Source organism: Wolffia australiana, chromosome 19 (genome assembly GCF_029677425.1).
Source record: "Wolffia australiana isolate 7733 chromosome 19, ASM2967742v1".
Classification (NCBI taxonomy): domain Eukaryota; kingdom Viridiplantae; phylum Streptophyta; class Magnoliopsida; order Alismatales; family Araceae; genus Wolffia; species Wolffia australiana.
Genome location: NC_135853.1, coordinates 9,536,962 through 9,671,414, shown reverse-complemented (window position 1 = coordinate 9,671,414; position 134,453 = coordinate 9,536,962). Strand labels below are relative to the sequence as shown.

The following is a 134,453-nucleotide window of genomic DNA, read 5'->3' as shown; positions in this document are numbered from 1 at the left end:
AGGAATATTTATAATACATGTTTAAAGATTAGTGATCTTGCAATTGTTATCTTGGTTTTACTTTCATTTCCAACGTGTACTCTTTCATTGAGGATAGATAAGTTTTTTAATTGATCACTTGTATTTAATCAAACAAGTAGGAATGGAAACACAATAGATAAATAGATAAAAAAATCACTAGAGCCTTAAAGTATTTTCATATTTATATTCATAATAATATTTTTCCTTAAAAAATACCAAAATAAAGCTCAATACAGAGAAATAAAAGGCACAATTATAAATATTTATTTTTTTATTATATCCAACAAACCATGAGAATTATGATTTATTATTGGATTAATCTTTGGGTTTTTTATCAAATTGATATTTTGATATAATTTATAATTTGGGAAAACTTGTAACTTTATCTACAATATATTGATAATAACTTTGAGGAAGGAAATTATGATGTAAATATTGGTATCATTAATATAATTCGGACGTAAGTTAATGGAAAAAAGGGCCAAACTTTTACTTAGAATCTTTGATCCTCTTAAGTCCTATTTTTTATCTACTTAATATCTAATCCCACGTGCAGGTTAACTGTGGTGCACACAGCAGTTTTTGAAACATTAAGAAAAACTAATAAGGATAAAAGAACCATGATTATCATTATACTCAAATAAAATTATCTTTGATTAAGTTTAAAACATTTTCATAACCTTTTCCATCAGACCTCTGTGTACAGGAACCAATTGCCCCAAAAGTGGACACTATGAAACCAGAAATCAGAAAGGAACATATTTTTATTTTTCAAAACATTTTGAAAACCTATAACTTTATTAAAGTATTTAAACACTTTTTTTGGTTCCACATTTTTCAATTTGGAGAGGAAAGATAAAATGGATAATACGGAGAATATGGTCATTAGTTGATTAATTTTTAAGGTATGAATTTTAATACCACAATAGGACACCCTAATGTTTGGCACACATTGGATGCCTTATCTGGACTTATGTTATTTTTTATTTTAAAATCAGTGATCCACGAATTGGAAGTCTATTTGCAAATCTCCGAAAGCCATATTTGAAAATGCCCATTTTAATCTTTTACAAGAAACTAAACAAAATATTACAATAATGAATAATATATGAATCTATATTTATTTGAAATCACCCCAAATGCAAATTTAAAATATTGGATAAACCATTATCATTAGCCTTTTTAACATTATAAAATTAATTAAATATTCTCAAAATGCCTAATTATTGAATTATTAGAAAAACACTAAAAATCCATATTGAAACATTAAACATTTATTCTATGGTATCATTATAAAATATTTTCCAAATATGTTTTCTTATAGAAAAAGTTCAATGATTCGCTCAAAATACACTAGTGCATACACATTATTGTTAATATTATCCACAAATAAGAAAACAGAGTCCAGATTGACCTCAATTTTCAAGAAACGATATAATATGAATTGAAAGTAATATCTTGAAAGTTTCACATCTTAATCATTAGTTTAATCATTGAACCAGATTTCAAAGGTCAAATATATTAAAAAAGGAACACAGTACATGTTAAATCCTATTTTCATATGTTGGGATAATAATCGAAGTATATATTTCCTTAAACTATTCTGGATATCCTATTATTTACCAAGAACATTATACAATAGTTGTGGCCATTTCCCTGGATTAGCAATTCTATCCATATCGTCACCATGAGAAGTGGCTGTGGTTTTTGAAATGAAAACAAATCGTAGTAAAAAATCTGAAACAGATAAATCAATTGGGATTGGAAGAAGAGAAAGAAGCCCAATTCCCTTTTCGTTTCATACAAAAAATTTGGTTTACAAGAGCAAAATAAGTTCATATGCAGACCAACAAAAAAACAGAAAGGTGACTAAAATACAGGCAGGTAATATAATAATGCAAGAGTATCAAGTTAGTGTTAGGCAGACTGGCGGATAGGCCGGTAGGCAGATGGAGAGACAGATAGCCAAAAAAGATATATAATAAAATAAACGGACCGGCAGATAAAGTCAACACACTGATGAAGATTGACAATGCTGGCCATTTCAAAACAACAAGGAAACGCCACCGCGTTGACATGAACCACCGCGTTTTCAAGACAGAGCGAAGTTTCCACGATGAAAAAGATAACGTGTACGTTAAGGAGCGGAGAGTTGAGCGGAATACTTAACCTTTTCCCAGACTCTCCAATCCCACTTCCTTTCCCAACATGTATTTCCCCGTTGAGATCACCCTCATATCAGGCCAAGAACTCATCGACAACTCTTCCTCTATTTCCAATGCAGAGATCTTCGCGTACTTAGTCGCTGGAAGAGAAGCCGAGATCGTTGCACTTCAGAAGACGCCTGCTGCAGTTCACGAAGGAGAGAACCTTGTATGGAGCTTCACCGCTAGATTCTTCATCCCTTTACAAGACTGGGAACAGCGTTACTTGTTCATTATTCTACGAAGGAGAAGCTCTCAAGGAGAGATCGATATTGGGTATGTAAAGATTTCTCTGGAGGATATCTCTTTGAGGGCTGCTGAGATTTCTGCTCCTCTTTGGGGCTCTACGTTCTTGTTCAACTGCGACGTGACAAGGGTAGAACGAGGGGTAGAGAGAGGTTCTCTTGTTCTTGCACTCAGATGGGGTCAAGAGGAGGCTGTCAGAGAAGAGTACGCCGCTGTGGTTGAAGTAGTGAAGGATTTGAGGATGAAGATTAGACTGTTTTGGTTGTTCTTCAGTGGGTTGTTGGCTTATAGGTTGATCCGCTTGTGGGTTTATGACTTCTGCTCTGTCACAGGGAAAGTATCTGTCCCTCCTTTGCCGGCGATTGTTCTTGCGGAAGTTGTTCTTCTTCTGCTCACCGGACGATAATGGGGAGACTGACAAGTAGAGTTATTTTTTTGTTGTTCGTGACCCATTTTGTCTTGTACAGAAATAAGCTATTCTTTGTGTTCTGAGATCACGTTGGAGGAGGAGGAGACTGGGTTGCAGTTGCATTGGAAAAATGGAGTTCAGACTCAGCTTTCTTGGATAAAAGCAGCTGCCCAGATCAATTGATTTTTTTCTCAGATCGTGTTCATCTTTAGTGTAAATAATACGATACCTTTACATTTTCATTGCCTGCTCACATTGTATTCAATATCTTTCATGGCCCTGGTGAATATTTATCAATGGGTTGCTATGATGGGATGATAAACCTTCAGGAAATTTAAGACAATTCCTGCGAATGGGTGATAAACCTTCAGGAACATAGTCTTTGTTGTAAGACGTAGGGTGGAAAATCTATTGGATCATATTTTTGCAAGGAGTAAAATAAATAAATAAAAGGCTAAATATGCTAGCAGAATCCAAAAAGATTCTCTTTGAGTTCAAAAGGATAATTATGTTGAATAAAATAAAATTGAGGTTAATGTATCTTATAATTTGTTGAAATTATGTGTGATACCTTCGAAATAAATACTATTTTGAAATGTGATGCACAAATAAACTAATGTGATACACATTAATTACCATATATTCTTCTCTTTAATGTTTTGGCCAACTGCTTGTTCTAATGAACCAAAATAAGTGTGTCAATTAGAAGGAACTTATCTTGGTTTATGTAGTTGAAATATCTACAAGAAAAAATATATATGTTCAAACGAATAATTATTTTGAATAATATAAATTAAGATTAATGTATTTTATAATTTTGATGAACATAGACATGATACCTTTTATTCAAATTTCATATTAAAAATGCAATCAAGATATGTGAGCTGTGATGCACAAATAAACTGGTAAGTAATTGTGTAATCTTATATTCAAATAAACTGTTGCTTTAAATTTTTTGAGATAAAAAATTGATTCATCAAAACACATGAAATATTATGAAATCAAATAAATAACAAGGCAGAGAATATATAATCATAGTATGAAAATAATTCAAATTAAAAGTGTGAGTCAATAGACAAAAGTAATACTATTCATATGTCCGTAACCTATTTTATTTGTATGTAAAAGTATTCTCTTTAGTCCTTATTTATTATTCATTAAAAAGTCATTTGCGGTGAGGAAACTTGAGTCGGATATACTTTCTGATAATTGTATTGGTTTATAATTCTGAGGAAATATACGCGTAAATTATTTATTTCAAAAATCTGAAATAATATATATATATATAATCATTTGATGCTTGAATAATTTCTACATATATCTATATATTGGAATGAGGTTGAAGATAAGAAAAAATAAACTTTACCTATGTAGGATCCTCCAAAATTTTATAGTACTTGCTTTTTGGAGATCCTCACTGATATTATGATATTAGGAAACTAAGTCAACCCTGAGAAAATTTCTAAAATATAAATCACAAAATTAAAGAATCACCTCTTGGCATCTATCACCTCTGACTTCAGTAATGTTGGTTTAGTTACATCATTGAGAGTGCGCACAGTGTGTGTAGAATGAGTGGAGCGGAGCGGGTTTTAACATTGCTGATTAAGGCCAATATTTCTACAAATGCACGCTGGCAAGTGATGGACTTTGTAACCTAGGAAAAAGGACAGAAAATCAAACTAAAAATATAGAAGATCATGCTAATCTTGTCATCAAATATCCAACAAACCGAGTAGTATTTTTTATTCATGATTCTTGATCAGACCTCAGCTCCTTCAATCTTTCCCTCTCAAAGTACAAGATGGACCATAACAAGGCCTTGAATGAGAAAATCACTCTGTTAAAGTTGATTAAGAACAAATTACAAGGTTTCCCTTTTACATGGATGAGATATCTATTGAAAGATATGAGACCATGGATGAATAAAGGAGATGACGATTGAACTACCCGCAAAATTTAAGCATGAAATTACCTTTTGGATTGTCAGATATCACGTTCAGAATTTGGATAATTATGTGCCGTTGATTATTTCTCTCCTCTATCCACATCATATATTTCCTGAATGGCACATAATCCTTCTATTTCACAAAAAACCTGAATCAAAATCCTCGTCTAAAATGAGCTTCAATCAAGCAATGAGGCGTGTCCTTAAAAGTGCCAAAAATCACAGATATTTGGCATTAAATTATGTGCATTGGCCTTCATTCGTATCACATTCTACCATCTAAACCTGTGAAATAAATCCTGGCATTCATGACCTGAATTATCTCTCCCCAGCAGTGTCACTACCACATCACTTTTGTTGTACATGTCATGAATTCTCTGAGGACTCCTCAGAGATGATTGGCTCAAATTTCTAGGTTAGTATTGATCTACGCTTGTGAGCATGACATGTGTCATGAATGAATTAATAAAAACTCAGAAGAATCACATTGCATTTTGTGCGCAATGTGGCAACATGGCTGCCATGTGCCATGTCAATTTGTTTTTTATTTCTGTCAATCACAGCATGACATGTATGTGCATGCTTTTTTGGAGCTCTAGGGCATTTTTAACAAAACAAGTCAATGGATTTTGTAGAGCTGCGACGGGTCCAGCTTTAAAGTTGGATTCATTGTAATTTTAATTTCACTTTTTCCCCTTGGTCCATTAAAAACAGAATTTTTTTCCTAATAATTGGTCCTTATGGCATTGTGATTTGTGATGCCATTAATAGCACCTTTTGCAATGATTATTTGCAATAATCATTGGCAAAAATCTCTCATTTGAGGAAATCTAATGGTGACATTTGAATGCACAGGAAACAAAACCAGAAACCTTTATATAGTGTACGAGGCCTGGGAATGTATATCATAGATCATATTATATATATAATATGACTTATAAAAGTTATACCTCCATGAATTTGATGTCTAATAATTCTTAAAGTACATAACCTAACTTAGAAAAGTATTTAATTTTCTTATGTGATGTTAAAATTTCTATAAAATTACTATAAATAAATAAAAATCAGAATATCTCATAAAAATATACTTTATCATTTCAAGATTGATAGCATGCATATAATATAGCTTTGATGCAAATACACGTAGAAAATGCATGATATTAGTCTAATAATTTGCGTGTTATCAAACTCCCAAGCTTATCCCTTAAACATTGTTGTGTTTTTATTTACTTTTATGTGCATAATAACTTTTTCAAGGTTTTATCTTAAATTTGGCCAACCCTAAATTGTTATTGGTTTTAGTTCTTTTTTCCATCTAATTATTGATATTTCTCTCTTCATAAATTATAGGTGTTTTTTTCATAAACTTAAATTCATTAATTTTTTAATGTTATTAATTTTATTTATGTATATTATGTTGTGATTATTTTTAAAATTATAGTTAATATTTTTTCCATGATGGGTTCAGAATGTTCAGCTATTATATTATACATATATTGGATATGGATTCGACCAAACTCTCATTTCAATAGAAGCATACCTGAAGAATGTAACATATTCATCATTTGTTGGAATTCTTGTTGGATTTCTTAATATATATATGGCATTTTAATATTTAATAAATACCTTTATGAATATAGTGACATAAAAATTATCGTCTATAGAAAGATCATACATAATTTTCTTGGCTATGGTTTTTTTAGGATTTTGACTAAAAATTTCTTAGGAAATAACATCTCATATTGAAAAAATATGGAATTCATGTACCAATCAATGTATTAGAATAGATTAAAATTAGTGCATGAAATCTTACTCATGAATCATGCAGTTATTTTTCAATTTTCATTTTAAAAAGTGGGTGTTCTTTGATACTTTATTTTCTTTCTGTAACATAAAAAAATAAACTTCTTCGAAAGGTAATAAATAGATTTTTGGATAAATAAAAATTATAATAATGATAAATTCCCCCGTAATTCAAATAAAATAGTATTACTCTGTCTCTTGGCATAATCAATACTTTTCAAGATATGTTTTAAAAATTCACCCAAATGTGAATAACAAGCATATCACTTTTTCGAGAAATAAATATAACATATTAAACTACGAATTTTTTAGGATTCATGGAAAATATAAATTTTACAATGAATAATAAAAATTAAACATAGTCAAATTTTAACTTTTTGTTTAATATTCAGCAATTTTTTTGATAATATTACATTTATATTGGTTTCTTAAAGATAATGAAATTGTAGAATGGTTCCCCAATTTTTTCAAGTAATGTCAAACCCTGACAAAGATGTGTAGAGCCCTATTTGCAAAAATCAAGTTCGACATGATCTTGTCATATTAGAGATTAAGAAAAATCATCAGATAATATTGGGTGATTATATATCTATTGAATTGTGAATGTGTTTAGTTTTTTAAAACCAAGAATCATGTGTCTAGGTAAAAGGAGAGTAGAAATGGCTAATATTTTTCATCACCATGGGAAAGAAGGCCAGTTAAAAAATTTACATGAGTGGTTTTTCTTCCTCTATGTTGGGCTCCAGAAGAAAGATTTAGCACTGATGGTGTTTTGGAAGTGGATGTGTCTCCTTACAATAGGTAACCATAGCTTTTTAAGACTTGGACAATAAAACAAACATAGTATTTAAGCCTAATATTTTCATAAACATCCGCGTGATTCTTCACTCCTGAAACTGGTTATGTGTGTTCCTCGAATCTTTTCTATCACAATATTTCAACCAGAAAATAGATAATCCATGTCATGTCAAACTGAATGCTGGAAAATTTTAAAGAATAAATGCCTAGACATTTATAAAGTAATGTGATTTTGATTAGAACTGATTCTCGAGAATATTACAATTATTCAAGTAAGAATGGATTTCCTGAATACTTGATTCTGATCAATTTTTTGTTAATGCTTTTTCAACCCAGGGAGTATGTCTTCAGTGACTAGGGACATCATAAGTTGATAACAAACTTAATGATGGAGATAAATTCTTAAGAAATAGAATACACAAATGGGAAATTTTCTTACTGAATATGAAACAATTTGATCATTTAAATATATATATATATGAATATATTTTGTTTAACTAAAACCCTACGTTTAAAGGTATAAAATGAACTACATTTGATAACTCAACACACCACTATTATCATGATATCATATAATCAAGAGCCATATAAAAAAATAGAGTGATAGTAAGGATGAATAAGAAGAAAACCTTAAAAGCTATCCAAATTATAATAGAAATGAAAATATATTTCGAGAATTAGTTTCAAATATTAATATGAATATAGATTAATTTTTAGTAACATTATTAAATATTTAATTCTCAAATAGAACCAAAATTTTAGATGAAATACTTAGTTATTCTAACATTTATGGCATTTAAGTAATATTTCATAAAAACAATATTGCAAGTTTATGAAAAATTATTTACCTGTGAAGCTTATTACATTAGTTTCATGTATTCAAATACATTGAAGTAAAGCAAAGCTTTGTATAGCAGCATATCACCAAGGGTGAACACGTTGGATATTATTTGGCCATCAAGCCAATCACACCACCATGCTTTGTTTAAGTTCAATGGAAGAATATTTATTCACTATTATGTGTGATGTTTCTAACGAAGTCCATGAATACATAAAATCACCAAGTGAATTATGATGATATCATAATACAGTGACCACTAAGCTTTAAACATGTATATTGAATATTCCTATTTGCTAGATAGTCGAGATGGACATTGAATTAAACAAATATAATATTGTTATCTAATCCTACTTGTTTGATAAGTATGGCTGATCTTTTGGTCATTAGTGAGGCAAAAAAAGGACAGACGGTGGGTGCTCTTTAGAAAAATATTTCATTGAATTGGTTTGTATGAATCCCTCAATGTTATTATACATAAACCTCAATCAAGTTGATTTCATGTCATTGTTGTATAAGTGATCCATTGACATGAGACACCAATGACATCTTGTGGCTATATGATTATGTTTTGACTATGAGTTATGAGTCTTTAAACACGGGATTCATATAAGTATTAGCTCGGATAGAGTAAGAATTGCATGGGTCAAGACGAAATTATTCACCCTTAGAATAAGAGGAGATTGGTTCAAGGAAGATGGTGTTGGCCATGGTAGTGATGATATTGGATAAGGTGTTCTCCAATGGTTCCCATTATGCATTAGTACTAGCTGAATGACAGATTAGGGTTTGATGACTAACCATACTCTAAAGTAATTCGAGAGTCTCAGGTGAACGAAGGATTATACATATACAGTAACCGATTATGTTAAAGGTTCCATGAAAGAGCTAATTTTATACTATGTATCTTCTAGAGCACAAGTTTTTACTTGGAACCCCACAAGCTAGAAAATTAATCTCTCAATTGGGTTATATAGATCATGGATTAATATATATGTATATATATATATATATATATATATATATATATATATATATATATATATATATATATATATATGTTGGTATATTTAATTTATAAGGTTGGTTAATAAATATTATTGGGCTATTAAAGTTATGTAACTAGAATTATACTTTGCTCTAGAGGGTCACACGCATATGATTAAAAAGGCATTGGTGGACATACTTTATTTAAGGAACTTTTGAGAAAAAATTTAGGTAAATTATAAATAGGGGAAGGGGAACCCATTTGAGGCACCCATGCCTGCCAGAGATGGTCCCTCCTTTCTTCCTTCTTTTTTTCTCCCTCAACTAAGAGAAAGTCTTGATGGTGAGAATATCAAAATTATATTAAACAATAGTGAGAGAAGAAGAAGTAGACATACAAGAGCCCTATGATCGCATGGATATATCTAGAGGTCGAACACATGAATGGCTTCAGAGCAGTCACCTACGAATAATCTATATTAATCATCCAAAATCAAATCATGATGTGGAAATGAAAAAAATAAAAAATGATTAAAACCATATCATTAGATGATTATATCCCCTTATGTGGAAGAGATTCCACTATCGCTAGGTTCTTTGGACATTTATCTTCAAGTCATTCATGTGTAGAGCCATAAGATATATGCACACAATACTTAGAGCATTGGATCAACTTGTCATTATCTTGAACGGCACTGCTTGAAATTTGAGGGGATATCCTAACCATCCAATCTCACTACAGTGAAGGGAGTCTATACAAGTAGAAGAAAAGGGGGTTCCAAAGTCTGACTTCAATGGACACCTAAAAAGGATAATGTTCCATATTTATTATTTCTGAAAAAAATTTATTAAAGTTCATAAATTCTGAGTATATTCACCAACATTCAAAAATATTATGAATGTGACCCTCTAGGCCAATGTATCAGTCTAGTTAATTATTTTAATGGACCGGTAATATTTTTTAGATAACCTAATTAGTTAACTATATCAATAGATAAATTAATTAATCAAGGATCAATTTAGCCCAATTAATTTGTTGAGTTTTCATCTCATGCGATGTCAAGCTGCACTACATGATCCATATGATTTAAAGGAGTATGCCAAATCTCTCATGGAACCTTTAATACCATCAATTATCATGTATGTATAATCCTTCGTCTATGAAATACCCAACCAATAACTTAGGGTATAGTTAACTATCAAACCCTAATGTGTGGTGGAAATCATAAGAGAAATCATTCTATCATAATTCCAATACCAGATCTAGGGACTTAAATCCATCTTCTTCCTTGAGTCCATATCCTCTTATACCAAGAGCAGATAATCCCATCTTTACCGTACAATCACTTTTGTGGGCCTGTTACTACAGAGGAGCTATGACGGTTTGGAATCCTATGATTAAGGACTTGTATGTCATATTTAAAACACAACTATCTATCCACAATATGTCTTTGGTGTCTCAAGTGTAATGATCAAATATAAATCCATGACATGAATCTACCTGATTAATAGTTAGGTATAATATCGCTCAAGGATCAATACAGATCTAATGTTAATCATAATTTATTTATTCATTTCATATATTAAAGGAATTAATTGTAAAATATTACATAAGAAGAATTAGTATTAAATATGTATGTCAATGAACATAAAAAAGACATGGAAGTGGTATTGGCTTACAGGCCACATAATATACATAACTAGTGGCACTACCACAATAGACTTGTCTACCTAAGAGCACCACCACCATAGGTGCCATGGAGAAGAGATACAAATAGATACATATGTAAATAGATGGATAAGTAGATAGGTGCGTAGATATATAGATAGAGATGAAGATAGAGAAATATACATAAAAAGGCACACTTTAGATGTTCTTTAAATTGAGGACACCAGTCTACACTTACTATTATGATTCCTAAATTGTTTCAATTCAAGATACTACCCATATTTTACCAAAATGAATCGATTGTCTTAATTATATGGTAAAAGGAAAAAGAGTTCTGCTTCACTTGCTGTGTCCCCTCTATGATGATGCAAATATGGTCTTCATGGAGCTTGTATGGCATCTTCCTAAGTTTCTCATGTCTTCCAAAGAGCTATCACCATCTTTTGGAGCTCTCCCATAAATTTGAAAGTTATAAATGGAAGATGAAGATAGAAGTGACAAAATCAGATTTATTTGTCAAGGAGGAGCCATAGATGTTGTTGATCCTTGGGAATGCTTCAAGATGATGCTTCGGGCACCATATGATCCTCCAAACTGAATTTTCTAGCTGAGAGGGTGATGGATGAGGGAGGAAAAATACAAATCTTCCCACTACCTATCTTATTTTCATGAGGGGTTTGAGCAGGTGTGATTAAATGAAATATGTTGACCCCTGAAATTAAAAATTGGATTGGTAGAACTCCATGTTTAGTTAATGGGTGTCACTAATTACCACTTGAAAGAGAAGAGCCAGAAATGATATTACAGAATTTAATCTGTCCATTAGATCTTATTTGAGAATATTAGGTGTTTGATATTATAATATGTATTTATATTTTGTCCCATTTTGACTAGGTTTTTGGGTTGGGTCATCTTGAGGCCCAATTTTTTTTCTCTCTTGTTTTAAAAGGTCATTAGTGAATTCCACTTTCTAATTGATATGTATTGGAATATTTCCTCATAGGAAGTTGACTACATGTTACGATGGGTAGAAGCTATTCCAACAAGGACAAACGGCCATATAGTGGTCGTGAAATTCATTCACCAACATATCTTTTCTGAATCTAGCTTCCCTCGAGCTATCATCAGTGATGGAGGAAAGCATTTTAATAATCATCAAATTCAAAATATGCTTAAGAAATATGGATTTGAGCATCGAAGACTCCATATCATCCCCAAGAAAATGGTCAGGTACAGAACACTAATAGGGAGATAAAGAATATATTAAAAAAAATTGTGAGATCACTTGGAACGATTGGTCAAATAGGCCTTATGAAGCATTGTGGGATATATAACCACCAATAAAACACTTTTAGGGATGTCTCCCTTTAGGTTAATATTTGGGAAAGCATGTCATATGCCAATAGAGATAAAATGCAAATCTTGTTGGGATATCAAAAAACTTAGCATGTCTTTAGAGAATTTAGGAAAATCAAGGGTCCTCCAACTCCATGACTTGCAAGAACTACGGAAAAATGTTATGAGAATTAAATAATATTGAAATAAAAAATAAAGCAATTGCATGAGAAACATCTCAACTGTAAGTATTTTTTCTAGGAAAAAAGATATGGCTTTGTAATTCACATTTAAAGCTATTTCCAGGGAAAAGATAGTCAAAATGGTATGAACACATCGTGGTTGTCAAAATCTATGTTGATGGGGCATTTCTCATTGAAAATCCTATAACCATTGCCCAATTTAACATCAATGTTCCGCGACTCATACCTAATATAGAATTAGAAAATCAAAATACATCGACCTCAGAAAATTTAATTCTACAACTACCTAATCTGGATGAGTTAAAAAATAATAATACACTAAATGTCAAACCCAACTCATTTCATCTTTTCTTTTCCTTGCATGTACCAAATAATATGTCATAAATGGAAAAATTGTCACAGCACGAGGGCATAATTCTTCACAAAAACCCCTTACCTGAAATGTGAAAACTGGACAAAAAAGTCAAGCCACCACCATCCTTGACACATCGCTGCTGTTTGCTATTCTTATCCCTTAATTTTTTTTATTTACACATTGAGAATCATGCATGCTCAAACAAGGGGATGAGAGTTGTAGTTCTTAAAAATTCTTAAAACTTGAGGGGATAATGCTTGTTATTTAGAATCTGTTGTGCCTCTAGTGGACCGTTTAGTGGATGACCTCTTTGGGTATCAGGAGATATTTTGAGAGAGAAGTGAAGATATCCTTCCTTTACCTAATGACAGCTGAACCTACCTAGAGTGGGGACTCCTCCAACTCCTTTCATAAGAGAATTAAGTGTTTTTTTTCTTATGCCCACAACTTTGTGATTGTCAATAACCTTCCTCCAAAATTTTCTTCATCTAGTCACCTACTTGGCCTCGTTTATGATGTCTAGAACACTAGGTGATTTCATGCATTTTCATGTCACTCACAATACTATGCCATCTACAAGCCCATCTACCTCGTCATTTTATACTACACATAAGGGGGGAAACTGTCTGCAATCAATCATATTAAATCCCCTGACATCATTACCGTTCATTTCCCTGATCAGTCCAATTTCCTACCGCCGCACCATCCATCCATCCACTTCATCATTATATACCACACATAAGAGGGGAAGTCATCTGTAACTTATAATCTTCAATTCTCACTTGTTATTACCATCCATTTTTCTTGATCAGTCTGAATATTTTTCATTGCTCTGGAAAAATTCCGAAATGCACATCTGGTATGAATCAGAATCGATAAAAAGTAAAAAAATAAAAAAAAGAGAAAATTGTTTCAAATTTCCCTCTCTCTTATTATATTCAGGATTAATCATTTAACCAGCCATTTCATTATACCCTTCATCAACTGGAATTTTTCACTCATCACCTCCTTACCATTTCTCAACACGCATGCATATCATCCTAATGAATATTTGTCATGAATGGTGGTAACATCAAATTAGATCAATAAAAGTATGATTTTATACTTCTTTTCTATCACATATTTTTAGATTTGCACTATTCACCATTTAAGGTTAAAATGGGAAATGTATGATTTATTTTCCTAATCTATTTTTATATATTTTATTAACTTTGGAGACAACCCCACTTGACTCCTTGGAGTCAAGTGGATTTCTCTTATCTTCTTGGAGTTCTATTTGATAAACAGGACTTAGGTAAAATACAACGGTGAATTCGAGATACAAATGGGAGGAAAGTAGAAACCTAAGCCATCTCAAATATATTAAGAAGAGGCCCAATACACAAGAAGTCGACTCTACAATCCCATTCAAACCTCCATAAGGCAAGAATTGTGGAACTAACCCACAATTTGAATTTTAGGGCCTGTTTTCAAATCTGGGACAAAGGGAACGTGGATCTAGGCTGGAAATCAAGTTATCCTAGCCCTCTAAACCCTTGGAATTAATCTCTTACAATGGTTTGGGAGATTTAGTCACTTCTATTTAATCTCTTCTCCCCTCTCTTTGTATCTCATCGTAGATTTCTTCTCCCAACTTATTGTTGGAGGCCTAGTGCATCAGATTTATTTTATACATTATTGTTCTACAAGAGGGTGGGAGATAGATTTGAAGGGTGATCAAGATTCTTAGATAAACAACACCATTTGGCCCTTAGGGGGAGTGACAACAAGGTTTGTGTAATCTTATGAATGTTTGATTTGAATTTTGTCATATTTTTCTGTGGGAAACATTCTAGGAGATAGCCTAGACTTCTTTGCGACGCATCAAACGACACTGAAGAATTCCTCCTCTAGCAACATTTATTGTATTTTTAGTCTACTACATGTTGGTGCCCAATTCTCCCACCCGCGAAGCACCGCCGCCCACAAATTGTGGTCAAAGGTTCTCTTTAAAGTTAAATTTTATTTCTTGCACTAAAAATTCCCCTAAATTTCTAAAAAATCATATCTAATTAGAATTTATCTAATAAAAAATAAAGGTTTATTTTATTTATTCAAGATAGTTTTGACTAGTTTTTATTTATTTCATTGATTTTCCTATTTAGAAAATACTTTTAAAATCCAAAAAAATATAAATCACCTTAAATAATCATTCTAAAATATATTTGAATTACAATTTACTGTGTATTTTCCTGCTCCTTGGGCATTCGACCCTTAATCTATTCTAAATGTTGTTACATAAATCAGAGCGTAATTGACTTATTTAACCCAAAATCTGGTCTATCAAATGGTTCATGTCATTTCTCATGTCTTATACAACTCGTTTTCGTCCCATGTTATGTTTTAACCTCTTTCAGTGTTGATCCCTTTTACCAGCATAATACTATCTTTTAGCTTCCCTTATTCATCAATTACACAGAATAGTAAACACTTTGCAATGTATTATTTGAGGTTACTGAGTTGGGCCAGTGCTAATGCATTAGGTATTCGCCATTATGAGTGATGAGTAAACAATACATTGAGATGGTGTGGATATATCTCCACTCATGAGAGAGTGAGCATCATTTTGCGCCTATAGCGCCAGACTCGAAGATAAACTTAACCACGAGAGACTGAGTGAGAGAGTTAGTGAAAGACTGAGAGGAAGGAAGATCAAGACTGAGAGTTAAGGAGAGTGATTGTAATAAAGAGTGAGAGAGAAAGAGAGTATGTGTGTCAAAATATCTTGAGAGAGAGATAAGAAGAGAAAGAGAGACCAACAGAGTGAGAACGAGGGTCAGAGACTGTCCGAGAGAAGAGAAGGCAAGAAATCAAGAAGCAAGTTATTCACAAAAAAAGCTGCAAACTTGTAAATTGAGAGCAGGAGTAAAGGAAGAGGTAGTCTCAAAGTCCCATACTTTTATTTATTTAACAAGGTAAGAACTACAAAAATTCTACCTAAATTATGATAGTACACATGAGAAAGTTTATTTGTTGATATATCCTTTTATCCCATATGAGGAGGATGTCATATGGTGATGGAAAAAGGGTGGGACATGCAGCCTGATGGAAATATATGTGGCCAGCAAGCCAATCACATATTACATATCTCGTCCATGTTCATTGATATAATGTATTCATTATAATGCACATGTGTTGCTTATAATAAAGTCCACGAATACATGATTGAGCTTAGTGAATTATGATGAGGTCTTAATATGAAGATCACTGGTATGTAATCATGTGTTTGAAATACTCCTATTTGAAGGATACTCGAGAAGAACATCGAAGTATACATATAGAATATCACTATATAACACCACTCATATGATGAGTATGGTCGGTCCCATAACCATTAGTGCGAAGACATCAAGTATAGATAGTTGATGCTCTTCAGTGGAAAGAGTTCATTGAATTGATCCATATAAAGCCGTGAATGGCATTAAACTAAATTATCAATCACATTGATTCATGTCACAGCTATGTAAGTGGTCCTTGGACTTGAGACACTAAAGACATCTTGTGGACGGGAGTTGTACTTTGACTATGACCTATGAGTCTCTAATCATCAAATTCTAAACAGTCTTATTTTGGGTGCATCAAGAAGTTTACAAAGATGATTGAGTGGTCAAGATGGGATCCTATGCATAAGAGGAGACATCGCAAGGAAGACGAAGGACTATAAGTACACAATTGATCATACCCTAAGTCATCTTAGGGGTATCAAGCAGGTGAAGGACTATACGTACATAGTAACCAATGACAATCATGTTCCATGAGTGAATCGATATACTCTCCTTTCTATCTTCTACAACCCAAGGTTTATGTTGGCACCCCATAGGTTGGAGGCTCGGCCTATCGATTAGGTTAAATCGATCCAATATGAATTAATCTACAGAATTATATATTTAATTAATATGGACAACCAATAAAGGTTATTGAGCCATTGAAGTCATTAACTAGATTGATACATCAGCCTAAAGGGTCACACAAAAATGGTGTTTTGCATGTGAAAATATATACTTAAAGTGTCAGGGTTTCTATAAAAAATACCCACTTTGTATAAATAGTAGAAGGCCTAAAACAAAATTCACTCAAGCTAGAATTTGTCAAGAGCATTCCCCTTCTTCTCCCTTATCCCCATTTCCAATCCGATCTGGATGACATAACAATGACAATGGAGGGTGACTGAAATTCATCAAGGTGAAGGAGGAGATTTGACATGACATGGACCATGTGGTTATGTCTTGAGGTTGTACACATGAGCAACTCGACTCGTTTCACTAGAGGATAAAAGAACTCACGAATGTGATCTGTTCCCCGTTATTCATTACATGTTTCGTTGATGTCGTAATGATTCTATTTATGTCTTCCACTAAAAATCATTCTATGTTTGTTTTTTATCCATATTGAGGCCTTAGAACTCAACACGGCCCCATGACATGTGACAAAGTAGTGATGGGTTTTGTCAGAAAACAGGGATGCATGACAGGACAAGAGACGTGACGAAATAGACACCACACTCTTGTCCATCACCACCTACCATCTTCCTCGTCACATATGAGCCATCCTCTCTAGGAAGTATTGCTACCTATGTTCAAATATGTCTTAGCTCGGACATAGAAAAAATACACAAAGATGTTTTGGCGATCAAGATGAAATCGTCCACCCTAGATATAAAAGGAGATTGAATGAATGAAGAAGATACCTTGAATCCCTATCCAAGATACTACGAATATCGGAGGTGTTCTCCTATGATCCTCAATACATCAGTACTAACTATATGGTGGATTAGAATTCGATGACTAACCATACTCTAAGTAATTCAGGACATTCCAACTTCCTTTAGAGACTTTTGCCCCATCAATCTTTGTAATGTATGCTAAACTAGGAAAACTTCTTGATAGACTTATCTCTCTTGAACAGTGTGGTTTTGTCAAGGGTCGACAGATCTATAACAGTATCATGCTAGTGATGGAAATATATGTGGACGGCAAGCCAATCACACATTTCACATCTCGTTCCATGTTCATTAATAGAACATATTCATTATAGTGCATGTGTGATGCACATAATGAAGTCCATGAATACATGATCGGACTTAGTGAATTATGATGAGATCGTAATACGGAGATCACTAGTCTTTAGGCATGTGTTCTAAACATTCCTATTCAAAGGATACGCGAGAAGGACATCGAAGTATCCGGATAGAATAACACTATCTAGCCTCACTCATATGATGAGTATGGCCAGTCCCGTAGCCATTAGTGTGGAGACATTAAGGATAGATAGAGGGTGTTCTTTACTAGAAAGAGTTCACTGAATCGATCCGTACGAATCCTTGAATGGTATTATACCGAACTGTCAATCACATTGATTCACGTCACGGTTGTGTAAGTGGTCCTTAGACCTGAGACACCAAAGACATCTTGTGGACGGATGGTTGTACTTTGGCTATGGCCGACGAGTCTCTAATCATGGGATTCTAAACGGACTTAGTTCGGGTACATCAATAAGTTCACGAAGACGATTGAGTGGTCAAGATGGGATCGTCCACCCTCGGTATAAGAGGTGACAGCTCAAGGAAGATGATGCGATGAAGTCCTTGGCCAAGGCAGTAAAATATCGAAGAAGAGTTCTCTGATGATTTCTGAATGCATCAGTACTAACTCGGATGATCGATTAGGGTTTGATAGTTGACCATACCCTAAGTCGTCCAAGGAGCGTCAAGTGGATGAGGGATTATACATAAACGGTAACCGATGACGAACAGGTTCCATGAGTGAGTCGATATATACTCCTTTATATCTTCTAGGACACGAGGTGTAGCTTGACGCCCCATGTGTCGGAGTCTCGACCTATCGATTGAGTTAAATCGATCTGACATTAATTCATCTATATGATGATATAATTAATTAATTTAGAAGGCCAATAAAGGTTATTGGGCCGCTAGAGTCGTTTACTAGACTGATACATGGGCCTAGAGGGTCACACGCAAATGGTTTTTTGGACATCGAAAGATATACTTAAGTTTTGGGGGTTTTTATGAAAAATACCCACTTAGTATAAATAGGGGAAGGCCCTGAACTAAATTCACCCAGGCCAGAATTTTTCAGGGGCCTTTCCCCTTCTTCTCCCATCTCCCAACACCCCCTCTCCCTCCCCGATGTGATCGGGACGACGTAACGACGTCGACAGAGAAAGAACGGGGCTCGTCAATGAAAAAGAGGAGATTCAACGTGCCGAGGACCGCGTGGATATGTCTAGAGGCTGCACACGTGAGCAGCTTGACTCGGCTTACTCCAGGATCCAAGAAATCACGGATGCGATCCGTGGAAAGGTACATCGTTTCAATGGTTTTTGTTGATGTCGTTTGATTAACAAAAGTCTTCCGTTGCGCATCGTTTTTGTTTATTCATCCATATCAAAGCCTATAGAACCCAACAACTAGTTCACGAGCTAGCACAGTCATTAAATGTTCATATTTCAGGCTCAATTGTCATCATCAAATTGGATATGGAGAAGGCCTTTGATCGAGTCGAATGGAATTTCCTTACCCAAGTGTTACGTCGCTTTGGGTTCACCGATGCGTTCATCGATCTTGTCGATGCCTGCATTAGAGAGAATCATTTCTCTCTTGTGATGGATGAAAATTCCATTGGCTTCTTCACGGCCACGAGAGGTCTACGACAAGGTGATCCTATCTCACACACCCTTTTTATATTGATGGAGGAGGTCTTCAGTCGAACGCTCAGACGTGCAATTGACCACGGCCTCATCTAATTGTATTTTACAAAAAGGGGCTACCCGATCCTCTCGCACTCTCTATTTGCAGATGATGTCATCCTTTTCCTCAATGGATCTAAAAAATCCATTAAGGAATTTATGAGAATCCTCACATCATACGAGCAAGTTTCGGCCTAGCTCGTCAATGCCTTGAAGAGTAGCTTTATAGTTGGTCTTTCTACCACTATAAAGCGCTCTCAGATACTCCAGCACTATACCCGTTACTCACGAGTACGCCTTCCTTTCGACTATCTAGGATGCCCTATCTTTTTTCGGACATGCTAGGATTCATTACGTTGATGCACTGCTGGTTAAACTGAGAAAGAAACTAGAGGGATAGAAACTTCACTTTCTATCCTCTAGAGGACGTATCCAACTTATTCGACACGTCCTCATGAGTATCACGCTGCATACCCTTGCGGTCCACTCACTATCAATCACAGTCGTCCACTCAATGGAACGACTATGCGCATGTTTCTTATGGTCTACTCACCTTGAGGGAGAGTGTCGCCATCATTGGGTCTCTTGGGCGAAAGCTTGTAGGCCAACAATTGAGGGGGGTCTAGGGATCAAACGCCTCCCGGACATCCAAGACATGCTTCAAAGGAAACTCGTATAGCATATGAGCACCACACACTCCCTATTGGGAAGTTTTGTTTCTGCCAAGTATATCGAGTGGGCCGGTCGAGAGATGGATATTTGGGGCCCTCGACGATGGCGGACTTGGCAGAAACACTGGCTTGAGATAGCCCAGGTCACATGTTAGCAGGTTGGCCGAGGTGCGATTAGCGCCTGGTTTGACACTTGGCATGGTGACGAATCCTTAGCTCGCCACCCGCACTTTGTACCTCATCGACTGAGACTAACATTAGCCCAACTGCTCATGGACAATACGGGACACCTAGGGGAGCAGCATGGCCTCCCTTCAGACACACTCTCCCAGGTACAGAGTATCCCTATAGGGACCACTCCTGATCGTGCGATTTGGACACTCACACTCGATGGAACCTTCTCCTGTAGATCTTCTTGGGAGTATTTTTGTGAGAAATTCCCCCACCAGCGCTAGGGTTGCCACATCTGGCATCCGGCAATCCTTAGACGTGTCTCCTTTTTCCTCTAGAGACTCTTACATCATGGCCTTCCGACAGATGATCGAGTGATTTGTATAGGTCACTCCCTCAGTTCGCATTGTCACTGCTGCCCCGCATCGCCACAGGTTGAGACTATGGAACATCTATTCTTCAATAGTGAGACAGCCCTAGACTGTTGGCGTCACATCACACACCCTTGGCGTCCACTCCTTCCCATCCCACTGACCCCGTTCGAGTGTTTTGGCAAGATGTTTCTCTCACCAACACGCTCTAAACGAAGCCCCATCCTACACATCACCATAGCTTACTTACTAGGGAAAGGGAAAAATTCTTCTCGTTATGCAGGAACTCCCATGTGCGTCACAGATATCACGTGTTGAGTCAAGCTCTGGATACGGCGCACCCACCATCTCATCTCGCCTCACGACTGCATCTCAGCCCTCACGTGCGGCTTCCCTCGCTCTTGGGGCATTTCGGTGACCCTTGCCCCTGTCCGCATTCAGCTATAGGTCATTTGTTGGCTTCCACCGCCACTCGGCATCCTCAAAGTGAATGTAGATGGTGCGGCCAAAGGGAACCCGGGGCCAACAGGGGGAGGTGGCATCCTCCGTGATTATACAGGGAATATTCTCTTCACTTTTTCCTCTTTCTATGGCATACAAACTAATACAATAGCCGATGCTATGGCGATACGTGATGGTTTATTCCTCTGCGAGGAACGAAACCTTCACCACGTAGTCGTAGAATCAGACTCACAAGTGTTGGTTGACATGCTTCGCGCCGGTACATGCCCCCAATGGCGCCTACATCGCGTACGGTAGGACATCGTGCGGTGTCGCCCTCACACAACTAGTATACGTCTTCAGCTGCGAGAAGGCAATTAGACAATAGAAACCCCGGCCAACCATGCGGTACACACACGACGCTCCTCCTCTCTTTTTCTTTCTTGGCAGGCCCATCCTCCCTCAGCTCGGGGATGCTATCGCATGGAATGCCTCGGCTTCTCCGTATGCGTCGCATACTATTGAAGGAGGGCCCGGGGGAGTGGCAGACTGCGTGGAACACTCGAGGTGGGCGCGCCCAACCTCTCGCCTGATCAGACGACTTTCACAACGGCGGGGTGGACTGCGCACACTTCCACCATCGTAGTTGCTCCGCGGCCACCGCACTCTCCGCCCCCACTTTCACTCGGAGGGAGCACAGACGGGTGAGGTCAGCACGCGCGAACGTCTTCGAGCTCTTGCTAGGTATCATTTATGTATCTTTTCCTTTCATGCATATTGGCGTGGACGAGTGGGATCCGAGTGTAATTGGGATATTTATGCGCGCTCCACGCCTATTAAAAAAAAATAAACACTCCACTTTATATATAAAATCCCCCTGGGTGGCGTCCAGGGCACGGCTGGATCGGACTACGGGCACAACCACAAGGTTGGCCGTACCCGGCACCGTGTTTTTTGCTAATTTGGGTGTCTCAATCAGACGAAGGATTACGCACATATGGTAATCAATTATGCTACGCGTTACATGAGAGCTCATTTAATAGAATGCATCTTATAGAGTAAGAGGTATAGCTTGGTACCCCATAGACTGGATACTTTAGTAATCGATTGGCTTTTAAATTTATCATTGATTAAATAATCAAGATGTTGATGTACTTGATTAATGAGGTTGATTAAAAAATGTTACTGGACCTTTTAAGTTATTAACTAGATTGATATATGGGTCGAGAGGGTCATGCGCAGAAGATTAAAGGACATTAGAAGATATACTTTGCTAATAAGGATTTTTATGAGAAGTTAGAAATACAAATAAAGAAAGGGGCACTCCTTTTATGTGCCCATGACAACCAGATTTGGGTACCTCCTTCCTTTTTTTCTTTCTCTCATTCGCTACTCATTCCAAAACTATAGTTTGATGGTGAAGAGACCAGATAGGTATTTAAGAAGAGTTAGAGAATGAGTGGAGATCTAACAATCCACTAAATGTGCGGATACTTCTACAGGTCAAACCGTGAACGGCTTTAAGATACTCCTCCAAGGAACAAGTCAAGGGTGGAAGAAATTTGCCTTGAAGTATACTTTGTTTTAAAGATCAATTGAGAATTTATCTTCACATTCCGTTGGATTGAGAAATATTTGCAGGCTCCAAATGGTAACCCAAATGGTAGAAGAGTCTATTAATGAATCAAGCTATATGAATGGATAAACTCGAGATACCTTCACATTTTTAGCTCAAAATCCTACTATATTGTAAGATATCTTAATTTGAAGTTGAATAATTCTAAACTGTCAGGTTTTCTCTCCACTAACCGCCACATTGCCATTGTGGCATGGAGTCTGTGGAAAAATCTAAAATTTGTATATTGAATTTTTGTTTCAACTTGATCATTAGTCACTAATTAATGTCCGTAAAATTTTTTCGTGTTCGTAGTAAAAAAAATTGAGCTTCAAATTCTACGAAAAGAATCTATCGTAATCTGTGTTATTTAGTTTCTTTGAATAAAAATGAACCACGTGTAAGTGATTTTCAAATACTGGCTGACACAGCCAAAAGTGCCCCTCAATTTCCTCACATTGTAATATGCATTAAATTACAAGATTTAATGCCTTGTGTACATGCACTAAAATCACATTGTTTTGATTTAAATCCCTCCTTTTGATATTTTTTCAGTCTCCTCTTTTGTATGGATTCAAAATCACATTTGCTGCAATTTAAAGTACAAGATTTATTTGATTGGTCCATGTCATCCTGCAGAATATTAAAAGAGTATTTTTTTGGAAGTGAGTGTTCACTATAGCATCGTGATTAGTGATTCCATATAGACGCCTTTTTGCAATAACCAATGCCAATCATTGGCTGAAGCCATCACCCGTGCAAATGATTAGCCACAATGTAGTTGTGTAGAATTGCCCCACTTGGTGACGCATGAAAAATTATGAAACATATTTAAATAATTCTAGAAAGTATATTGTCACTCATTAATAGAACACTTGAATATATATATATATATATATATTCTGACTTAGAAATTTATTTTATTTATGAATTTAATATCAGAAAACTCCAAAAGATTACCCAATGTCAATGAAATGTAACTATGAATCTAAAAATAGATTTAATCAGTTTAAGTTTGATAACACATCAATATAATTTTTTAGTGCAAAAAATCATGGAAATTTCATGATACTGTCCTAACTATTACCATAATATAAAGTAGCAAATACTTCTTATAAAATAGCATATTATTTTTGGCAATTGAGTATTCTTAACCTTGCTTCTGGATATAAACTGGTTGTTTCGAAATAGTTTGGGTATAGCCTGTATTTGCTTTTCAAGGTTTTGGCGATCAATCCAGTATGTAACCATCAAGCTTACTAAAGATAAACCCTCCATAGAGCGTGATAATGCACCAGCAATTTAGTTCTGCCTTTTGACTTTATATCTGATCTTAAAGTCAAATGTCAGTATTTTTGGATCCTCATTTCTGACATTGTTGTGGTTATCTCCTATTGATCATTTAGAAATTTCAATGTGAACTGATCTGTATGAATGAACATTACTTGAATATAATGTAGTGCTTCCATTTATGTACATACCATGCTACTACCAACAATTCTCTCTCATAAAATGAATTGGTTTGTGCATGTTCAGGAAATAACTTCATGCAATAATAAATGCTATGTGAACATTTCATTAAAAGAACTACTCCACCAAACCCCCATGCATCAGTTTCCATTGTAAAAGAATTACTTCATATTATTGAATGTATCTTCAGCTTTAAGAGATAAATTAAAGATATTTATTAAGTAAAATATTGAGGGATTGGGCAAGCATTGTTGTACTGTTTGATGAATCTGCAGTATTTATTTTTTTTATACGACGATGATGATATATCTAGACAGAAGATGAATGGATGTACGCATACATAGCTAATGTATAAAGAAATTTCTAAACAGAAGATGAATGGATGGATGGATAAATAGATAGATAGATGAATGGATGGATGGATGGATGGATAAAAAGATAGATAGATGAACGGATGGATGGATAGATAAATAGATAGATAGATGAATGGATGGATGGATGGATAAACAGATAGATAGATAGATAGATAGATGAATGGGTGGATGGATGGATAAATAGATAGATAAATGAATGGATGGATGGACACATACATATAGAGCGAGAGAGATCTTTATAGAAGATGAATGGGATAAGTAGATGGATGGATAGAGAGAGACAGATGAAGATAGAACATGGATGGATAGATTGATGGACACATAATAAAGAGGTAGATAGAGCTATATGAAAAAAATCTCCCATTTCATACGTTCTCTTCAAAATCCTACCCCACAAACGCACGTTTCCAATCAATCCTATGTTCTCAATAAAGACCAATTGGCCCACATCCAACCATCGATCTCGCCGCAAACTAATTAAATTATAAACCACACAAAGAAACGAATCTATGCACAAATTATCGAACATAACATACGAATATGCTACAAATATCAACTGCACAAAAAAATAATATAAAAAAAGAGGGAAAACCTACCGTTTAGCCCACGCAACAAGAAATCCTTCGTTTCTCGATCGTCGGAGAGATCGTCAGAGGTTGCAGCCGCAGCAGAGGAAGAAGAAGCCGAGCATGGAGACGAGGGCGATGGATTCAACGGCGACGACGACGGACCATAGAAAACTGTCGATTACGGAGAAATCGAGCCGGAAATCGAAGAAAGGGAAGCATCGAGGAGTAGACAAGTCATCTACGTTAGTGATTCCGCCGATCCAGCGAAGGCTCGGCGGGATCTGGAGGAGATTCAAGCATGCTCTGGAGATCGTCTCCCCCACCGAGCTCGCCATGTCCAAAACCCTCCCCATCTCTCTCTCTAGCCCTATCTCTCTCTCTAGTTCTATCTCTCTCTCTAGGTCTATCTCTCTCTCTAGCGCTTGTCACTGGCCCGAGTTTATCACTGAATTTCCCGCTCAAATTTTGGTATGGCTGGAATTATAGGGATATATCTCTAATTATTTTTCATACTGGGTTTTATTGTTGAATTTGTCGATTTGGGTCTTGGGGTATATCTCCAATTACTGTCGATTTATCACTGAGGACAATAAGGTTTTTTTGTCTGGTAAATCCAGCTGGAAAATAAGTATTTAATTTTATGGCCTTTCATACAAAAAAGGGCCCACCCGGGAATTTATTTTATTTTATTATTCGAAATAAGTATTTTATTAATCTGTAAAATTTTTGGGGTACTGCTTATTTTACCTCATAAAAGTTAAAATTATCCACGTAATTATGCCTAATTGAATGAAATTTTGCTGAAATAAGATTTTTATCATAAACGAATGAATAAGACTGGGTTTGTGTCTTAATCAAGGGCTGGATCTGCGGTAATAAACCTAATTAACATCTAACGGGGAAAATATACTTCATAAAAGTCGTGGAGTGGAGCCCACTGTTATTTTTTAAATTGAAGGGTCGTTCCATTTGAAATAAGATATTTTCCTGAAACGCAAATAAATATTTTTATAAAGAAATCTCAAACTTGGTTCATTGGCGAGGGAATAGATCTAGCCCTAGGGCTACAAACCAAATTAATTTTACAGATTTTCCATAAATAATAAGGATATATTTCATCAAAAAAGAGTCAAAAGCAGATATTGTTGTGGCTGTATTAAGCTTATCTTTATATTGTCCACTAGTCAGTTTATAAAAATATCCAACTCATGTTAATATTTAGGAGGTTAGTAAAATATGATAATTACTAGAGTAAATGAAAAGTACTCGCATCCGATACCCTGGATTTTTCCTATTATCGTTGGCATGTAAATTATTAAAATAAAAAATTCGTTTCTCAAAATAGACGTTTTATTTCCAAATACAAGACTTACCATTTAATTCTTGTATAAAATTGAGGTAATTGACACTTTTAATTTAATTTTTCTCAGTCGTCCGATGCGCAACTTGGGGACAGCGGATCTAAGCGAATATTCCAGAAGCGGACGCGTGTTACGTCAGCGAGCGCAGAGACTTGGTCGACCGTTGGATGGTATCCACGTCAACGATCCGCGTCATGGTCTTCTTTGGACGGTCCAGATCGAAGGAAAGAAACAAGGCGGTTGCGCTCTCCTCGTCTCCTCGCTCGATCGAACGCAAAGAAGTTGTGAATTTCTTCTCATTCCGCGAAGAAATCCTGCGAAGATTTCGAAGGATTTCTGTTCTTCGAGAGTTCGATCGAAGAATTTCTGTTCTTGGAGAGTTCGATCGTAGAATTTCTGTTCCTGGAGAGTTCGATTGAAGAATTTGTGACCGTCGGATCGAGAGAAGATGAAGGCGGCGGCGGAGATCGGAACGGAGGCGGCGGCGAAGGCGAAGAAGGCGGCGGCGCCGCTAGATCTGGACGACGAAATCGGCGTTTTGAACGGCCAGGATGCGCTGACGGACGAGGACGACGTCGAGGAGGTGAAGGACGACGGCGACAGCGGCGGCGATGAGGAAGAGGACGAGGACGACGACGCGGATGACGTTGACGAGGAGGAGGATGAGGTGGAGGACGAGGAGGATGACGTGAGGGAGATTTCTCCGCCGGCGAGCGGCGGTCAGCGCGTGGCGGTGGGCGCGGAAGAGGAGGAAGAAGAGGACGTCGAGGAAGAAGGCGGCCCCGCGGATGACGACGGGGATGACGACGATGACGATGATGAGGAGGACGACGCTGTTGAAGGAGACGAGGAGGTTTGTTGTGGAAATCGCTGCTTCGGATGTGGTTTTACGATTTTTTCTGTATTCTTCTTCTTCTTCGCTGATTCGGATGTGGTTTTGCGATTTTTTTTTGTTTACTTCTTCTTCTTCGCTGCTTCGGATGTAGATTTGCGATTTTTTTTTGTTTTCTTCTTCTTCTTCTTTGCTGTTTTCTAAATCTTCACAGGTTTTTTTATAAAAAATTCTTAGTTTTCTTCTTTTGAAACTGTTGATTTTCTTCGGGGCTGATGAATGGATTTTTTGCTCCGTTCTAATTATCGTGATAATCATCTGAAGCCTGTTTTTTGTTCTGCTGTTCTTGTGTTCATCGAGTAAGATATTTATCTGGTTTCCTCTGTTGCCATGAATCCAGGAATAGGATTTCTGCAAATATGTTTTTTAATTGCGAAAATCATGGCCATGATTTCCATGTGATTTTTTCATGTTATGCTGTTCTTGTCCTCTATTGTCCTCTATTCTTGTGTTCTTGGCTTCATCATGAATATGAGTGAGATATCTATCCATTTTCCTCTATTGCCGTGCATCCAGGAATATGATTTCCATAAGCATGATTTTAAATATCGATAATCATGAACATGATTTCCTTGTATTTTTTTTTCTTGTTCTGCTGTTCTTGTGTTCATCTGAAATCACGAACACTAGTAAATTATTTATCCATTTTCCTCCATTTCTATGGATTCAAGAATATGATTTCCATAAGCATGATTTTAAATATTGATAATCATGAATATGATTTCCTTGTAATATTTTCTTGTTCTGCTGTTCTTGTGTTCATCTGTAATCACGAACATGAGTAAGATATCCATTTTCCTCCATTTCCATGGATTCAAAAATATGAATTTCATCAAAATGATGTTTAATCTCAGAAATCATGAGCACAATTTACTATGGTTTCTCTGAACACGATTTCTGTCTTCTTTTTTTGCAATTTCAATGAACAAGATTTCCAATCGGATCCCGAAATTGTCTTCGACTAACCCATCAAATTGGCGATGTTTAATCTCAGAAATCATGTACCCAATCTACAACTGTTTCCCTGAACACGATCTCTATCTTCTTTTTTTTGCAATTTCCATGAACATGATTTTCAATCAGACCCCGAAGTTTTCTTCGACTAACCCATCAAATTCTGATCTTGATGATGTTTAATCTCAGAAATCATGAACACAATTTATGATTGTTTCCCTGAACACGATTTCTGTCTTCTTTTTCTGCAATTTCCATGTATTTAATTTCCAATCGGATCCCGAAATTGACTTCGACAAAGCCATCAAATTCTGATCTTGACGATGTTTAATCTCAGAAATCATGAACACAATTTCTGTCTTCTTTTTTGCAATTTCCATGAACTTGAATTCTAGTCGGATCCCGGAATTGACTTCGACTAATCCATCAAATTCTGATCTTGACGATGTTTAATCTCAGAAATCATGAACACGATATCTGTCCTCTTTTTTGGCAATTTCCATGAACTTGATTTCCAATCGGATCCCGAAATTGACTTCGACAAAGCCATCAAATTCTGATCTTGACGATGTTTAATCTCAGTAATCATGAACACGATATCTGTCTTCTTTTTTGCAATTTCCATGATCATGATTTCCAATCGGATCTTCGACTAACCCATCAAATTCTCATCTTGATCCGCTAGATTGGGCAGGGATTGGGCGGATTCGAGGGGGAAGAGTTTGAAGATGACGGGGGAGAAGAAGAAGAAGAAGAAGAAGATGATGATGATGATGATGAGGAAGAGGAAGATGAGGGGGATTTTCCGGCAGCGAAGAAGAAGACAAGGGCGAGGAGCGAATCAGAGGAAGAAGACGACGAGAGGCCGCCCAAGCGGCGGTGACCATGGCTCCAAGGTGATGTTTTTTTTTGCTTGAATTCCGCCCCCCCCTCTCTCTCTCTAGGAAACAACTCTGCCCCCTTCTCTCTCATCTCTCTTCTTCTCGCTCTCTCTAATTTCTCTTTCTCTCTCTTCTCCTCTTCTCCCTCTCCCTCTCATCTCTCTTTCTCTCTCTTCTTTCCCCTTCTTCCTCTCTCGCTGATACTTTCTTCTTCCTCTCTCTCTCTCAGTCTTTCTCTCTCTTCTTCCCTCTCAGTCTCTCTCTTTCTCCCTCACTCTTTCCCTTTCTACCTCCCCGTCGTCCTCTCTCTCTCATCTCCTTTTCCCTTTCTACTTCATCTTCTTCTTCTCTCGTCACTCTTTCCCTTTCTTCTTCGCCTTCTTCCTCTCTCTCTCATTAATCTTTCCCTCTCACGACTCTCTCTCTCCCCCCCTTCTTCCTTTCTCTCTCATAAGTTATTCTCTCTCTTCTTCCCTTTCACTCTCATAATGTTTGTTCCTTCTTCTTCCCTTTCTCTCTCATAACGTTTTTTCCTTCTTCCCCTTCTCTCTCATAACGTTTTTTCCTTCCCCTTCTCTCTCAGAACTTTTTTCCCATTTTCTCTCTTTCTCCCTCACATATCATTCTACTTCTATCTCTCTCATATCATTCTCTCTCTTTCCTCCCTCGTATCGGTCTTTCTCTCTCTTCCTCTCTTTTTTCTCATCCGCCTCTTTTCTCTTTCTCTCTCCCTCCCCTTTCTCTCCCATCACTCTTTCTCTCTCTCTCTCTCATCACCCATTTTTTTCTATCCCTACGCCCTGATTCTCTCTCAACTTTCTGTCTCTCTCTCTCTCTTCTTTCTCCACCTCTCGTGACCCTTTCTCTCTCTGCATCCCATCCTCTCTCCTTTACTTTCTCTCTCATCCGGGTCGCTTTCCGAGATAGTCAACCCACTTTCTCTCTCTTCTCACTCACCTGATTAAGCGAGAAATTAAGTGATCATTACCGCTAATTGGGGGAGGTTTTCTGCCTTTTTGTCCCTGCATTTTCTCTGAAACTTTTTTTAATCTCAATCTGTCTTTTTAAACGTCAATCAGAAGCCCTTCTTTAGCTCTGTAGGTCATCACCGTTCTTGTCTTCATTAGTTGTTAATGAGGATCATTATCCTTAATCCGCCTACGAGTTGGTAATCGGCCTGCTTTCCTCGTGTTTTGCCTATAAATCCTTGTGATTTGCTGGTAATCAGGAAATTATAGGATTTATTTTCAAAAAAATTTTTAACGCCTGAAGCTCTTATTTCTCATTTCTCCCATCTCTATCTCAATATTTCTCTCATCCATCTCAATCTCCTTCATTTCTCTCTCATTCGTCTCAATATCTTTCGTTTATTTCTCATCCATCTTAGTCTCTTTCATCTCTCTCTCATCCATCTAAGTCTCTTTCATCTCTCTCATCCACCTTAGTCTCTTTCATCTCTCTCTCATCCATCTAAGTCTCTTTCATCTCTCTCATCCACCTTAGTCTCTTTCATCTCTCTCTCTCTCAACCATTTAGTCTCTTTCATCCCTCTCACCCATCTTACCCTCTTTCATCTCTCTCTCATCCATCTTAATCTATTTTATCTCTCTCACCCATCTTACCCTCTTTTGTCTCTCTCTCATCCATCTTAGTCTCTTTCATCTCTCTCACCCATCTTACCCTCTTTCATCTCTGTCATCCATCTTAGTCTCTTTCATCTCTCTCACCCATTTTACCCTCTTTCATCTCTCTCATCCATCTCAATCTATTTTATCTCTCTCTCATCAAACTTACCCTCTTTCATATCTCTCTCATCCATCTTAATCTATTTCATCTTTCTCTCTACCATTTCAAACGCTCTCGTCTCTCTCTATCTAATCGGGGGGCATCGTTGAGCAGTTTGGTCGTTGTCTTATGTTGTCTTAGTTGTAACGTGTAATGGTCGGTCATAAACATGCGTCTCATAGTATATCTCTCTCTTCACTATGTGACCTAGCATACGATTGGTTTTTATTTTTTTCCTAACCTCTCTTTGCATTTTCCACTTATAAGAATAATTTAAATATATAGCTAAAGGATCAATAATTATTTCATCATATAATAGATCTACTGAAATACATTGATATCATAATACAATATTTTTACAGAATGATCATTTTATCATTATTCTCGCCGTACTCTTTATCACTAAACTCAGTAGGTATACTTTGAGAGAAACAAAATATTATAATTATTAGTGTTATACTCATCAGCTCAATTTTATGCAGAGTCATGGATTGCGACTATTTAGTCATGATTTAGTGATCAAATCAAACTATATGGGAGAACTTAGTAACATTATAGGTCTAATATCATATGAATTGGAACTCAAAATTAGGAAAATGGATTACTGAGTTTGTGTAGTGGAAGAATAATTTTACCATCTACTGCCGAACTAATTGTTCAGCAAGGAGAAAGTTAAAGGTTTCTACATTAGTCTTTTATCTTAGGATCTGATCCAGTTTTGTGTTGAAACTATGTCATGTCTCAAACTTCATAATTCTTTGTTATTTTCTTTCTTCCTTTCTTTGAAACTTTCAATAAAAAACAACAAAACAAATGGAAGTCGCATATAATTCAATAATGCTTCAAATGACCTACCTCCTGTTTGATCTGTCCTACATAATGCCTCCGTCACATAAGTAACAATGATTGATGAAAGTCAAAATATCTTTGGCGACTAGGTGACAATGATAAATGAGCAAAGATTACTCAATATCTTTGATACCCTCTTATTCGTCGATGTTGTTTCTTCTGGTCTATTACGATTTGAATTCCCTTCTAGACTGGTTTATGAAACACCAACTGTGAACATGATTGTTAGGAAATCAAAACACACCAGAAATAAAAACTTGACAAACAAGTACTCACGAACAAAATATACTTGTAGATGCATCAAGCGACCAATAAAGAATGAGCATAAGTATCCTAGCCCAATATGTGAAATGGTAAAAAATAGGGCCAATCACAAATATGTGTGGCTTTCTTAGGAATTTTAATGAAAGAGATGGTAAAATTACACAAGTAGGAATTCAATTAAATATTCAATGAACCATTTGATGGATATTATGTGGTTGTCAAACCAATGATATTATCAAGTTTTGTTCAAATTCATTGAACTGTGTATATATATTCATTATTATTCAATGTGATGTTTAATAATGAAATCCACAACAATGACTTGATGAATTATAATAAGATCATAACACAGCAATGACTAGTTTTAAAAATATCTATTATAAATATTATTATTCAATGGATAGTCAAGATGGACATCAAATTATCCAAATAGAATATCATTAATTTATCCTACTCATATGACAGGTATGGTAGATCCTTTAGCAACCGGTGTGGTGACACTGAGGACACTCAATGGATGCTCTTTAGATAGATAATTTGCTTAATTGAATGGTATTATACCTGAACATCAATCAAGTTGATTCATGTCACAATTTTATAAGTGATATGTTGACATGAGACACCGAGGGCATATCGTGGATGAACACCTATGTTTTGCTTACGATTTTCAAGTCTCTAATCATGCATTGAAATAAGTAAGGAGTACATAATTGTGATTGACCTGATCTGAATGATCCAACCATGCTGATAGAAAGAGGGGCCAAGACGAGAAAATCCATACAAAAATCATCTCAATCGGACTTCAGTACCAAACGTTATGAATAAATGAATTTAAATCAATTTTAACCATTGGATGTAAATCCATTTATTTAATTATTTTCTTTTGAAACATGCAATGACGTGTCGATTTCTTATTGGATGATGAATTTTAAACTTTAAATGGCGGTGTCATTCTCGTTGCGCCACGTACCCCTTTCCTGAAATCAGAATAAAGAGAGAAATAGGAAAAAAATAAACATTGTACAAAACGACTTGCACGTCTGTGTACGCTTGTACTGGCACTTCCCAATCCCAAGGCGCCATGTCATCAATAGTACGCGCATTGTGTATGCACTGCAAGGAAGAGATAATTCCCTGGAAATTTGCAGAAAAGTCCCCTTTTAAATGTGCGCATGCAAAAAGACGCTGCCCTAAAAATATTTATGTATATATCCTTTTTGCTTTCTCTCTCCTCTTTTTTCTCATAAAAACCATATAAATAATACTCAGCAATTGCAATAAAACCCTGTAACTGTTTGAATAATATCTTTACGCCTGCACACACGACTGAGAGTTTTTTTAAGGGCATAATTGCAACTAAAATTTACGAAAAGACCCTCTGACTTTAGGAATTGCTCTAAAACGCATATTTTTCATATAAATATATCCTTTTCCTATTTAAAAATTCATTTCTTCCTTGAATAAATTCCCAAAAAATCCAATAAAATCCTGGAAAAATTTATAAAATTATAGAACATTCTAGAAAATTTAGTAGTTCATCCCTAGACTAATTTACCTTGAAATTAAATTTAAACCTGCCTTTTCATTTAAAAATAATTATTTCAAGCTCAAATAAATCCCTAAAAATTAGGGATCACTTGAAAACATTAAGTTCATGTAACTATGTGATAACAACCCCATTTTAATTTTGTTAAATTCATAAAATTATGCTAAATTGCTTGAAATAAAGACCAAATTTAGGGTGTTATCATATAAATATTCCAATTACACACGGACCCCACTCGCCCACACCAATGACACACAGCAAAAAGATACAATAGTAATATTGTGGTGGGTCGTGGAGTCCTCTTGTGCGAGCAGCTCATTTTGGTCCCTCAAAGTTAACGACGTGTGGAGCAGGTGCCATCTTCGCCCGTGGGATGTCATCATATTATGCCACAAAAGAGTAGAACGCCTAGGTGGGACAACACATATTCATGTCCCTCAGAGATGGTGACATGTTGAGTGGGTACCATATTTGCACTCATTGTGTATCATCTTAGAATTCCGCGAAGGATACAACTCCGATGCGAGAAGTTGTGCACTCTCATCTCGAACATTCTAGCGATACGCCACTCACGGGGGACCATCGGGTGCAAGGATTCAACGTATGCAAAGGGCTGGAAGGGGAAGATGTATGCGAAGGCCAAGGCTCTCGGCATGGTCACTGCCTCAGGCCTCCCATGGAAGATTATGCCAAGTAGTATAGAGGGAACAACTTTGCATGACATCCTGCCATACACATTGGAGATGCCACCGACAACACGAGAGTGAACGAAGTATATCAACTAAAAATTGTGAGTTCAATTTTATGATGAGATTGTGAAGGTTGCGTTCCTCACTGAGGAACAAGCGATCACATATCGCCATAGCCTTAGTTGTTGTATCAGTCTGAACTCCTTAGTAATATGAAAAAAAATGATACCCTCTCTATGGTCACGAAGGATACCACCTCTCCCAACAGGGCCTTGATTTCCTTTGGCCACACCATCCACGTTGAGATTTCGAGAGCCCATTAGCAATGGGTTCCAATGTACAATTTGTGGCGTGGTGGTGATGCGGGTTAGGGGACTGGGATGCCCTAGGTTCCTCAGTGAGGGGATTTCTCTTGGAAGTTGTCCGGGGGGGAACAATAGTAGAAAGTTCCCTCAAGGGTGAGTGTCCATATATGACGATTGTGGAAGGACCCCATCACAATGGCCATAACCTCCAATGAGGAGTCTAAAGGAAGTAAATTGTGCTCCCATAGGAGTCTCATGTTCCTCATTAGCCATTGAGCCACAATCAACTGTATTTGATGGAGTAGAAAAATATAGTGGCCAGCTAAGGAGGTACCCGCAAGCCAAGTATAGCATTGGGCACTAATCCTGCCATACCCGACATGCAAGCGGGTCATCATGGATATCTCTAGTCAATGGTGTTGCCAAGTACGCAATCATTTGGGCCATGTTACATATTAGTAAACAACTAAATGATATATTAGAGGTTGACAATTAACCATACCCTAAGGTGCTCGGAAGTCTCGTGAGTATGAAGGATTTTACATATATGGCAACTGATTAATGTGAATGTTACATGAGAGAGTTTATTTGACACTTTGTATCTTCGAGGACACGAGGTATAGCTTGACAACCTACGAGCTATAAACTTAACATATTGATTGGGTTAAATCAATAATTAGTTAGTCAATATGTGCATCGATGTAGTTAATTAAAAGGCGGTGAATAATTCTTATCGGGCCATCAAATTTCTTAACTAGAATAATACATGAGCCTCGAGGATCACGCACATATTATTGTAGGGACGTAAATGCATATATTTTATTTTAAGTGATATGTATAAATAGAGGGGCACCTATTTGAGGCACCTAAACCATCCAAAGTTGGGTTACCCCCTCTTTATTCCTTGTCCCTCTCTACTTCGTCCGATATAGAGTCTTGACGGTGAAAATATCAATACAATTGTTAATATGAGCTGGAGAAGAAGAAGAGATCTTACCACCCCTTAGTCGTGTGGATACTTTTTGAGGCTGGATACATGAACGACTTCCGAGCACTCTACCAAGAACAAGTTCCCCACAATGTAAACAAAAAATTGATTTATTCTAAATATGGATTTGGAATAGATTCCATTTTCCTATGCTTAACAAATGTTTTAAGGTTATCATCCGTGGCTCAAAAACCAATTACAAATATCATAACCCGATGAGTCTCAATTGCGTAGAGAGACCCAATATGGTAACTGCCTTGATCGTCTACAAGTATAGTTCCGGATCGTCCAGGATGTGGACGATGGATGGGACAGGACAAAGATCGTCCCGTCCCACGTCCAGATATTTCAACTTCGTCCAAACTGTCCCGTCCAGGGATTCGTCCATTGTAGAAAAAAATCGTCCGCGTCCCAACTTTGCCATTTTCGTCCTGTCCGGAGAAAACCGTTCTGTCCCTCGTTCCGGACGAAAAAACCACGTTTTAAAATTTTAATATAATGTTCTAAGTTTTTTAGGGAAATATGAAGGAGAGAGAAAGCGGAGGGACGAAAAAAACAGGGGCTTTGATGCAAAATGTCGAGGAATTGATTAAGCGATGCCACGTGGCAAGATCTTAACCGTAGGAAGTGAATCTGACGGATTTTCATCCATCGTTCGAGACCTCCGGATGGGACAGTTTTTTCGTCCGACGACAGGAAAACCGTCCCGTCCATTCATCCCGGGATGAATTTCTGTCTCGGTTTTTGTCCAATATCGCGGACGGGACGGTTTTTTCATCATGGGACGAAAAAACCGTCCCGCCCTGCATCCCTGTACTATAGGTATGTGCCGGCAATGCTTGTTTGTGAGGCGTTACTCGTCTTGGTCCTAGGCGACGACTTACCCAATGTACATAGCAGAAGAATAACAAGAGTTATAAGATTCAAAAGATTTTATGCATATGCGAGGAAGGAGTATTTGGGCATTTAGAATATTCTCTATCAGGTATGCAAGTGGGCTAAATAGGGTAATAGGTAAAATTTCATTAAAATAGAGGGTAAAATTGTAAGTTAGAAATGCAAGGGTTTATATAGAAATGGGGATTCTCTGGCAAGAACTCTGTCTACTGTTCTTCCCCAATTCTTTGGAAATTTCGCGCTAGGGTTTTCGCGGAGTCTCCGTTCTGCGCGTCTCCGATCGAAACCCTAATCTGGGTCTGGTAGAGGGAGGAAGAACTGTCGATGGGGACGGAGAGGAAGCGGAAGGTGAGCTTGTTCGACGTGGTAGATGACACCTCCGTGTCGAAATTGACCAAGGCTAATGGCGTTGGGCGCGTGGTTACTCCGCCGGGAACGAATCGGTGGTCGGGTCGTCCTTATTCCCAGCGATACTTTGATATTCTGGAGAAAAGGAAGACTCTTCCGGTGTGGCTGCAAAAGGACGAGTTCCTTGAGACGGTCAGGGCTAATCAGACTCTGATTCTTGTTGGTGAGACGGGCAGTGGGAAGACAACCCAGGTATTATTTTGATTTGTTTTCTTTTGGGTCTGGGAACTGTTTTTTCAATTTTCTCTTCTTTGTTGACGGGTTTTTTTGCTGAAGAATCTCGTGCTCTTGCTTGTTGGCAGAGGATTTCTCATATTTACGGATATTTTTTGCTTCTCTTGACAATAAATATTGATGGATTTTAAGACTTTTGATTTAAATTTTGGTCTATCGTCCCAAAATTAGGCAAAATTGTCTGGATAGGCACCTGGTCTCGCCCTCTCTGTTGTTTTGATTGTTTGTTTCCGTTGCCAATGACGGGATCTCAATTATTGTTCATCTCGGAGAAGATTACTATGCTGTAGAACATTTTTAATGTACTCATTTTATTCAGTGAGGCTTTTTATCACAGCAAACTTGAATTTAACGCGGTGATTCTGTCCTTGGGTACCGTCTTGGAACAGTGGTTGGTTGATGTAGATATTAAATGCTCTGATAATAGTAGGAATCATTTCTCATTATTCGAATGAAATTTAACTTTTTGATGATACTCTTTCTAGTAATAACTTTGTCCGGTAGAGAATAGATTATTGTGAGCTTAATAATAAGTTCCTGAGACTCTTGGACTTGTAGTGTTTGAAGAGTTCTTGTTTGCAATGTCACCGTCTTTCTGTGTTAAATCTCTGCTTGCTTACTGTTTTTAATATGCTTCTTCATGTTGTGGGACCTGATAGAAGCGTTTTTATTTAATTTACAGATTCCCCAGTTTGTTTTGGAACTCGAAGATGCCGGCAAACGCCCTATGGTTGCTTGCACTCAACCTCGCAGAGTGGCTGCAATGTCTGTTTCCCGTCGCGTTGCGGAAGAGATGGATGTGACAATTGGCGAAGAAGTCGGTTACAGTATTCGATTCGAAGATTGCAGTAGCAATAAAACAATTCTCAAGTACGCCATTGATTCATATTCTGATTTCTCCCCCTTACTTCAATTTTCTATTAATACTTAGCCACTGCTTCCAGATGATGACTAAATCATCTTTGTCATTCAAAACCCGTTATCATCTCTGGTTGTAGATGAATGACTGTGGCAAATTTGTTATCATATCTCATCACTTGGGTGAGGTTAAAAGAGGAAGAGTGATGAGAGGCAATCACAATGCAAAATTATCTTCGTCATCCTCATCATCATCCTGCCTGCAGATGAGAGACAATGACGATGGCTATTTTGTCTATGTTAATCGTCACCCCCTCATCATAGTCATCCATGTCGGTGAACACTGACTTAGTCTATGTTATTTATTTTACAGGTACTTAACTGATGGTATGCTTTTAAGAGAAGCAATGGCGGACCCACTTCTGGAGAGATACAAGGTGATAATACTCGATGAGGCTCATGAGCGCACGTTGGCGACCGACGTTCTATTTGGGCTCTTGAAGGAAGTTCTAAAGAATCGGCCAGACATGAAACTTATAGTTATGAGTGCGACGCTCGAAGCAGAGAAGTTTCAGGGTTACTTCAGCAGCGCCCCTCTGATGAAGGTACCTGGTCGGCTCCACCCAGTCGAGATCTTCTATACACAGGAACCTGAAAGAGATTACCTTGAAGCTGCCATCAGAACAGTCGTACAAATCCACATGTGTGAACCTACTGGCGACATTCTCGTTTTCCTCACCGGCGAAGAAGAAATTGAAGATGCCTGCCGGAAGATCAACAAAGAAGTTAATAACTTGGGCGATCAGGTCGGCCCCGTGAAGGTCGTCCCACTTTACTCAACGCTGCCGCCTGCAATGCAGCAGAAGATTTTCGAGGCAGCACCAGCTCCGCTGAAGGAAGACGGTCCTCCGGGCCGCAAAATTGTTGTGTCAACAAACATTGCCGAGACGTCGCTGACCATCGACGGCATTGTTTATGTTATAGACCCTGGTTTCTCCAAGCAGAAGGTTTACAATCCACGGATTCGGGTCGAGTCGTTGTTGGTATCGCCGATATCCAAGGCGAGCGCTCATCAGCGGGCGGGGCGTGCAGGTAGAACGCAGCCGGGTAAATGCTTCAGGCTTTACACGGAGAAGAGTTTCCACAATGATCTCCAGCCGCAGACGTATCCGGAGATTCTTCGGTCGAATCTGGCGAACACGGTTTTGACTCTGAAGAAGCTCGGGATTGATGATCTGGTTCATTTTGATTTTATGGATCCTCCGGCGCCTGAGACATTGATGAGGGCATTGGAGGTCTTGAACTATCTGGGTGCGTTGGATGATGAAGGAAACTTAACCAATCTGGGAGAGATAATGAGCGAGTTCCCCTTGGATCCTCAGATGTCAAAGATGCTTGTTGCCAGCCCGGGGTTCAATTGTTCCAACGAAATACTCTCCATATCTGCCATGCTCTCAGGTAAGCTTTTTGGTGATGTTTATGTCAGTTTATGCATCATTAGTCTTGCTTCCATAAAGTTCTCTTCTGATCAGTCTGAATGTCAATATCCCGATGATATTGATGTGTGACATTGACGTTGGTGGGCGGATTGCCAATTATGTGGACATGTGTCAACGTTGTCATCACCCTGAAAAAAATCCATACTTGGCCATCCGCAGTGACATCAACTAGGCTGTTGACTTTGACGATGACATTGATGTTCGAGGGGTTTGACTATTTTATAGCTATACTTTTACTAAGTCAATGTCTGAAGGTGACATCAACCTTGTCAGCATCATCATCACCAAGCACTCTTAAATTCGTCAACATCATCGTCAGCATCAATGAGGGTTGATGATGTTGACGAGTTCTGAGCCCTCATATTGTAGGCTGTAGTTTAACATGGTAGGGTAGCTTCTGTGAATGTATACGCGGGTTTGGTGCATTTTTTAAAAACAAAAATTGAAGGGCAATGCTGATTGAGGTAGTTGCAGTTTCTGTCAGTTATTCTCTCATGGTGCAAATGGTGTGATCTGCTGACCTCCCATGCTGGGCCTCTTCTGTGATGACCCCACTGTCTTTATTTAGTACCCAATTGCTTTCTCCGGCCCCGAGAGGCCCAGAAAGCTGCAGATGAGGCGAAAGCTCGGTTTGGGCACATCGATGGGGATCACCTCACCCTCCTCAACGTCTACCACGCCTACAAGCAGAACAGTAAATTCCTGAGCCCTAAGCCCTAAACCCTAAATCCAAAACCTGAAACCTTAAACGCGGTATTTTGTTTTGATTCAGATGAAGATCCTTCGTGGTGCTATGAGAATTTCGTCAACCAGAGGGCGATAAAGTCTGCCGACAATGTGAGGCAACAGCTCGTCCGGATCATGGCGAGGTTCAACCTGAAGCTGTGCAGCACAGACTTCAACAGTCGTGACTACTACACGAACATTAGGAAGGCCATGCTCTCTGGTTACTTCATGCAGGTGGCCCATCTCGAACGCACCGGCCACTACTTAACCGTAAAGGATAATCAGGTCATTTTCTTCACCCGTAACCCCCTTTCCTTTCTCTGTCTCGTCATAGAAGAGCTATTCCTATATTATTTTAGCAGTTTCTTTCTTTCTGCGAGCTATATTCATTCATTCTTCATCTGTATTCGTCATTTCTTATCCCTCTCCCCTTTAAAGGATCATTTATTTCCTATTGCGGCTCTTCTTAACCCCCCTTCCTTTTCTCTCACCCCTGCTCCCCCAATCTCTCTCCATCTCTCTTTCTATCTCATTCTCCCCCACACTCTCTCTCTATTTTTGTATGATCTAATGGATGTGCTACTTCGTTTCCATGTCATGCATGATGGGGCTTCTGGGTTTGCTTCATCAGGTTGTCCACCTGCACCCATCAACATGTTTGGATCACAAGCCGGAATGGGTCATCTACAACGAATTCGTCCTGACCAGCAGAAATTTCATTCGTACTGTCACCGATGTGCGTGGGGAATGGTAAGTTTTTCTTCCCTGGAGAGAAATCCCTATCACACCCTTTCTCCTTTCCGTTGATTTTTTCTTGATTATCTTTCCCGAAGATTATCATCATCGCTCCCCTATGAGAAAAACCCATTCTTATATTTTTTACCATAAATAAAGCATAATCTCTAGTATTGTATTTCATAATTTACTTGATCGTTTTCTTCAAAAAAAATTATTTGATCGTATTTGATCGGAGAATTGTATTTCATAATGTATTTCATAATCTCGAGTATTGTCCCAGGGGATATCCTTGGCGTTGGCTTTATTTGATCGTATTTCATAATTTAATCATCACCTTCTTCAATAGATTTTCTGTATGATCAATTGGAGTTTTTCTTTCAAAAAAATGATAAATTGGTATTTAATGCTAGTTTATTGAAGTATGATTATTCCACTTAAGAAACCCCTTGAAGCAGATCTGTTTGATGACCATTGGATTTTCATTGCATTATGATTCCACTTACGAAATCCCTTGAGGTAGATCTTTGATTTGATCAATGGATTTTTTATCGGCCTTGTCAAATTATGATTTTTCCACTTGAGAAATCCCTTGACGCAGATCTTGGACACGATCAATGGATCTTTAATGGGTATTTATCTAATTATGATTTTTGGGAACAGGTTGGTGGATATTGCGCCACATTACTACGATCTGAGTAATTTTCCTCAGTGCGAGGCGAAGCGGGTGCTTGAGCGGCTCTATGCCAAGAGAGACAGAGAGAAGGCCTCAACCCAAGGAAAGGACAGGAGGGTATCTTCGTAAAATCATATGTCAGGTTCATAGATTATTCTTCATATTTCCCCTCAGGGCTGTGCTAAATTTCCCCTTTTTCTATATTTTCTCTGAGATTTTCGTGGAGATTTGTGCTTTGCTGCTCCAAAGTGTAGAACAAAAAAGTGAAGATCTGATGGGGATCTGAGATTTCTCTCATGATGTCAGCTGTGCAATACTGCTCTTGATCTTTGAAATGCTGCAATTTTTCAAAATTCAGTGTGGATCGAAGATTAGATATTTTACCTGTCTCTAAATCTCGGCTTTTAAGGAGCGTTCTTCTTACCGACGAGCTCTACGGACGTTCTTCTTGTAGAATTTGTTTTTGGAAAAAAAAACTTAATAGAACTTTAATAAAAACGATCATCGTTAGAATTTTTGTAGACTGCTAAATTTGTTTTTGGAAAAAAACCTTATAGAACTTTAATAAAAACGTTCATCGTTAGAATTTTTGTAGACTGCTAAATTTGTAGAACTTAAATGAATCGAAACTTACAGAACTTGGATGAATCTCTTGCATTTTTATAGTCTGCTAAATTTATCCTTTTCATGCCTAACTCATCTTTATCCGCTGATTGAATGTCCTAGGTTTTTTTAAATTTAAAGTTGTCTTAGAAGAAAGTCATAAATGAAGATAGGAATGAGAGATTATGTCAGAATGACGAATGATTAATGTCTTATAAGAAAGTCAGCAGATTCATCGCCGAAAGATACAAATGGGTTATCATCCAGGCTCAAACCTTGCTTGTCAGGTTGCACTGTCCATGTTGAGCTTATGATGTGACTACTACCGATGGACTCACACTACCTTTGTGCTTATTGGACCAATCAAATTGAGTTGATCGATCTGTTTTAGCTTAATTATTGGAATCGATTAACATTTTCAATCAGATTGCAAACAGGATCAATGGATTGATCGCATCTTTCAATCAGATTTGATCCCATCTGATCTAATTACCAAACCCTAAACAAAGAGAGTGCAACATAGTGTTTCTAAAGTTTAATCTCTCTTATATTTGCTCCTAGGAAGCAAGTAGGTTTTTTATGCAAGAATTCATTCTAAAGAATGGAATGAATTTTGTTTAGAAACCTTTTTTTGTTCTCTCTTTGTCCATACTTCTCTTTAGAGAGGGAAAAGATTAAGTTAAACTGGAAAGGGATAAATTAAGAGAGTGGAACCGTGGGCTTTTCTTTCTTAGCATTCTCTCAATGTAATGGAATATATTCAAAGGATGAGGGTTTTGAAATACCCTGCTCTAGCTACAGATAAGGGTTCTGATGTCTTTCCCCCTATGAACACGTTTTCTGATGCAGCGTAGAACACAGACATAAAGATAAACATTAACGTAAACATAAAAAAGACAGTAATCAATTACATTAAATTTGCATTGTTTTTAAATTAAGGTTTTAGACTTAATTCTAACAAAATTTTACTACTGCTCAATAAGAAAATAAGAAACCCAGAAAAGATGATATAATTCTGGGGGTATTAAGATATTAGGAGCTACTTTTAATGCAGTAGTGAAAAAGGAAGTAAATATGAGGGAATTTAATAACTATGTCCGTTGAGATTTTCACTTGTGGCCATCAAGCAAAACATGATATCTAGAGATGGGATGTGGATCTAGGGTTGGAAAGATATTTGAAACTAATTTTTTGGGGTGGACAAGTAAATAAATGGAATTTTTGCAGGTAAGTCCCTTCAGTTCTTTACTTATTGGCATTAAGCACAACGAAAAAGTATAAAAAATGGTACAAATATAGTAGTGTCAATATATTAGGGCAAATATATTGGGCCTGAGAAAGAAGTGAAAAAAAGAGAAGTTTGCTAACCATTGAGGTTTTTAGCTCTGGGCATCAAACACAAGCCATGTAGATGTATTACATGCTAATTAGTTGTGGTGGACAAATAGTAATCAGAAAAAACGAAAAATTTGCAGTTAGTCCATTCAGATTTTTAACTCGGGACACCAAGACCATGGGTGACTAGTATTGAATTGTACAAGAACCAGAATAAAATGATGGGCATTCACAGATGGTCAGAATGCCAGGTATGGATAGAAACAGAGGGCAAGAGAAGAGAGACAAAATGGAGAGGATAGATCTTTTTAAAAAACACAAGACCCACACTAGGGTGAGAAAATCTAGGTGGGTTAGTGCCCAACCAGACAAATAACCTACCAAACTGAAGATCATTGCAATATAATCTTTCAAATTATGGAAATCAAAAACCAAATGAGGATCATGATCTTGAAGATGCGCCAATCCTCTTCTTTGGCTTTGTCTTCATGCTCTCCTGAGCAACATATTCTACCTCCTCTTCTTCGTCGACAATAATCACGTTTTCCCCAAAATTCTCATCCCCATCATACTCATCCATCTCCAATTCCAAATCGTCATCATATGCTTCATCATCATCGTCATAATCATCTTCATCGTCATCATCATCACTGGAGGCGCTAGGTCGGAATTCTGTCGGCGGGGGGCAATCCTCAGTTATCGCTTCATCGCGCTTAATCACGAGATGCCTGATGATCCTCTCTTCTCTATCTAGCATGGTCTTAAATTCATTAATCTGCCCGGCTTCGATCTCGAAGTTCATCAGGATGTAATTAGCCATCTTAGCCTTCTTTATCTTATAGGCCAGCTTCCGCATCCCCCAATCGTTAATCCTCCATATCTTGCCTTTCTTTTCCCTGACAAAATCTAAAGAAAAAGTCCAGCACACTAAGAAAAAGGAACCAAGGAACATCAATGAAGAGAAAGAACGGTAGCTTCGACGATGGATCACCTTTGACTTTGTCGACAATTGCGTTGACTTCTTGGAAGTTGTCTTCGTGGATGAGATAAACCACCTCGTAGTGGCGCACTGCCATAAGTTAACGAGAGCCAGTCAATTAGTGAAGGCTGATGACAAATGAGTGGAATAATTTTTATTTCCGGAGATTTCTATTATTTAAACTATTAGCCATATTGAAGGCTCCATTTCCGGAGAATGTGAGAGGGTAATGTGATTTTAATAACTCGATGCTAATGAGAGAAATAAGATAGGGAGAGAGATACACAGACGGCGATTACATAGAAAGAAGGAAATTTTTACCATGTCATGCGAAAAAAAGTGAAAGGATTTAACTCGAATGCTTGAGAAAGTAAGTGATTTTGATAATTAAATTTTAGTAAGAGGATTAAAAGAGACAGATACATGGATAAATAATACAGAGAGGAAGAAAAAATTTTACCACGAAACGTTAAAAAAAAGAGAAATTACTCGGCTCAAATTTGTGAGAGGGTAAGCGGTTTAAATAACTACATATTAGAAAGAAAAATGAGAGAGAGATACATGGATGGAGAACACTGAGGAAGAATAACCTTTTTTTTTTACCATGACATGTGAAAGAAAGTGAAAGGATTTATTTCACTTGAAGTGTGATTTTTTTTTTTTGAAAATTAGAAAATCACACTTTATTTCACTTAAAGTTTTAAAAAAGATTTATTTCACTTAAAGTGTGATATAATCCCTGTCCCTCCGTCTCGTCTTCTAATTATGGTAAAAAAAAAGGTTCCTATCAAAGTGCAACCAAGTTCCTATCTACTCCCCTCCTGATACGAACCTACATCGACGTTCCTATAAAAGTGCAACCAAGTTGGTGAAGATAGATTTTCCCATAAACTTGTACGCAAAGTTTAAAGCTTCATCAAAGAAAATTTATCATGGGTAAAGTTTTGAAAAAAATAAATGGTTTTCAGAGTGAATTAGATCGAATCCCGTCTGTTTTATTTTTTTATTTATCACGGCGTTTCATTTTACATAAATTTCACTGTTTACCTAATCCAAGAAAACCATTTCCAGGGTCAAAATAACATTCTCATCCGTGCTATTAAAGGTAGACGAAAATCAATGAAAAATAAACACAGATATCCCACCGATAGAGCAATTAAAAAAGTTCAAATAAAGGGGAAGAAATACTCACTTCTCTCCAACTTAACATCGCTCTCGAGCTGGAGATTGAGAAACTCCAACAGCTTCTCTGCAATTAAAAAATGCCCCCATGCTTTCAACACTTCAAGATTAAAAATTAATGCAAAAATTATTAGAAAAATATAAATCGAGAGAGAATCAGACCCTCTTCCGCATCTGCAAACTCAGGCAGGGCTGCATCATCTCCTTCAGTTTTTTTCTACACACGCGAAAGTAAAACATAACACCTCAGCTTCTATCACCATCAAACAAATTAACCCAAAAAATTCAACAAAAAAGAAAACTGCAATTGAACATCAGGGTTTTTGAACTGAATGATAAACCCTAAAAATTCAAAAGAAGGACATCATAATTGAACACTCCGGCACACCTTCTTAAGAAGAACGGCTTCAGGGAAGAAAGACTCGTTCTCCCCAGGAATTGGGCCGTACCCCTCTGCATCTGATCTACCCTCCTTCTTCTTCTTCGCCCAGGAAGCCACATGTCTCTTCTCAAGTGGGTTTCCGCCATAGCCGAGGGAGCAAGCCCACCGAGTGGGAAAATCTCTACGGGCCAAAGAAGAACAGCAACGCTCGGCCAAAATCTCTGCTCGATGCCTCAGACATGAGCGGCGGATGAGCATGGAGGAGAAGTGGGAAGAAGGGATGGAGAAGGGAGGAGATAATCTCCCCACGATTGCCTCCATGAATGCAGGGAAGAGCTTGAAAATTTCAGATGGGGGAAGTTGCTGTTTTTGAAGACAAGGCAAGGTGGGAGCTTTATCTTGAGAAAAACCTTCGTGGGCCAAGTTAGAAAGAGAGCCCAGTTAAAACAAATTTCAGAGAGAGAGAGAGAGAGAGAGAGAGAGAGAGAGAGAGAGAGAGAGAGAGAGAGAGAGAGAGAGAGAGAGAGAGAGAGAGAGAGAGATAAAAGGGAGAGGGAGAGGGAGAGGGAGAGAGATAAAATGGAGAGGGAAGAGAGAGAGAGAAGGGAGAGAGGGAGAGGGAGAGAGATAAAATGGAGAGGGAAGAGAGAGAGAGAGAGAGAAGGGAGATAGGGAGAGGGAGAGAGATAAAATGGAGAGGGAAGAGAGATAAAAGGGAGAGGGAAGAGAGAGAGAGAAGGGAGATAGGGAGAGGGAGAGAGATAAAAGGGAGAGGAAGAGAGATAAAAGGAGAGGGAAGAGAGAGAGAGAAGGAGATAGGGAGAGGGAGAGAGATAAAAGGGAGAGGGAAGAGAGAGAGAAAGAGAGATAGAGAGAGAGAGAAAAGGGAGCTAGGGAGAGGGAGAGAGATAAAAGGGAGAGGGAAGAGAGAGAGAGAGAAAAAGGGAGCAAGGGAGAGAGAGAAAAGGGAGCTTGGGAGAGAGAGAAAGAGAGAGAGAAGGGAGCTAGAGAGAGATAGATAGAGAGAGAGAAGGGAGATAGGCAGAGGGAGAGAGATAAAAGGGAGAGGGAAGAGAGAGAGAGAGAGAAAAAAGGGAGCTAGGGAGAGAGAGAAAAGGAGCTTGGGAGAGAGAGAAAGAGAGAGAAGGGAGCTAGGGAGAGAGAGAGAGAGAAAGAGAGAGATAGAGATAGAGAGAGGGAGAGAAGGGAGATAGGTAGAGGGAGAGAGAGGGAGAGAAGGGAGATAGGCAGAGGGAGAGAGATAAAAGGGAGAGGGAACAGAGAGAGAGAGAAAAAGGGAGCTAGGGAGAGAGAGAAAGAGGGAGAGAAGGGAGCTAGGGAGAGAGAGAGAAAGAAAGAGAGAAAGGAGTTAGAGAGAGAGAGAGATGGAGCGCATCCAGACGGCGCCAACGAATCATCAATGGAGCTGTCATTGCCATCATCAGCATCGCCACCGGTCAGTGTCCAGCCCGACCGACACGCCAAAGCGGCCGTGAAGACACCCAGGTTTAAATACCCCGGGTAGAGCACGTCCGTGCTCGTATCTCATGTTTTCATTTTGTTTTCAGTCGTCTTGATGTCTGTTTTCAGTCATCCGTTTCACATCGTCTTGTCCGTTGTTTCTTAATTGTGTTGTAAATGAAGGGGGATATACTTATTGGACTCTCCTTTCTGAACTCCATGTAAGGGCCCATCATGGCCCTATATAAAGCCATGATGGGACCACATTGTCTTCCAGATCTGGAACTTGTGTTGCAGTTATTCCACGTCCAGGGCTCATCTTGAGAGAAGAAGAAGAGGGTGAAGAAGCAGAGGAGAGAACGCATGGGTTACATTGAAGATGGGAGTTTGAGAGAGGAATCCACCACTCCCGTCCCCTTAGACCAGTCGACTACCCTCTCGGCTGTCCACTTTCCGTCACCAGTGATTCTTCGGTCGCGGGCGTCCAAGAGTCACCTCGATTGCAACGCGATGTCGATCATAATCCCTACGAATCTGACAAGGGGCCCTCGATTCATCTCTGTGCGGCAAACAGCCAACCAACTGTTCGTCCGCCAACCCAACAGGTTGACTATTCAACCCGTCAAACGGGCGATGGGGCCGTGTCTACTCTGGCAAGGCGGCGTTCGTGGGCATTGACCCGTTCCATGGGCAATGGATAGTCACACCCCACATTCGTGGTTCGGTCGTATCACCCCGGGAGCAGGGTCTAGAGTGGTTGTCCGGTCTTGTAAGCCGGAGCAAGGACTTCGGTGGGCCCCAGTTGGTCGTGCATAATCGACCAGGAACTACGGCCGGCGGCTGCTCGCTGCTGTGCATTCTCTGCTCTCGGTGTAGAGTGATCTCACGCTCCAACCAACGGGGAACAGACCGTTCATGGAATCGTCCCAACCTATCTTTGGGTGTGGCACCAACTTCACACATGCCCTTTCAACAGCGTCAAGACCGCTGACTGGAGTATACTCGGCTGACTGCCAGCAATGGACGAGAGTACCTTGATCACCGGCGCTCTACAATCGGTGCTTGGTCCACACTCGCCAGTTGTTGCCGACATGGTTGTGCCCGCAGATACGCTTCGGCTAGAGTCATTCGCTGCCCACTCTCTACTGGTTCGGCCATGCACCACTCCCAGCCGCATCGTATGTCGCTCCGCATAGCTGTCGCACCGTCTTGCTACCTGCTTGGGTGCACCTCTAGACTCGATCTATTCCTCGAGCCGTCCCATCGTTGGGTGTCACTCTCCTCTCCTCCGACCTCCACTGATTGCTCCGACGTTGAGCTACCGATTGAGCACGCCGACCCCCTCCGGCACGTCTCCACCGCATCTGGCCGCAACGCTTTGTGCACCGACGAAGTTGTCAACGACGAACGCCGCCACCGACGAGGTACTCCGTTCCCTCTCGCTCGTCAGTTATATTACATCTTATAGTATATTTTTGGTTGCACTCCATCGCGCTCGGGATAGTTTTAGGTGAGAAGAATTATCGAGAAAACTACGAATTTGAGTGTCTAGGCACGGGCCGAGCCTGTCCGTTACGTGCGATCCCCTACGGACTTTTTCCATTCGGCGCCGTAGTCTTCGTCGTCGTCGTCACTCCAACGAAGGTCAGAAGGTCACCGTCATCGGTCTACCCCCTTGGAGCTCAAGACTCGGCAATTTTCCGCAAACTGGCCCTACACGTACATTTCACCAAGGTCACTCGGATCACATAATTACATTTACTTTAGTGAATCTACCCGTCAGACGACGCCATCGACGACGTCCGACATCAAAGAGAAAGAGAGAGAGAGAAAAGGGAGATAGGGAGAGGGAGAGAGATAAAATGGAGAGGGAAGAGAGAGAGAGAGAGAGAGAAGGGAGCTAGGGAGAGAGAGAAAAAAAAGAGAGAGAGAAGGGAGATAGGGAGAGGGAGAGAGATAAAAGGGAGAGGGAAGAGAGAGAGAGATAAAAGGGCGGGGGAAGAGAGAGAGAGAAGGGAGCTAGGGAGAGAGAGACATAAAGAGAGAGAGAAGGGAGCTAGGGAGAGAGAGAGAGAAAAGGGAGGGGGAAGAGAGAGAGAGAAGGGAGCGAGGGAGAGAGAGACATAAAGAGAGAGAGAAGGGAGCTAGGGAGAGAGAGAGAGAAAGCGAAAGAGAAAAGGGAGATAGGGAGAGGGAGAGGGAAGAGAGAGAAAAAAAGGGAGCTAGGGAGAGAGAGAGATATAATCTTGCAGAACCTTCTCTTCGCTCTGGAAAGGAGTGCTAATAGACTCGGGGAGGGAGCATGGGATGTGTGTTGTTTGTAATGGAAAGAAATTCCTTTAGAACCTCTTTGTTGGATCGCCGATGCGAACACAATGGTATCTGACCAGGACCAGGGACCCATTCGAATTTGGATGTTGACATGTCGTTTGTTTTTAATCATAGGCATCTTGCTAGGAAGTTGGTGAGCTCATCATTAATTAGGTCGGGGTGGCTGGTGGTTTCGGGATCCCGTAGAAAATGCTGCTTTTATGCCTCAGGTATCAGCCACAGCTCGTATTCATTAAGTCATTCCACCCCTTCTTCATTCTTGGACCTGGGAGAGGGGAGGGAGAGAGAGAGAAATGGGAGATAGGGAGATAGATAGAGATATATATATATATATATATAAAAGGGAGAGAGGGGGGAGAGAGAGAGAAAATGGAGATAGGGAGAGGGAGAAAGATAAAAGGGAGAGGGAAGATGATGCAGGACGACGTCCCAGACATCGTCTCAAGGGGGTAACGAGGTGATGCTTGGATACCAGGGGGTATACACGGACGACGTCTTTCGGTGTGGACGTACGGAGATGTGACTATGTGATGCGAAGAAACCCTAGGTGAAGTTGCGTGCAGGCCCCAACTCGTGGGGTTCGCGGGGCTTCGTGCTCTGGGCTTGCGACTGATGGCGGTGACAGTGACCTCCTGACCCCCGTCGGAGAGACGAAGGAGTCTACATGCCTAACGGACTGAGTCCGTGGGTGCTCTCACATAACGAACAGGCTCAATCCGTACCTAGGGAAGACGCTCGTTGGACGCTCGCGTGTCTGTTTATACTCTCACCTAATCTATCCCGAGCACAATGGAGTGAGATCGAAAAGGAATACGACAAAAGATAGATTAACGAGCGGGCTGGGGGAGCGAAGTACCTCTTCGGTGACGTTGTCTTGGAGTCGTCGCTCTTGTCGATGCAGAGATGCCGGCGGCGGGGTCGGTGGAGCGGTGCAGGAGGCAGCACGACGTTGCTCGACTGGCGGCGTGGCGCGTGTCAGGAGTGGTGATGCAGCGGAGTCGGAAGGGAAGGGGGCGAAGCACGGGCGACGGGGAATGAGTCGACGGCGGCGATGATGGCGGCGGCAGCAAGAGCGGCGACGGCACGGACGGCGAGGCGGCGTTGCAGTGGTGCAACAACGATGCGAGTGATTGCGGCGTCGAAGACGGTGGCACGAGTGCGGCTTGAGCAGCGATGCGACGGTGTCAACGGCGACGGCTCTCATCGGTGGCACGGGGCGCGACGACAGCGGCGTCCGGCAGAGGTGCGAGGCGGCGACTATCGGCGGAGCCGCAGGACGCGGCGGCGGTCTCCGGCGGAACCGCGGGACGCAGCGGCGGTATCCAGTGGGGCCACGGGACGTTGCACTGGCCTCGGGCAGGGGCGCGGGACGCTGCGACGGCCTCCGGCGGAGACGTAGGGCGTGGCGGCGGCTTCCAGGAGAGCCGCGGGACGCGACGGCGGCGTCCTTCGGCGGAGCCGCGAGACGCGGCGGTGGCCTCCGGCAAGACCACGGGGCGCGGCGGTGGTCTCAGAACGGGGCCACAAGACGCGATGGCGGCCTCCGGCGGGGCCGGAGGACGCGGCGGCGGCGTCCTCCGCCGGAGCCGCGAGATGTGGCAGCGGTCTCCGACGGTCTTCGGGACGCGGCGGCAGCGGCCACCGGCGGGGCGCGGAACGGAGGCCTTCGGCAGAGCCGCAGGGCGCGGCGGGCGGCCGCGGGACGGCCGCGGAAGGCTGCGGGAGGCCGCTGGAAGGCTGCGGGATGGCCTTGGGGCGGTGCGGGCGGCGGGCGACCCCTTATTTTTTTTCACGACGTGGAGGGGTGGGTCCCCTTTTCAAAATGAAAATTTGACTTTTTGAAACTTTGACCAAGTTGCTTGGGCGCCCACTCCATCCCTTATTTGGGGGTTGAAATGGGCCCCTTAATAGAGGTCCATCAGAAGGGGCCCATTAGACATAGAGGCCCCCCCTAAAACAAACAAATAAAAATATGAAAGCAGATGTTGGAAAAAAAAAGAAAGGGGGCCGCGCGTGGGGATATGGCCCGAAAATTATGATAGTTGAAATGCCTATGCCTTCCTCTTGGCGTGCTGATCTGGCAGGGCTCGAGCTGAAGGGTGTTGCCACCGACGGCGGGAGCTTTGGCGTCGTCCTTGACGGAGGGGACTCTCCTGCTCCATCAGAAAAGAGAGAGAGAAAAGGGAGCTAGGGAGAAGGAGAGATAAAAGAGAGAGGGAAGAGATAGAGAGAAAAATGGAGCTAGGGAAAGAAAGAGAAAATGGAGAGAGGGGAGAGAGAGAGAGAAAAGGGAGATAGGGAGAGGGAGAAAGATAAAAGGGAGAGGGAAGAGAGAGAGAGAAAAGGGAGCTAGGGAGAGGGAGAAAGATAAAAGGGAGAGGGAAGAGAGAGAGAGAAAAGGGAGCTAGGGAGAGGGAGAAAGAAAACGGGGAGAGGGAAGAGAGAGAGAAAAGGGAGCTAGGGAGAGGGAGAAAGATAAAAGGGAGAGGGAAGAGAGAAAGAGAAAAGGGAGCTAGGGAGAGGGAGAGATAAAAGAGAGAAGGATAAAAATGGAGCTAGAGAGAGAGAGAGAGAGAGAGAGAGAGAGAGAGAGAGAGAGAGAGAGAGAGAGAGAGAGAGAGAGCGGGAGAGAGAGAGGGAGAGGGAGAGGGAGACAGGGAGAGAGAGAGAGAGAGAGAGAGAGAAAAGGGAGATAGGGAGGGAGAGATATAAAAGGGGGGGAGGGGGGGAGATAGAAAAGGGAAATAGGGAGGGAGAGAGAGAGATAAAAAGGGAGAGGGGGGAGAGAGGGAGATAGAGATATAAAAGGAAGTTAAGGATATCTATATATATATATATATAAGGGTGAGGGGGGAAGATAGACAGATAAAAGGGAGATAAGTAGAGAGAGAGATAACAGGGAGAGGGGAGAGAGAGGGAGATAGAGAGATAAAAAGGGAGAGGGAATAGAGAGATAAAAGGGAGATAAGTAGAGACAGATTAAAAAAGGGAGAGGTGAGAGAGAGGGAGATAGAGAGAAAAATGGGAGATAGGGTGAGCGAGATAAAAGGGAGAGAGAGTGAGAGAGGAAGATAGGGAAGGAGAGAGAGATAAAAGGGTGAGAGGGCGCGAGAGAGAAAAAAGAGATAGATAAAAGGGAGAGAGGGCGAGAGAGAGAAAAAGGGGAGAAAGATAAAAGGGAGAGAGAATGAGAGAGAAAAAGGAGAGAGAGTGAGATAAAAGGGAGAGAGGGTGAGAGAGAAAAAAAAGGAGAGAGAGGGGGGGAGAGGGAGAGGAAGATAGAGAGATAAGAGAGAGAGGGAGGGATGAGGGGGAGAGAGAAAGGGAGGGAGATAGAGAGATAAGAGAGAGAGGGAGCGAGAGGGAGGGACGAGGAGAGAGAGAAGGGGAGGGAGATAAAGAGAGAGGGAGGGACGGAGAGAGAGAGGGGGAGAGGAGAAGAGAGAGGGAGGAGGGAGGGAGAGGACAAGAGAGGGAGAGGAGAAGAGAGAGGGAGGGAGGGAGAGGGAGAGGGAGAGAGAGGGCAAGAGAGGGAGAGGAGAAGAGAGGGGGAGGGAGGGAGAGGGAGAGGGAGAGAGAGGGCAAGAGAGGGAGAGAAGAGAGTGGGAGGGAGGAAGGGAGAGGGAGAGAGGGGGAGAGAGAGAGGGCCCCATGAGATTTCACAAACCTCTATGATTCTTATTATTGAAATGATTAGGCTTAATATCACGGTTCAGCCTAAAGTTTTCCGAAAATTCGAGTTACAACCCTATCTTTTTTTTCGCCGCGTCACAGCCCGAAACGCCCATTTGGTCCGCCGCCGCAGCCCGGGCGTGACGTGGACTCGACGTGGCTGCCAGGTGGAATTCTGGCGGCATCCACGTAAGCGGAATCCACCTGGCAGACACGTGGAGTCCACGTCATAACGCGATTTGAAGAAAGTGAGAAATAGGAACGATTAGTCACCTGGGAGTGAGTCACTCGGGAGAGAGCGCAGAAGGGTGGTGAAGGAGAAGGAGACGGTGGAGAAGGAGGAAGAAAGGGCGTCGGGAAGAAGGGGCTTTCGCGCTGATCAAGGACTTTGGCCACAACGGCGACCACGCCCTTTCTTCCTCCTTCTCGCCGTCGCCCTCGCCCTCCTCGATCGGCTGAAGCGGCCACTCGACTCTGTCGCGCCGACGGTCCTCACCTGCAACACCGTCATCAACGCCTGCGCCCGGGCCACGGAGGTGCCTTGGGAGAAAGAGGAGATGGGCAAGCTAAATTCATGCTCTTCCATACCCATTTGCCCATTTGCGCTTGCTGTTCTAGGGTTCTTCGAACAGGAGGATGTGGGCAGAGAAGATGTTCTACGGACGTGCCTGGTTATGTTGGGAGCAGTTGTTCTTGCTGTGGCTTTCTTGACCTTCTCTGTCAAGAAGATGATCGCCACTTATATCTTCGGTATCCTTGGAATCTCTGGGATTATGCTTCTGGATTGGGAGTATTTCGATCGTGATTACTCTCAGTGGCTGACTCCCAAGCCTGCTGATAGCCACAGTGGCACCGTCGGCGCATTCGACCAGAGCTCCAGGTTTGATTGATCTTCAATTTGGGAAGTATGATATCGCAATCTAAATATCGCAATCTATCTCAATTTCAATCTATCTTAATTCTACTAAATTTAACTTCCCAAGTGGAATGTAAATTTTTAACTACCTTGAATTTTGTGATAAAAATCTGAGAAAGTATTCCTTCCCAGGTTGTTATCAATCAGATTAGAGGGGCCCTCTCATCTGCAACTGAGGTTCTTGAATCGGTAGCTTTCCGAGTCTTATGTCTCTACCAAAGGGTTTCTTTTTCACCAGATAAATCTCATCATTTACTGGGAAGCAGCAATTGGAAATTTAGTAGGCCCGTGTATAATTTTTCACCAGGTTGAAGGAATGCAAAGTGTTGCTTCTGATCTTGCTGAGGTGGTATGTGAAGAACGAGCACTTACTGAAGAGTGCGGAGAGCTCTTGGCTCTGACGCAGGCACTGCAGGTAAGTGAGCTATCCACTAGTCAATAATTTCTTTTTTTGTAATATGAACGTTATTCTTAATAAGAAATTTTTTTTTGTTCATTCATAAGTACCAATTTCTGTTAGACAATAATTATATTTGCTTTTGTTAATCAGTTCAGCCGATTTCCCATTCCACGAGAATCTTGGCGTGGGAGATGATCTTCCACCTTAAATTTTTTTCATAATTTAATGTCAAATTTATAGAATTGTAGGTGTCTCTAAATATAAGAAATCTGTAAATTGTTAACTTTAAATTTTCTTGTGCAGATGCGTTCAAACAAATAGAATGTCTGAGAAAACTGATATTTACAGTTTTGGGGTGTTCTACTTGAGCTCGTTACTGGAAGGCCAGCAATTGATGTGGACAGAACCCACATTACTCAGAGAGCTCAAACAAAACTGGAACATGGAGATGTATGCAGTATTGTGGACCCAAGAATATAAGGCGAATATGTATCCCCATGACAGGCCGTCCATAACTGATGTTGTTTTGCAACTGAAGGAATTTAAAGTTGTATCCCCACTTTCGCATGCTGACTTCTGGTTATTGCACTTAATGTTTAGTTTGGTTTATCGTTTTGGTTAATGAATTAATTGAGCAGGCCTGAGGAAATTAAGCAAATTACATTATAATGCTGATCTAGTGCCTAATGAAATTGTCTTCTAAATGTTTGAAATTATGCCACCTGAGGAAGCAAACACATACAAATTTCATGACGTTTTTAACATGAATTATTGATACACATCTATGTCGATAAAACCATTCACATTAAAAGCAACATCATAAACAACGGTTTGAAATGTTTTGACAAATCATTACGACCACCTGGATCATACGTCTTCCGCCTGTATATGTACCTTCCATTTTCATCCTCATCATCGGTATCATTGGGGGTTAACATGTCACCCTCGGAATCATCATACTCGCTATGATATCCAGCAACAAATGTTTGTTGTTGGACATGTTCGTTTCTAAGTCTGTGGCCGTCTTCCAATTCCTCATCCCATTTGTCACTCGAATATTCGTCGGGGGCACTTAAATACACTTCACTTTCCTCCTCTTCCCTACCTATATCATATTCAGAGTCATCATCGCTATCATAATCAGAACCAAACACCTTACACTCGTCATCAACCCTGTATAAGAGATAGATGGAAAACAGTAATTGATCATGCGTGCAAAATACTTAAATTACCAAGGAGATCTTACATTCTTCTATGACAAACAGATATCTGAAATTACATTGGAAATAATAAAAAATACAATATTTAAGTACAAAGGGAAAAATAAAGATAATAAAAACTTACATTACTTAAAGCCAAGCGTCCACCGTCAAAGAATAGAAGAACGCCTAAAAATGCAAAAAAACAAAAGGATGTTCGCATTGAGCCGAGGAGTTAAGTCAATTAGAATTCCAAAACGTTTGGGTTAAAAAGGAATTTTGCATCAAGGTAGATATGTACAAAGATAGAGAGCTACGTAGCTAGACAGAAAGACTGTAGATATGTACATTGATAGGTAAGAAATCATGTAGAAAAAACACATTAATAAACTGACATAAAGAATGAGATATACAGTCCACAGATATCCTCTACGGTTTAAAAAAACCAGCAGGTCACCACACGAGGAAACAGTCCACAGATAGAAAGATGGTTATATCTAAAAAATTATAAGATTATTTAAAATCCACCTATCCCAACTAAAGATCATTTAAAATCGACCTATCACAGAATGAACACGCGGATGAATGACTCAAACCATTCAATGTTAATCTATCGTCATTAAATTTTCATAAAATTTCAGCAACATGGGCCAGAAATTGCAGGCAATAACAAGAAATAGACAATAGGATAGCTTCTACAGCCCAGGCAATGAATGTTTAAGGCAATTTTCAAAAGCCAGTACTGTCAATCGACGCGCAATAAGATACATTCTTAGAAAATATACATGAAAAATCTGAGAAAAAACGAGGAGATGAACGATGACTCAGCAAATGAATATGCAGATGAATTAGTCGAACCATTCAATGCTTACTCATCATCATTAAATTTGCAAAACATTTCAGCAATATGGGCCAGAAATTAGCGGTGATAAAAAAAATAGCCAAGAGAATTTTAGGACAATTTTCACACGCAAGAACTGTCGACCGGCACGCAGCAAGATACATTCGTCGAAAATAAACATGAAAAATCCGAGAAAAAACTAGGAGATGACCCATGATTAAGTGAATGAACACGCGGAAGAATGACTCAAACCATTCAATGCTAATCCATCATCATTAAATTTTCATTAGATTTCACCAATTTGGCCCACAAATTGGCGGCGATATCAAGAAATAGACGGTAGGATAGCTTCAAACTCTGTTGAATAGATGTTCGCTCTGGTTTTATACGACTTTCCTCAGATCAATATCACCTTGAGGAATTTAACATTACAGAGTTTGTGTTAAAAAAAAATCAATGTTACATAGGTATATCTTAGACCTCTAATTAGCAGATCAGTGGGCCTGAATGGCTACGAAAAGTCTTTTAGTTGAAGTGGCCTCTGATACGAACCTAGGTGTTCTATTCGGGAGAGAAAGGAAGAAGAGAAAACTGGCTCAATGTATTTGGGAATAGGAATATGCAGGTGGAATGTGCATAAAACGGTAAGACTGAAATGTATTTCCTCAAACTAAATGCCCTATAGATCGCCCAAGTGACGCAGCAAAAAGGAACGATCTGCCTGATTAGAACCTTAGTAGGGACATAGAGCCAAGAACCCTACCTCGTGGAACGCCCGTAGACAAGAAGAAGCTCACAACGAGCTCTCCTCTCCTCTCCATCGAAGCTCACGTAAAATGGAAGCCCCTTCTCCCTGACGCCCTTTCTTCCTCCTTCTCCACTGTCTCCTTCTCCTTCACCACCCTTCTGCGCTCTCTCCCGGGTGACTCACTCCCATGTGACTAATCGTTCCTATTTCTCACTTTCTTCAAATCGCATTATGACGTGGACTCCACGTGTCTGCCAGGTGGATTCCGCTTACGTGGACGCCGCCAGAATTCCACCTGGCAGCCACGTCGAGTCCACGTCACGCCCGGGCTGCGGCGGCGGACCAAATGGGCGTTTCGGGCTGTGACGCGGCGAAAAAAAAGATAGGGCTGTAACTCGAATTTTTGGAAAACTTTAGGCTGAACCGTGATATTAACCCAAATGATTATGAGGTTGAAAAAATGAATATTCCAGGGCGTCCTTGCTTGTGTTGATTGGTGTGCCCATATAATTATGCCTCTTTTCATTGTAGCCTATGCTATTTTTATTTGTCTCTAGATACAAACTTCAGGGTTTTCTTGACTTTCGGATTGAATGCATTCATCATAGCTAAAAGTAAAAAGTGGTCTTAGAAATTAAAGCCCCTTGAATTTGTATCAACAAATCAATGATATAATGTCTCCTTATATGCAAAAAATGAGCACTTATTATTTTTGTAATATATACTAATATATATGATCATGATGCACTCTAATCTATTTTTTATTGAATTACATTTAAAGTGATTCGCATTCAAATATCTCTATGATTATGATTTTAACTATTGGGTATGTGGCCTTTATCTAGGTAGAAGAAAGTGGATTCCTGCAATAGAAGACCTGGAACAGAATCAAAATGACATCTACAAAACGATTGTCAAATCACTAAGGCACCAATCACATCCATGATTTATTGTATCCTCGAGTGAGCACTTATTATTTTTATAACACATACCGGTATATATAAGCATGATGCACTCTAGTTTATTTTTTTATTGAATTAAAATATATTTAAAATGATTCACAGTCAAATATCTCTATGATTATGATTTGAACTATTGGGATATGTAGCCTTGATCTAGATGGAATAAAGTGGATTCCTACAGCGGAAGACTTGGAACATAATCAAAATGACATCTACAAAATGGTTGATCAAATCACCTAGGCACTAATCACATCCGTGATTTCTTTTATTGTCGAGTAAGACAAATCAACCTGCTCAAGTGTGCAGCCTCTAGATGTATGTGTACAATCCGTGTCACATCAAATCTCCTCCTTTGCCTTGATGAGTCTTGTTCATTCTCCACTGTTGTTACAATGCTCCACTCTTGTTCATTAGAAATCGAGAGGAGCCCTAGGGAGAAGGGAGAAAAAGGGCAGGAGCCCTGAAAAAATTCTAGCATGGGTGAATTTCCTCAAGGGCCTTCATATATTTATACTAAGTAGACATTTTTGATAAAACCTCTAAACTTTAAGTATATCTTTGGATGTCCAAAAGACCATTTGTGTGTGACACTCTAGGCCCATGTATCAGTCTAGTTAATGAATCCAGTTGCCCAATAACCTCTATAGGCCTTCCAAAATAATGAATTATATCATCAAATAAATTGATTAATGATTGATGATAGGTTGAGTCTCAACCCGTGGGCTTCCAAGCTACACCTTGTGTTCTAAAGAAGATACAAATGATTATATTGCCTCTCTTGCGGAAAATGCCTTTCATTAGTTATCATGTATCCATAGTCCCCCATGATGGATATTATGTGGCTGCCAGACTGAATGCAATATTTAGTCATTATTATAATTGTGCGATGTTTTAATGAACTCCATGAGTATGTGCAATGACCTTCTGAATTATGATAAGATCATAATACATTGATCACTAGTCTTGACACATGCATTTTTAAAATATTCCTATTCTATGGATAATTGAGATAGTCATTGAATTATCTGGATAGAATAGTAATATTTGATCCCACTTATACGATAAGTATGGTTGATCTTGTGACTATTTTATGTGGAGACACTAATGATATATAGTGGGTGTTGATTTGAGAAAGAGTTCACTGAGTTTATTCGTATGAATCCTGATACGTTCTTTTCAAGAATGTATCATAGGCGTCACCCAAAGTGACAACAATAAGACGGTCACATGTGCGATGCCTATAATAAAGCCATATCCGATCAAGAAGACATCCATCATTTTGAATTTTGGCAACGAGAGCTCAGGCTGGGCAGGAGATTCTTCCAACCAGAAAGGGGGGAGAGGGAGCGACATTTCCCTCTTTATTTTATCTTCCACCTTATTGTTTTTCTCTTCCTCCTAAGAATTCTCACTCTTCAATCTGTTACCGCTCGTGTGGATATGCAATACAAATTTATTGCTGGAAATCCTCTCCGTGATAGAGAATCGTATCAATTGGTATCAGAGCAATTATCACTGGGCAATCATGGAGCTATAGAAGGATCCAAGAAAGGAGTAAGGATGCTAGATTGTCGAAATTGTTTCCCTGAGGAAGTGTAGAGCTCGGATCAGCTCTATATTGTGGATGCCAGCCACGGTCAGATCCGTTCTTGTTCGAGTCATTTCAGTCGAAGAGGGTCACAGATGGTTAAATCTGCTCAAGAACGAGTAGCACTGGTCTAAGAGAGTCAGATCCATAGATCAACAACTGAAGATTTTTTTCCATAGGAGAGTGAGGAAGACCATAGTTCTTGTGGATAACCTAGGGAAGTAAAGTTTAGATCGGAGAGGGTCAACCAAATACAAGTAAGCTAGATCTGCCTCGTTGGAGATAAGGTATTATTCAATAACCTTAACCTTTTCATAGTGCCACTATCAGACCATGCCAAGACATAACCGAAGAAGCATAAGAAAACCATGTACAATTATATGGAGAAGGGAAAGAACACTATTCTTGAGCAAAAGGATACTGCAGAAGTCATATCTCTCATATTACAGAAGTTGAAGACCATGAACACAAAGTTTGAAGGACTTGCGCTAGGTGCCTTAGGGTCAACTACATATGCAAATGTGAGATATGGGTGAGTTCCTTTTAATCAATGTATCCCAATGGAAGGGAAATCAGAATTCATAAAAGGAGACCTTCCATATTTCAATGGTACTCACGCTCAAACATGGCTAAACTGTGTCAAACGCTTCTTAGAGGTACACCGAATCCGAGATCTTGAAAAACCACATTTAGTTTCTCTCCATATGGAAGGCCATGCACAGGGCTGGTTCATCTATACCAAAGAAAACTTTGGTTTTGAAAATTGGATGGTTTTTAGGCATCATTTCGAATGCAAATATGGGTTTTCTTCTAAGTCATTATGTGAACGACTCATGAACCTTCACCAAACAAGATCAGTCTCTGATTATAGGGCTGAGTATGAGGACTTGGCTGCCTTTTTATCTCACTTACCCTCGGATGTGTATGAGACAACTTATATTAGAGGATTAAAGCCTGAGGTTAGAATGAAATTGAATAAGTACAAACCCTACGGAATAAAATAAATAATGGATAATTCTATTGAAGCAGAAAGCAATCTCGAGATCCTTGGAAGCAAATCCACAAGAAGGTCAAATGCAGTATCCAATTCTTATTCGAATTATACTTCAAGACATGGATCTGCACTTGGGCAAGGAATGAGAAATTAAAATGTGACTCAGCCCACTCGAATCACTACTCAACCTACAAACATGGAGAATCAGGTGAGACGAAGCAAAAGAAAGTTAACCCGACTCTCACCAAGGGAATTCATGCAAAGGAAGGAAAAGGGGTTGTGCTATAGCTGTAATGAAGTTTATATGTCCGAACACAAGCTTCATAAGAAACTAAGTATCTACATGCTGCAAGAAGAAGAGGAAGAGGAAGTTCTGCCTTTAACTGAAGAAGATTTTATGCTATTAGATGAGAAGCCCATTTATGGCAGAGAGCTTATGGCCATCTAGTCAGTTATCAGCTATCACGCCCAAAAATACATGGATCCTTGAGATTATGGGGTTATTGATGGAAATATATGTGGCTGGCAAGCCAATCACACATTCCACATCTCATTCCATGTTCATTAATATAACATATTCATTATAGTGCAGTGTGATGCTTATAATGAAGTTCATGAATACATGATCGAACTTAGTGAATTATGATGAGATCATAATACAGAGATAACTAGTCTTTAAGCATGTGTTCTAAACATTCCTATTTGAAGGATACGCGAGAAGGACATCAAAGTATCCAGATAGAATAGTACTATCTAGCCTCACTCATATGATGAGTATGGCTGTCCCGTAGCCATTAGTGTGGAGACACTAAGTATAGATAGTGGGTGCTCTTTAGTGGAAAGAGTTCACTGAATTGATCCGTATGAATCCCTGAATAGTATTATACCAAACTGTCAATCAGGTTGATTCACGTCACAGTTTTGTAAGTAATCCTTAGACTTGAGACACCAAAGACGTCTTGTGGATGGACAATAGTACTTTGACTATGGTCAACGAGTCTCTAATCATGGGATTCTAAACGGTCTTAGTTCAGGTACATCAAGAAGTTCACGAAGATGATTGAGTGGTCAAGATGGGATCATCCACCCTCAGTATAAGAGGTGACAACGCAAGGAAGACGATGCAATGAAGTCCTTGGCCAAGGCCCTGAAATATCAAAAAAGAGTTCTCTGATGATTTTTGAACGCATCAATACTAACTCGGAAGCCCGATTAGGGTTTCACAATTGACCATACCCTAAGTCGTCCAAGGAGCATCAAGTGGATGAGGGATTATACATATACTGTAACTGATGATGAACATGTTCCATGAGTGAGTCGATAAACACTCCTTTGTATCTACTAGAATACGAGGTGTAGCTTGGCACCCCATGTGTTGGACACTCAACCTATCATTTTGATGTAACATGACGTTCGGGATCGACACTCCGTGTTACGTTCAGAAGGTAGATTCTAAATGCAATGAAATGACGAGAGTTAACGTTTATGATTTGAGCAAATTTTAACGAGAAATATGATGATCGTCGATGACTTGAGACGTAGATCAGTTGGACAACATTAGATGGGTTTAGTCACGTTCAAACTCCCAATGATCCACATAACCAAATCAAAAGGATTGACGTCGTGGGGGACATTCTCCATCTAACAATGTCCACATAGTCGACGATTACGAACTGATCAAATGTCGTTAAGAAATTCTATTAATATCGGTCTGGTGACTAGCCCTATGGTCATGCAACAATCCTCTCACGATAGTGGAGCAGTTGTAAAACCAACACTGAAGAAAGCAATTAATACTGTTAAAGGAAAGGGAGCAGACAAACCTGCCAATTATGTCCAGGAGGTTGTGGTGGCGATTAGTCTTTGTCGACGAGAATAGCTTGGCCTCCAAAGTGACTTGTCGATCAGCTGCAACCGAGGGTCATAGGTCTGACGGGTCATTCTAGCAAACTGTGATATCATCGCCGAAGCAAGGAGTAAGCTTGGGAGACGTGTAATAGATCGAGTGCCCAAAATGATAACAACGACTATGTTGACTGAGGATCTGGTTCATGAACGGGGACTGTAATGTCTGGTCGTGTAGAGAAGAAATAGACGTCCACGGTAGATGTCACAGTAGAAAGTTCCTGGTACTTAGGACGGCTGAGGGGAGGGTCCAAAGGGTTCTGATGCACCTTCCTCATAACTGTTGACCACTTTGAGTTCCCTAAGTTTCTTCTTTTTTCTTTTAATCTCCTTGCTCGTGTTCACCGTTGATGAAGATGTAGAGCTTGAGGAACGGAATGAAAGCTGGTGTGGGATCGAATGACATGAGAGAAGCGCGATGAGATCTCACAAGATTGTTGGTGTGCAAAGGGGGGGCCTTCAGGGACTCCTCGGGAGAGGAAATTCAGCGTAAGTTGACCATGGTAGATGCTGAATCAATCCGTCATGCTATAGATTTCAGAAACTGCTTTGACTCGCAAAATGCCGAACGAACCCCGATGAAGAAATCGATGAAGAGGAACTAAGAGAAGTGAGTGACGACGTTTATCCTCCTGGCACAAAATGAATCTGATAAACCGTCACCCAACGACTACCTGATAGGGCTATTCTTCCACAATCGGGGCTCGACGCTTTGAACTAGAACATCAACACAGAGTTCGTTCTTCTTCGTATGGGATCAAGATAACACCATCCAAAGGAACGAGACAGCTTTCTTCTTCTTCTATGAGAAATTTCTTCTTCTTATATGACGGATTTATTCTTCTCCTTTAGCCATAAGATAGAATGATGAACAAGAAAAAATAAAACAACTGCCAAATAATGAACTGGGATTCTGAATTCTTCAACAATGACTCCTTACCTCCACGTCCGTTCTTCCCTTTCTTATAATGGGGAAGTGGCAATTGTGGGGCAGATGGCCCTATTGGGCCCCCCTCTTAAGGGAGAGCCTATTGGGCTTCCCTTAAGAGGACTCTTTAGGAGAAGAGAAACCCAACAAGGTTTTCTTCCCCTAAAGAGCACACTAAATCAAATTCAAATAAAGAAAATATTCATGAGGCCCGTACTCACGCAGGAGGGGCCTCGCGTCAGTTCAACAATGATGAAAACAGAAAATAGGAAATTTACATCTAGAAGTAATTAACACGTATCGAGACAACGATGTCACTTCTCATGCTTGATAGTGGAATTGTAGATTCTTCACGTCCGCTCGAGCTTCACGACATGGCTGGCCACGGATCGAGGCATGATCGACTAGATGGTCCTCCATCTTGTTTGGATTAAATTGATCCGACATTAATTAATCTATATGATGATATAGTTAATTCATTTGGAAGGCCAATAAAGATCATTGGGTCATGGGAGTAGTTAACTAGACTGATACATGGGCCTAGAGGGTCGCATGCAAATGGTCTTTTGGACATCAGAAGATTATACTTAAGTTTTGGGAGTTTGTAAGAAAAATACCCACTAAGTATAAATAGGGGAAGGCCCTGAACGAAATTCACCCAGGAAAGAATTTTTCAGTGGCCTTCCCCTTCTTCTCCACTCTCCCTACACCCCCTCTCCATGCCTGATGCGATCAGAATGATGTAACGATGATAGTGGAGGTTGAACTGGGCTCGTCAATGAAAAGGAGGAGATTCGACGTGCCGAGGATCGCGTGGATACATCTAGAGGCTGCACATTTGAGTAGCTTGACTCGACTCGCTGCAGGATTCAAGAAATCACGGATGTGATCCGTGTACAGTTACTTCATTTCATGGTTTTAATGATGTTGTTCGATTCACAAATGTCTTCCGTTGCATATTGTTTTGATTTTTTTATCCAGATCTAGGCCTCTAGAACCCAACAGATACATCAAACAACACAAAATCAAAGTGTTAATTGATGGTGGGGCTTCTTATAGTTTCATATGTTAGAGGTTGATCCATTGGATCAAAGTTCCAGTTCAACCCCACATAAATCTGTTAATTACGCTGGGAGATGGATCTCATAGGCAAACCTCAAGAATTTGTTTTAATGTTCCTATTAATTTGCAGTGATTTCATTTTGAACACAACCTTATTCCTTTTTTATTGGGTAGTGTGGATGTCATGTTGGGAGTTTCATGGCTGAGAACATTGGGCTGGTTCCACTACAATTACCACCACTTGAGCATGAAAATTATGTTACAAGATCAAATCTTCACAATCAAGGCTGACCCTGGGCTAAATGGAGATAGGCATTCTGCATTTGAAGACCAACAAGCACATGAGCAATGGATTAATTCCATCGACAAGACCAATTTGTTAAATAAACTGGCCTTGAAACCAACTATTGAGGTATATTCCTTAATTCAAGAACCTTATCTTAAGCTGTTACACGATGCACTTCCATCAGTGTCCCAATTACCTCCCCAAAGAGATTGTGATCACCAAATACACTTGATTCTGGGATCATCTTCTGTCAACACACGATAGTCTAGATATTCACACCTTCATAAGAACATTATTTAAAAATTGACTCAAGAATTATTGTTTGCCCAAGTAATATGACCCTCAAACAGTTGTTTCTCTAGTCTTGCTAGTTAAAAAGCAAGATGGAGGCTACAGATTGAGCATTGATTACCAAGCCTTGAATCGTATAACAGTACCCAATCGATATCCCATTCCAAACTAGATCTAAAATCGGCCTATCATCAGATTAGAACGCACAGAGCTGATATTTATAAGACCGCTCTTAAAATCCATCAAGGGCACTTTGAATTTAACGTGATGCCTTTTGGCATGACCAATGCTCCAGCCACATTCCAATCATTGATAAATAATATATTTAAGACATATTTGAGGAAATTTGTGTTAGTATTTTTTGAGGATATTATGATTTAGAGTATTGATGACCACCAACATGAGCAACACTTGAAGCTGGTCTTTGGAACTTTAGCCGAGAATCAACTACTAGTGAATCCGCAAATATGTCAATTTGGGCGCCAACACATCGAGTATTTGGAACATGGAATATCATCAAAGGGAGTGTCGACTGATCCCTCCAAGATTGAAGCTGTCCAAAAATAGAAAGTTCACACAAATATTAAACAGTTAAGGGGATTTCTCGGTCTGGCAGGGATCTATCGCATGTTGGTAAAAAATTATGCCTCAATTGCTCAACCGTTGACAACCTTATTAAAAATGAATTATTTCCAACAGTCTGATGAAGCAGAGAAATCTTTCAAAGACGTCAAGCAAGCCCTTTCATCATCACCAATATTACGATTACCCAACTCTGTGTTACCCTTCACCGTCGAGACAGATGCCTCCAACCTAGTGTTAGGGGAAGTGCTCTTGTAGGAATCCCAACCTATTACATATTTCAGTAAGCCATTACTCATCCATGCTCAACAAAAATCTGCCTATTAAAGAGAGGTGATTGCAGTAGTACGGGCCGTACAAAAGTGGAAGCACCATCTTATGTTCCAAAAGTTTTATATTCACACCGATCAATTCAGCTTGAAGTTTTTGTCGGATCAAAAGAAAATTCCCTTGCACTATCATAAGTGGTTATCCAGATTAGTGGGATTCAATTTTGAAATCTGGTGGTATAAAATGGGTAAGAGAAATGTGTTGGCTGACGCCTTATCCAGGGCCACAATGGATATTGAGGAAGCACCATATTGTTCACTCTCTATTCTCCATTGGCTCGACAAGCTCATCATTGAAAAACAAATCGAAGCTTACACCAGATTATCGTCCATCAAAAGAGCAGTTATGTAAGATCCTTCATCTCACCCTTCATACTCAGTGGAACAAGGAATGATTTTCTACAAATCAAGAATTGTTATTCATCCGTCGTCATCACTTATTCTAGTAATCTTATAGGAATTTCATGACTCCAATGTTGGGGGACATGGTGGCAACCACCATACTTACAAAAGAATCAGTCAACAAATTTTTAGGACAGGACTGCAAAAAACTATCAAAATTTATGTGAATTAGTGTCGATCTACCAAAAGCACAAAGCTTCCACATTATCACCCTCTGGGTTTTTACAACATCTACCAATCCCTAATCAGGTATGGGTAGATATCACGATGGATTTTGTGGAAGGACTACCAACTTCAGATTGTTATGACACCATTATGTTTATAGTGTATCGACTCACAAAGTATGCACATTATATAGCCTTGAAACATCCATTCAGTGCCAAGATAGTAGGGGACGCATTTTCCAAGGAAATAGTAAGATTACATGGTACCCCTAGCTCTATTGTATCCAATCGTGGGAGTATTTTTACTAGTCAGTTATGGAAGGAATTACATCAAGGCACTCAATTGAAGCTCAGTTCATCCTATCATCTTGAGAAAGATGGTCAGACTGAGGTTCCCAATAGAGGCTTAGAGTGCTATCTAAGATGTTTCACCTCTGAGAATCCCAGGAAGTGGCATCAATTGCTGCATTGGGCAGAATACGATTACAATACTTCTTACCATTCAGGAATTAAGATATCTCCTTTTCAAGCATTATATGGGCATAAACCACCAACACTACTCAGATATGGATCACCTCCCACACCTTTCAACTCTCTAGACAAACTCTTAAGTGAATGTGATTCCACATTACACTCTCTCAAGCTGCATTCACGTAAAGCTCAGTCCAGAATGGAAGCGTAGGCTGATAAACATAGCCGGGATGAACAATTTGAAGAGGGAGAAATGGTGGTACTAAAGATCAGACCTTATTGCATGAAGTCACTAGCAAGATGACCTTTTGAAAAACTACGTTCAAAATACTTCGGGTCCTCCAAAATTCTAAATAAAATAGGGCAGGTGGTTACAGACTTGACTTCCCTAGTGATGCAAACATCCACCTCGTATTTCATGTATCGTTACTAAGAAAGGCTTTGGGATATTTGGTTAACACTCCACCACTTCTTGCATCTCTTACAAATGATTGGGAATGGTAGGTCTACCCAGAAGCGATATCAAAGGCAAGATCCACCTCAGCATGCCCGAAAGGGCTGATCGATGGAAGAATATGACGAAAGCTAAGGACACTTGGGATTTGGTGTCACAATTTAGCAGGTCTTTCCCGTCATTTCAACTTGAGGACAAGTCGGCTGCATAAGGAGGGAGTATTGATACGTTATTTTCAAGAACATATTAGAGGCGTTAGCCAAAGCGACAATGGTAAGACGGTTACACGTGCGACACTTATAAATAAAGCCAGATTCGATCAAGAAGACATCCATCATTTTTAATTCTGGCAGCGAGAGCTAAAGTTGGGCAGGAGATTCTTCCAACTAGAAAGGGGAGAGAGGGAGCGACATTCCCCTGTTCATTGTATCTTCCACCTTATTGTTTTTCTCTTCCTCCTAAGAATTCTCACTCTTCAATCAGTTCCCGCTCGTGTGGATATGCAATACAAATTTTATTGCTGGAAATCATCTCCTTGATGTCGAATCGTATGAGAACCCTAAATGATACTACACATAAATGCCAACCATGTTGATTCATGTCACATCTATATAAGTGATCCATTGACATGAGACATTGAATGCATCTTGTGGATGGACAACTATATTTTGACTGCGACTTACGAGTCTATAACCATGGGATTCAAATAAGTCATAGCTTGGATATAGTAAGAAGTACACCAAGATGATTGAGTGGTCAAGAAAGGATCATCCTCCCTCAATATAAGGGGAGATTGACTCGAGTAAAATGATGCAGCTAAATCATTGGCCAGGGTAATGATAATATTGGAAAAAGGTACTCTCTTGTGATTCATATTATGCATCGGTACTAATCAAATGACAGATTAGGGTTGACGATTAACCATACCCTAAATTGTTCAAGAGTCTTGTGCAGATGAAAAATTGTACATATAAGGTAACTAATGATGGCAAAGGTTCCATGAGCAAGTTTGAACACTAATGTTTATCTTATAGAGCATGAGGCGTAGCTTCAAATCCCATGGGTTGGAAATTTAACATTTTGATTTGGTTAAATCAATCCTTAGTTAATTAATCTATACGTTGATATAGTTAATTTATAAGGTTAGCTTATTTTTTTCTTGGGCTACTAGAGTTATTCAAAGGGACCATCTAGCTCCGAAGACTGGTGACAATCAGCTCATAGAGCCACGACTGACGTGAAAGACCCGACCTTTTAGGTATTCGGCCTAGTCAAAAGGTCCCCGGAGGTTGACATTATCTTTGTCGTGATTTTATGTCCTCTTTTCATTTGTGTAGGGCCTATGTATTCGAGTCCATGTGTTCGTGTATTTGGGACGATCTGTGGCCCTTTCCATGCTAGGGGGGTCCTTGGGATCCTTTTATGTAAGTCTTTTCCCTTTTTCTAAGGGAGGGAGTCCCATATTCACTCCTTATGTAAAGGGGGAGGGGGTTACCCCTAGTTGATGTTAGAAAAGTAGTTGAAAAAGGAAGAAACAAAGTTTTTTGTCTTATTTTAATTTATTTTTAGTATTAATTGTATTTATAATTTTGCCATTGCAAACATGGGGTTTCCCTCCTGAAACCCTAACTCTGCCATCACCCTGTCTCTGATGCCGCCTCTCCACATACCTCGGTGTCATCGCCGCCTATATGCTGCTATGGCCTGCGCTTTGCTCGCTGTTGTGGTCCCCGGCCATGAGCAGCTCAAGCCATCACCGCGGCCGGTAAGGCTACTGCCCCTCGCCCACATCGCATTTGCCTTGTGTCCTTCCCATGCAGTGCATCAGCCTGCTCCCTCCTCACACCGCCTCAGCCAGCGCTCTCCCCGCGCCCTGTACAATGCCTCGCATGCACTACCTTGCCTGGCCGCGACGCCCTGCCCCGTACTATCGGCCCCCACGTCTCACCGCAGTGACCCTACTCTGTCAAGCCTGCCATATACTAGCATGCTGCTCGCACACAACCAGGGTGCTGCCTGCGCGTCCACGCACTGCCGTGCCTTGCGCGTTGTTGCCACCTCACCCATGATTTGTGTGTCACGGCCGCAGATGCTGCGTACCCCTGCACCGCGACCGTTGCAGCCTCCACTTCTGTTGCCCCTGTCACCACCGTCGGTGACATCGTCGTTGCCCCTGCGGCTGCCCTCGCCACCGTCTCTACCACCACTGCAATCTCGGTTGCCGCTCATGCCCGTTGCACACACTTCATAGTTTTGTGCGCCCATCTGTGCATTTGACCATTGTCTATGCACCCGCGCATTGCCCACGCGCACGCATGCTTCCTCTACCACATGTGCTGCCCTTGCAGATGTGCATGTCTCCTTTACACAGCTCGCGCGTTGCACACACCATCGCTATCACTCTGCTCAAGCAGCTTGCGTTGCCACCACATGCTGTTCACACATTGTAAGCTTATGATTGGCTGGAAAGAATGGCAGGTCCTTCACGAATGAATCACAAAGGAGGAAAGCCCTTATGGGGCAGCTATAATTGCAGTCGTTGGACTAAAATAGAACGGGATAGGATAACCAGTGGCAGTTCCATCCATCCTTGCCCCTGGCCGTCGACGCTGGTGCTGGACGACAAAATTTGGGGGGACGGGGGGGGGGAGACCGCCAGGGCGTTCGACGACCTAGGAGGACCCCTAGGGCCATCCCCCTCCATCAACGGCCCTACAAGGTCCTTCCCAGGCCTTTAAAGAGGCTCCATAGCCCATAACTCTTGCATCTTTGACCAAGATTTCAGTAGTGGCGGAGGGTGTGATACCATTCTGACTACTCCTACTCCTCAAGATTGTGCTGAAAGAGGTCTGGAGCACCTTGGATTCACACTAGCACAAAAAAAGGTAGGAAGAGAAGCACGCCGAGGTCAGGGGGCAGTGACCAGCTACCCTAATCTCTGAACCTCTGAATCAGGGCAATTCAGGTTTGTTTCTGAATTCCATATGTTGATTACTATCTGTTCATCAACTATTGATGCCTGAGTTTGATTCAGCTTATTGATTAAACTAGTTTCATCAAAATTTGTTATCGCAACCTCTTTGAGGCATTTCATCAAACACATGCCCCGCATCGCCGAATTTTCCCAATTTTCCCAAGTTCTTATTGATTTCACTTTATAAAAATTATATAAAAATACATATACATCCTCTTTTGAACTCAATCGGGCATTCTGTCAAACACCTCTTAGGTATCGACAGAATTACCCTTATTTAACTCAAATTTATGCAATAAAAGATCTAAAAATATATAAAATATATATTCATTGTACTTATATAAATCATATTATAATACCATAGGGGATCTTATACTCACATTTATACTTCTTAATTACCCTTTCTAGGCCCTCTATTCTCTCTTGACCATTCTCAAATCATGTGGTTAAATTTATAAATAAACTCAAATATAAGTACAAAAAATATCAATGTAATTACCACTATAACATACTTAAGTTTGAATAATTAACTCTAATCTGGTTCATCAAAGAGATGGATATTAACCCCATGATGGTATCATACCTAAGTGTCAACCCGATTATATGATTTTTGGTCAGGTCAGTAATAGCATAACTATAAAGTTCCTTATAGCTAAAACATCAAGGATACTTTTTGGATGCAAGAAAGGGATTCTTACTAAGACCTATGACTCCCTAATCATAGGAGTCCACACATTTATTGCTTTAAGATAATAAAAAATCCAGACTTGTGATTCCACATTCAGGATAGGATCATTTGGCTCATAATGATAGGATATACACTATAAGAAAAATGTGCATTGAATGTCTTAAAAAGGTGATTGAAATATCCAAAAAGATTGTTCCCATGATTTTCAAATGCATTAGTCCTAATTGGTAAGAATTTTTAGGGTCTGATAGTTGACCATGCCATGCATTCTTAAGTTATTGTAAAACTGATGGATACCATGACCAAGGTAATTGTTAACGAATGGTTTCTATGAAATTATTTATTAAACTCATTGCAAATTTTGAGACGTGCATTGTAATTTGGCTCCTCGTGTATTAGTGGCTCAAACTATCAACTGATTCAAATCACCTTCAGATAAATTATTTATATGTCATTTGAAACTAATTATTCTAGTCAATAAAGAGTTACATGGACCATGAAGCCATTGATTGTATTGGTTTATGGGCCTTAATAATTACATGAAAATTTCACTAGACATAAGAGTATATAATTAAATTATGGGTTCTTGCGAAAAACTTGGTCAAATATTAAATAATATTATTAATATTATGTATAAAAGAATATTAAGTTAGAGGGGCCCATGCATCCCTCTGTACGATCACTACCTATCCTCTTCCATCTTTAGCACCCTCTCCTCTTTTTAGAGAACAATAGGAGGAGATTCAACAAGTTGAGAAATAGGGAACATTATCAATTTGGCACCATTTTTGCCTGAATCTCATCCTAAGACTGTCCCACTTGGCCCATCGTAACTTCAAAATCAAAATTATTGTGTTACACAAGTTGATAGGCATCAATCAGACTAAAAATTACATGAAATATAATAAATCATGTGTCATTCTTCTTCCAAATGATCAATAAAATAAAGTGAAACCAAGTGAAAAAGTGTTAGTGGGGGGAATAAAGGGAAAAACATGGGATTCAAGGGTGGGATGTTGGAAATATATCTGGCCTAAAAGCCAATCACACATTCCATGTATCACTCAATATTCAACAGAGTGGCTTATTCATTATAATGCACATGTGATGTTTATAGTTCAAGTCCCTAAATGCATGCAATTAAGGACACTGTCTGACGGAAGTTTGGTCAAACAAGATTGAACCAGACCGTCGGTCAGCCTTTTTAGGGCTGATTGAACCTTTTGGTCTAGTTCTGGTTCCCACATCAAACCAGACTGAAGACTGCCCCTCTCCCTCTCCCTCTTCGCTCTCTCCCTCTAATGTTGTCTCTGCTCTTGTTGTCTTCCTTTTGCCCTTTCTTAATCTCTTCCACTTTACATCTCACCCGCTTGTTCTCGCTCACTCTTGCCCTCTATGCAGTCAGTATTTTAGAAATATCGAGATTCAAAGGGGCAACATGCCACCTTAATCGGAGTAGCATTGTGCCTTTATGGCACTAAAATCAATGCCATAAAGGAGCTAATTTTTATTGGAATTTATTTTTTTGTCTATCCCCAAGTGACATGGCCCCAAAGTGGCTGAAATATGGTGCCCTTGAGGTGCTGAAATCAGTGCCACTAGGGCACTAAATCTTTACGCATTTCCATCATGTTTTTTGTGATTGTTGTTCTTTTTTTAGCCCTAGACAGCTGGTAGATCCAGTGGTGCCACATGATTTATTGTGACCGTGTGAAGGTGGAGGCTAAGATGCAGTGGTTGAAATTGAACATGCTTCAAACAAAAATATCTGGCAATGTAATCATCTAATCACGCCAAAATTTTACGTGTAGTCACATCTTTTGACCCACTTTTGGATTCAATTTTTTTTGGATCTTGGATTCAGATAATGAGTTTATTCTTTCTCTTTTGATTTCCATCTTGAATGTCTCCAAAATCCCAAGGCATGGGCAAAATGTACGTGCCCTTTTGAGGATTTTTAAAGGTAAGGAGCACTCTAATTCAAGATCAGGAGTAAAACACAAAAAAAACATTGCATTGTTTTTTAATCTCTATAATTTTCTTAGATTCAATTATCGGTTTCAAATTTCATTAAAAGATTGATGTCCCCCAAGATGTCATCAATTTCTCTCTCTATAATAATTTCCCAACTTTATCTCTCTAGCTTTGGAATTTAATTGATCGACAATTCAATTCCTATCTGCCATATCTTTTCCCAAAATCTCATAAAAAGTATTCACTCATCTTCAGCTCCTGTTTGGCTTTTTTCTTAATATTTTTGAACGATTAGGATTTACAATTCAATCTAGACTCATTCCATCCTGAAAATTAATTTTAGTTTCATTCAAAGCTTGGATTGAATTGGAATTCTAAAATTTTATAAGACAAAATTAAAATCCATAAAATTCTCATACCTCATGAAGTAGTTCTCAAAGAAGATTGAGTAGTCAAGATGGAATCTTCCACCATTGGTATACGAGGAGACAGCTCAAGGAAGATAACATGATGAAGTCCTTGGCCAAGGCAATATCAAAGTAGTTTGTCTATGATTTTCTAACTGCATTGACACTAACTAAGAAGACCGATTAGGGTTTGAGAGTTGAGCATTGCCTAACTTGTATCAGGGTGTCACGCAAATGAGAGATTATACATACACAACAACTAATGCCAACAAGGTTTTGTGAGAAAATTATCATAATCTTTTGTATCTCCTAGGGCACAAAGTATAGCTGGGTACCCCATGAATTGGTGACTTAACCAATTGATTGTGTTAAATTGATGATTGATTAATGAATTTCTATGTGATATAATTGTTTAATAAGTGTAAACAATGTTTTTTTGCAAAAAAGAGAGGGTTATATGCCTTTATATAGGCAAGGAGAGATTGAGAGTTGGTAACTTATACCATGTGGGCCTAGTTTAACACTTCCTCACAAGCTGGAGCATAAAGATCAACCATGCCTAGCTTGGTGCTTGTCACGTCATAAGAGATCCTAATCAGACTCTTGATGAAGATATCTGCTAGCTGTTTGAAGATGCAACATTTGGAGTCGCGATAACGCTTGCCATTACTTCGTCTCGAATATAATCACAGTCCCCCTCGGTATGCTTGATCCATTCGTAGAACATAGTATTCCATGCAATGAAGATCGCAGCTTGATTGTTGAAATGCATGGACATTGGTGTAGGAGACTTAACGCCAAGTCCTTTCAATAGGATTTGAAGCCAGAACATCTCGCGTGTTGTGTCGGCCATGGCCTCATACTTGGATTCAGCACTGTAGTAGGCGACCATGTTTTGCTTCCATCAGTTCCATGTAACATGTTTGCCACCAACATATGTGCAGTAGCTTGTGGTAGATTTGTGATCTCCCAGTCGTCAACATTTGATACATCTGAGTAGGCTTCGATCTGAAGATGTTGATGTCGTTAATAGATGATTCATTTCTCTGGTGCGCGTTTAACATATGCAACGACTGTAAAGGCCCTCCCCAATGAGCTTGGCATGGTGCCTGCATAAATTGGTTGATGAAAATAACCGAGTATGCGATGTCGAGGCGTGTGACAATGAGGCAGATCAATTTCCCCCGTCAACCGTCGATACCGGTCCGCATTGTCGAAGAGTGAAGATGATGCATCCTAGAAGGGTGGTCGAGCTTCCAGGGGGGATGAGGCCAGCTTGCATCCAATGAGTCCAAACTCTTGAAGCCTATCAAGATCATACTTCCTTTAGTAGAGGGCAAGCTTATCACCTTAAGCAAACTGAATCCCAAGGAAGTACCACAGAACTCTAGATCCCATATGCTGAAGTTTTGTTGCATGTAGGCTTTGCTAGTCAGAATGCCCATCGTGTCACTCCTTATCAATAGCATATCATCCATGAAAACAACGATGATGACGATACCTGCTTTGGTGGCTTTTGTGATACAACCCATTTGTTGAAAGAGCATTTCTGCCATGCAACCCATTTGTTGGAATTGTATTTGACAATGAAGACCCATAGTAGGTGATGATATTTGTATTGAAAGAGTGAGGGACGAGAGCCCAAGTGGCCCATGATACAAGAGCCTTTACCTCTAGGTCCATGGCGACTTACCACACTTGTATCTTTGCAGCTTCATCATACATCCATGGTGGTGACTTGGATGCCACAAAGAGGGCAAATGTAGAAAAGGAAGGGGAGAAGAGGTCGTAGGAAACAAAGTTAGAGATGGAATGTTGGGTGCACTGCATGTACCTTTTTGAAGGGCAATTAAAAGATGGAGATCATTTTGAGGAGGAACTAGAGGCGAGGATGCATTGAAAGAGGACAGATTTGATCTTAGAGGTGAGGAGTCAGATGAGGGTGAAGTCGGAGGAGTGCCCTTTGTAGTTGATGGAGGGGATCTGGGACATGTAAGAAGAGGAGGATCTACGACGTTGAGCAGATGAGAAAAGCCCGCTGGTGTCGTTGTGGGGTTTGACGAGGAGTTAGTGTTGGAGAGAAGAAAAGACTCCTAGTGGAAGGTGATGGATATTATGTGGCCGCCAAGACAATCACACCACCATGTTTATTTAAGTTCATTAAATAAAATATTATGTTCATTATTATTCCAACGTGATGTTTATAATGAAGTCCATAAATACATGCAATGACCTAGTGAATTATGATGAGATCATAATACAATGGTCACTATTTCTTGAACATGTATTCTAAATATTCCTATTTAATGGATAGTCTAGATGGACATCCAATTATGCGAATAGAAAAGCACTAATTGATCCTACTTATACGATAAGTCTACTTCAATGGCTATTAGTGTGGCGACACTAAGAACATGTAGTGGGTGCTCTATGGAGGAAGAGATCAATAAATTGATCAAGAGAATCCCTGAATGTTATTATACCTAAATGTCAATCAGGTTGATTCACGTCCACTGACTTGAGACACCAAGGACATCTCGTAAATGTACGACTACATTTTGACTACGACTTACGAGTCTCTAATCATGGGATTCAAACAAGTCATAGCTTGGATGTAGTAAGAAGCTCACAGAAGCAATTGAGTGGTCAAGACAAGATCATTCACCCTCGGTATAAGAGGAGAATGACTCAAGGAAGACGATGCAGAAAATCCCTGGGCAGGGTAGTGATGATATTGGAGAAGGTGTTCTCCAACGATCTCTGTTATACATTAATACTAATCGAATGACATATTAGGGTTTTACGATAAACCATACCCTGAGTCGTTTGAGAGTCTCGCGCGAATGATGGATTATACATATATGATAATTGATGACGGTAAAGGTTCCATGAGAGAGTTCAAACACTACTTGGTATCTTCTAAATCACGAGGTATAGCTTGGCACCCCAAGGCTAGAAAGCTAACCTATCGATTAGGGAACGACACAACCGTCACGTGAAGACCTTAGATATGACGAGATGGATGAAAATCTGTGATGGACGGCGATGTGATGAAAATTTTGTCACATCATTGTCCCACCACATATCTGAGGATTTTTGAAAAAAATTTCACGTTCACGTCACAGTCATGGTTTGGGGTGTCCCAATCACTTCCCCATAACCGGACGACATCATCGTCACATGTGATGGAAAAAACAACCATGCAGAGGGGAGAGAATTGGAGGGGCATGTCTCCAACGACATCCTTTTTTGCGCACTAATTAACGTAGGGACTTTTCTGTAAAATATCAAGAAATTGAGTTACCGACACCACGTGGCGAAATCTCAGCCGTCGACAAGCTTAAATCTAACAATTTTTAAGCTTTTTTGGTCATTTTTTAAAATTCGTCACAGTTGTCATCTATGACGGCCATCCCGTCACGTCAATCGTCTGAGGCCCCATGTCACTATCGCATCACCGTCATGCCCAATTTGTCATTTGTCACCTTCACCGTCATGGCCCCTAATTTATCACCTTCATTGTCATGTCATCTGTCGCGTTATCATCACCATGACATGTGACGTGATGGATGACGGTTGCTGTTACCTACAATCGATTGGGTTAAATAGATCCTTAGTTAATTAGTCTATATGTTGATATAGTTAATTAATAAGGTTGGCCAATAACTGTTATTAGGCCACTAAAGTTATTAACTAGAATGATACATGGGCCTAGAGGGTTACACACACATAAGGTCGTAAGGGTTTTTACTTTGTAGGGTTTTTTCGAGAAGAACTTAAGTAAAATTTAAATAGAGAAGGGGCACTCATTTCAAGCACCCAGGCCAACCATATTTGAGAACCCCTCACATTCTCCACTCTACTCTCTTCTCTAATCAACAAAGGAGAGCGTCGTCATGGTAAGAAGTTCTTCAAGATTTTCAAGAAGAGTTGAAGAAGAAGAGGTGGAGATCCAAGAGCAATGTGATCACGTGGATACTTTTAGATGCCAGACATCTGAACAGCTTCAGAACATTCTCAAAATGAGTAGGTCAAGGGTGGAGCAAGTTTGCCACAAGGTACATGTGATGTATTATTTTTAAATAATGATTGAGAATCAATCAACGCTTCTACGTCCATGGAAAAATATGTTTTTCATGGTTGAACCAAAGCATAGAACCCAATAGATTGTGGGAGCTGAGAATATGCTTGAAGCTAGAGACCCATGAGACATAGTTGTGTCCATTGAAGACGTAGGCCGAGCGAGTGAGCTGCGTTGTAATGGAGTGATGAGGAGCAGTGGATCCAAATAGAGAAAGCGACGCCGTTAGTCTACGAGACCCTACTTTGTAACGAAAATGATGTCCTTCCTATTGCCCTACTTGACCTGTATCACAAGGGTAAGATGTTTGGTGAGGTGACCTTGTCAAAGGTTGTGGCTTATATCCTAGTTATCTTTCCAATTAGACTTTCAACCACAAATACAAAAGCAATGTGAATTATATCTGCATTAAGAACCTCTATCACAAACCTGGGTCAATCAGGTTGTGACTAGTGAACTGTAATGCCAATGGCAACACCAGATCCGCTAGAGAAATTTGACATATTCCTATGTACAATGTATTAAGGAGGTGGTGAAGTTGTAAAAAAATGGCGGGACTCTAAAGGTGTACTCATCTATCATAGACTACCAAAGATTGCTTGTGAATATATATTGGTGCCTATGATTAGTGCTTCATCAAAATGGCTGTTCTTGATAGAGGTGAGCTATTTTCATTTATGAACGATCATGGGTAGAGGCTTCTATCATTGAGGTGTTTGTTTGTGAAGTGTTGGTGTCGAGGCAAATATAAAACGATATAAAATTTCTCTAGACGTTAAAATCATCAAGGAATTATAATATTCAGATACTACTCGATTAATTTTCATCTGTGTTGGCCATAGAGAGACTATCCTTCACATATTAACTTATTTTTATTTCATTTTGTAATATGGCACTTCGACGGCTTTGTGGCTGATAGGGCACTAAGGAGAAGAAAAGATCCACTTCATCGGCCCCTAATATGTCATCCCATGTTTATTTTAGATGCACCAAAACATTTGACGTACTTGACATTTGAATGTCTCATTTATTTTTTTTAAATGAAATATCACTCGACTTATGTTGACTTTGTATCCACATATTTGTCTTTTGAACAAGAAAAATGTATTCTTGTAGATAGAATGGAGTATGTTTTAGACATTCTTTGCGACTTATCCTATATCGTTGAAGGCATTATTCAACCATCCGAGGAAACATTGGCCCAACCTCAGTGCATACCACACCGAAGTGTGTGACTCCTACTATAGTGACTAGCAAAGCAACTCCAAGAATCTAGTGCAATCGTGGCCAACTCAGATTCTAAAAAAAACTGCAATAAGGAGGACAATGCTGAAGCAATTAACAATGCACCAAACGTGGGCGAAGTTAGGTCATTCTGTTTGGACCAAAAGGCACTTATTCGAGCAAGTACCACGTGTCTCCTTGCATGCCTTCTTAACTTGGCTCCATCTGACTCCGTGATCGAGCCCCACATCCCAGTTTGGCAATTATGCCCGCTTCCCCAAGAAGTTGATGCATACTCCATCAAGTGGGTTCATAGCATATTTTGGAGCCATTACAACTTTTAGGTAGCAGTGGTTGACTCAGTTCAATGTCAAGTCATGTTCTCTGGCTAAAATCTGACACATTCAACAATATGAACATAAGTGGCAATGTGTGGGTTTATGAATGAAACACTTTCTATCCTTGGTCCCACCTTCCCTGTATCCTAGTTTCATTTGACTCTCTTAGAAAATGCACTTCATCAATTAGTCTATGAGAAACCCACATTTATTCTAGGTCCTCAATTCTTACATCCTAGCTGTCTCGTTGTATTTCTGTTTGTCTAAAATATTTAATATCTAGGCCCCATAGTATCCTTCGATTTTTTTTCATTCCTTACATGTTTTTATACATACTAACAAATCAGGTCATATATAACCCGCATAATTATCATCCGTAGTTTATTAATTTTATAATAAATATTTTAATGGGATAAAAATTTAGGCTATCAAATTTAATATTAAATCATTGTATTATGTTGAAATTTCATCATGGTATTAGACAACGGTTATTGAAACAAAATCACACTCAACATCGGTATCTACTTGTTGGTATCTGATATTTGCTTATCAATTACGTTTTTGGTTTTTCTGGGTAATGGATATTGTAGTATCTGATAATAATTGTTGGCTACGACAATGGTGGTAGCACCTCGACCTGTCAGTGCAAATCGGGTCTGAGGGTCAAACCAGACCAAGACCGGAGTTTGGTCAACCCTTACTCTTCCCTTTTTGCAATTGCCCCCCGCTCCCCCCTCTCTTCACTGTTCACCACACCCCACCTCTCTTCCTTTCTTCTTCTTTATTCTTCCTTCATTTTCTTTTTCTCCTCTCCTTATGTTATTTTTGTGCTATTCTTTTCTTAATCTTCACTTTTTATTTTCATCTTCTCTTTGTATTATTTTTTAATTAATTTTTTCATATTCTTATCTTCTTATTTGTGTGTTCTTCTCTTCTTTTCATCTTCCTTTCTCACTTCTTCTCCTTTTCTTTTCATCTTCCTTTCTTACTTCTTCACCTTTTATTTTCATCTTCTCTTCCTCTTCTTTTTCAATTAATCTTTAAGTCTTCTTTTCTTCTCGTTTTCGTATTCTTCTCTTCTTTTCATCTGCCTCTTTTGTTCACTTTTTCTTTTCATCTTCTCTTCGTTTTCCTTTTTAATTAATATTTTCATCTTCCTTTCTTCTCGTTTTTGTATTCTTCTCTTTTTTTCACCATCCTTTCTAAATCCTTCTCTTTTTCTTTTCTTCTTCTTATTTTAAAATTAATCTTTTAATATTCCTCTCTTCTTTTCTCCGTTCATCTTTTTTTTTCTTCTTCTTACATGTCATTTATCACTTTTTTATATGACTTTTGTCATTGTCTAAAGTCAGAACGGAACGGACGGGCAGAAGGCTTCCGTTCCGTTACCATTCAAAGGTCAGAACGGAACGGACCGGAAGAAGGCTTCCGTTCCGTCACCGTTCAAGGTCAGAACGGAACGGATGACGGTTCATCATCCGTTGACGAGCCATATAGAAGAGAGTACAACCAAACAAGGTTCAGTGGGCTCCATCGGCCAGCCAAAAACCCTAGCGAGAACCGACGACCCGTCGCTCGCATCTTCTCCGTCGCCCTCATCCCCGCCGTCTAGCAATGTCTCCGGTGTGTTAATCTTCCAATTCTCGCGCCATCTTCCGTTTTTTTCCGCTCAAATTTGACCCTTGATTTGAAATTTCTACTGATTTCAGCCGGATGCGGAAGATTTGGAGCGAAAGAAGAAGAAGGAAGAGAAGGTGAGTTGAATTTTATTTTTTTACTCTACTTTGGCATCTGCTGTTGCTTTATTCCTTGATTTTCTTTGCCGGGTGTTTGGAAGATTGCCCTTTTGGGTAGCCCTTTTTGACAAAGTAGTGCTTTGAATGGTACTCGTGGTTGATGCGGATACATTCAATTTGCTTTGAATTCTGGGGGCCTTACGTTGATTGAATTTTCGTTGTCTGAAAAATTGATCTTCTTTGGAATTGCGATTATTGCAGGCCAAGGAGAAGGAGCTGAAGAAACTCAAGGCAGCTCAGAAAGCTGAGGCAGCTAAGCTGAAGGTAGGAATTTTGTAAAGCCTATCTCTATCTTGATTAGTGAATTGACAATTAATTTCCATTTTGGCTTATCTGGTCTGTGTTTTTCGTTTACACAACTCCAATTTTTTTAACAGCCGCAGACAACAAATTTGCCTAAGAAAAGTGAGCGGAAAAATGCAAAAAAAGGCGCAGAAGATGATAATCCTGAGGACTTCATCGATCCTGAGACCCCTGCTGGAGAGAAGAAGAAACTTTCCTCTAAAATGGCGAAGCAATACAACCCGACTGTGGTCGAAAAAGGGTTTGCATCTCATTGATTTTCATTATACCTCTAGCTTCATTTCATTTACTTTCGGTTGTTTCATCTCTCAGGTGGTATGCTTGGTGGGAAAATTCAAAGTATTTCGTCGCAGATGCCAGCAGCTCGAAACCACCTTTTGTTATCGTAGGCTTCTTCGTCTTTGCAACTCATTCAGTAAAAATTCTATCTTGAATATCCTTATCTTGGTGGTGAAAATTGTTCAGGTGCTTCCTCCTCCAAATGTGACGGGTGCACTACACATAGGTCATGCTCTGACAGCCGCCATACAGGTAAATTTTAGTGTTATCTTGCTCTACATTAGGGTTTGGCACACGCCGTCAATGTTGAAAGTGGACACTGATGTTGCTGTTGAAGGGACATTAACGGTTCAATGTTTACCGGGTCAACCGTCGAGGATATTGGAGTCATCATCAATGTCAATGTTGATTATGGTTGTTGACATTGATGTTTGACCTGACATTGGCAGGTGCTGAATCCAATGCTCTCAATAATTCAATTTTTTTGATGCCTAGTTGTTATGCAGGATTGTATGATTCGGTATTACCGGATGTCAGGTTATAATGCATTGTGGGTGCCTGGCATGGACCATGCTGGAATAGCAACTCAGGTAACATTCTGCATCATCGTCTCATTTTTTTGAAATAATTTTATTGGGTCCTTTGGATAGAATCTCACATGCATTACTATTGTTTGTTGGCCCAGGAAAATATCGTCTCTGTCCTCCAAGATCATCATCGTCATCAACAAAAACATGTGTGAGATGCCGATGATGATTTCAGTATCTTCATTTTGATCCTGGCTCTGATGAATGGTAATGACGATGAAGATTCATCTTCGTCATCTTTTCATCTTGAAAAAGGATGATAAGTCGCAGGGCAGGTGGTGAAATGAACTCATCTCAAAATTGTCTATGTCAAACATTATCTTCATCAATGTCGAATGACGAAAACAATGGAAATTCGTCATCGTTATCGAGGGGGGCATACAGTGAACATGACAGTTTTATGATAACAGTTAGGGAATAGATACCTGTGACTGTAATATAGAGACTCATCGATCAATGCTACAGTGAAGCCATCTTTCGGGCTTGGAACTGTGATCTGCTGGTTGGGTGACAAAACTAGAGTACCCAGAGTTCTTGATCTCTCTCTCTCCCAGTCTGGTAGATGGCCTGCGGGTTCTATGAATTTCAAATCATACTCTTTTATGAATGAGTGTAGTCCATTCTTTGAAAAATGAATATGATACGCTTTGACGCAAAATGCTAACTGATGCAGTCGCATAGTTTTAATTCCCGTTTCATGGCTTATGATTATTCTGATGGCCAGTAACTTTATGATATTCTTCTCCTTATTAGGCTACGCCCTTTTCTCTTACCTTCACGCCAAGCTTTTTCTTACTTCATTGTTTGATCTGAACATTTTGGATAGGTTGTTGTGGAGAAGAAGCTCATGCGGGAGCGATCTCTGACAAGACATGATGTTGGCCGTGAGCAATTTGTCGCTGAAGTATGTTTCTCAGTATTCGTTTTTCTCGTAAATACTTTTCGATTAATGGTTAGAAACGCATTTTTCTGTAATACTTCTGTTCTTGTTTCGTCTTCCTGTCTGCTTCCAAATACTAATGAATTTAATATCGCAATTCAAAAAGGTCTGGAAATGGAAGGAACAATACGGCGGTAAAATATTGAATCAGGAGAGAAGGCTTGGTGCTTCTCTTGACTGGTCTCGTGAGGTCAGCACCTTAAGCCATTTAATTTGGGGGAAGTTGAAATCAATAATCAACAAGATTTCTTCTTTCCATTTCTCTTCAGTGTTTCACGATGGATGAGAAAAGATCCAAAGCAGTGACAGAGGCTTTTGTTAGGCTGTACAAAGAAGGTCTAATTTACAGGTTTGTCTACTTGAGAAGTTACTTTTTCTAGCACTTATAAATGCTATTGGATGAAATGATAAAGGCATTGTTTGAAACTTTTCCCGGATGAAACATTCATGTAACATGAAAAATCTTTCCCATTCCTTAGCAGTAAAGATATGTGGCCATAAAAAAGAGATTAATTGTGCGGATGGGAATTGTGTTTTTTTTATTTCTGATAAATGATTAATGGGCCTTAGCTCCATGGAAGAATATGCTAGTGCTGAAACATGGACGGATTTTAATCTTAGATCAAATCACTATGTATGGATGATATAAACTGCCGAAACAAGAATGATTTACTTCATAGACCTCTGTTGGGGAAGAGAAGAAGAAGATAATGACATAACTTGAGCAGAGTACATGTAAGGATATATGTACCTTAAGAGGGAGAGAGGATAATAGGGCTAATGGGCTTATAGAATAGGGCCCATTAGCCCATGAGGGATAGTCTATCACTAACACCCCCCCGCAAGCGAAGTATGGATATCTTCCATACCGAGCGTGGAGACGGCACGTTGAAGAAGAGGGCGGGAGAGTCCCTTGGTGAGGACGTCCGCTGCCTGGTCGGCGGATGCAACAAAGTCCAGGTCAAAGATCCCTTCGTCAACTCGCTCCTTGAAGAAGTAGCGGTTGCGCTCCATGTGCTTGATGCGGCCCTGTTGTCCAGGGTTCTTGGCCAACACGATCGTCGACTTGTTGTCGCAGAAGAAGTGAATCGGGCCAGCATACTCCACGCGAAGATCGTGAAGGATGCCGTAAATCCACTGGCCCTCAGAGGCCCCATCGGCGAGTGCGCGGTACTCAGCTTCAGCGCTAGAGCGGGAGACTTTGTCCTGCTTGCTACTTTTCCAGCTGACGAGACTGCCAAAAACAAACGTGTAGTAGCCCGTGGTAGACCGATGATCCACAACGGAGCCGGCAAAGTCAGCATCAGTGTAGACTTTCACTGTCTGGTCAGTGCTGCGAGGGAAGAGCAGGCCCTTTCCGGGGCAGCCCTTCAGGTACGCAAGGACCCGGTGGGCGGCCTGATGGTGAATCTCCCGTGGGGAGTGCATAAACTGACTGAGCAGGTTGACGGCGAAGGCGATGTCGGGCCGAGTGTGCGTCAAGTAGAGGAGCTTCCCCACCAGCTGCTGATACCGGTGGGAATTCGTCAGCCGCGAATCCTCCCCTTTGCCCAACTTCACGTTGGGATCAATGGGAGTGCTCACCGGCGCACAATCGGTCATCCCTGTCAGTGGCAGTAAGTCGACGGCGTATTTCTGCTGCGAGACGAAGATCCCACGGGGGGAGTAGGCTACCTCAAGACCAAGGAAGTAGCGAAGAAGGCCTAGGGCCTTGATCTCAAACTCCTTAGCCAAGGCAGTGCTGAGGCAGACAACTTCGGCAGCATCAGATCCCGCGATAAGGATGTCGTCGACGTACACGGCAAGAATGGAGACACCGTTCGGGCGGTGACGGAAGAAGAGAGAGGCATCTCCATTGCTCTGAGTGTACCCTTCGGTCTTCAGAACAGAGGAGAACCTCCCAAACCACATGCGCGGGGACTGCTTGAGTCCATAGAGGGACTTCCGCAGTCGGCACACGTGACCAGGGGGGCCGAGTGAGTAGCCCGGGGGTTGCTGCATGTACACCTCCTCCGTCAAGTCGCCGTGCAAGAAGGCGTTCTTGACGTAGAACTGGCGGATGGCCCAGTGGAAGTGCGCTGCAAGCGCCAGAAGAAGCCGGACAGTCTCCATCTTCGCCACGGAGAGAACGCTCAAGTAGTCCACTCCATAGGTCTGAGTGAACCCCCTAGCCACAAGCCGAGACTTGAGGCGTTCGAGAGTACCGTCCGCATGATGCTTCTTGGCATGAATCCACTTGCAGTCCATTACCCTCTTGCCCGGAGGTAGTGGAACGCGGCGTCCCACGTGTGGTTCTTGAGGAGAGACTGCATCTCCTCGCCCATCGCCGCTTTCCAATGGGGAGAAGCGATAGCATCGGCTAAGCGTCGAGGAACGGGATCCGACTCGATGCGGGTGAGGAACAACCGGTAGGGAGGACTCAGCCGGTCAAAGGAGAGGTAATGAGAGAGAGGGTAGAGGGGGGCCTTAGTGCACTGACGGACCCCTTTCCGTAGAGCTATAGGCCACCCCAACTGATCGTCACCATCGACAGGAGGAGCGGAAGCAATGGGGGACTCCCCGGGAGGAGCAGTAGACGACACGCCGGGAGGCGTAGGAGACTCACCGGAGGGCGAGGGTAGACCGGGAGGGGGTGACGAGGTTGGTCACCGAGAGAGGAGGAGGTGACGCATCGGGGTTTGACTAGGAGGGGGGGCCGGAAGGAGGAACGGAGACCAATGGGAGAGGGAGAGCTGCCGAAAGGGGAGGGGCAGGTAAGGAAGAAGAGGTAGAGGACACGTCCAAGGACCCCGCAGGAGGAAGTGAGGAAGAGGAATCAAGGGGAGAAAGATCCGGAAGTGAGGAGGGTGGAGTGGGAGTGGTGGACTCCACGATCAGACTTGGCCCCAAGGGGGGGGCCGAGGGAGCCTCATCCAGCGGAAGGCGTGATGAGGTAGAGTAGTCCCCAAAATAGGGTTCATGCTCGGCAAAGGTGACATTTGCCGAGATGAAGAACCGCCGAGAAGGCGGATGATAGCACCGGTACCCTTTTTGGAGGGAAGAGTAACCCACAAACACACACCGGAGTGCGCGTGCATCAAACTTCGTGCGTGTGGGAGAAGTATCATGGACGTAGGTGGTGCAGCCGAAGATACGAGGCAAGAGTCCCGTCCGCAAAGAAGCATTCGGGAATGCCACAGTCATCCGGTCCAAGGGGCTGGAGAACTCCAGGAGTGGGGTGGGGATACGGTTAACAAGGTGAGTACTCGTCAAAACCGCCTCTCCCCAATAACGCCCCGGCGCCTTGGAGTCCAACAGCAATGTCCGCGCCGTTGAGGTAACATAGCCGATGCGACGTTCAGCCATGCCATTCTGCTCGGGCGTGGCCACACAAGAGGACTCGTGGAGGATGCCCGGGTCGGCAAAGAAGGAGGCGAGGTCAGCGTTGAAGAAGTCCCGAGCATTGTCGAAACAAAAACGCTGGATGCCTCGACCAAACTGTGTCTGTACCATGGCGCAAAAGTGTCGAACATTCTGCGCAACCTCCGACTTCGCAGTTAGGAGGTAGACCCACGTATAGCGGGTAGCTTCGTCCACAAAGAGTAGAAAGTAGCGGTGCCCTTTCAGACTGATCTGCGGTGCCGGCCCCCAAACATCACTGTGGACTCGGAACAGCGGGGTCGATGTGTGAGACGAGGATGAAGTAAAGGAGGATCTGCGGTGCTTGGCTAACTGACAAGGTTCACAAAGCATAGTCTTAAGGTCCACGCCCGAACACAACGCGGGAAAAAGACGCTGTAAAGTGGAGAAAGGTGGGTGTCCAAGTCGCTGATGCTCCATCAGAAGGCGTCCCCGACGCTGCTCAGCCACCGAGAGAAGAGTCCGGTGCACCATGAAGCACTGGGAGCGGCCTCCATCGTCCAGCATCAGCAGTCCGTTCTCCCGCCTAATCGGTGTAGTCCGGCCCACCTTGTCAGACAGAAACATGCCGTCAGGTTGTAGGTGGAAGGAGCAGGAGATAGCATCAACTAAGCGCTGCAGAGACATAAGCACGGCCCGCAGGTCAGGGACATGGAGAACATTGTGGACCACACCGAGGCCGTCCACATAGACTGCCCTGATTCCGGCCACACGGAGACGTCCACCCCCGGCCGTGAGGACAGTGCGGCCACCACGATGCCGCTCATATGATACAAACCGGGCATTGCTCGGGGTCATGTGTTCGGTAGCCCCCGAATCAAGGACCCAAGTCGTATCGGAGACGACAGGTGAGTGGAAGGCCGTATGGCCACAGTACCATGCATCTGAAGATGAAGGAAGGGAAGACGCACCAAAGCCGCCGAAGTAGGCCGTGGACGGATTCTGCAGGGCAGCCATCTGGTCACGGAGGCGGGCCAAATCTGCCTGAAGCTGGTCCATAGTCACTGCGGAGGGGCTGGCGGAGGAGGAATCAGAATGGGCCACCATGGCCTTGCCTTCTGCGGCCTCTTTCTTCTTTCGCCAGTCATTCAGGCGCTTCTTGCACTTGTTCTTCCCGTGGCCTGGTTTGCCGCAATACGAGCAAATCGTCGTCCCAGCTGGAGGAGCGGCGGAGGTGGGCGTAGGGAGGATCGACGGTGCCTTGCCGCCTGAAGGGAGGGCAGAAAGTAGTGCGGTCGACTCACCCGGGGGGCCGGAGGAGGGAGTCCCATGGAGGAGGAAGTGGCTTTCCTCTTCTTGAAGCTCCTTCACCAACTCCTCAAGGGCAGGAGGACCTTCCTTGCGGTGCAAGGCACGACGACGTACGTCATCATACTCGCGGTTCAGGCCATTGAGGAAGCCCATGATCCGCAGAAGAAGCACATTCTGGAACGTCTTGGACGTCGGATCGTCGGGCGGTAGGTAGTAATCCACTTCATCCCACATCTTCGTGTGGGCAAGTGCATATTCAGAGATCGTCAACGACCCCTGACGGAGATTGCTGGCCTGACTTGCAAGGGAATAAAGACGCCACCAGTCGCTTTCCCGGCCACAGAAAGAGCGCACCTGATCCCAGAAACCTTTCACCGTTTTCTGATGCGGAAGACGGTCGCGGAAATCTGGAGCCAGGGTGTACGCATACATCCAGCCGAGGATGAACTGGTCCTCAACATCCCACGCTGCATAATGTGGGTGGTCGATGGTAAGGGGGTCTTCAGTGCAATGCTTGAAGAGCTGGCGCGCCTTCAAGGTGGTCTCGACGAAGCGCATCCACGGGAGTAGATTCGGGCCCCGTAAGAGTGTCGTCTCGGGGACCAACGGAAGCGGATGAGCCACCTTGTAGGACAGTGGCTTCTCCAGGAAGTCGGTCTCGGTGAACGGCATGGTGCTGTTACGGCGCTGCTACGGTAGTGCTGCGGCTGCGGCTGCGGCTGCTGTGTGTGCGCGGCGGCTGCGGGCTGCGGCTGCTGTGCGTGCGCGGCGGCTGCGGGCTGCGGCTGCTGTGCGTGCGCGGCGGCTGCGGGCTGCGGCTGCTGTGCGTGCGCGGCGGCTGCGGGCTGCGGCTGCTGTGCGTGCGTGGCGGCTGTAGGTGGGCGATGTCAAACCCTAGGGAAGGAGCTCTGGAGCTCTGATACCATGTTGGGGAAGAGAAGAAGAAGATAATGACATAACTTGAGCAGAGTACATGTAAGGATATATGTACCCTAAGAGGGAGAGAGGATAATAGGGCTAATGGGCTTATAGAATAGGGCCCATTAGCCCATGAGGGATAGTCTATCACTAACAACCTCAGTATATACAAATATTTCCATTGATGAAGCCAGGTTATGAAATAAATACGCGTCCGATGATTTTTGCATGTCAGGAACAATCAGTGACTAGGCATTGTCCAACTCGCTCTTCCAAGTTTTTATAGAATTGTCTCCAAATGTTTGTAGTTTTATTTCTGGTTTTGGTTTTTTCTTGGAATTTTTCTCTTTCGTACTCAGTTATTTTATTGAAATTTTGATTCATCATTCCAGCGATTCAGTTTCTACCATAGCTGTCTATTCTTGACCTTAAAGTTTTCATGGAACAAGACTCTCTTTTGTGAGTTGGCCGCTTCAATTGATCTCAATGTTTTGATAGGTTCATAGTTATGAAGTACCAGTGTCCTGTATAGTCAATTAATAAATCCAACTAAACGGGTTGAAATATGATTATTTACACTGAATGATCTGCCTTTCTATTTCTGAAGTTATCATACTGCCATCCGTTGATATGGTGGGTTTGAAGGTGTTAAACTGACGATAGTTTAGATACAATTTTCTTTGAGTATCACAAATATAACTTCCAGATTTCTGATTTTAAGTTTTATTTCTATAGGGATCATCGCCTTGTGAATTGGGATTGCACTCTGCGAACTGCAATTTCCGATATTGAGGTTTGTTGCTGTTGAGAGGCTCTTGAATATCATCCTCCTGATTAATTACCGATTTATGTTTCTCTCTTAATCAGGTCGATCACAAGGAAATCAAGGAGAGAACTTTGCTCAAAGTCCCAGGTTATGATAACCCAATTGAATTTGGTGTTCTGACGTCATTTGCCTATCCTCTTGAGGGAGATTTGGGTGAAATTGTTGTTGCGACAACTAGAATAGAAACAATGCTTGGTGATACAGCTATAGCTGTTCATCCCGAGGATCCAAGGTACACTCATCTTCATGGAAAGTTTGCTGTCCATCCATTTAATGGCAGAAGACTCCCCATTGTTCTTGATGCAATCCTTGTCGATCCCAATTTTGGAACTGGAGCTGTTAAGGTATCAAACTAGCTTTGAACACTGAGAAAAAATGTATTAGATTGTTTATAATGCAACTTAACTTTTTATCTTTCTTTGTAATTTCATCCAGATCACTCCAGCTCATGATCCCAATGATTTTGATGTCGGAACGCGCCATAACCTGAAGTTCATCAATATATTTACCGATGATGGCAAGATAAACAGCAATGGGGGGAAGCAGTTTGAAGGAATGCCACGGTTTGAAGCCCGCAGGGCCATTACTGATGCATTGAAGCTCAAGGTATTGAGTGTAATGATCTTAATGTTGTAGAAAGTGTTTGAGGATGATACCAATAATCGGCGCCGTCATCATCAGCAGCAGCGGCAGCTTGAGTGACAATGGTGATTTTGTCATCATTTTCCTGGCCGCGATTTCATCATCTTACCCTGTCAAATTTGAGTAGGGTTAACAGAGTAAGAGTGATGAGAGATGATGATAAGATGAAATTGTCATTGTCATTGCCACCTACTTTGAGATAACAGATGATAATAATGACCACTTTGTTGTTGTCATCCTGACAATTCAGCTTTTAGCTTTGCTATGTACAGACAGCGGTCTTGTAAATTGATATTTAGACGTTCTCCGTATGTAGGGCCTCTACAAGGGCGATCAGAAGAACGATATGAATCTGGGTATCTGCTCAAGAAGTGATGACGTGGTCGAGCCAATGATGAAGCCACAATGGTTCGTCTGTTGTGACTCTATGGCTAAGGAAGCCCTAGATGCCGTCATGAATGAAAGCAACAAGAAAATCGAGATCATCCCAAAACAATATGCTCAGGAATGGAAAAGGTCCTCAAATCTTCTCTCCCCATCCCAAAAGAGTAATTGTTCAGCAATAATCTGTAGTTAAATTGCTTCTGAATTTCCAGGTGGCTGGAGAACATTCGTGATTGGTGCATCTCACGGCAGCTCTGGTGGGGCCACCGGATTCCTGCGTGGTATGTAACGTTGAATGATGATAAACTGAAGGAAGTAGGGTCTTATGATGATCACTGGGTGGTGGGAAGAGATGAAGATGAAGCAATTCTCGAGGCAAAGAAGTTATTCCCGGAGAAGAGCTTCAAGATTGTTCAGGATCCAGATGTGTTGGACACATGGTTTTCATCTGGGCTCTTTCCATTGTCTGTGCTTGGCTGGCCAGATAATACAGAAGACTTTAAGGTGTTCTATCCCACATCTGTTCTGGAGACTGGGCATGATATACTCTTCTTCTGGGTTGCACGGATGGTGATGCTTGGAATGAAGCTCGGCGGTGATGTTCCCTTTAAGAAGGTCTTATATTTATAATCTCTTTTACTTCTCGACAAACATCATTCATCTAGATCCAGTTCTTTAATTTAATGCAATGGCATCTTTCAAGAAGCATAGCTTAAGTCGTGCCTTAAAGTAAATCCCAAACCATATGCCTTGAATGCAAAAGGGCCTACAGGATTTCCATTCTTTACTCATATAATAGCTTCATTACCTCTGGAAACCTTAACTGCTGGCTGTTACAGGATTTAAACGTACTGGTCACTGCAGTATCATGTTTCCTCCACTCTTACACTTCTTGTGGATTGACTTTGTTTTCTTGATGAATGCCGTGATTTCTGGTAATAGAGTCTTATATGGACAATTCCGATTGAACTTTTGTTTTTCAACATTATTTCAGGCGTTTTATGGAATATAATTGACAGAACTAAATAGAACACTTAGTTTAGATATTTCACTCGTATATTCTGTTTAATGTATGAGATTCTTGCGATTATTAATCTTCTTTTCCTGGTCATTATATTTAAACTGCATTAGTTCTTAGTCATAAAAAATCTTGAAAAAGACTGACATAGTCTAATATTCTTCAGGTATACTTGCATCCTATGATCAGAGACGCTCATGGCCGCAAAATGTCGAAGTCTCTGGGTAACGTCATTGACCCTCTTGAAGTTATTAATGGAATTTCTTTGGAAGGATTACACAAAAGGCTTGAAGAAGGCAATCTGGACCCTAGAGAGTTAGTCGTTGCCAAGGAAGGTCAGGCCAAAGACTTTCCATCGGGGATTCCGGAATGTGGTGCTGATGCTCTCAGATTTGCCCTTATCTCCTATACAATGCAGGTCTTTTGTTTTGTCTTATATCTGAAAATGCCCTCATTTGCCTTTTGTCATTCTTATAAATTATCTTATTAATAGTGTTTGTTGCATCCCAATAATGTTTGCCTCTGGACAACAACAACGGTGACGGTGATTAATGACGAGGGAGGGTCGATGAATAGCTGATGATAACATCTACATCAACGGGCATTGACTCTGTCATCAGTGTCATGGTGACAGTGATCCATCAGAGTCTACATCGTCATCAACTTACCTGGTTGACGTGGGCAACAAGGTTGATGTTGATGGGTTTGAGATATTTTTAGCACAATATCGCTAAGTTGACGGCTGACTTGTATTTTACTAAGTCAACTATCTGTGATACCCCATAATCAGCCATGTCTACCGTCTACACTAGTCTAGTCAAAGTCATAGTTGTCATCATCTACGATAAAATCCGTCAACATCGCCATGAATGTCAAAAAGTTTCAAATGCGTTGGCGATGACGAGTGCTGAACCGTACTTATCAATGAAGGTTTTTGTCAGAATGGTCCTTTGTTTTAGTAGGGTGTATTTAAAATAGATATTCTATCGGCCTGTAATAAATGAATATTACAGAACTGTAGTATTCTATCGGCCAATTTAAAATAGATAGAATGTAATAAAAGTGTAAGATTGTTACCCTGCCATACCACCTTCTCTCCATTGTCCTCTGGTTTCTCAAAATCTGACAGTTTTCTCTGTTCTTATACACTTGTAGTCCGACAAGATCAATCTCGATATCCAAAGGGTTGTGGGATATAGACAGTGGTGCAATAAGCTGTGGAATGCTATTCGTTTTGCCATGAGCAAGCTAGAAGATGATTATGTCCCCCCCGAATTTGTTCCTCGTGATTCCATGCCTTTTGCGTGCAAGTGGATCCTCTCTGTCTTAAACAAAGCCATCGCAAAGATTATAGCTTCATTCAAGTCTTCTGATTTTGCGGGTGCAGCGAGTGCTGTTTATTCTTGGTGGCAGTTTGAGCTCTGTGACGTGTTTATTGAAGTCATTAAGCCATATTTCAATAACTCGGATGAGGCTTTTGAAAATGCAAGAACATTTTCCAAATATGCCCTTTGGATCTGTTTAGACAATGGATTGCGCCTCCTCCATCCTTTCATGCCCTATGTTACTGAAGAACTTTGGCAACGTCTTCCCCAAAAATCTTCAAGTTCCACAGAGAAAGGGTCGATCATGACTTCAGAGTACCCCTCTGTTGTTGAGGTGATGAATCTGTAAAATTAAATTTATATTGACTTTATTTTTTAACAATATCGGTTTTTAATCTGCAGGCGTGGAGTAATGTAGATGTGGAGAGCGACATGAAGGTAGTGGAATCTGCAGTAAGATCTCTGAGATCCCTACGTTCTGCCAGCGATAAGAACGAGAGGTAGTTTGAACATTGCCCCCAGACCCTCATATAAATTCCACGTGGTATTGACTTCTATTTCTGTCTTTAATTTCTCTCAAAATTTTAGACGACCTGCATTTGCATTATGTGCGACGGACGAGATTGCACGCATCATCGGAAGTTATGTATTTGAGATTTCCACTCTTGCCAACCTGTCTTCACTGAAGGTACCCATCGATCCTAATTCTTTTATTTACATAATAGGATATTGTCCAATATAAGAACTTAAATGATCGGATACCCACCCCTGTCAGACCTATTTATGTGATTTACCTTTAGAGTATTTTCCCGTTAAATATTGGTAAACCTCCACTGAGGAAGACAGGCAAGAAGTTGACTTTGACAAGGGAGATCCTCGCTAGGCCTAGAGGATGACTGTTAATTTGTCATTCATTGTCGTCTGACACCAATGTCAACATCATTGTCATCATCGTCATCTGCAGTTAGGATATGGATGATGGTACGGTCATTATCATCATCTTATCTAGGTACGAATGACGATGGTGGTGATGAATTCGTCTCTCATTGTCATCTTGTTGTGAAAGAATAATGAGGATGATATCATGTCATCGTCGCTGTCTTGTGGTCTATAGAGGCGATATAGCGGGAGCTACATTTAGAGGTAGAAAAATAATAATCTGATAAGATCCTAGGGGTAATTTCGTCATGTTAGCCCACAGGGGCGTTTTAGTCATTTGCTAATATGTATTTCCCTTTAAATAGGGATGCCCTCCCTTTAGGAAGGCAGCCAAGAAAGAAGAAGTTAGAAGAAGTGTTCTTGTCTTGCCCCTCTCCTCGTCTAGGTCTGGTTTCTCTCTCCCCTTCTACGATCCCTGTCCTCGCGATCATCTCCACTTCACCGCGTCTTCAGGCGGCTTTTCCCCAGCCAATCCCTAACCCCTCAGCTCGGCCTTCCCCTCCATTCCCGTTTTCCTCTCTACCCTGGGAACTTCTACCTTACCTGGCCCTCTACAGTCCCTCCGATACGAGCCTAGATCGAGGATCATATCATAATCCATAAAATAAAATTTTTCTCCCTTCATCATCGTCATTTGTTTGCCTCCAGGATGAGGATGACGAGTTGGTCATCATCATCATTATCTTGATAACGACATATGATCAAGACAATGATGAGTTACTGTCCTCCTATTCTCACTGTCATTAAAGACTACGAACCCTAATCCTATGAAGGGGGCATGGGGACTGATCCGGCCTGTGGCCATTGCTATCTTTCTATATTTGTTGCTATCTTTCACACTCTTCCCTTCCAAAATCATTCCCGGGTAGAAATTTAAATCAAGGTATCTACAATTATACTTATATTGATCCAGTATTCTCTGTGAGGGGTTTTATTTTTTTTAAGCATTTTCTGTGAGTAGTTTTATTCATTTGTATTCTAATATCTTTACATGCTGTTTCATGTAAACCACCTATGTTGAATTCAGAAAATTGTGGCTTTTCTGATTGTCTGTTTGACGTATGGTGAAATCATTTACTGGTATCAGGTGCTGAGAATGTCAGACGCCCCGCCATCTGGGTGTGTCGTGGGCATTGTGCATGAAGAGCTGTCGGTGTATCTCCAGCTTCAGGTGTCCATCGACGTGAATGCAGAGCGTGAGAAGCTGCAGAAAAGGAGAGAAGAAGTGCAAAAGTAAGTTCTCTATTTAAGTAGATGACTTAAATATCAAATAATTTTATGACTTGATTTTCCTATATTAGTTATCTGGTGATTCTGCCGTATAGAGAGAATTTTTTTTTCCAGAGAGAGGAGAGTATGGTGTTGTTTGTGACTTAACTTCTCTCTCTACTCTATCACCGCTCTCTCTTAACTGTCAACTCTCATATTTCGTCTATCTCTCCACACCCCTCTTTAAGGTTGCTTCTTATTCTTTTGTTGAACATCCTTCGTTATATTTTTCTCCTCTCCCTTTACTTCATTATGAGAGATTGCTCAGCATACATATTCAAATACATTTATTTGTTCATGGGATGTGATTTTCTGTCTACCCTTGTAGGCAACACTCATCTCCCAAATTTTGCTTAACATCTTTTTGTCTATCTGTCTCATCTCTTTTTCTGCATTTTGAGAGATAGAGAAATTACTAAGCGTACAAGTTCAAATAAAACACATTTATTTGTTCGTGGGTTGTGACTTTCTGTCTACCCTGGCAGGCAACATGGTGCTCTGGTGCAGAAGATGAATAGCCTGGGCTACAAGGAGAAGGCTCCCAAGCATATCCAGGATGATGATATCTCAAAGCTCAACAAGCTAATCCAGGAACTAGAAATTATAGACGACGCAGAATCTAAGTTAGCTCCTCAGTGAGGTAATGATTCAGCAGCCACTTATCCGATTTTGAGTGAGCAGTATTTTTTTCCACTGAAATTTCAAAAAAAAAGTATTTTTTTCCACTGATTAATGGACGTGCCTATGGCATTCAGTGTATCGATTTTAATTTATCCTATCAGAGGAAGATTCTTCATCAAGATTGGTTTATTGTCCTCAACCTCCATTAATTTTTGGCATTTCCTCCTGGTACGGTTGATTGAATCAGAGAATATCCTCCGAAAAACAGTCAAGGAAGACCAGAATTTACTTATGTAGATTGAACAATTTGTTAATAGAAACAGTCACGCACAGATCACAACCGTGTTTCTCAAGACTTTTTTTGTTTCTCAAGACTTGTTTCTCATGTTCCTTGATTATTTAGGATTACAACCGTGGGATGGGAAATGAATTAAGGGTATTGTCCCAATTATTGAGCTATGCAAAAAAATCGAGTAAACAGCAACTTAGCTGCTGTTTCAAACGTCGAGAGCTTGCAATAATTAAAAACATTTGCTTAACCATTCTTAGAAATTCATGTAATGTTCATGAAGAACCAGCTACAATTTTTGCGTTTGGTTCATTATATTTGCCGCCTGTTAGTATGACTGACATGGTAATAAGTTGTGACTGTTCTTCGATCCAGTTAGAAACCTGCAAATAGATATTTTCTACACTTTGGTCTGCAGAATGTCCTTATCTGAGATTCCAGGGTATAGAGGACAGTCCAATTTCAAGCTTTTCTTAAGTGAAATTATTCTCCACTTGTGTGTTCAGGATGAGCATCTTGAAGTAAACCATGTTAAATTTTGATGACCGATTAATTATCTATGTAGCATTTTTCTGTGTTCAGGCATGACTTCGATTTTTAAGAATATTTATATTCCCTTGACATTAGCTCTAAACTCAATAATCAGAACGGCACCGCAAGCATTCAGTACCACTTTAGAGGCCTCTTGGATTTGGCATCTTGGATTTTTTAGAGGCCACTTTCTTAAATAATGTCTTTTTTCGCTTAAACAAGCAATTGTTGATCAAAAGGTGTATCCATTTCTCAAGTATGTACTTGTTCTTTTGTGGTATTATTCCCTCCCTTGAAAGTAATGATGTTTTAGTTTACCTGAAGTTAGTGAGAGAACTAGTATCAAGTGACATTCCCATTAACTTTATGTCATTCAATTTTATCTCTCATTCTTTATCATTTAATTACGAGGTGATGTGTTTATCCCTTAAGAGGTCTGGTTAGATTAGAACGATGGTAATAGTAACCCTTAGGTCTAGTTTCTTTCAGAGGGAATGCAAAATTATTTTTAATACAAGTTAGGCTTATTCCCTTACACCTACCCTAGGTAATATCCTAACCCATAGTTTCTACCACTATCAACCCATGAAGCGACTTGGCTCCAAAATCCTAGGAAATATAAGCACAAATTTAAAAATTGAACTTAATACTCAACAATTATCCGCTGTCCTTGATTATCAAGGCTTCAGCAGATAAGCAATGCATCTTCTCCTTCTAGTACAGACCTCCAAATCCTTCTAGGATATTTTTTCATTTTTTGGAAAAAAGTTAGGTAGGACAAGAACAATAGTATTGATTAAAAAACTTGATGACTTTTCAAACTTCCCCAAAATAAGGTTTTTAATAATTTTTATCTCTAAAAAGAGTATGCTCGGTAAAACCAACTCTAGGGGCATGCTCATATCCTGATCTAGTCGTGTCTTGGACACCACCCAAGGTGGTTTTATATATGTTAAGGTTTAATATTTGCAAGAGTTGGTAGGTTTGGAATGAGCTTAAAAATCCCAATTTACACACGAACCCTGCTCATCCACGCCCATGGCAATAAGAAAAAGATTACAACAGTCATACCTCAATAGGCCATTGAGTAGGTCTTGAATGTGAGAAGTCGCATTCCCCCTGTGGCATTGGTGCCTGTTAGTGAGGAGACATCATCATAACTTTGTAAAATATCATAGGAAGATCTCTGTCATGTAGGCAACACGTATGTAGGTCGTCAAGCATGCCCACAGCCAATGTATCACAGTATGGGCTATTTGCGAGGTCCATCGGGGACAAGTGCATCAAGTGCAAATAATTGGTATGTCGAGGTTCTCGATGTGATAGATGCCCCATGCTTCCCAAGGTAGGCCTACCAAGCAGAGAAGAGAGAGCGAGTGCAATATTGTGCTGCAGAGTTGATGTGTGTGTATGTTATCTGATTCCTCTTGATGTATGATATTTATAAGTTTCACCCTACAATGAATGATGTCCTTCGAAACTGTATGTCAGATACCCTCATCATTTTTTTATTTACACACAAGATACATTTTCTATATTCTGTTCGATTATCCTTCTTATGTTTGTACACCTGGCCCATTTATATTGGGCCCACTTTCTAACCACATAAATTATGGGCTGGTTGTTTAGTGAATGTGGGTTCATCGTTCTCTCTGCACCTGTTATCTGACTGGCGTGTTTTGCAGTCTTTGAAAATACAAAATCACACATCAACAAAATAAAGCTTGCACTCATTGGATTTGCGATTAAAACATACCATATTGGTGAGTCGAAGTCTACTCCACGAGGACTGGGGATTATCACAACAATTTCAGTCTCTCTGAGGTAATTCAGAAAATTGGATGACAAAATGAGGTCAGAATAGAGATACGATGGCACATATGAAAAGAAGACAACAATATGTCCAACAAGCCCAACATTATGCGATTTGAGCGTAAATTGAAGGATAAATCATAGAGAGAAGTTAGGGAGAGAAAGTGATGCATGAGGAGAGAGAAAGCATGATTAAGTTTAATAATCAACCTAAAGACAATGAAACAAAATATAATTGAGCATTGTTTCAATGAACTAATATGTTACTAGCTTGCATGTGATGAGGAATCAATCATATTGATGACAGGTTGTGACTCTTTGTCCTAAATTCCATTGTTGAAGCTTCCTGTTCAGGCACCACATTCATCCATTTAAATATTTGTTCATGAAACTTGTTCCAACAAAATATAAGAGGTTTTCTGTCACAGAAGAGGTTGTCGAGCACCAGGGATCATCCGTTGAGCTAGGGTTGGAGTTTGTAGCGATTTCAAACAAAAACAGAGATGATCTCCCAAAAAAATGAAGAATATGTTTTAGGGGGGATCACAGGGATTTCTCGCTGTCCGATAATCCCTTTAAGGGGGGCCAAGATATGGCCAAATCACCCCCTTAAAGAGGATGAGAGAGAAAAGGAAGGGGATAGAGAAGAAGAGGAGCGAGTGCCCAGAACGTGACACATAACAGCGCTGTAAAGAAAAGGCAAGAAGAGGGAGAGAGAGGAGAGAGAGAGAGAAGAGAGATAGAGAGAGAAGAGAGAGAAGAGAGAGAGAGAAAGAGAGATAGAGAGAGAAACAGAGAGAAAAGAGATAGAGAGATAGAGAGAGAAACAGAGAGAGAGAAGAGAGAAGAGAGATAGAGAGAGAAACATAGAGAGAGAAGAGAGAAGAGAGATAGAGAGAGAAACAGAGAGAAAAAGAGATAGAGAGATAGAGAGAGAAACAGAGAGAGAAGAGAGGTAGAGAGAGAAAGAGAGAAGAGAGGGGAAAGAGAGAAGAGAGGGGAAAGAGAGAAGAGAGAGAGAGAAGAGATAGAAGAGAGAGAGAGGGAAGAGAGAGAGCGAGAGGGAAGAGATAGAGAAGAGAGAGAGAGAGAGAGAGAGAGAGAGAGAGAGAGAGAGGGGATGGCCTGTGTGCATGTTTGTCTTGCTATGCCTGTAGTGTTCACTATGGATTGTCCAACCAAGGTCTGTCTGATATCTGGTATCAAACAACCGATATATGATATCCGGAAAAAACCGGGATGATGTCTGATATCGGTTATCAGATATCAGTCGGTATCCATCCTTTAGGTCTAGACAGATATCGAAGACGGATATCGGAGGGGTAAGGAAAAAAACTGGTATCGGATACCGGATATCGGATATGGATATCCGGATATCGGAATGGGTATCTGGATATGGATAACCGTTATCGACAGAAAAAATTTAATTTTTATCATCACATTCAATGATTTATGTACATCATTATCGTATGCTATTGGTATATTTTCAACCTCGGTTAATATATACATCACAAGATTTCTATTTTCCTCTAGACGGGATAACAAGATTCGAAGTTTAATGTAAACCCAGAATCCTGTTACCCCATATGGAAGAAAATAGAAATCTTGCACTCTATATATTAAATGAGGTAGAATATACATTAAATCATATAGTAATATTTTAATAAATATTCACTATATTTTAAGCCCGTTATATATGTAATATATTTAATGTATTAATTCCTCGTCCAATAAATACAACTGAAAATTTTTATTTTCTTCCATATGGGATAAAAGGATTCAGAGATTGATGTTAATCTCCAAATCCTGTTATCCCATGTGGAAGAAAAAAAAAGATACATCTGTATATATTAAACCAGCCACTTAATAAATAAAAAGCTCTCAAATTACCCTCTTGCCTACGTTGACCCTTTCTAACTGCTGCACAATGATGGTTAAATTATATTTTTAAACAACCTTTCTAAGTTGGATATCGAAATCCGATATCCACCCTCTGATATCCAATATCGTCATCCTCCCTGAGAGACGGAGGCGGATGATGACATCAAGACAGATACCAATATCGGATATCGGTACTATAGCAACCGATATCCGATATCCAGATATTGGAAAAAACGGATACCAAAAATTTGATTTTCGGTATCCAGTACAACATCCGGCCAGATACTGTAATCCGATATCGGTATCTGGATGGACGATCCCTAGTTTTCGGCCATTCCAATACTGACATCAGAGCACAGTATCGGGACGGGTGCTGAATCAGATATCAGAAATCACTATTCCGATCTGTTTTTATCGATATCTGTATATCGGATCACAATATCGGATATCGGTTGCTACAGTAGCGATATCTGATATCATTATCCGTTTTGATGTCGTCATCCGCCTCTGTCTCTCAGAAAGGATTATGATATCAGATATCGGAGTTCAATATCAGATTTTGATATCCAACATGGAATGTTTGTAAAAATAAATTCCCTCGTTGAAGCTGTTCATCATGCAATGGTTTGGTGAGGGAAATCGTTGGTCAGTAGGTAAGCAGAGAATCTTTTAAGTATATAATTACCTCGTTTAATATATACCCCACAAAAATGTCATTTTCTTCCATATGAGATAATAGGATTCGGAGTTTAAACTCCCATATGGAAGAAAATGAAAATTTTGAGGCATATATATTAAGATAGTCACTAATATACTTAATTATATTATATATATTTAATATATTTTTACCTCGTTTAATATATACGCCTCAAAATTCTTGTTTTCCTTCATATGGGATAATAGGATTCGGATTTATATTAAACTCAGAATCCTATTATCCCATATGGAAGAAAACAAAAATTTTGAGGCGTATATATTAAAGGAGGTAATAATTTACTTAAAACATTTGGGTGTTGGTAACGTGAATCATCTAAAACCATGTTCAGTATTGATCGTTTTAAAATCATCTAAAATGAGGCGGATATCGAATTCCGATATCCAGTATCCGAGATCCGCCTCGTCCTTAACTGTTCGATATTCGTGTCGATGTCCATTTTACGCATGACTGTCAGTATCCGTTCGATATCCGATATCCGGTATCAGAAACCGTGGTGATTTTTCCGGATATGGAATATCGGTTGTCCAATACCGAATATCGGACGAACATTCCCTATATGCCTGTACCCCATATGACAGTCTTCTCTAAGCCATTCAATCTGCGCAGAACTGCATGGATTGTGCTATGTCACCCAAGAAAAAAAGTGAGTAGAATGAGAAGGTGGGGCGTAGGTGATCCTCCGCCATCGGGTCGAAGTTAAAGAGTCCAGATGCAGCCACGTAACATGGTAAAGGTAAGTGGAGGAGAGAAAAATGGTGGGTTCCCTTTCTCAGTTTATGATCTGGGCGGCAATGCCAGATCCGGGACACACAATCCAACATCATTTGATGCGTCGTTTTTTGAACTCTCCTGATGTTGACACTTATCCCTATAAAAAAAGTATGTAATGTTTAGTGTTTTTGGAATTATTATATAGGTGTGTCATAATTAAATTTAAACTATAATGCTATGTTATCCACTCATGTGTTCCACGCGTGTGCCTACATGTGCGCCAGGTCAGTGCCACAAGGGCATCATCTATAAGGCACCTCACATGGCAGACCATGTGCCACATTAGAGCGACGTGCAGGTGCCATGTGTGTGGTCATCTATTGCATGCTTACTTAGCTTCCAGGCCATCTGGCACTTGCCATGTATCTTTCAATCCATAAATCAGAATTGAGTGAAATTTTCTCCCATTTTTTCTTTTTTTAGGTCTATTCCTGACATTTATCCTGCATTTAAAAATGATGTTAGTAAGGCAGTTGAAAATCAGGTTAATATATACAAGAATTTTTCAGCCACCGTCTTATGCACATTGCCTGCTCTTCATCAGTGCTTTCACTCCAGACTCTGAAACAATATGTAATCGAAACTAATGATTAGTTCACAATGGTTTGACCTTGAAAAGTTCAAAACATATATCAATCATTTTATCACTAATTTATGCGAGAATGAGCAAATGGTAAAGAAATGGGATTAATGCTAAAATGACAAAAAAGATGATGACGTGCATCAAATTCATGTTAATTAGAAATTAAAATTGGTTTGCATTGCACATTATCATTTCTAGACCCTTGCCACTGGAGATGAATATAGGATATAATGGGACCAATAAAACAACCTGCAAATCCAAACATGCAATTTAGTAGTCAAACGTCCGGTCCACCTGAAGGATATAGGAAAAATAATCCCCTAAGTCAGGACCAGTTCAATTAACTAACGGGAAGCAGTGGGCTGAATTATCACCCAGAGCCCAACGACAATCCATTGGGGTTGAGGACCCTCCGGCGACAATAACTTTAATATCCAAGGCCGAGGGATCTCATTTTCCACCTACTATGAAATTTTTTTAAAGAAATTTGCTTCCCTAAAAGTCAGATCAACAACAACCCAATTTATTAAGTTCATAGTGGGAAGTAAGACCCGTATCATTTGCCAAAAAAAACAAAGAATGGGAAGGACAAATGTTTGTGTTGGACATATAAAGGAGCTTATCAAAACTAACTATATTACCTGCAACATTTATTGTCCTTTTTAATTTGGGCATTTATTTCTCAGATGTTTTTTTTGTTTTGTTTTTTTTTCACTTTTTCTGTGATTTTTCTATTTTTTGCGTGACTTTTTATTTTTGCGTGATTTTTCCTTCTTTTCTGAGAACACTTACTGAAAATTCACAAAGTACACAAAAATAATACTCTTTTATTCATTAAAATAAAAAAGTCAAGGATTTCAAGAAAAATGGGGATCAGAAGATGTACATTGAATGGATTAGAAGATACAGATGAAAGGCGAATGACACAAAAATCCACTCCCACTTTTCAAGATTCTTGGCCAAGAATTAGTTGACACAACCTAAAAGGAGGCAAACGAGTAGGTAAAGCAAGATATTTTGAAAAATCACTGAGAGAATAAAGATCCTATGGTTATGGTTCACTAAAGGAAATCTCATACCAAAGGAATAGCTAATCCAAGTTCTCTTAATACCCATTCCTCTGGCTAATGCACTTGGGGGTCACTATTACATACTCTATGAGTTTTTACGCTTTTAATAAATTTTTTCAATTCATGCATACATAACATTCAGGAAATTTCATCAAATATATGTAAAAGATGAATGCAACGAGGTTTGAGAAAATTTCAAAAAATTAAAAAATATGATTTTTAACAATTTTCATCTATAGCATGTAATCAAACCTTTTATAGACTTTTTTAGGTTTTCTAGATCTACACTTCCTAACTTGAATGATTTATTGTCCTGAATAAAAAAGTTCATGCACATGTAATCATGAGTGCACGGAATGGCCAGTAAAGTAATATATCAAAAGGGGGTTTAGAAAACTCATCGAGAATGTAATTCATGTTGTATTCTCCCTTAAATATCATGGCAGTGGCTCTTGAGCTTCTCTCTTATTCTCCCTTTTCACTTTTCCCCTGAAAGAAGAACACAAAAAAGAAATAAAACTAGGGTCTTGGGTTGCCTCCCAATAAGTGCTAAGTTTTACATCTTTGGCCGGACAAAGCTAGGATCAAAGATGAATCAAGTGTACTTACACACGATGGATTTAGGAATCCATAGGTCTAGAGACGACAGTACTCTATAGGGCTCTAATATAGATGTTGGTATCCATACTGTCCCCCCATGCTTTGAGGTCAGTATGTCCTCCAGTCTCGTAAGCTTGCGTCGTGTCAGAATCTATCACTTACACTTTAGCGACACTTCATTCCCTTGATATCCTAGAATGTACTCCAAAATCCTCATCATGCCAAGAGCTTGTTTCCTTATTTGTCTCAATCTCTTCCTTCTCTTTGGCATGGAGGTTATCAGAACTTTATCATGTTGTCGGTATAATATGTCATTTTTTAAAGTTAATTTTCTCCAAGTTCACTCTCATCATACTTTTTTGTCACACACTGCTTTGATACCTCCCCTGAGATGCTCATTAACCATCTTCAAAGTAAAGATACATCATTTAGAGCACAAACATGGAGGTGTACAAGATGAATGTGTACTCAGAGGTGGAAATGGTATCCTTAAAGGTGTCCTTTAGAGCCTTAATAAAATGTTCACTCGTACTCTTGAAAAGTCCAACTGTCTTGATGACATTTTCTTGTCCTTTGTTCTAAGGGTCACCTCTTCCTCCTCCATAGCGGTAATAGCTTGTGCTGATTTGAGGAAACATCTACCGAATAATATGGGTGCTTCCTCTGATTTTCCTTCAAGTATAAGGGATTAAAATCTAAAGTAACAACCATCAATATCAATATGGGCTTCAGTGATTTGCCCACTAGGAACCCTTTGGGTCCCATCATTAAAGTGTAATATGTGAGATGTGGGTGTCACTTTTCCTACTGGATGACACTTTAGTATCGTTGAAGGTATGACACTTAAGCTCACTCCAAGATTTATGAATACTTGCTGGAAACGAGTTCATATAATCTCACAATTAATACTTGTGTCTCTTGGAGTTTTTCCTTTTTTCTAGACGGTTTCTTCTTTTGATTATCATGTGATACTTCAGGGGATGGGGTGATTGGTATCTCAATATCAACCCCTAATTTATCCTGGGTCATGTCCTTTATGTGCCTTTCACATTTTTTTTGTATGAGGTTCACAACAGTAGGTCATGTCATCTTCAATATTTGTATCAAGGGTGTGATCCCTAATGTGTACATTCTCACATGGAGACATAATATGAAGTGATATGGAGTCTCCCAACAGCCCTAAACTCTCTAGGATCTACAAGCAGTAGAGAAGGTAGTTGACTTACCCCTTTATTCTTGCAAATGTATTCATGTTAGCAATTAATGAAATAACATACTCTAAAGGGAATGCTTGTATCACAATATTTTCGTTAGTAGACCTCCTTTTCCTAACTCCCCACTTCGTTTGATGAGAACCATGACTACACATTAAATGTAAAATGCTATTAATGTTTACCTTAATTCACAGTGACAATCCTTTTATAACAGTTCATTTCTATTTGATACTAATCTGACCAAGGTATCAAGCACAGTGTTCTTAGTCTGTTAATAATGACTATTAGTACACTTTGCTTTTCCTAGTATCAATTCCAAGGTTCATATCAGACAGTTTGACAAGGTTAATATCAGACAATCCGTTATTTTGCAACAAAAATAATTCTCATATTTTTAGTACTCAAAATTTTACTCCAATGCACCATGAAAAATGTTCATATGGAGTGAATTAATAAAGTAGAATTTCACTTGCTCATAATTGGCTTGGATTTTTTAATCTCCATATTTTGGATTGGCCTAAAGTATGCAATACTCAAAAGCCCACTACATTCCAATCAACAAAATCCATATAAATTAAAGAACATTTAGCACCCAGATTATACATTTATTAACAATTTACTTATGAGATTCATTTCATGCAAGTCTACCACAAATTGCAGTGAAAAAGGCTTCTGAAGTCAGCTTGATTCTTCACACATGATGATGCCCACATCAACATAAACAATAACTAGTTTAACCCCATCACTTTAATTATTTGATAGCTTATGTTTCTTTATTAAAAGTGTTGAATGGATTCCATGTTCATGTCATTTCTTCATAAATTTCACTCCTTTCCATCGTTTTCTTGAACTTGGGCGAGATGGCGGACAAGGGTATTTAGAGCAGAAGACGCTTTTCCATTTTCACCTTCTCGTTGCTTGCATCTTGTCAAGAAAAGGGTCAATCTCGTCGAAGCTTCTCGCCCATATTTCCTTCGACCCACGGTGATTCGAACGAGGTTTTTCAATTTAATCTTTGCAGTTCAATTGGAGTTCTCGCCGGATTTTTTCCTTTTCATAGACCCATTTGGAGTAATTCCTTAAAATGTCGATGCATATATCAGTTCGAAGATGATTGTTTCGCGGTGATTGTTCTTCACGATCGTTGCATTTTGATTATCTCATTTTTTTTTATTATGATCACTGATGAAACACGAATTAATGAAGATTATTACCATGTAAAAATCTCGTCGCATTTCTCGCATTTGGATGTAGTGATGCTTAAATATATTTTTGCAGCAGGCGCTTATATTTTGTCGGTGCGATGAGCAAGTTCTTAAGTTGTATTGGAGGCCGTCTGTCTCAAGGAAGATCTACCCATGTCAGTTCCTCCGTGGTTTCTTTCTTTCTGTACTTGATGAATCATTTATATATTATACTCCTTTTTTCTAAAAAAAATTATATCTTCAGCTCCACTGAAGATTTTCCCTTCATTTCATGTACTTCTGACCCCGTTTCTAGGTCTTGAAATAGTTTGCTGGAGCCAGGTGGGCTAAAAATACCTGAAATATTTTCATGAACGAATGCTGCCATTTTATTTTTTTCAATACTTCTGGAACTTATTACTGAGGATAGACCATTTTGTGAATAGAAATTGCATGAATAATTTCAAAATTGTTCATTTGTAAGCTGCATTCTCCTGTAAACTGCCGATCCGTTTGTGGAGTAATTTGTGTTGATTTTTTTCTTCAAAAAAAGAATTTGTGTTGATTTTTCATTTGGCGATTGAGTGATCTTTATGTATGTTTCTATGCTTTTACAGGAATCATTTTGTATCTTTATAAATAGAAATTGCATGAATAATTTCAAAATTGTTCATTTGTAAGCTGCATTCTCCTGTAAACTGCTGATCCTTTTGTGGTCTTTTTTCTCCATGGAAGTATTCTTGTGGAGTAATTTGTGTTGATTTTTTTCTTCAAAAATAGAATTTGTGTTGATTTTTCATTTGGCGATTGAGTGATCTTTATGTATGTTTCTATGCTTTTACAGGAATCATTATGTATCTTTATAAATAGAAATTGCATGAATAATTTCAAAATTGTTCATTTGTAAGCTGCATTCTCCTGTAAACTGCTGATCCTTTTGTGGAGTCTTTTTTCTCCAGGGAAGTATTCTTGTGGAGTAATTTGTGTTGATTTTTTTCTTCAAAAATAGAATTTGTGTTGATTTTTCATTTGGTAATTGAGTGATCTTTATGTATTTTTCTATGTTTTTACAGGAATCTCTCTCATCAACTCCTTGGACTCGAAATCCATTTAATAGGCAATTAGCTTCCAGCACTGTGGAAAAGGGACCTGCAGTTATTCAAAAATCAGGAGAGGTTGCTTCAAAGCCATCAGGAAATGGCGAGTCCAATCAGGGCGGACCCACTGGAAAGCCTGTGAGGGGAGGGGTAATCTCTTTATATCTCTTTCTCTCTCCTCGCACACTTCTCTTGCTCTCCTGCTCTTAGTCTGTCTGTGTGTGTGTGTGTCTCTCTCTCTCTCTCTCTCTTTTTCTCACACCCGCTACTCTCACACTTCTCTGGCTCTCCTGCCCTTAGTGTCTCTCTCTCTCTCTCACCCGCTACTCTCACACTTCTCTTGCTCTCCTGCCCTTAGTGTCTCTCTCTCTCTCTCACCCGCTACTCTCACACTTCTCTTGCTCTCCTGCCCTTAGTGTCTCTCTTCTCTCTCACCCTCTAGTCTCTCGCCTCTATCTCCGGCACTGATTCTCTCTCTTCCCTCTCCTACTCTCACAAGTCTCTTTGTCTCCTTTTGTTATTCTCTCTTGCTTTCTCTCTCTCACACCCTCTACTCTCTCACCTCTCTTTGTCTCCTGCCCTGAGTCTCTCTCTCCCCCTATCCTTCTCATCTCACACTTTTCTTTGTCTCCTGCTCTTAGTATCTCTCGCTCTTTCTTTCTTTCTCTCTTACTCTCACACTTCTCTTAGTCTCCTTCGCCAATTCTCTCTCTCACACTTCTCTTTGTCTCCTGCTCTGAGTTTCTCTCTCTCTCTCTCTCACTTTCTCTCTCAACCTTTACTCTCCTGCTATGTCTCTCTCACTTTCTCTCTCACCCTTTACTCTCCTGCTGTGTCTCTCTCTCTCTCTTTCTTTCACCTGCCTGGGTCTCTCTCCCCCTCTCTCTCTACTTACATTTCTCTCTCTCTCTCTCTCCGGAAGTAGGCCTATCTATCTAGGGAAGAGAGAGAAAGAGGTAGAAATAAAAGATGTAACAATTCTCTCCAGGAAGATTTTCCAGCCAAGTCAACAACTTTCTTTACGACAAAAACACCCCTGATAATGACAAAAATACCCCTGATAATGACAAAATTACCCCTGATAATGACAAAAATACCCCTCATAGTGAATTCTCTCTCCTCCCCTTTCCCCTATTACCCTCCCTCTTTCTTATTGCTGTCTCTATCTTCTTTCTTCTTTCTTCTCTTATATTCGATCACACGCCAACTTACCTTCCCCAATTCGATTTTTATATTTTTACAATTTATGGGGTTTTTGAGTGACCTTAATTTTGCATCGGTCAGACTTAAAATATTGCACATTGAGATGATAACAATTTTTAATTATTTTTTCACTTTTCTCAGCCAGTTTCATGGGCTAGTCTTCTTTTGCTAATTTTAACGGGAGGAGGGATCGTCCTTTACTATGACAGAGAGAAGAAAAAACATATTGAAGGTGTGCATATTATCTTTGAATTAAAGACAGACATGTCTTTAATTTGCTTGTTTTTAAGAAATTTTCGTATTTACTTCATGTGCTTATTATTCCACATCTTTTATATTACCGTCTTATAATTGTCTTGGCAGGGTAAGTTTTTGCTCAAACAAATTAAGATTATCTATCATTTGGTTTACATTGTATTTGCTGAAATATGTTCGAGTTTAGTTAAAATCCCCGTGACACTGGTCTTTCTCTTGGAAAGTTTTGTTCCAAATACATAAAATATTTACTTTGAATTTCCCTTTTCTTGTTCCTATATCTTTAAATTTACCGTTACCTGGATAAAGCTGAGGATTTTCGCAGGGGAAAATTTAGTTTCTGCAGAGAAATAATAGAATTTTATATAATGCATTTCCTTTGCTCTGCTGCAATATTTGTGAATATATGAAAATTCTCTAAGTTATGTTGAAGCGCACCAATTCTGCTTTAATGCAATCTTCTTCTTGGAAAATATAAGATACGCCAAACAACATAATATTAAAAATCTAGGTTCTTCGGCGTTTTATTTGTATTAATTTTTTTAAAAAACATTTTGCATTAATATGTTGAACTTTTATAATTTACCGTGTCATAACAAAGGCCTCTCGAGGTTGATATTTTTTGTCAAATAAATTAAAACTATCTGATTCGACTTCCATTTCTTGTGATGTGCCAATGAAAATTTTGCGTGACTACAGCAAATTTAAGCAAAAATTCAATCGTCTGGCCATCTTTTTACCTGATTAAGAAAAAAAAGTTGAACATTTTTGTTATTTTTTTAATCTTCTCCTGAAAATAAAAATTCTCTCCGTTGGCATTTTTCTGCTGATCTATTTAGCTACAGTATGGAAGATCGAAAGCCATCTTTTCAAATGGAATTTCGACTTTAAAGTGAAAATTCAACTTTTTTCTGTTGTGAAATATTTGAATTGAAAAGAATGTTGAAACTCAGTTTTTTTCAGTTTTCGATTAAATACATATTTGAAAAAAAACTGGAAAAAAACTAAATTTTTTTTTTAATCCTGTCTAATGAGAAGATTATATATTTTTTTTCTCAAATGCAGAATTAGAAGCATCTTCTGCTGCACCATAGCAAGAAGATAAATATATTTTGAAAAGACTCTTGAAACTCAGTTTTTCTTCAGTTTTCGATCAAATACATATTTGAAAAAAAACTGGAAAAAAACTAAATATTTTTTCAAATCCTGTCTAATGAAAAGATTAAACATTTTTTTTCTGAAATGCAGAATTAAAAGCATCTTCTGTTGCACCAAAGCAAGGGCCCTCGGTGGGCACAGCCGCTATTGGCGGCGCCTTCACATTAGTGGATCAAAATGGAAAACAAGTCACAGATAAGGACTTTCTTGGAAAATGGACTCTTATTTACTTTGGATTTACCCACTGCCCAGATATTTGCCCAGATGAACTTCAGAAATTAGCAGCAGCAGTGGACAAAATCAGTAGGGTTTCTAATTTACTCTTCATTTTTCTCAATTTATTATTATTTTTTCAATCTTTAAAACCTCATTTGCAGAGTCAGTAGCAGGGATTGAGATTGTTCCTGTTTTCATCTCCGTTGACCCTGAGAGGGACACCGTTGAGCAAGTCAACGACTATGTCAAAGGTATGATCTTAGACTAAGCTATAGATTTTTCTGAAAAATAATTCATATACTATGAAAAATGATAAATGCGTAGAAAATGGAGGTTATTTTATTTTAATTTTTTTAGAATTCCAGCAACATTTAAATTGGTTTGACTGGAACACCTGAAGCGGTGAGGGAAGCAGCTCTGGTCTACAGAGATAAAATATGCCAGTATACAAGATAAAAATATCAATCTTTAGAGTCATTCATTGCAATGAAGTTTAAACTAAGGTGATGCTGATATTTGTAGAAAAATATAGACATGTTATGGAGATTTTTTATTTTTTTTCAAATTCTTCCCAAATTTAATTGATTTGACGGGGACACTGATAGCGCAGTCAGTCCAAGACGCCTACAGTTCAACAAGGTTTTCGTCCCGTCTGATCATACATTTTTTTTACCGTTTTTAAAAAGCGTAACGTTCATGAACGGTTCACGAACGAACCCAAACAAACCGAACACGAACACGAACAAGAAATTTTCCCTGTTCGTTCAACGCCGAACAGGGAATTTTCTATCCCTACAATTGAGGCTTGGAAGGAACAGCACAGTCTTTCAATAAAATATAAACTCAGACGATGTTAGTATTTGAAGAAAAAAAAGATAAATGTGATAGAGAGACATTTTTTATTTTATTCAGAATTCCACCCAAATTTAATCGGCTTGACCGGAACGCCTGAGGCTGTGAAGGCGGCAGCTCGTGCCTACCGAGTATACTACATGAAGACTGAACAAGACGGCGCTGACTATCTCGTTGACCACTCCATAGTCATGTGGGTATTTGTTTTATTTCTGGAATTTTCTTGGACGCTTTTTCCTAATTTATCATGATTTTCTAAAAAAGGAAAAAACATTGAGTTTTGCAGGTACTTGATGGATCCAAATATGAAGTTCATCAAGTTCTTCGGCAAGAACTACAACGTCGACGCGCTTGCCGACGGCATCATCAAAGAAGTTAAACAGTGGAAGAAGTAGACGTCTGGATCAGAACATATCACTAATTTCTTTATTAATGATCCGTTATTCATGATTTTTGGTGGCCTCAGGTTTCAATCTTTCATGAAAAACCAGTGGTTGTATCCATCTTTTGATGAAGCACGATAATTCAAATGAACAGGGTATTCTTGACTATCAATGCATGTTTTTTTTATAATCTGTCAGTAAAAACCAATCTTGACGTAAACATGATTAATGAGTGGAAACTTGTAATTTATTAACTATCAGTAGACACCAATGAAAACACATTTGATCAAATTCACATAGCTAGTTCAATAATACAGACTGCATCGGGACTTTTATATCTACCTTGGAAATATTGGTATGCATATTTAAAAATATTAGTTAACGATATTTAAAAACAGATGAATTATCAATTAAATCATAAATTACACGATCCAGTGAACACAGATAAAAAAAAGTGGCCATCAATAATCAATTAATGAAAATTTTTAACCATATTTCAGTACAAAAATGACTGCATTGGGAGGCTTATTTGTTTAAAAGAAGAAAGAAAACTCACGGATTTAACTAGATCACATTTTGCTCGAACCAGTAAAATACCTCAAAAAAAATTATTAGGGTATCTCATAGAAAAAAGTAATATTCACATGTAACCATTGAACCATAGATATCAATGAAAGTATTAAACACAATAATAATTAACGCTGAAATGAGATAGAGTAGGAACCGGTGTTGGGGTCTTTCACTGCTTTGAAGTTATCAACGCTCATCCCAAACCTCCCTAGCACAGAATTTCCCAGCTCCTTCAACTTCCCTGGAAAAAATTAAAAAGAAAAAAATATGATAAATTTAAAGAAATACTATAATCTATTAAAAATGTCAGCTATTCTTGTCCTTATGTTTCCTAGTATTGGACATATACCCGTGTACTAACCTTATCAAGGGAGTAAAATGTCATCTACGCCGTGAAAAAATTGTAGATATCTAAAGAAAACTGACTTTTTATTTAGGGAACATAAAATATGTTCGTTTTTATTAATACTGCTGGATAAGAGTATAATTCAGTTTCTTTAAAAAAAAGAGTATAATTCATATGTAATCCGATGGAGGCCTTGATGTGGCTCTCAATTTAGGAAGGAAAATACTAAAGGAAAAAAAGTTAAAGATAAGTCAATGAATTGAGAAAATATATAGATTGTTGACACTTAAGCTCTTTTTTTTGTAACTAATAGTCCCATATGGGACATTCTTAACTAGCCCATTAGGGCTTCCCTATATAAACACTTGTAATCCCCTCTTATCTTTTTAATCAAGTTGGTTTTCTCTTTCTCAAACCTCTTTCTTGGTTCAACATGGTATCAGAGCCGAAACCCTAAATTTCGGACTCATCGTCGCTCCGACTCACCGGCTCCTGCCGTCGTCATGCGTCCTCTGCTCAATCGACCGAGCGACCGGCTCTCTCTCTCTCTCTCTTCTTCGCGCGGACCCTCTCCTTCGCGCGGAGTAGCCTCTCTGCGCGCGGCCGTCTCCACTCTGCGTACAGCCTCCTCTCCTCGCACGGTTGCCTCTCTGCTCGCGTCCGCGGGTGACCTGCTTCATCCAGGTTCTCGTGCGCCTCGATCTGTGCTGTCCGATGTCTGAAGAACAGACCTCTGCCTCTCGACATCTGGGATGACTCCGGTGCATTCTCCTGTGCCTCCGACAACGGCTGCATCGACTCGTCTCACCCGTCCAGCACCATTTACTTTGCCCAAGATTCCGCCCGATGGAATTTTCAACGGCTTCAACCTCCTTTAATGGCGACAGTACGTGCAGATCACTCTAAAAGGACAACTAATGCGTCATTTAACGGAAGACGGACCATCGGTGACGAACCCAGCATACTATGATTGGCTCGACGTTGAAGGAGTCGTTCAGCGCTGGCTACTTGACAGTATCGCCCCTAATATTAAGGGGGAGTTTCTGTCTTTGGCGAGTGCTCGAGCCGTCTGGGAAGATGCCCTCAACAGCCACTCCAAGAAGAACAACATTGCCATTTTGTACGAATTGGTGCATCGGGCCGCTAATCTTCGTCAAGGGGATTGGACGGTATTGGAGTACAGTAACGAACTCACCTCTATGTGGAATGAGATCGACCATTACATGCCACCGGAGGTGAATTAGGTGGAGTGGGGGTATGTGCTACAGCTTCGTGTGTTTCAATTCCTGATGGGTCTCAACCCGGAATATGAATCACTACATGGCCAGCTTAATCATCGAGAGAAGATACTCACCTACCAAGATGCACTCCGGAGTGTACGGATTCAGGAGTCTCGGTTTCAGCAGGCACCTTCCCTCACCTCGGCGTTTGCGGCAACACCGGCCGCGGCTACTCATGATTCATCGCCGAATTCTTCCGCCCGAGGGACTTCATCTCGCTCGGAGGAGTCTCCCAAGGGCGATCCCACACTCTTCTGCAATTATTGCAAGAAGAGGGGTCATTCCAAAGTCAAAACCGCCTCTGGAGATCTTCTCACCGTCGCGGGTGTTGGTCATGTTACTCTTTCCCCTTCTATGAAACTTTTGCGCGTTCTTCATGTTCCTTGTCTTGGTCATCATCTCCTATCTCTATCCCGACTTATTCGTGATTTAAACCATGATCTCACCTTTTCTCCAAATTCCTGTTTTTATCGTGACAAGGTGTCGGGGGAGACGATTTCACTTGTTGAGGAGCGTGAGGGGCTCTATCTTATTCGACCTTCTTCCTCTTCTCTTGCTGTTGCTGCTGTTTCCCTCTCGGCGTCTCATGACCAATTGTGGCTTCTTCATCGACGCCTCGGACATCCCTCTTTTAACACCCTTTATCGTCTATTTCCTAAACTTTTCCAGGGTCATGCTGTTGACTGTTTTGTTTGTGACGCATGTCGAATTGCTAAACATCATCGCACTACATATCCTTTATCTTCATCTTGTGCATCCACGCCTTTTTTCTCTTGTTCATACCGATGTTTGGGGTCCGGCCCCCCTTCACAGCACTTCCGGCACTCGATGGCTTGTTATTTTCATTGACGACGCTACCCGTTTCACGTGGGATTACCTTTTAAAACACAAATCCCAACTTTCCACCATCATTCCCCAGTTTTACTCCCTTATCCAAACCCAATTCTCCACCCCCATCCGTTGCTTCCGCTCCAACAACGCCAGAGGCTATGTCAATTCTACCCTCACCCATTTCTTCAAACAAAACGGCATTGTTCACGAAACATCTTGTCCCTACACGCCTCAGCAGAATGGTGTTGCAGAATGGAAATTTTGCTACATCTTTGATACGACCTGGAGCCTCTTGTTCCATATGCATGTTCCCAAGTATTTCTGGGGTGAAGCCGTTCTCACCGCCATCCATCTTCTCAACCGCCATCCATCTTCTCAACCGCCTTCCCTCTCGTGCCCTCAACCATTCCCCACCTATTGACTGTCTCCAGCGCTTCTTTCCCACCACTTCCCTCAAAACAAACCTCACTCCACGTGTCTTTGGGTGCGTCTGCTTTGTCCCCAACAATCAGCTCAGTCGGGACAAGCTTGACCCTCGCGCCATTCAGTGCATTTTCATTGGATATTCCGTTACCCAAAAGGGTTATCGGTGCTACCATCCGCCTTCCCGTCGCTTCTTTGTCACTGTTAGTTAAGTGCTTATCCTCCTCTTGGGCCCTATTCTATAAGCCCTTTAGGAGCTCTTATTTCCTCTCTCTCATAGGGTATAAATACCCTAATGTAAGCCACTTACTTTCTTATGTCAATCTATTTTCTCTCATTTCTCAACCTCCATCGACCCTTCTTCTCCTCCAAACTCTCTAGGGTTTGTCATGGTATCAGAGCTCTAGGGCTCCTGATCTTCCCTCTCCTCTCTAGGGTTTGACATCACCCTTTAGGGTTTGAGATCCCCTTGATCTCACCCTCCCTCCAGGTGACCCCCGAGGATCACCCTCCCTCCCTCCCTCCTCGCAGCCAGCACAGCCGCGCAGCAGCCAGCCGCGCGACCAGCCGCCGCGCACAGCCAGCCGCCGCGCGACCAGCCAGCAGCGCAGCAGCCAGCCGCCACGCGACCAGCCAGCCGCACAGCAGCAAGCCGCGCAGCAGCAAGCCGCGCGACCAGCCAGCCGCGCGACCAGCCGCCAAGACAGCCAGCCGCGACCAGCCAGCAGCGCAGCAGCCAGCCGCCGCGCGACCAGCCAGCAGCGCAGCAGCCAGCCGCCGCGCGACCAGCCAGCCGCACAGCAGCAAGCCGCCGCGCGACCAGCCAGTCGCACAGCAGCAAGCCGCCGCGCAGCCCGCTCAGCAGCCAGCACAGCCGCCCAGCAGCCAGCCGCGCGACCAGCCGCCGCACGACCAGCCCGCAGCGCAGCGGCCAGCCGCCGCGCGACCAGCCAGCCGCACAGCAGCAAGCCGCCGCGCAGCCCGCTCAGCCGCGCAGCCAGCCGCGCAGCCCGCAGCGCAGTTAGCTGCACAGCCAGCCGCGCAGCCCGCAGCGCAGTCAGCCGCACAGCCAGCCGTGCAGCCAGCCGCACAGCCAGCCGCACAGCCAGCCGCACAGCCAGCCGCGCAGCCAGCCGCACAGCCAGCCGCACAGCCAGCCGCGCAGCCAGCCGCACAGCCAGCCGCGCAGCCAGCCGCACAGCCAGTCGCGCAGCCAGCCGCGCAGTCAGCCGCGCAGAGACCGACACAGAGACCATGCCTTACACAGAGACCGACTTTGCGGAGAAGCCGCTCTCCTACAAGATCACTCATCCGTTGCCTCTGGTCCCGGAATCAACTCTTCTCCGCGGCCCGAATCTTCTGCAGTGGTCTCGCTTCATCGAGACCACCCTCAAATCCCGTCAACTGTACAAGCACTGCACCGAGCATCCCTTGACCGCCGATCACCCTCACTATGCGGCTTGGGACGCCGAGGAGCAGTTCATTCTTGGGTGGCTGTCCACGTTCACATTGGCCCCCGATTTCCGCGACCGCTTTCCCCATCAGAAAACGGTCAAAGGGTTTTGGGACCAAGCCAAGAAATTTTGCGGCGGAGAATGATTGGTGGCGCATCTACGCCTCGCTGCTCAAGCTTCCAACCTGAAACAGGGCTCTCTGTCGATCTCCGATTATGCTCTCGCACACAAGAAGGCGTGGGATGAAGTGGACCACTACCTGCCAACGGACGACCCCAAGTGCAAGACCTATCAGAACATGCTTATCCTGCGCATCATGGGGTTTCTCAACGGCCTAAACCGGGAATATGAGGCCATTCGTCGTCGGGCCCTGCACAACAAAGATGGCCCTCCGGATCTCGAGCGTTGGTTCAGGAGCTCCAGGAGGAAGAGAGTCATCTCCTTCTCCATGGGACTCCCACCTCCGACCCGGCTGAGTCCTCTGCGCTTCTGGCAGCACCTGCTGCCGCTGCTGGGCAGTCCTCGGCCCTCTTACCGACTCCGGCAGCCGCTGCCCGCCCTGCAAAAACACCCGTCTGCACCTATTGCGGGAAGCCGGGCCACTGGAAGAACAAGTGCACTAAACGTCTCAACGACTGGCGAAAGAAGAAAGAGGCGGACAGCAAGGCCATGTTGGCCCAATCTGAATCTTCCCCGGCCCCGAGCACGTCTACCACGGCTCTGGACAGCATCCAAGCCGAGCTTGCCCGGCTCCGTGATCAGGTGGCAGCCATGCAGCCTTCTTCGACTGCCTACTTCGGCACATTTGGTGCGTCTTCCTCCCCTGCCGACACTTGGTATTGCGGCCATACGGCGTTTCACTCGCCGGTCGTATCGGACACGACTTGGGTGCTTGACTCGGGGGCCACTGAGCACATGACCCCCCTCAACACTCGGTTCGTCTCCTACGTCCGGCATAGTGGTGCACGTACTGTTCTCACGGCCGGGGGTGGACGACTACGCGTGGCTGGAATCGGGGCAGTCTATGTGGACGGCCTTGGTGGTCCGCAACGTCCTCCACGTTCCCGACCTGCGGGCTGTACTTCTGTCACCCCAACGCCTTGTTGATGCCGTCCAGTGCTCATTTCATCTCCAACCTGACGGCATGTTTCTGTCTGACAAGGTCGGCCGGACTACACGGATTAGGCGGGAGAACGGGCTGCTGTTGCTGGATGATGGGGGACGGTCGCAGTGCCGCGGTGCATCGGACACTTCGGACGGGGCCGAGCAGCGGTGGGGCGACTCCTGATGACGCACCAGCGGCTGGGCCACCCGCCTTTGCGACTCTTCACCGTCTTTCCCTGAATTATGTTCTGGCTTGGACCTTAAGACCTTGGTGTGTGACGCTTGTCAGTTGGCGAAGCATCGCGTTCTTCCTTCACTCCGTCCTCGGCTCACACATCTGTCCCGCTGTTCCGGGTGCATAGCGGCGTGTGGGGACCTGCCCGAAACCTAGCTTGAAAGGTCATCGGTACTTCCTTCTACTTGTGGGCGAGGCAACTCGCTATACGTGGGTCTACCTCCTCACCGCGAAGTCGGAAGTTGCGCAGAATGTCCGTCATTTTTGTGCGATGGTGGCGACGCAGTTTGGTCGGGTATCCAGCGGTTTCGCCGGATAATGCCCGCGACTTCTTCAACAACGACCTCGGCGCCTTCTTCGCCGACCGGGATCCTCCACGAATCTTCATGCCCTGCCACCCCGAGCAGAACGGACTAGCGAGCGTCGCGCCGGCTATGTCACCTCGACGCCCGGGCGCTCCTTATCGACGCCAAGGCCCGTGGCGTATTGGGGCGATGCCGTCCTGACGAGCACCCATCTCGTCAATCGCATTCCCACCCAGCTGTTGGCGTTTCTACCCCCTGGACCGGATGAGCGGCCTTCCCGACACGTGCCTGCGGACGGGTCTCTTGCCACGGATATTCGCTGCACGGCATATGTCCACGACACGTCTCCGGGCGGACAAAGCTTGACGCCGTGCTGTTAGGTGCGTCTTCGTTGGGTACTCCTCTCTTCAGAAGGGGTATCGGTGCTACCATCCGCCGTCTCGGCGATACTTCATCTCGGCAAATGTCACCTTTGCCGAGCATGAACCCTATTTTGGGACCACTCTTCCTCATCCCGCCTCCCGTTGGATGAGGCCCCTCGCTCCCCACTTGGGGCCCGTTCCTTTCTTGGAGCCCACCGCTCCGCATCTTCTTCCTCATTCCATGATCCCTCTCCCTTTGATTCTTCTCCGTCGGTGACCCGAGGGCCTTTGACGTGCTGTCCTCCCCATCTTTGCTTCCCGCCATCCAGCATGCTCCTCCTCTTCCTCCTTCCTCCGATCAGTCCCCTCTCGAGTCATCCTCCTCGCTTCCCGTTCGCCTCCTCCCTTGATGACCCTTTCCTTCCCTTCCATGACGAGGCTGCTTCCCCTGCTCCGTCATCTGATTCTCCCGTGGAGGCTTCGTCCTCCCCGAGGACTCTCTCCCCACTGCTTCCGCTCATCTTCCATTGGCCGAGCCATCCTCAACCTCTCTCGACGATGACGACCAGTTGGGATGGCCCATTGCCCTCCGGAAAGGGGTTCGTCAGTGCACTCAGACGCCCCGTTATCCTCTTTCGCATTTTCTTTCCTTCGACCGGCTGAGTACTCCCTACCGGCTGTTTCTTGCTCGCATCGAGTCGGATCCCATCCCTCGCCGCTTAGCCGATGCTATCGCTTCTCCTCATTGGAAAGCGGCAATGGATGAGGAGATGCAGTCTCTACTCCGAAACCGCACTTGGAACATCGTCCCCCTCCCTCTTGGCAAGCGGGCGGTGGATTGCAAGTGGGTCCACACCAAGAAGCATCATGCGGATGGCACCCTTGAGCGCTACAAGTCTCGACTTGTGGCTCGCGGGCTCACCCAGTCTTCACGGAGTGGACTACTTGACGTTCTCACCTGTGGCGAAGATGGAGACCGTTCGCCTCCTCCTGGCCCTCGCGGCTCACTTCCGGTGGGCTATCCGACAGTTCGACGTCAAGAACGCCTTCTTGCATGGCGACTTGACGGAGGAGGTGTACATGCAGCAGCCGCCGGGTTACTCTCTCGGCCCCCCTGGCCACGTCTGCCGACTGCGGAAGTCCCTTTATGGACTAAAGCAGTCTCCGCGCATGTGGTTCGGCCGGTTCTCCGCTGTTCTGAAAGCCGAAGGGTACACTCAGAGCAACGGAGATGCCACTTTGTTCTTCCGCCACCGTCCGACCGGGATCTCCATCCTTGCTGTGTATGTCGACGACATCCTCATCACGGGATCAGATGCTGCTGAAGCCGTTCGTCTTAGCACCGCCCTGGCCAAGGAATTTGAGATCAAGGCCCTTGGCCTTCTCCGATATTTCCTCGGCCTTGAGGTGGCGTACTCCTCACGGGGCCTCTTTGTTTCACAGCAGAAATACGCCGTCGACTTGCTGACTTTGACAGGAATGACCGGGTGTGCGCCAGTGAGCACTCCTATCGACCCCAACGTCAAGTTGGGCAAGGGCGAGGACTCTCCTTTGACGAGTGCTTACCGCTATCGGCAGGTGGTGGGCACACTCGCCTACCTGCCTCACACTGCCCGACATTGCATTCGGTCAACCTGCTCAGTCAGTTCATGCACTCACCGAGGAGATCCACAGTCAAGCCCACCGGGTACTTTCGTATCTCAAGGGCTGCCCGGGCAAGGGACTCCTCTTCCCTCATAGCTCGGACAAGACGGTGAAGGTGTACACCGATGCCGATTTTGCTGGCTCCGTTGTGGATTGTCGATCTACCACGGGGTACTGCACGTTCGTTCTTGGCAGCCTCGTCAGCTGGAAAAGTAGCAAGCAGGACAAGGTGTCCCGCTCCAGTGCCGAGGCCGAATTTCGTGCTCTTGCTGATGGGGCAGCCGAGGGACAGTGGATCCACAACATCCTCGCCGATCTTCACGTGAAGTATGTGGGACCAATCCACTTCTTCTGTGACAACAAATCCACTATCGCCTTGGCCAAGAACCCCGGACAGCAAGGGCGCATCAAGCACATGGAGCGCAACCGCTATTTCTTCAAGGAACGTATGGACGAGGGCCTCTTCGACCTCGAATACGTCTCCTCTGCTGACCAGGCAGCGGATGTCCTCACCAAGGGACTGTCCTGGCCGCTGCTTCAACGTGCTGTATCCAAGCTCAATATGGACGACATCCATACTTCGCTTGCGGGGGGGTGTTAGTTAAGTGCTTATCCTCCTCTTGGGCCCTATTCTATAAGCCCTTTAGGAGCTCTTATTTCCTCTCTCTCATAGGGTATAAATACCCTAATGTAAGCCACTTACTTTCTTATGTCAATCTATTTTCTCTCATTTCTCAACCTCCATCGACCCTTCTTCTCCTCCAAACTCTCTAGGGTTTGTCAGTCACCAAAGATGCTACCTTTAATGAGTTTACTCCTTACTATCCCTCCTCCACGGTACCACCTTCTTTACCTCCTCAGCCGGACCCGCTCGAGTTCCTTATCCTCCCTCCTCTTTCCTCCTCAGTCACTTCTACGACAGTCCCGTCATCCTCCCCAGCCCCTTCACCTCCAGCCGCACCATTGTCTCCGCCCTTCCCCGGCACCGCGTCGATTCCCATTGGAGAGCCATTAGAATCTCCTCCGGATTCTCATGCAACACTCGTGGATCTTTCTCCACAACCCTCTTCTCCCCAACCACCTTCTTCTGCTCCTCATCCACTTCCTCCTCTTGTCCCTCCGCCGGGTGTTCCTACGAATCTACCACGCTGCCCTCCGGAAAAACACTATGGCCTCACCTATATCTCTCTCCGCACTCCCTCCTCTTCTCCTCCTTTGGATGCCTCATCCTCTACCTCCCAAGACACTCCACCAGAATCTTCCTTGTCCCTTGTGCCTCCTTCCCGCTCTCCTCCTTTATATCCTTTAACTAATTACGTTTCCTCCCATCGTCTCTCCAAACCATACCATGCACTGCTTACCTCCATTGACTCCATCTCCCTTCCAAAGACAGTGGACGTTGCCTTATCCTTGCCTCATTGGCGTCAGGCTATGGAGGAGGAGCTTCAAGCTCTTGCCCTAAATGATACATGGGATCCTGTTCCTCTCCCACCGGGCAAGCACTTGGTTGATAGCCGTTGGGTCTATGCTGAAAAGCAGAACTCCGATGGCACGATTGAGAGGCATAAGGCACGCGATGTTGCAAAAGGCTTTAAGCAGAAATATGGCGTCGATTATCAGGAGACATTTGCTCCAGTGGCCAAGCTGAACATTGTCCGCATTCTCCTGACTCTTGCTGCAGACCGTGACTGGGTACTGCAGCAATATGACGTCAAGAATGCATTTCTTCATGGCGACTTGACTGAGGAAATTTATATGGCTCTTCCTCCTGGGTATGCCTCCTTGGTCCCCTCTACTCCTTCCTCGGTTGTTTGCCGCTTGAAGAAGGCACTATATGGTTTGAAACAATCTCCTCGTGCCTGGTTTGGTCGTTTCACTACGGCCATGAAGTGTCTTGGATATCGCCAGTGCAATGTGGACCACACCCTCTTCTACCATCATTCCACGTCAGGGGGAGTCGCTATCCTTCTGGTCTACGTGGATGACATCATTATTACGGGTGATGCTACGGAGGCTATTACACAATTGGCGGCCTATCTATCGTCGGAATTTGCTATTCGCCACCTTGGCCCGTTGAGGTATTTTCTTGGCATTGAAGTTGCATACTCTTTTGTCGGGATTTTCATTTTTCAGCGGAAGTACACGGTGGATCTTCTTCATGAGCTTGGAAAGGAGGATTCCAGGCCCATTACTACACCTATTGACGCTAATCACCGCCTTGGCGCCGATGAGAATGAAGATCCTGCAGAGCCTAGACAATACCGACGATTTGTGGGCAAGCTAATCTGCCTCACCCACACGCGACCTGATATTGCATATTCTGTGGGGGTTCTCAGTCAGTTCATGCAGACTCGCATGAGTCATCTTCACGTTGCTCATCTACTTCTTCGGTTCTTAAAGGGCACAGTTGGTCGTGGACTTTTGTTTCCGCCGCCACAGTGGTCTTCGCCTAGAGGTATAAACCGATACGGATTAAGCAGGGTCCATTGTTGATCGTCGGTCTACCTCAGGATATTGCACCTTCTTCGGCGGCAATCTTATTACGTGGAGGAGTAAGAAGCAGAAGGTGGTGTCTTGATCCAGTGCCGAAGCAGAGTTTCGTGCGCTTGCACATGGTCTCTGTGAGGCACTTTGGATCACAAAGATCCTACGTGAGCTACGTTGTCCGGTTTCCTCTCCCGTCCAGATGTACTGCGACAACAAGTCGGCCATCAGCATTGCCCATGATCCAGTCCAGCATGACCGCACGAAGCACATAGAGATTGATCGACACTTCATTAAAGAGAAACTGGAGTCGGGAAAATTCTGCCTGCCGTATGTGCCTTCAGCAAATCAGATCGCAGACATCTTCACCAAAGGGCTCCATGCCCCTAGGTTTGAGGAGCTTTGTGGCAAGCTGGGTGTGGAAAACATCCACGCCCCAGCTTGAGGGGGAGTGTTGACACTTAAGCTCTTTTTTTTGTAACTAATAGTCTCATGTGGGACATTCTTAACTAGCCCATTAGGGCTTCCCTATATAAACACTTGTAATCCCCTCTTATCTTTTTAATCAAGTTGGTTTTCTCTTTCTCAAACCTCTTTCTTGGTTCAACATAGATTATACCAACGAAATTTATAAAATCCTATCATTTAGGCAATAGACAAAAATACCATGGATTGGGTTTCCGGAGCATATCACAATCAATAACCGTGAGCCATGTTAATATAATTGAGAAAATAAATCATCGTGGAAATGTAGAAAATGTCGAAGTAGTGTTATGACATTTGATTCCGAAATTGAACTGGCTTCCAGAGATTTCTGTTTATGTACAAGGGACTCAGCTTTTTGAATGAAAACTTCGATTCATTTCATTATTTTTCATTATATAACTACTTCTGGCGTTATTTATGACATGGGGAAAAACATTGGAGCTTTGATCCAAAATGAAAAGACGAGTACGTAATGACGAAACTAGAAGACGAGACGTGGGTAGACAGTAAAAACTCACCGATCATCTCCTCCTTTAGTTTCTCCTTTTTCTCCACTGCCAGGGGTTCTAATCTTCTAATCGATCTCTCTGCATCCCTTCTAGCCAGGATATCTGAAGGATGCACTTCGATAATCTTCTTCATATCTGTAGAAGTATAGTCGATTAAAAACCATAAAAAATAAACGATCTTTTAAGAAAGTAAAAATGAAGCACAATTCATTTTAATTAAGGAAGTAATAATTAGGGTTGGCAGACGGTGGCAAAAGATAAGAAAATGATGAGGTGGCGAATTTGCCATTAGATGATTCTGACAAATGACAACTGTACTCCATGCGAGATGAACGACGACAAGACGATGATGAGGAGATGATGAGATGGTGAAAAAATGGTCATCGGATGATTCATATGCATGACGATGATGATGACAATGATGATGACGATGATGATGACAATTCTTCATCATCGTCATCATTATCCACTCATCATGATCATCTATGATGCCAAGCACTAGTATTTGCAATCTGGTTTTAAATATTATAAATGACGACAAGACGATTAAAAGGCGATGACAAGATGATGAGAAAGTAGTAATCAGATGATTCATATGCATGATGATGCCGATGATGATGATGATTCTTCATCATTGCCGTCATTATCCACATGTGATCACCATCTTGGACGCCAAGCACTAATATTTGCAATCTGGTTTTAAATATTACAAATGATGACAAGACGGTGAAGAGGCGATGACAAGATGATGAGAAAGTAGTAATCAGATGATTCATATGCATGATGATGACGATGATGATGATGATTCTTCATCATTGCTGTCGTTATCCACATGTGATCACCATCTTGGATGCCAAGCACTAGTATTTGCAATCTGGTTTGGAATATTTTAAATGATGACAAGATGATGAAGAGGCAATGACGCGATGATGACAAAGTAGTGATCAGATGATTCATATGCACGACGATGACAATGATGATTATTCATCATCAACTGTCATTATCCACATGTCATCATCATCTCGGATGCCAAGCACTAGTATTTGGTTTTAATGTGGAAAATCTGAAGGAAGAGGAAAAGGAAATCTGATGCAAACCAGATAAAGAGTTGACTCGGTTATGACTAAACGGGAGTAAAAATAAGTGGAAAAAAAATCAACAATGGAAATCAGTGCAAAACAGAGGAACTAATAACTCATTAAAAAAATGTTTATAAGAGTTAAGAAAATAAGAATAAAAATGGATAAAATGATGAAGAGTATTAGCATATGCGATGATACATCTGATAAGGATTAGATTTTGTAAACTCATTCGAACCTGCAATGGCCTCATCGAAGTGTTCCAACTTCTCATGAGCCTCCCCTCTTCTAACTAGCGCTTTCAGGTAAGAAGGGTTCAATTCGAGCGCCTTAGTGCATTCCTTGATCGTTTCCTCATACTTTCCCTGAGATAAAGATGAACAATATTACTGCTAAAATCCTATATATAAATAAACAAAAAAAATTCTGAATGCAGTGATAATAATGGACTCTGAAGGATCATTTAATCTATGACGATCATAAAAATGCCCCAACAGATCCAGGAACGATTTTAACAGGCGGATTTTGAGTAAATATCGAAAAAAAAAATTTAAGGTGATCGAAAAAAAATTAAGAAAGAGAGATCGCACACAATGAAGCATAATGTGGCATGAAAAGATTAAAATCACAAGAAAATAAAAAACGAGTTACGATTTAATCAATAATTTACACCAAATCCGGAAATTAACTCACCAATTTCGAGTAACATAGACCACGGTTTGCATGACAGATGGATCGGACTTCTGAAGAAGAAGTAAACTCAGATGCAAATTCCAAAGCAAGTCTATACTTCTCCAACGCATCTTCATAGTTTCCTGCCCGGTAAGCGACATTTCCCTCTTCTTTCATGTCATTAGCCTGAGCTAAAGCTCTCTGCCAAACAAAAAAAAACTTGTTCTCAAAGAATCAAATAAAAAATTTACACTAAAAAATATGAAACTTGTCTTCCTGATCCAATTAGAGAAGAAAATTAAAAGCGAGAAAACAAGAGAAAAAGTCGACACCCGCTCATGCTGCTCTTCATCCAGCGCATCCTCAAACACATCCTCATCATTGGCAACGTCTTTCTCCGTCTGTGCAGAAGAATAAGAAGAAGTAATTCCTTCTGCGGCCGCCAAGGTCACATCTTTCTCCGTCTCCGATTCCGGCTCGATGATCACCATTTCAAAATCTGCAAAATGCAATACACGATCACACGCGCTGAAAATCAAGAATCAAGAACACAAACAATCATACAAACCAAGGGATCAACGATCTGCAACCTTCCGAGATGCTCTCCCACTCTCTCCCTTTAGGGCTTCGGGAGCCGACGACGGTGAATTCTCTTCACTGCTCTGATTTCTTCCTGTCAAAGTATAAAATTTGAAATTTTAGTGGTATTTATAGCTCTCTTTAGAAGCTAAAACAAATTAAATCAATTTATTAATTGTTTTTTAAATGTCTCTATAATCAGTTAACTAGGAGGAATTATCTGAAGATAAGCTTGTGCATTAAGTGGCTCGCTTATCTTAGCCTCTGAGGCATTAAGGGAATAATTTAAGAAATATATTTGGGAAAAATATACTAATGAGATGAATTTGTTAGCACTTTTTCATTAGTTCCATGCCGGGAGTGATTAAAAAATCAGGTAAGTACTTTATCTTGGAAAAAATAGATGGTTGAAAATTAAAATAAAATAAAATGACAGTTTAGTTCCTCTCTCTATCTCATAATTACAGCAATATCTCATTTGGTTCTTGTAACATTCTTCGCTCTGTCATTTCTGCTCATAAACTCGTGCCTGAATCTGAAATTACTCGTCATTGACTGTGTATTTTATGTTTTTGCTTAAGGGTTAAAAGGGAAAATAATAGTAGAAGCATATAACTCTTTGTATGTTCCACTTGCATTGAAGGTTATATATCAGTTCATGTTCCTTCCCTATACTAATTGGGTCTAATTACAGGTTGGATATTTAATTTTTTTATTATACCTTTTTATCGAAATATACTCCACTAATAACATGTTCATCATAGAAAATATAGTAAATAAAGAGCTAAATTTCTCACTACTTTGTGATTAGTTCCACATGGGGAGAGATCAACATAGAACCAATCAGACAAGGATTTAATATTGGAAAAAGAAATGGTTGAAAATTAAAAGAAATTGGCGGATAATTCAGTTCCTCTTCTACCCCAATATAACTCCAACATCAGATTTGAGTTCCCTAATATTATTCGCTCATCGCTTTTGCTCATAAACTCGTGCCTGAATCTCAAGATGAATCTTCATTTACTTTGCATTTAATGCTTTTTGCTCGAGTTGTATGAAATTGTGATTTGCTTCAGGCTTAAAAGGGAAAATCATAGTTGAAGCATACAAATCATTGAACATTCCGTTTGTGTTGGAAGTCATAGATCGATTCATTGTCCTTCGCTCAACTAAAAGGGCCTAATTACAGGTTGGATGGTTAATTGTCTAACACGATTAACTTAGTTCATTCTTTTTTTAGGAGCAAATGAAAATAAGTTGTTTAATTGATAATGAACAACATAGTATACTGTGATATTTTTCTCTCAAATTGGGATCATTTCTTGATTGTGTTGTATTATCTTTGTCCAATGATTATGTTAATGCACTTTTATTGTCTTAATGTTGTTGCATTTTTCCTAGTTTTCTTTCCACACTAGATATTAGAGATGGTTCTTAATTACAAAAGAAGATAACACTATCTGGGTTAGTTCAAGCCACACTATTGATTACCCTCAAGGTTGATGAGTATAAGAGAAAGGAAATAGAAAAATAAAGAAGGATTTAGAAAATTCAACTACATCATAAAATCATAAACCCAATCAAAGAAAAGCTAATTTTTAATTTTTTTGTAAATAGAATATTATTAATTACTCAAGAAGGGTAATGTCTGGACGGATTTAAGTGACCTTGTATAACACCCTCACAGTTAATGACAATGTCAGAGAAGTAAACGACACAAAGAAAAAGAAGTTTAGGAAAATTAAATATTAGAAAAATTCAATCAAGCCATCCCCTTGAACCCTGTTAGAGTTGATGGAACCCTCAGAGAAGTAGAAGACAAATTGAAAGAAGGAATTAGGAAAATTTGATTCTACCAGAAAATTTTAATTACAATCAATAAAAGTTAAGATTAGCATTATGTAAAAAGATCATTAATTAATTACACAAGAATAACACTATACAGAGGATTTCAAGCCACCCAAAAAGTTGATGAAGAGAAATAAATAGATTATAGAACAAAGTTCAAGGAGAAAATTCTCTAACCCAAAAAGAAAGAAGGATTAAACAAAATTAAATTACATTAGAGAACCAATAACCCAATCACAAAGAGTGAACATTTTCTTATAAAAAAGACGTTAAATTAATTACTCAAGAAGAACAGTATCCGGAAGAGTTCAAACCACAGTTTTAAACACCCTGAAAGAATCCATCACTTTGCGGAGATCATCTTCCTCCTCGAGGAAGACGTTCTCTGGAGTCTGTAGCCTCAGCTCATATAGTCGGTTGTTTTCGACGCCGAGGACCGTAAGATATCGTCGATCCCATTCGAGTCGAGCAACCCTGTCCTGTGGCATGACTGCTAGCTCATTGTTGTTGGCAAAAGACTTAATGTTGATCTGCAAGACAATGGCTCACAGAATTTAGCTACTTAAGATGACAATACTATCTCAAAGTGAATTGTCAGGATTGATAGTTTCAACCATATCAATAAATATGTGGATTAAAAAATCCCCAGCAAGAATCTGAGGATGATCTTGTATTTGGCAGGATTGATAGTTTCAACCAAATTTCAGGAGTGAATACCAAGAGAAAATAAAAGAGGAATTCATTTCCATGAGTACATTAATAGTTTTCCCACTGACCGATGTGTTTTGTTGATGATATCGGTGATACGAACCTACTGGTTCGTATCGGGGAGAAGACGGGAAGGGGGGGGAGGGGGGGGAGAAGGCGCCGGGATGGACTACGGCAGGTGGGGGCGGGCGGAGTGGACGTCGCCTACGAAACGTGTCCGACGGAATGGACGTCGCCGGAGGGAACCAGAAACATTCTTTCTGATACTTCTTGCTGGCCGCCCTCCTCAAGGGACGGCTGCTCTATTTAAAGGAATTACAAAGAGGTCCAAATGACCTAAATGCCCCTATTGGGCTAAATGAAGAAAGAGGCCTAGATATGCTGGGGTCGTATCAATCGGCTACATAACAAACAGTAAAAAAATGCAAGAGATTAATCTTTTCTTGGCAGTAATCAGGAGCCTTCCTCGCCCCCTCAACTTCTTAGAACAGAAAATTATTTATAGTAAATCAAATATCCTTTAGAAAATTATTTGCTTTGTAGATGATATCTTGGAAAGAAGACAACCAGACATGCACTTGGCATCTGCCATTTTAAAGGGTAATAGTGGTTAAATCCATTGAATTCGATATGGAGATAGAGTAAGGAAGAGAGAGAGAGAGAGAGAGAGAGAGATAGAGAGGGAAAGAGAGAGAGATGATAGAGCAGGGCGGTCAGAGTAACCTTGGGAGATTGAAGAGAGCAACACTAACTCTCTTCAACTAGAGAGGCTTTTAACCTCATACAGGGATAGGAATCCGAAGAAAAAGAAATTACAATAATACCTCCACTTCTAACAAAGTAACAATATGAACACGAAGAAGAAAACAAAACAAAAAACGATCCAGTTTTTTTAAAAGAAAGTAGCAGTGATTTAGTTACCTCAACTTGGTAGTACAGCTTTCCATCATCAGCAACTCTTGAAGAAGTAGAGAGAATACTTGACTCTCTCCTGACGCCGAGCCTCGTAGACATGAATTCGGTCAAATACTGCTTCAGCACCTTCTCCCCGGCATCCTGTGACGTCCCAAGATCCTCAACACTCTTATACCTCGACGAGGATGGGGACGAGGCCTCAACCGAGATGTTCTCGTCGAGAATGAAAGGATCCCTGAAGAAGATGTCGGCGCCGGAGCCTCGGACCTGGATCCAGTTTTGAGGGTACTTGAAGGTGTACCCATCAAAGTTATCCAAGTATTCTCTGTACACCGGCGATGAAACAGCCAGGGCAGCTTGATTCTCCATGGTAGAATACGGGAGGACGACTGTTGATGCCATTAGAGACATGATATTTCTCCTGGGAACTGCATTGATCTCAGTATCGGTTTGTATATAACTGTCAATCAATCAAATCTTTGGGGTTTAACTAGAATTGATTGATGGCGCAGATTTCCACTTTAGGTTGCGAAATCAGTTGAGATGAAGATTCATGTTACAAAGTCAATGACATACATATTTATCGATTCGTGGGAAACTTTCATGTCTTGATGAACGACTTTGCTTAAAATCTTTTTAAAAATCAAAGGGATACAATAGTTGAATATAATGAGTGATATACTCCTTTTAATTCCCTCCTAATAATCATCGAGACATTTGATGCAAACTAATTTTTTATATTTCTTCATACCGCGTTGGGAATGAATTCTAATTTGCGTAGATTAAAGAATTTTCGTGTTTCCAATTAAAAAATGCCAAATGTGATTTGAGGATAAACATAAATTCCGCAATGCACCAATTACCTCGTTACCCTTTGATTTTTTTTTCACTAAATACCAAGAAAATTAGTTTCAGAAGTCTGGAGAAAGGATCAAAACCAGAGAGAGGCTAAATCAATGTGTCGCTTAGATGGCTGACTCTGGACATTCCCAACAGAGTGGGTCATTTGAGAGCCAGATTTGAGCAAAGAAAGACTCAATCACTGAGTTTCAGAAGATTATATTCCATAAATCAAGATATGAAAATGGCAAAATCGATAACATTCAAGGAATACAGATAGAACAGATCACAACTACGAGATCATCGGAGGAAGGATCAAAACGAGAGAAAAACTAAACCAATGTATCGCTTAGGAGGCTGACTCTGGGCATTTCCAACAGAGCGGGTCATTTGAGAGTCAGATTCGAGCAAAGAAATACCCAATCACTGAGTTTCACAGATTATATTCCATAAATCAAGATAAAAAAAAGGTAGAATCGGTAACATTCAAGGAACATCGAAAGAACAGACCACAACTATGATATCAGCGGGTAGTAACAGAGCAAAAAAAACCAAAATCTAGAGCGGAAGAACTTGAAAATGAAGAGAAATGAAAAACCCAGAGAAAAATCAAGAAATTACCCAAGAAGCTTTCGACCCTTTTCGACTCTGCCGGGCTCTTCTTCATCGAACAGGTAATCGGCAATACATTGGCCTTCAGATGGGAGAATTTACAATTTCCGGCGATGCGAAGGGGGCGAAGAGAATCCAACGCCGCCGCCGTAGCACCGGAACTGGTGGCGACTGCCGCCAGAGTTCCGGCCATGGCGGATGCTCGTCTGGGCGGACTGTGGATAACCTTCCAACTGAGAAAACATGCTCTGGCAGCCTGTTATTAGTACATTTTTCCCTATGTTTTCATGCCAAAGTGCTTTTATTTGCCATGATAAATTATTCTCAAAGGGAACGGCAGCCGTCATCCGTCACGTCACACTCCACGGTGACGGCGACGTGACGGATGACGTGACGTTGATGGTGACGGTGACGGATGACGAAGTAGGCGTGACAAAGATGGGACGGTGACGGAGAGCCTCAGACGAGTGACGTGACGGGACGGCCGGATGATGGCCGGATTTTTAAAAATGATCAAAAAAGCTTAACAATCATTAGATTTAAGTTCTTCGACGGCCTAGATTTTGCCACGTGGTGTCGCTAACCTTAGATTTCTTGGCATTTTGCAGAGTGACGTGACGGGACGGCCAGATGATGGCCGTGACGGATTTTTAAAAATGACCAAAAAAGCTTAAAAATCGTTAGATTTAAGTTCTTCGACGGCCTAAATTTTGCCACGTGGTGTCCATGCATTAATTCGCGCGTTTAAAAAGGAGGCCGTCCAAGATAATTGGAGATATGCCCCTCCAATTCTACCTGCTCCGCATGGTTGTTTTTCCCGTCACACGTGACGGTGATGCCGTCCGGTGACAAGGACGTGACTGGGACATCGCAAACCATGACAGTGACGCGAATGTGACGGATTTTTCCAAAATCCTAGGACGTGTGATGGGACGGTGACATGACGAAACTTTCATCACGTCACCGACCGTCACGGATCGTCATCCGTCCCGTCACGGATGGGGCGTCACGTCCTGGACATGCCACTCCCTAATTCCAAGCTTTGGGCACTTGACATATGGAGAGATAGATAGATGGATCAATATATATAATATATTGATGGATGGATGGATGTATAAATGAATAGAGATATATGGATGGATGTATAGACATGATTGGTAGATAGATGGATAGATGGATTATGTATGGAAAAACATATAGATGGATGGATGGATAGAGATATATGGATGGATGGATAGAGACAATTGGTAGATAGGTGGATAGATGGATGACGTATGGAAAAATATAAAGATGGATGGATGGATAAAAGGATATAGATATACGGATGGATTGATAGACACGATTGGTAGATAGATGTATAGAAAAATAGGTGAATGGATGGATATATAGATAAATATATGTATTAGTAGATGGCTGAATGGATGGATGGATGGATAGATAGATACATGCATACATACATGGATGAGTAGATAGTTGAATGGATATATATATATAGAGAAATAGATAGTTAGATAGATAGATACATACATACATACATGGACGAGTAGATAATTGAATGGATAGATATATATATAGATAAGTTGTTAGTTAGTTAGTTAGATAGATAGATTGATAGATAGATAGATTAATAAAAAGATCGATAGATAGATAGATTAGATAGATGTTAGATGTTAGATAGATGCATTGAATTACATGACAAAAGAACGCACGCTGGTGATGCAACCACTCAACACTTTTGTTGCTGGAAGCTACAACCAGCGTCACTAGAGGTGCTAGTGAAGATGTAGCCCACAACTATGAGCATCTACTAGCCAGCAGCAACTAGTGCCCACAAGCTAGATAGTGATGCTCGGGCAACTAGCTTGTGGTATCAACCAGAGGATGGTCTTAGTACAACATTTGCCAATGTAGTGGTGCAACTAATGGTAATATCTGGTGGTCAGTGATGTTAGCGTAGTTAGGAGACATTGCCACCATAGTTAGTGATGTTGAAACATTATATGCTAGCACCTACCAATTGATGGAAATATATGTGGTCGGCAAGACAATCACAAATTCCATATCTTGTTCCATGTTCAATAATAGAACGTATTCATTATAGTGCATGTGTGATGCTCATAATGAAGTCCATTAATACATGATTGGACTTGGTGAATTATGATGAGATCGTAATACGCGAAAATGTGTTCTAAATATTCCTTTTCAAAGGATACTTGAGAAGGACATCGAAGTATCTAGATAGAATAACACTGTCTAGCCTCACTCATATGATATGGCCGGTCCCATAGCCATTGGTGTGGAGACACTAAGGATAGATAGTGGGTGCCCTTTAGTGGAAAGATTTCACTCAATTGATTTGTATGAATCCTTGAATGGCATTATACCAAACTATCAATCCGGTTGATTCATGTCATAGTTGTGTACGTGGTCCTTAGACCTGAGACACCAAAGACATTTGGTTGTGCGATAACGGTGCATAGGATTCCAAACATTCTTCGTTCAGGTGCATCAAGAAGTTCAAGAAGATGATTGAGTGGTCAAGATGGGATCATCCACCATCGGCATAAGAGGAGACATCTCAAGGAAGAGGATGCGAAGAAGTCCTTGGCCACGGTAGTAAGATATTAGAAAAGAGTTCTCTGATGATTTTTGGTTGCATCAGAGCTAACTCGGTTGAACTATTAGGGCTTGGCCTAAGTCATCTATAGAGCATCAAGTAGATGAGGGATTATAGATACACAATAACTTATTCACTCATGTTCCATGAGTGAGTCAATTCAGACTCCTTTGTATTTTCTAGAGCATGAGGTGTAGCATGGCACCCCATGGGTTGGAAACTCAACCTATCGATTGGGTCAAATCAATCTGATATTAACTAATCTATATAATAATATAGTTAATTGATTTGGAA

At 41.0% G+C, this 134,453-nt stretch overlaps 9 protein-coding genes across 14 annotated transcripts; 5 read left to right on the top strand and 4 right to left on the bottom strand.

The window, feature by feature from the left end:
• Positions 1-26,865: 26,865 nt before the first annotated feature.
• LOC144715443 (uncharacterized) lies at positions 26,866-31,355 on the top strand. 2 transcript variants are annotated; one of them, XM_078590364.1, is made up of 2 exons: positions 26,866-27,456; positions 29,144-31,355. In XM_078590364.1, the coding sequence occupies exons 1-2, from the start codon at positions 27,052-27,054 to the stop codon at positions 29,330-29,332; spliced, it is 594 nt and encodes a 197-aa protein (XP_078446490.1). In that variant the 5' UTR covers positions 26,866-27,051; the 3' UTR covers positions 29,333-31,355. The 2 variants fall into 2 exon arrangements, with proteins under 2 accessions (XP_078446490.1, XP_078446489.1); XM_078590363.1 differs by having other exon boundaries at positions 26,868-27,456; positions 29,135-31,355.
• A 5,495-nt stretch (positions 31,356-36,850) lies between these two features.
• LOC144715442 (putative pre-mRNA-splicing factor ATP-dependent RNA helicase DEAH3) lies at positions 36,851-42,089 on the top strand. Of its 2 annotated transcripts, XM_078590361.1 has the most exons (7): positions 36,852-37,253; positions 37,978-38,165; positions 38,527-39,611; positions 40,221-40,346; positions 40,425-40,663; positions 41,010-41,128; positions 41,777-42,089. In XM_078590361.1, exons 1-7 carry the CDS (start codon positions 36,978-36,980, stop codon positions 41,916-41,918), a joined length of 2,175 nt encoding a protein of 724 aa, XP_078446487.1. In that variant the 5' UTR covers positions 36,852-36,977; the 3' UTR covers positions 41,919-42,089. The 2 variants fall into 2 exon arrangements, with proteins under 2 accessions (XP_078446488.1, XP_078446487.1); XM_078590362.1 differs by lacking the exons at positions 40,425-40,663; positions 41,010-41,128; positions 41,777-42,089 and having other exon boundaries at positions 36,851-37,253; positions 40,127-40,340.
• A 1,919-nt stretch (positions 42,090-44,008) lies between these two features.
• On the bottom strand, positions 44,009-46,655 carry LOC144715726 (uncharacterized). Its single transcript, XM_078590700.1, has 5 exons — positions 46,277-46,655; positions 46,051-46,105; positions 45,899-45,955; positions 44,719-44,796; positions 44,009-44,633 (listed from the first exon to the last, which is right to left on the bottom strand). Exons 1-5 carry the CDS (start codon positions 46,589-46,591, stop codon positions 44,170-44,172), a joined length of 969 nt encoding a protein of 322 aa, XP_078446826.1. The 5' UTR covers positions 46,592-46,655; the 3' UTR covers positions 44,009-44,169.
• Positions 46,656-81,465: 34,810 nt separating this feature from the next.
• On the top strand, positions 81,466-96,618 carry TWN2 (valyl-tRNA synthetase / valine-tRNA ligase (VALRS)). Its single transcript, XM_078590357.1, has 21 exons — positions 81,466-81,565; positions 81,652-81,696; positions 81,940-82,002; positions 82,116-82,282; positions 82,354-82,426; positions 82,507-82,572; positions 82,827-82,910; positions 83,734-83,811; positions 83,954-84,037; positions 84,117-84,196; positions 90,151-90,208; positions 90,283-90,585; positions 90,677-90,847; positions 91,200-91,399; positions 91,480-91,882; positions 92,452-92,703; positions 93,441-93,944; positions 94,013-94,110; positions 94,199-94,298; positions 95,637-95,782; positions 96,304-96,618. The coding sequence occupies exons 1-21, from the start codon at positions 81,557-81,559 to the stop codon at positions 96,455-96,457; spliced, it is 3,138 nt and encodes a 1,045-aa protein (XP_078446483.1). The 5' UTR covers positions 81,466-81,556; the 3' UTR covers positions 96,458-96,618.
• Positions 87,392-88,950, bottom strand: LOC144715439 (uncharacterized). Its single transcript, XM_078590358.1, has 2 exons — positions 88,158-88,950; positions 87,392-87,795 (listed from the first exon to the last, which is right to left on the bottom strand). The coding sequence occupies exons 1-2, from the start codon at positions 88,927-88,929 to the stop codon at positions 87,773-87,775; spliced, it is 795 nt and encodes a 264-aa protein (XP_078446484.1). The 5' UTR covers positions 88,930-88,950; the 3' UTR covers positions 87,392-87,772.
• A 10,103-nt stretch (positions 96,619-106,721) lies between the features above and the next one.
• On the top strand, positions 106,722-112,428 carry HCC1 (electron transport SCO1/SenC family protein). Of its 3 annotated transcripts, none has more exons than XM_078590793.1 (8): positions 106,722-106,892; positions 107,190-107,268; positions 108,166-108,339; positions 109,534-109,624; positions 110,896-111,108; positions 111,183-111,272; positions 111,934-112,066; positions 112,160-112,428. In XM_078590793.1, the coding sequence occupies exons 2-8, from the start codon at positions 107,212-107,214 to the stop codon at positions 112,266-112,268; spliced, it is 867 nt and encodes a 288-aa protein (XP_078446919.1). In that variant the 5' UTR covers positions 106,722-106,892; positions 107,190-107,211; the 3' UTR covers positions 112,269-112,428. The 3 variants fall into 3 exon arrangements, with proteins under 3 accessions (XP_078446919.1, XP_078446918.1, XP_078446917.1); XM_078590792.1 differs by having other exon boundaries at positions 106,723-106,906; XM_078590791.1 differs by having other exon boundaries at positions 106,723-106,906; positions 107,187-107,268.
• Positions 112,429-112,850: 422 nt separating this feature from the next.
• On the bottom strand, positions 112,851-126,718 carry TPR1 (Tetratricopeptide repeat (TPR)-like superfamily protein). 2 transcript variants are annotated; one of them, XM_078590804.1, is made up of 6 exons: positions 126,609-126,718; positions 126,373-126,539; positions 126,062-126,241; positions 125,607-125,733; positions 124,299-124,424; positions 112,851-113,067 (listed from the first exon to the last, which is right to left on the bottom strand). In XM_078590804.1, exons 2-6 carry the CDS (start codon positions 126,529-126,531, stop codon positions 112,952-112,954), a joined length of 708 nt encoding a protein of 235 aa, XP_078446930.1. In that variant the 5' UTR covers positions 126,532-126,539; positions 126,609-126,718; the 3' UTR covers positions 112,851-112,951. The 2 variants fall into 2 exon arrangements, with proteins under 2 accessions (XP_078446930.1, XP_078446931.1); XM_078590805.1 differs by having other exon boundaries at positions 126,631-126,718.
• LOC144715879 (uncharacterized) lies at positions 116,961-118,391 on the top strand. The gene is made up of 3 exons (XM_078590885.1): positions 116,961-117,265; positions 117,544-117,968; positions 118,323-118,391. The coding sequence occupies exons 1-3, from the start codon at positions 116,961-116,963 to the stop codon at positions 118,343-118,345; spliced, it is 753 nt and encodes a 250-aa protein (XP_078447011.1). The 3' UTR covers positions 118,346-118,391.
• Positions 126,719-128,717: 1,999 nt separating the features above from the next.
• On the bottom strand, positions 128,718-131,790 carry PPD1 (Photosystem II reaction center PsbP family protein). The gene is made up of 3 exons (XM_078590689.1): positions 131,552-131,790; positions 130,097-130,518; positions 128,718-128,997 (listed from the first exon to the last, which is right to left on the bottom strand). Exons 1-3 carry the CDS (start codon positions 131,733-131,735, stop codon positions 128,776-128,778), a joined length of 828 nt encoding a protein of 275 aa, XP_078446815.1. The 5' UTR covers positions 131,736-131,790; the 3' UTR covers positions 128,718-128,775.
• Positions 131,791-134,453: the final 2,663 nt, after the last annotated feature.

Coding starts and splice junctions, on each gene's coding strand:
- LOC144715443 (XM_078590363.1), top strand. CDS start 27,052: ATGAAGGCGGCGGCGGAGATCGGAACGGAGGCGGCGGCGAAGGCGAAG. Junction 27,457..29,134: donor CTGTTGAAGGAGACGAGGAG/GTTTGTTGTGGA, acceptor TTGATCCGCTAG/ATTGGGCAGGGATTGGGCGG.
- LOC144715442 (XM_078590361.1), top strand. CDS start 36,978: ATGGGGACGGAGAGGAAGCGGAAGGTGAGCTTGTTCGACGTGGTAGAT. Junction 40,664..41,009: donor TAACCGTAAAGGATAATCAG/GTCATTTTCTTC, acceptor TTGCTTCATCAG/GTTGTCCACCTGCACCCATC. Junction 41,129..41,776: donor ACCGATGTGCGTGGGGAATG/GTAAGTTTTTCT, acceptor TTTTGGGAACAG/GTTGGTGGATATTGCGCCAC.
- LOC144715726 (XM_078590700.1), bottom strand. CDS start 46,591: ATGGAGGCAATCGTGGGGAGATTATCTCCTCCCTTCTCCATCCCTTCT. Junction 46,106..46,276: donor AAGCCGTTCTTCTTAAGAAG/GTGTGCCGGAGT, acceptor TCGCGTGTGTAG/AAAAAAACTGAAGGAGATGA. Junction 45,956..46,050: donor GTTTGCAGATGCGGAAGAGG/GTCTGATTCTCT, acceptor TTTTAATTGCAG/AGAAGCTGTTGGAGTTTCTC.
- TWN2 (XM_078590357.1), top strand. Junction 81,697..81,939: donor AGAAGAAGAAGGAAGAGAAG/GTGAGTTGAATT, acceptor CGATTATTGCAG/GCCAAGGAGAAGGAGCTGAA. Junction 92,704..93,440: donor TTATCTCCTATACAATGCAG/GTCTTTTGTTTT, acceptor ATACACTTGTAG/TCCGACAAGATCAATCTCGA.
- LOC144715439 (XM_078590358.1), bottom strand. CDS start 88,929: ATGTATGCGTACACCCTGGCTCCAGATTTCCGCGACCGTCTTCCGCAT. Junction 87,796..88,157: donor GGCCTACTTCGGCGGCTTTG/GTGCGTCTTCCC, acceptor CTGTCTGACAAG/GTGGGCCGGACTACACCGAT.
- HCC1 (XM_078590793.1), top strand. CDS start 107,212: ATGAGCAAGTTCTTAAGTTGTATTGGAGGCCGTCTGTCTCAAGGAAGA. Junction 109,625..110,895: donor GAAGAAAAAACATATTGAAG/GTGTGCATATTA, acceptor TCTGAAATGCAG/AATTAAAAGCATCTTCTGTT. Junction 111,109..111,182: donor AGCAGCAGTGGACAAAATCA/GTAGGGTTTCTA, acceptor CCTCATTTGCAG/AGTCAGTAGCAGGGATTGAG.
- LOC144715879 (XM_078590885.1), top strand. CDS start 116,961: ATGCCTTACACAGAGACCGACTTTGCGGAGAAGCCGCTCTCCTACAAG. Junction 117,266..117,543: donor CATCAGAAAACGGTCAAAGG/GTTTTGGGACCA, acceptor TGCACAACAAAG/ATGGCCCTCCGGATCTCGAG. Junction 117,969..118,322: donor TGCCTACTTCGGCACATTTG/GTGCGTCTTCCT, acceptor CTGTCTGACAAG/GTCGGCCGGACTACACGGAT.
- TPR1 (XM_078590804.1), bottom strand. CDS start 126,531: ATGGTGATCATCGAGCCGGAATCGGAGACGGAGAAAGATGTGACCTTG. Junction 125,734..126,061: donor GTCTATGTTACTCGAAATTG/GTGAGTTAATTT, acceptor TCTTTATCTCAG/GGAAAGTATGAGGAAACGAT. Junction 124,425..125,606: donor CTTCGATGAGGCCATTGCAG/GTTCGAATGAGT, acceptor ATACTTCTACAG/ATATGAAGAAGATTATCGAA.
- PPD1 (XM_078590689.1), bottom strand. CDS start 131,735: ATGGCCGGAACTCTGGCGGCAGTCGCCACCAGTTCCGGTGCTACGGCG. Junction 130,519..131,551: donor AAGGGTCGAAAGCTTCTTGG/GTAATTTCTTGA, acceptor AGATCAATGCAG/TTCCCAGGAGAAATATCATG. Junction 128,998..130,096: donor AGCTGTACTACCAAGTTGAG/GTAACTAAATCA, acceptor ATTGTCTTGCAG/ATCAACATTAAGTCTTTTGC.